This window comes from Heterocephalus glaber, unplaced genomic scaffold (genome assembly GCF_053883595.1).
Source record: "Heterocephalus glaber isolate CG9 unplaced genomic scaffold, H.glaber_assembly_v1.0 deba00000122, whole genome shotgun sequence".
In the NCBI taxonomy this organism is placed as follows: domain Eukaryota; kingdom Metazoa; phylum Chordata; class Mammalia; order Rodentia; family Bathyergidae; genus Heterocephalus; species Heterocephalus glaber.
This window is the reverse complement of record NW_028258138.1, coordinates 3,531,012-3,649,868: the sequence shown is the minus strand read 5'-3', so window position 1 is coordinate 3,649,868 and position 118,857 is coordinate 3,531,012. Positions and strand designations below refer to the sequence as shown.

Genomic DNA, 118,857 nt, shown 5'->3' with positions numbered 1-118,857 from the left:
CGTTTCGTGCCGAAGCCTCCCCGTGGCTCTGCCTAGAGGACAGAAGCCCATCCGCTCCTCTCCAGGCTGCTGGCTCGGAGGGAGCTGGTTCCTGCAGAGGACTCGATGTCCCTGCCGATCAGTGCCCCCTCGTCAGCCCCAGCACCCCACTTCCTGCCTGGGGAAGCAGCCCGGAAGGGTGCAGTCCTGTGATGGGAATTTCCTTGGCTTTTGGGTAAGGCAATCAGACAGGACAAGGGCAGACGGCTGCCAGAGGGGCTGACACCCAGCCCCCAGGGCCTCCTGGAGTCTCGTGTCACAGGCCGAGGGCAGCGCTCCGCTCCGGGTGGCCGGTGCCCGAGGTCCTCAGGCTGGCAGTCCCTGTAGCTGTTTTCTGCTCGGCGCTTATTCATCCATCTGTCTGCATGCAGCACAATCAGAAACGCGGCTCCGGGAGGGAGACACCATCCATGCTCCATGTGGCCCCGCGCCCGCCCTTCCGCTCGAGCCCTCTGCTGGCGGCTCGGGGACGGACAGCCACCCCATCCCGCCTGTGAGGCGTCAAGGCCTGCACAGCTAGGCCAGCTGGGAAATCGCCCTGTCACCTGGTCGCTTCACCGCCTTCCCACTAGTAATGCCGACCAGGAATAGTTATGCCTTGAGATTTGAAAAATTACCTCACTGGGGTATGATGCAGGCACAGTACAACCCACCCAGTGTGAGTGGCTCCGTTCAGCGAGTGTCGGTGGAGGGTGCAGCTGTGCAGACACCGCCACCACCCAGGTGCAGAACAACACCTTCACCCCAACCGCCCGAACCCCACAGTCAGCGCTGTGCCCCAACTCATGCCCCCCGGTCAGCTTGCTGGGACCCAGGACAGCATGCTGGAGCTGTCTTCTACATCACTGGGACACACAGCTTGATGCTGCAGTTCAAAGGAGGACGGCGTGCTTGGCCTGCGGCTGAGGTTTCCATCCAGCCGGCTCGGGCAGGAGCATCCTGGTGGAAGGGGGTGGTGTTGCAAAGCTGCTCACGTCATGGGGGTCGGAGGAGCCCCCGGAGAGACAGCCCCTGCCAGGCCACCCCCAGCGACCACCCCCTGCCGCACACGCAGCCATGAATGCCAGTGGATTCATCCACTGAGGAGTCCAGCGTGCCCGTGGCACCTTGTCAATCAAGGTGGCCATTAGGGTTCTCGACACATCTCCGTTCACCCACATACAGCTTTCCAGATTCATCGGGTTGCTGTGTGTGATGGTAATACATCCTTTTCTGTGCTGCATAGTATTCAAGGCAGGGCATTTTTCACAATGTGTCACCCATTCCCCAGTGGGCGGGTCTCTGGGTTGTTTTCAGGTCACTGTGGTGTAGGTCAAGCTGTTGGGAACACTGTGTACAAGTCTTTGAATGCACTTGGGACACAGCTGGGTGACATCCTTGCTCTGGGCTGACTGCCTATCAGGACGGCTGGGTGGTATGGTGAGAGGTGTGATGTGCTTTATAAGGACAGAAGAATTGTTCTCCAGCGTGGCTGTACTGTTTTTCCTATCAGTGCTTATTTTCAGTAGTCTTCTCCACGTCAGCCACTGTCGAGTGTCTGATGTGGTTTCTCACTTTTGCTCTCCTAGGAAGGAAAGTGTGGCATCTCTCTGAAGCATCGGATACTTCATTCTGCATCTGTAGGCAGTGCCTGACTGAAGGGGGGCACTGGGTGGGAGGCGCCCCGTACACCCTTATGCAGGTTGTGCTGTGCAATCCTCCTTCCAGCCTGTGACAGGCTTCGTGTTCGTCAGCAGTGTCCTTTAAAGAGAAGATGTGCTTCAGTTTTGATAAAATTTAATCTTCCTTTATGATTCGCATTCCGTGCTTCCTAGCTGATAAACCTCTGCCTCATCCAAGGCCATACAATTCTCCGTTCTATTTTCTTTTAGAAGTTCCATAATTTTAGCTCTTCTGTGTTGGGTCTACGACATACTCCAAGGTGAGTCGCTTAGCGTGGATCTGTCTGCGTCCTTGCTGGATCCTCTGGAAGGGTCACTGACCCTTGGGACCATGCTGTATTCGAAGCCTTGCTAGGGTTTCCCTATCAGACAGAGGATGGAGATTTTTAATTTGTTCTTAAGAAAATTTTCCATTTCTTCTGTGTTTTATTTCTGTTTTATATCCCTGCCGAACCAGTTTTCTTAAACTGCTATCTTCTTTTGTTTGTTTGTTTGCTTGTTTGTTTTTCCCGTACCAGGGATTGAACTCAGGACCTTGCCCTGGCCAGGCAGGTGTGGCACCACTGAGCTACATCCCTGGCCCTAAACCACTGTCTTCTGCAGGAGACTGAGTTGATTATGACAAAGCAGACTGTAGGCAGTGCCAGCTGTGAGGAGCTAACCCCACAGTCAGCTTGTTTATAGCAGTGGGTGTGGGTGAAGCCTGTGTGCCAAGGTCAGAGTAACTCGCACTCAAATTCTGTTCCCACAACTAAAACTTTCTTAACTAGAAGGACAGTGTTCTAATTACAACCATATATTTTGTCTATTCTGTTCCTAATTCGAGAATGCTTTGTCTTGCCCTTCACGAGCCTTGCTTACATTAATTTCCGTAGAAACCACACAACTGTGCATCCTTGGACATAGTTCTGCCCTTGCACATAGGTTGCCTTTACCTCAGTTGATGACCAATAAAAATCAGTGGCTTGGACTGTCCAGGCCTTTGTCTGTTGCACCAGCATTGGTTGTCCTGGGGCCCTGCTTTCTGTCTCTCTGAGTTTCGTCTTTTAGTTTTTTTCCCTCAGGCCTGCGTCATACACTGAGCAGGAGATTGGAGCCTACTACAGAGGCTTCCAGTAATGTTTCAGGGGTCCCCAGTAATCTTCCTAAAAGTTTACTCATTTTACCTAGGTTTTTAAAACTAGCTGTATAAAGTTATTCAGAGGAGTCTCTTACAATTTTTAAAGTTTCTGCTGTGTCAGTAGTTATTTCCTCCTTTTTCAATTCTTATTTCTTATGTTTGGATTTTTTCTCTTTGCCCATTTTAAGTTAGCTAATGGCATATTTTGTTACCTTTTTATTTAATTTTTGTTTTGTTATTTAATTCCATTTCCCCTATATCATTAATTTATTTCCCTTTGTTCTACTCCAGCTTGTGTTGTTGTTCCTTTCTTGGCTTTCTGAGTTGGGAATTTTATTTATTTATTTATTTCCAGGCAGGATCTTGCTACATGGTTCAGGCTGGCCTTGAACTCATAGTGATTCTCCTGCCTCAGCCTCCTGAGGGCTGGGATTACAGCTGTGTACTACCTCACCTGGCTCCCTGAATTGGGCATTTAATTCATGTACTATAGATATGTGTCTGGAGCTATACATTTTCCTCTAATTACTACTTGAATTATTCTTCATAGATTCAGAAATGTGGTATTCTTATTACTATGATTTTTAAGAAATTCTGTAATTTTGATTTATAGTATATCTTTTAACTACAAGTTTTTAAAATGGAAAATAGTTAAATGTCTTTTTATTTAGTACCAGGGATTGAACTCAGGAACTTGCGCTTGCGAGGCCAGCGATGGAACCACTGAGCTAAATCCCCGGTCCAAATAGTTAAATTTCTGTGTGCAAGAGCCTTTTTAAATTGTTATAAAAAAAAACGGGGATTTAGCTCAGTGGCACCGAGCCTGCCTTGCAAGCGCAAGGTCCTGAGTTCAATCCTCGGTACAAAAAAAAAAAAAAAAAATTGTTAACATTTTTCAGGCTTGTTACATTTGTTCAGAGAGTGATTATAACATTTAGACATATGGAACCTACTGCTTTCCTTGTGAACACATATACCACCCAATTTTGCAACATTTCATGTACACGTATGCAGAAGGTGTATTATCATCAGATTTAGAGGCAGGAGCTCGTGGGGAGTGCACACAGGTCCTGGGGGTCCCTCTCCAGCCCTGTGAAAATAAAAACTAAAGTGGACCCGGGCATGTGTGTTTGTTTCATAAGATCTACATTACTGATCATGTTGTTTAAATCTTCATTTTTCTACTTATTTTTTTGTTTACCTGACTTGTCTTTGCCTAGGATGATGTTTCCATCCTCAGTTGTGGTTTTTATGTTTCTGCCTATATCGCACGGTTTCTAGGGGATGGAGGAGATATACTCTGCCTCCCTCTCAGGGGTGTAAAGGTTCTTCCAACTTCCCCGGTGGGGCCACGGCTTATCAAGGGTCTGCCTTCAATTCTCTTTTCATCTCAAATCCAGATCACGGTCGGCTCCTAGCTCGGATGTCTGGTAGTAAAATCACTTTTCATCATTAGATGGTTTAAAACTCTATACTTTTAGGAATAGATTGATTAATTTTTACTCAGTATGACTATGGATTAAAAGCAAAGAGCAAAAGGAATGCTGCTCAGGAGATCTGAAGCTCCACTGAGGAGAAGGAGGAGTAACGCTCCAAACTCACCGTGCGACCGTCAGATGCACTCACTAAGATCTTACAAGGCATGGCCAGGTCTCCAGAACTGCACAACCATGTTTAAAAAGAAAGATACAACCCTTCTATAAATTGCAGTTTAAATGAGACACTGACCTAAAATAAATTTATATCCATTCACTGCGTGCTCCATGGGACAGTTACAAAGGCTGGAGGTCTTTGCTTAGCTGCCTGCTGGGAAGGGTGTGGATGTCCAGGGGAGTGGAAACGCTGGCCTTATCGTCCAGAAGGCTGTAATGGCCCCACGGGTTATTTATCAGCTGCAGATTGCTCAGCGCACAGCCCCGTGCTGGGCGGGGTGCACCTTGGCACAGGGACTGCACTGGATTAGGGTCCCGCTGGCCCTCATTACCGTGGGGCCTGCCTTCCGGCCAGCTCCAGTCACTCTTCCGGGGTCCAGTGCTGGGTGACAGGCCGTGCCCGGCCTCCCTCGCTGAGGCCTGTGCGATCCCTGCCCAGAACCAGCCAGCCACCTGGCTCCTCATGCCCGGCCTTGGAATGGCTCTGTGCCCTGAGGCCCTGGCTCTGTGCCTGGCCTCGCCACCCCTCGGCTGCCCCAGCTCCTGCTACCCATGTGGGGTGACGCCTGGGGCCTGGTCTGCTGGGTGGAGCCAGTCCCGCTGTCTCATGGGCACTTGGCCCACGAGAGGCCCCCCCCCAGGTGCCAGGTAGGAAGCCCAGCGGCCCACTGTCTCAGCATCGCCAGCTTGAGGAAAGCAATGCCCACCTCTCCTGGGCCTCCCACCTGCCTCGGAGGATGGACAGAGACAGTTCTGCGGACACGGGGGACAGGGCCAGCGCCCAAGAACACCCTCAGAAGCTTGAACCTGTCTGTCCTCCTGTACCTCAGCAAGGATAAAGTAGCAGGGGCAGAGCAAGCCTGCACTGGTGCCCCTTCCATTTGCTCCCTCGCTGCACCCCAAGAAGTCCAACCCCACTTCCTCGTGTCTCGGGCTTCTCCACCCGGCACTGCTTGTGTTAAAATGGTACGTGGCCCCCGAGACCCGACCACTGCCCTGCATCTCCACGTGTTCTCTAGGAAGGCTCTGTGCACGTAAAAATTCCAACGTTAACATCAGCTGAAGCTCATCCGCCTCTGTTTTGTTAATCTTCCTTCGCGTCAGGCAAGTTCGCAGACCTGTCACAGAATGCAGCAGGGTAGATGAAGCGGATTTTTGCCTTGCCTGTGAAGGGGAGCGACCGGGTCCTGAGCGGCTGCCATCAGGAGCCACGGTCTGGGCAGCGCTTAGCCCGGAGCTGCCAGGATCTCCCCACCCGCACCCGAGTCTCGAGGCTGCCCTGGCCTGTCCCACAGTCCTGCAGACTGGTAGATGCCTCCTCTTCCTCTTTCTCGGGTCTTGGGAAACTCATCTCTACACAAGCATCGCCTTGCTTGGCAGAGTCCAGTTCAGCCTCTATTTCCCTTAGGAGCCCCTCTGCCAGGCACCCAGGCATCTCCTCCATCCCCCACGCATGCATGCGGACCTGAGGCTCCCGAGTGCAAACGGCCGCTGTTGGCGTCAGCAGCACAGGTCTGCAGTAAGGACTGGTCCAGCCAGGGAGGGGGGCTGGGGCCCGCACCACTCCCCCCCAATATCTTGATCCCCTCCCCCTTTGAGAAAGATCTTTCTCCCTACTTCCTCCATCTTCTATTTCTCTCTTTATAATTTCGGTTTCTCCTCTAAGAGAAGCTGGTGTGTCCAGTTTACTTCACCTAGCATCATGGTCTCAAGATGCACCCATTTTCCTACAGATGGCTCCAGTCTGTCCTTTTTCACAGCACAGTGGTGATCCACTACACATAAATATCACGTCTTCCTTATCCATCCATCTGTTGACTTAACTAACCAAGGAAGTGACAGAACTCGACAACAGAAACTGTAGTTCTCTGAAAAAGGAGATCGAAGAGGGCATCAGAAAATGGAAAGGCATCCCTTGCTCCTGTCAGTAGGCCCAACACTCCCTAAACTGACCCTCAGATTTACTGCAATCCCAAAGCAGTGCTGGCATGGCCTGCCATCCCTGCTATGATGTCTCGCCACAAGGGGGTCGCAGCCATGAGGGGGTCACGTCCAGGTGGCCATGAAGGCAGCTGGGAGCTGGCGTTTACAATCCCTCCAGGATTAGAGCTTTATCAGCAGTGACCACATCCATCCCTATGTTGTCACCTCCCTCGGGCTGGGCTGAAGGTTGTGCACACAGTGATGTTTAATAAATATTGACTGTTTGCTTTTGGTTCAATTCTATTTCTCCCTGCGGGAGATCCACAAACATTAACTCTTTGGTAAATCTCCTTAAGACCTTTAAAAACAAGATATCCAGAGGACTATCCTGGGTGTGAATCATCTATTCGGGGGCCTGGGCATTTATCTCCTTGCTGGTAGATATGCAACACAGAGCTGTGGCGGCCATGGGAACACATGGGCACCTTCGTGGGGGGACCTGGGGAGGCCTCGGCAGGGGCTGCTGCCCGGGGCCCCTCTGCTGGCAGTGCCCGTGCCCTGAGTACCAAGTGAGGTGTGCATGCCGGGGAGGGAGTGCATCCTTGGAGATCCCGATGTCAAAGGGAAGAGTCACTGTGGGCTGGCTTCCAACCGGCCACCGTCTGTCCATACTGCACCGTTGCCACAGACCCTCAGGCTGCTCCCTGGACAGTCAGTGGCCATTCCCAAGAGTCCAGAATGATCACGTTCTGTTCTTTCCTCCGACCTGCTCCGAGAGGTGTGAGGCACAAGGGACACACGGACAGTGGCTGTGGCGCGGGTCCCTCCCGGTCCTCCTGCTGGGTCACACTCTGGCCCTCGCTCCCTGCCTAGTCAGGTCTCCCTTCTTGGGTGGCTTTGGCAGCTCACAGGCGGGACAGGTGTGTCAGCCGCCTGTCCCCGTGGGCACCTCACGGGGTGTCCTGCACACACCGAGGAGGTGGCTGGGTTCTGTCCCTGGCCGCTGCAGTGGACCTGGCCTAATGTTTACTTTTCTTTTTAACAAGCATGAGCACACTCTGAAATAATGATAAAAAGCACAGCGTAATAAATACATGACCAAGGAGCACGCTCACTTCCTACTGTCAGGGACGTGCCCTGTACCTAGCTGTGTGTGCCGCTTGTTCACACAGCTGGCAGGGCTGGTGTGTTTACACCAACGTCGCCACACACACATGGGTTGTGGGTTGCACTATCCCCTTACTCCAGCTACAGTGTCACTGGGCGATTGGAATTTTTCAGTTCTGTTACAATCTTTTAAATTTTTTTGTATTAGTACTGTGTGCAGTGCATAGCATTTGCATTCATCTTTGGAGCTAGGTACATGTACTTAACACACATGGATTCTTTCTATTCCCTTCCCCTCCTCCTCCTTCCCACTCCCTCTGTCTCCTTCCCATTTGCCAAAGATCTGTTTCCCTCTTTCTTATTTTCCACCTTCTATAATTTTTAAATTACTCATGCTTTGAGTTTCTCTTGGAAGAGAAACCATGCAGAATTTAAGCTTGTGTGTCTGCTTTATTTCCCTTAGCACGGTGGTCTCAAGGTGCATCCATGTTCCACGGTCACATTTATCCTGCTCTGACCTGCAGGTGTGTTACACGAATGGCACACAGCTGGGGAGAGGAAATAGGAGCTGCACAGTGGGAAGCTCGGGGCCTGGGGACTAAAACAGAAAACTGGATGTGACGCAGGACTTGCGTGCCGTTCAGCTGGATGCAGCTGGGCCTGAAGAGGGGCCCCGGTCCTCCTCCGACTGGACAGATCTCTGAGATGGCCGGGCGCACAGGCACGGCCCCAAATGGCCTCCCAGTGCCCAGGCTCAGGGGGCTCCTGCCAGCCCTGCCTGTCCTCGGCTGCATTGGTCCCTGGCTTCCACACTGTCTAATGTTATCCTGCTAAATTTTTATTTTAAAAACTTTATAAACGGTCGTGTTTCAGATGCTTTTCCTTAGACAGTATCCAGTGTCACAGGCATCTCTGCGTGTGTTATGTGGATTGATCAGACGTGGAGCTTCTGTTCTATTTGCCTTGATGCCTCTTATTTGATAAAGAAATAAAATTGTAAAAATACCTCCTTTACCCCTCCCTCTCCTCAGTCCTCAGAATGAACCACTGCTCTGCACTCGCTGCTAATTACTCCCATGCAGACCCATAAACAACACATAGTTTCTAAATATAATCAGAAAGACCATGTAGCATTTTAAACTCGTACTTTGCATTTAAATTTTGAAATTGATTCATATCAATAAAAACAAATCTGATTCATTTTAGCGTAAGTATAACATTCCACGGAATTCAGTTGCCTACTGATAGACAGTGAAGCGAGTTGTTCCCGATTTCTTCCAGTTGAAACTGATTGTCTTTACTGTGTGAGGGCCTGTCAGCTCACCTTGAGATGGGGCACCTGCTGATGTCCCAGCCAGAGCCCCACTGATACTTGTTACTTAGCTATAAAACCCAAAGCCCAATGGGCTAAGTTTGTCTCTTGAGGCCCTGCAAGGGGTAGATTGTATAACAGGGTCTGTGAGATAGAACAAAGCAAGTAAAGTAGTTTTTCCTCACGAGGGACTTTATACTAGAGCAGACAACTACGGTAGCTATAGAGCCAAGCTATGCACTTCATGGAGCTGAAGGAACCAAGTGGGTGGACACAGGCGCCCCCTCATGGGGGAGAAGATACACATTTTGTATATCAACTTTGTTTCCAGTAACTGCTGTTTCAGACATTTCTTAGGAGTTTCTTAAATAGCATCCTTCTCTAAGGCACAGCTGACGAATCTGACTCAGTTGAAGTTAAGGCTATCTATCCCTCCACGCCTAACAGGTGACCAAAAACATCAAGCCTCCAACGAGGAGAAAGTGTAGGAAACTCATGTAATTGCAAAGGATAGCTGAGGAGGATACACAGAGAACTACTATGATGAGAGAGAGGCAAACAACAGAACTTTTAGAAACACATGAATAGGAAATTCACCCTAAAGAAACCTAAGTAGCCAGTAAAGGTATGGAAAGAGGTTCAACTCCACTAAAATTTGGAGAATTACAAAATAAACTGACATTAAAACACCATGTCACCCACACCGTCTGTGCTGACTTCACCAATCATTGCCAGGGTTGCGGAGGAACAGGACTGGGACAAAGGTGTCACTGGGGAGAGGGTGTCACTGAGGTCCCTGAGGAGTGTTTGGGCGATATCTCGTGAACTGGAGATGCCCACAGCGCTCTGGTGTGTCCTGGACGCTCTGCCACTGTGCCAGCACCGAGGGTCCACCGGTCAGAGTCACTCACTAGTCTGTCACGGACCAAACGTGGCTCTGCTGCTCCTGGCTGTGTCCCATGCACACACGCTTCTGTAAGTTCCCAGCCATGTATCAGGCAGGCAGAGTGTGGCCTGCTCCCGCCTAGGGCTCTCAGCTTGTGTCTTTGCTTCCAGAGCTGGGAGGGCAGCCAGGTCCTTCCCCATCCACGTCACGAGTGGCTCAAAGGGGACTCAGAAATGGCTGTGATCCGGGACAGGCTGGGGGTCCAGGGCCCAGGCAGGCCTGCTCTGCGGGCCTAATCACCCACGGCTCCTCTAACCGAATCTGGAAGGTGCCTGGTCTTCGACGATCATGCCAGCCACCCTGCCCTGTGTACCCCATCAGGAGGTGAGAGCCCTACACTCCCTCAGCCTGCTGTGCCTTAACCTCCCTGGACAAGGGAATTGGAGGTTATGCTGGTGACCACAAGACCAAGGCCAGGGACACAGAAAGCCCATGATGGACTCTGACCATGGTTCATAGGCACCAAAGGTCAGGGACAGGAGGCAGCCAGAGAGAGGAGGAACGTGTGGTGGCTGGGGCAAGGTCCAGCAGTCCTGGAGGGGGACAGCGGCTATAGCATGGCAGAGTCTGCCCAGCTACCACGGCAGCAGGGCCAGGGCCAGGGCCAGACAGGAGAGGTCACCAGAGGTGGGCAGGTCAGGTTCAGGCCAAAGCACAGGGGTCAGGTCCCTGGTGCCCCAGCACGGAGAGGTGAAAGATGTGGTGGCTGAAACCACAGCACCCCACGTACCCAGTCTAGGGACGGACTGCAGGCCCTGCCCGTGTGGTCCACGGGTCCCTTCTGCCCCGCCGCCCCCCGCAACTTCGGGGGCTGCTGCAGGACTCAGCTTGCGCTCGCTGCACTCCAGGCCCTGCCAGGTATCTTGCAGTTGTCCCTTCCCTACGTACGGGGCACTGGTCCCCACTTTGTGTCAGTCTCCCCCTCTCTTCCTACAAGGACTCGCATCAGACTGGGCCTGAGTTGACCTTGTAGTTTAATCAACCACTTCCGAAAGGGCCCTGTTTCTAAACACAGTCACATCCTGAGGCCCCCGAAGGCCACGAGCACTTGGAACCCCTCAGTGACCCAGCTCAGTTCGAGGGGAGGAGTCTGACTCAGCCCTGGGGCACCTGCCGCCGCTGCCCGCCCAGCTCTCTGGTGTGTTCTTGACTGCACGTCCTCCTGCTGCCCTCTTGGGTCACGGCCAGCGGCAGGCAAGGGAGGAGCCCAGCCTGCAGGTGCCCGGGCTCGGGCGGGGCCGGACCCTCTGCTGCGCAGCTGTCCTTGGCAACGCCCCCACTTATCTCTGTCCTGGGCGTTTCTGGACTCTCAGCTGATGCGACCATCCCAAGCCAGGCCCAGGAGCTCAGGGGCATCTCGGTGGCCCCCAGAGCGGCCAAAGCCATCATCTCAGTGGCCCCTGGAGTGGGAAGGCCCCTCTCCACACAGGGGGACTCAGTGTCAGAGTCACTCCCGGAAGGACATTCAGGCTGGCCGGGCCCCTTCCTGCGGGCACTGCTGGGTTTGCAGGGCGCCCGCCCATCAGTCCCAGACCGAGGGCACTGGTAGCCACCGTGTTTGTGAGTGGCCACGTTAGGGTCTGACTCAAGATGGCCCCAAGCCCCTGACTGGGAGGTGAGGGGAGAGCGTGTAGGGGGAGGCCAAGCCCAGGCAGCTGGGGAGTGGGCACAGCTGGTCAGCAGGGGCCCTGGGAGTCACCATCTACCTCTGCACCTTCTTCCTGTGCAGGAGCCAAGAGCAGCAGCATGAGGAAGGGTGTGAGGAGCATCAGGTAGGCTCTTCCTTGTCTGGAACACCCTTCTGACCCTCACTCTTCTGGTGAACTCCTACCCATCCCTCAAGACCCAGTTGAATTTCACCCCATCCTGCCAGCTTGAATCCTATCACCCCACCATTCATGTTGTAAGGCTTGTCCGTTCCCACTTGGCTGTAGGCTCTGGGGTCAGGGTACTGCCTTGTGTCTGGAGGTCCCAAGATCCAGGCCAGATCGCCGGCTTCTTGAATCTGACCAGGGGCCCTGTCTGTCCTCAGACCCACGCACACAGGGTCAGGGCGGAGGGGCAGGGCTCCTGGGACTCTGCACTGCCCATAGCTGGGAGGCCAGGAGGGCGCAGGCTGGACCTCGAGGCGCTTGCTCACCCAGGCTCTGTGCCCTTGGCTGCCACCTGCCAGGGTGGGACCTGCAGCTCTGGCGCCAGGTGTCCACGCAGGGACCGTGACCTCCCTGAGGACAGGGAGCAGGTGGGACAGCTCCTGACCTCACCATCTAGCTATGACAAGGATATGTCCTGTGCCACTCCCGACCCCCGGTCAGCACTGGGGGGCGCCGCGGTGGAAACAGCTCCCCAGGGCAGAGGCTTTCGGTGGTGCACCCTCTGCGTGGCACAGTGCGTGGGCTCAGACTGTGGAGCTCAAGAGGCTCAGATGCCTGCCCCGTCCCGTCCCCAGGCCCCGGGCTCAGGGACCAGGCCTTCCCTGCAGCCGGGCTCTCCTGGAGCTGATCCTGCACCACGACCCACTGGGCCTTGGCTATGTGGGGAGCGGGCAGGTGGGGGACCCCCCAGAGTGACCTTCCAGTACCACAAAGGCCCCGCCCGTGCCCACTGTCCCTCTAGGGAAAGCAGGGCCCAGGACAGCGTGGGCGTGGCTCTGCCACCTCCCCGACCAGGGAAGGAAGAGCAGCCCGATGTGCTATGGCCTGTTCCGCCATGAAGGCCGACGGGGCCTGGCCTGGGTGTCGCAGCTGGACGTGTCCAGTCCCACTGGGCGAGGGACAGCTCCAAGGACCCCCTGTGGGCGGCCAGGTCTCCTGCATGCTCCCCACATGCCCACGCCTGGTTAACACCATTCGGCCAGGGCCTTTGAGTGCCCAGGAAGGACCCGGAAGGTCCTGGAACCCCATCGTCCCATGGGTGAGATCAGTTCTGGGCCCAGCGCTGCACTGTGGGAGTGAAGTGAGAGTCTCTAGTCAGGACACGCAGCCCTGCTTACAGCAGCACGACTCACAGCCGCTGAATCCTGGAAGCAGCCTCCGTGGCCCTCCACAGATGAATGGGCAGAGAAAGTGTGCTGTTTCTACACAGCAGAGCACTACTCTGTCACAAAGCATAGGCCGGAGGCATCTGTAGGAAAACGCGTGCTCCTCGGGACCACAAGGCTAAGTGAAGTAAATCACACCGCATGGTTTCTCTTAGATGAGAAACCCAAAGTATAAAAAAAGAGCAAAATAAAAGACAGGTAATAGAAACAGGGAGATAGATCTTTTCGCAAAAGAGAAAAGGACCAAGAGGTAGAGGGAAAGGGGAGGGATGTAAGAAGAAGTTGTCTTATGCACATGTGCCAACTCCAACAAGGAGAGTCAGCACCGTGTACGGCAAACGTGGACCCATAAAAATAAAAAGCAAAATTAATTAATATAAAAGCCAGCTCTTATTTTAAAAAGAGACATAGTATTTATTGAGAAGAGAAAAGGAAAGAAAAGAAAGAGAAAGAGAAACCTAACCTGGAAAAGTTGTTTAGCCGCTTCCCGATTGTGTTGGGGGGTGGGCCAAGGGAGGGTGCAGAGCCAGGCCGCTGGAGGGCCAGCGCTCTGCCAGAGAGCCAGCGTCTGCACGGAACGGTCTCCACAGGCGATTTCCAAGACCAAGGTGTGTATCCTGTCTTTATTAAAATGCATCGAATAACTGTAGCTAACAAAAAATGGTTTTGCTGGTAAGAAGCGAAAAAGAGAAACAATTCTCCCTCGGGCGGGAGCACGGCCAGACTGAGCTGGGGTCGGGTCATGGAGCTCCTCACCGAGCTCTGTCTGCTCTGCTCCTGCGAGGAGGGTCGAGGGTCGAGGGTCGAGGGTCGGAGGTGGCACTGCTCACACCCCAGCGCCCAGAGGAGTCTGCTCAGAGCTTTACAATCAGGCAGGGCAGAAGCGGGTGGAGCCGGAGACCAGGAAGGGTCCCCTCCCCAAACAAACACGACGAGACACGAGAGGCCGGGCGGATGCGGGTATAAACGGACCTCCCTGGCGAGAGGCACATCGGCGACAGATGTCTCAGAGCGCACACGTCGTCATGGAGACCAGAGCGTTCTGGCTGCTGCTGCTGGTCATGGCCCTGGGGTCCTCGGGCTGGGCTGATGAGTACGTGGGCCTGTGTGAGTACTGCTCTGACTGCCCTGGGCATGGGCTGGGGACAGACCCTGGGACAGGGACTCGGAGGCCCAGAGAGAGGGCACTCGGGCTCCAGAGCTGGGTCAGCTTGACAATTTGCTTCTATCAGGTGCATGGTTTTTCTTGCAATAGCCCTGTATCATGGCCTTCCTGTCCCCGGCCTCAGGCGAGGAAACTGAGGCGTAGAGGGAGTCACCGGAAGCAGGACCTACACTCTCAGGCCGGGGGTCGATCCGGGCTTGAGGCCACGCTGGCCACGCCCTTGCCTTCTTTGCCAGGGGATTTCTAACTGACGAGGCAGGTCCCGCCACCTCACTCCACAGACTCAGGGACACGGGAAAGGCAGAGGAGAAACGGGCTGTTCCAGCACTCACTCACACACACACTCACACCCTGAGGGACGTGCGGTCCTTCTGTGACAGCCTGACCCTGCAGGGACGCGAGGACAGGCAGACGGAGAGCAGCACTCAGCTGCAGTCAGCATGCATCTCCGTGTCTCTGGGGGTCTAGATCTCCCGCTGCACTTCCATTCTAAGAAAAGGGGCACGTTTCTGTCTTTTGAACAAGGAAGAGAGCTCTGTTTCTGGGTCCAGGGGACCCAGACTGGCGTGGGCCCCACAGCTGGGGGTGCCCAGGCCCGGGAAGGCCAGCATGTGAGAGATGCCTGTGCAGGTGGCTTCTCTGTGAAATCCCCTCAGGAAGCCCCTCACCCCGGGCAGAGGCACGGCTGGGGCGTGGGTGGGGAGGGGCAGACGTGCCAAATGAAGCACCAGCAGCTGACCCGGATGTGGTTTACACAGCGCCCAACCAGTGCGTGGTTCCACCCAAGGACAGGGTGGACTGTGGCTACCCTGGAGTCACCCAGAAGCAGTGCAACAACCGAGGCTGCTGCTTTGACTCCAGCATCAGAAACGTGCCCTGGTGCTTTAAGCCTCTGCAGGAGACAGGTGAGGCCGGGGCAGAGGTGTGCAGGGTTTGGGACAGCCAGAGGAACACACTGCAGGTCCCTGGGAAGCCACAGGCCCAGGCCTCAGCAGGACACCCAGCACCGACCCTGTCTCCCGTTCGAGGCCTCATGCCAGGGCTGCTAGTGGCCAGAGGCTGCCCCTTTCCATACAACAGAAAAGCAATACTCTCAAAGAGGTGTTCAAAGTGAAGGTGCTATGTAGAAGGAGCCAGTTTAAAAACTGTCCTAGAGAAAAACGGGAAGTGGGTAGCTTTGGAAGTTGGCCTGACCCTGAAGCCAATCAGCAATCTGGCCACCCAGAGTCCCTTGCATCTGTAAGGTGCTCACAGCAGACAGCAGCTGGGGGTTTGCAGGGTGTGGTGGAGGAGCCCAGTGCAGACAGCAGCTGGTGTGCCATCCTGGCTCACTGGCCCAGGCGCACCCTGTCATGGGTGTGGCTGTCTGCTATCCACCACCTGGCATGCATGCCCAAGTGCCAGCGCACAGTCTGGGAAGGACATACCTGGGCCTGGCACCTTCCTGGAAGGGGTACCCGAGGGAGGCAGCCATGCCCTTTGTCCTGGGGTAGCAGGAGGGAGGCCGGGTCCCAGCTGCTTGGTCCCCAACTGGAGATGGAGGCATGGCCCCCGCTCAGGGCTCCTCTTCCTCGGGCAGAGCAGGAAGAGGGTGGTGAGGGCCAGGACCACAGGGTGCATCGCCAGTGCTCCTCCGGGCTTCCCTGCACCCGTCTCCTGGGAGCACCTCCCCATCATCTTCAGGACTGCCCAGGTCCACCTGCCCCGAGCAGGGTCCCGGGCTGTTCTGAGCCCACCCTGACCCGAAGAAGCCTGGCTGCTCACGGAGCCTCTGCTTTGTCCCCAGAATGCACATTTTGAAGTCCACCTGTGACCACCCTGGATGGACACCCCAGCTCCAGGCGGCTGAGAGCGCCCATCTCTGCTCCTGGCAGGTGTGCTCCTGAGTGGGGTTAGAGTCAAGGCCTCGTGTCCTAAAGAATAAAGACCCCATGTCAGCATGGGACGCGTCTTCATGCCCAGACCCTCTGCCATGACTTTTATTCTCCTGTGTGTGTGTGGGGGGGTGTGTCAAATGACCCCAGGGAGCCCCAACAGGTGCAAGACCCAGCGGCCCACATGACAGGCAAGGACTGGCACCTTCCATGTGACCCCTCCTCTGTAAGCCGAGAAGAAACATCTTGCATCTAAGTTTTAAAAATCACTACTAGCTAGGCGTGGCAGTGCACACCTGTGGTCCAGCACTCTGGGAGGCTGAGACAGAAGGATCAAAAGTCTGAGTCCACCCTGAGCAATTAAGCCAGACCCTAACTCAAAATAAAAAAAGGACTGGGGACATAGCCCAGTGTGAAGGCCCCGGGTTCAATCCCAGTACCACGAAAACAGCAATGACAACAACAACAAAGCCATTGGTGTGTTTCTTGGTGAAGATATCAAACCAAGAACCCCCCTCATAGGCTGGCACTGTATTTATTTGCTCCTTAAATTGAACACTCTTGACACTTTGGGGGGCTTTTATTGTGTCTGCAACGAGTGTCCCCAGAACAGGTGACCTAGGGTCCTGCAGAGCCCTCCACAGGTCCCCCGCGTGTCCACCCCATCCCACTCCCCAGGGTGCTCTGCCCCCACCCACACCCAGGTCCCAGCGCTGCCCAGCTGTGCCACCTGCCAGGCTGCATGACACTGCTCCATGGGGCTCTGCAGGCACACCCCACAGCGGCCCCTTACACTCACAGTGGCCCCCAGAGGTAGGGTTCCCCAGTTTCCTCCCTGGGAAAGAGACCCTGGCTCCCTTAGTGGGAACCCCCCCCACCCCGGTCTTAGAGCTCGAGCTTTGCCACCTTCGTCTGGCAGCTAAGGGGCAATGTCCCTTGGGCAATTACGTCCAAAAGCCCCAATGCAGAGGACCCGGTCTGGAAATCTGAAGCCCCAGGGCCTTTCCAGTGCCCAGCAGGGCCACCTGCAGGCCTGGGGGACCCCCTGGAGCTGTGCCCAGCCCGGCCTCCTCCTGCAGAACCCTGTGGCCCTCCCAGCAGCCTGTCGCTCTGGGCTCCTGAGCTCTGCCTCCCTCTCAGGGTGACCATGCTCAGCCTGTGTGGCACTGAGCATCCCGGGGCGGACTAAGGGTCCCTGCCCTCAGGTGCGGTGGTGGTGTCCACCTTGGGCCGGGGTGGACAGCCGAGTGCAGCTCCCTCCCTCGTCCTCGTCATCGAGAGGCCACCGCTCATGAACTCGAGGCTTGCTTGCTGCCCCGCTGTCCCCACGCTCTGCTCTCTCCTCATGGGCTCTAAACGCCCGCGCTGTGCTCCCTCTCTGTCCCCTGGAGTGGGGACACCGGACACTGTCCACCCCAGACCCACTCGCTGGCCCTGGGGATCGGCTCGGTCCCTCCAGCCCCGAGGTCCCAGCACAGAGGGAACAGGGCTTCCTGCCTCTTCCGCAAGTTTCTCCCGCCCTCCAGCACAGTCGGAGCTGGCCCAGACAGGAAATGCCCAATGCGGAGGCTGCACTGCAGGCCCGGACTCCCCACGGCGCTGCTGTGTCGTCCCCATGGCTTCGAATTCCGGAGCTCGGGCACCTGTGCGTGAGTCTCAGGGGCCACACGCTCGGAGGGGTCGGTGCTGGGAGGAAGTCAGCTCCGGATGCAGGTTGTTTGAGGAGAGCTGGCCCTCGTCCCGCTTCCTTCCCAACACCTGATCCCTGCGCTGCCCCTGCCGCTGCAATGCCACCCGCCCTGCCCTAGGTCCCCAGCACTAGGAGGTAGAGAATCTGTTTGTTGTAAGCGCCCAGCCTTGGGGATTTGGCTAAACACCGGGAAACTGACAGCCAGGCTTCGAGGTTCCCGATGGCCAGGCCGGAAGCAAGCCCAGCCCTAGGGCCCAGACGCCCTCCAGCTGGCCCTGGCCACCCTCCCTCCCCCCTCCCCCACAGTCCCCAGCCCGCCCGCCCTTCTCGGGGCTCCACCCAAACACACAGACCCCCTGTGCTGACTCCTGCCTTGGCGGGGGACGGCAAGTCCCAGCTGATGCCAGGACATTGAGGTGCTGCTGATAGGCGCCCAAGAGCGTCTCCTTATGGTGCTAAGTTGCCCAGGTTGGGTTCGAACTGCTGATCCTCCTGCCACAGCCTCCCAGCGCTCTGGGATTGCGGGTGTGCACCATGACACCAGGCTCGCCTGTGTGCCTAAATAAAGTTTACTTTAACCCTAACCAGACCTCTTTCCCCTGGCGCTCTCGGAAGCAAACCACGTCCACTCACTTCCGGGGTTCAGCTGGGCAGGCCCCGCGCCTCTCGGGGATGAACAGTGCATTACTGGGCCCTTTCCCTCTGTGCTGTCATGGGACTGAGGGAACGGGGTGTTCTCGGCTCTTCCTGCGGCCTGGGGTGTCACTGGGTGCCCTGTCTGCCTCTACTTCCCTTGGGAATTCGGGTGCTTCCTGCCTCCCCCAGCCCCCAACAGCAGCCGAGGCGGCTGTCTCATGGTCCTAAGGGCTCCCAGGGCACCCAGGGCGGGAGGGGAGCAGACACCTGACCAAGCTGCAGCCCATGCGGAATGACACGCAGCGCCCTCTGCTGGCTGCTGAGAGCGGCGGGGGGGGGCGGGGGGTGCTCCCGGGACTGCAGCCTGCAGGGCGGGCCCTCTCGCCTTCCGGATGAAATGAAGACCCCCGAGCTGATCAACCCACCTCCACCTCAGAGAGCCTCCAGCGCCCACCAAACCATTTCCTGGAAGCTCCTCAAGTCACCAGGCAAGTCCAAGCCTGCCACAGGGTCTTCCTACCACCTCCGGGGCCCAGGAAGGGCTGGGCTCCTCTGCAGCCCCTCCCAGCTCTTGCCCGCTCCCTTCCTGGGGTCCCCAGTGGGGTCACTGGCCGCACACACAGGCCATCTCCAAGCTGTTCTGGCTGCCTGGTCCCAGACCCTCTTGGGGGTGGTCAGGCCCCTGGGCCCCAGTCCCTGAGGGCAGGTACACTGCCATGCGGGGTTTGGCAGGCTCCCCGTGTGCCCGCTGGCCTGAGGTGGCCGGGACTGTCCCGTGTCCCACCCGAGCTCACAGTGGCTTCAGATCTGTTGGAGCCCAGAGCCTGGTTGAGGTTTTAGGCCCCGACACAAAGCTGTGTTTGTTGTTCGGGGTGCAGACCACCCACACTGCCCAGGAAGGCACAATGGGCAGAGCAAAGGAAGCCGGCCCTTCTCTCAGAGCTGCAGCCGAGTGCTCACTCCAGAAGCCTTCACGGGTGGCCCGTTCACGTCCGGGCTCCTCCCAGCCCCAGGCCGCACGCTTGCCGACATGTGATGACATGGTATTGCTTTCCTTTCACGTCTCTTTGTTTGCTTTTTTGAGACAGGGTCTTGCTGTGTACCCCAGGCTGACCTTGAACTTCTGGAGCTCCTCCTGCCTCGGCCTTCTGACTACTGGGATTGTAGTTATGCACCACCGAGCCAGACTTTGCAACTCTTACTTTTGTAGGACATTGTGCATATCTTCCTTTAGAGTCTGTGTGTAGTCACACCTAGAAGTCAGTTTCATTTCAGAGTAGTGAAAGGGGTCTTGGGAAATATTTGGTATGAAGAGAGGAGGGGTTGCTGCTGGGGTGGGCCCCTCCCGGGAGGCCCTTCGTCCCCTGCCCAGGCCCTGCAGACGGTCCTGAGAGGAGCCGCCCACCCGCTTCAATCACTGTCTTTCCCCTTCTTTTCTATTCAAACCTGGATCATGTCTTTTGAACTAAAAAAGAAAGATCCCAGGGGCCGGGGATTTAGCTCAGTGGTTCCGCCGCCTGCCCCAAAAGCGCAAGGACCAGAGTTCAATCCCCAGTACCAAAAAAAGAAAAGAAAGATCCCAGACGTCGACCTCCGTGTTCTCTGCCTTTCTGTATAAAGCCCCTCCGTGTCCAGCCCAGAACAGGGAAGGCCAGACGGTGGGAGGCCCAGGCCCTGGCACTGCCTCCCCATCACTGGGCTGCTTCCTCCTTTCTCCGGGGGCCCCCAGAGCTGTTGGGGCCGCAGGTAGAATCCCTATGCTCCCCGCACCATGTGGCCCAGGCCGAGCCTCCCGAGCCGCCCAGGGGACCGGCACTCACCCACTCCTGGGCACAGGGGCAGTGGCAGCACTGACAGCTGGGCTGCTCCTCCCTGGCTGGCCTCCTTCAGGCAATCAGAGCCCAGGAAAGGCTGCCCTGGGCCAGCTCCTTTGTCCCCCCTCCTCCGGGGGAGGGCTTCATTCTGTCCCAGGAAATCCTGGCGCTCACCTGCCCCAAGCTGCAGGTCTTAGACCCCGGCCCAGTCACTGCTTCGCATCTCCCCACCCATGGGTTCTGCTGAGGAGGAGCAACGCTCATCTCCCCGAGAGCGGACTGTCCCTCAGCCCCACCAGGTCCAACCCGAGACACTGCCATCGGGGTTTGCCCGGGAGCCAGCTTTGCTACGCCCCAAGCCTGGCACGCACCCCCCTCCTACCGGGCTGCAAGGACGAGAGCCTCAGTAGGCCTTGGGCAGGAGGACCAGTCACAGGATTGCCCAGGCCCAGTGCCCCTTGGGCCACGCCCCACCTCCTGGCCTGGGCACCTCTAAAACTTACACCCACCAGGGCTCAGGGTGGCTCAGACACCGAGCTGTGACCCCCTGGGTCCCGGATCATTTTGCTATCAAATTCTCTCCTCGCCGACGTGGAAATGACACACACTTCCGGAACTGGCTTGGGCCCCTGCTGCTGTGGACACAGGACTCCCTTGCAGCTTCTCCCCAGTGGCCTGGACGCTGCAGGCTTCTCTCTGGCAGAACTGTTTGCCAGTGCCTAGACCCGTGCCTCTGGTGCTCCGTCCTGGACCCCAACCACCACCCAGGCCCGGGGCAACCCAGAGGAGTCCGCGTTCTCAAGCGCTGGTAGATGGCGTGGGTTTGCTCCCACTATGTCCCAGGAAGACTTCTGCAGTTTGAAGGCGGGCTGCAAGGCCAGAAGGATGTCTGGCAAACGTTCACATTTATTAAAGCATGGCACGATGAGCAAACAACCACAGAAGTGTCCACCGGAAGGGAAGGGTGGCTTGGATTCCAGGAATATTCCAGCAACGGGTGCCGAGCAGCTCTTAGAGCCAGAGTGGGGACCCCACCCTGCGGCTTCCACAGGCGCTTGGCTGTGGGTTGGTGGGCTCTCCCTCGTGGGCAGGGGTGTGACCACACATGGTCTGCAGCCGGCTCCACCGACCCCAGGCAGGTGCTTGGAGCTTGCCCTGCCCGGCTGGGGCCACCCCCTCCCGCACGCACTTCCTCCCCAATTCCCCCAAACCCACCTCAACATCACAAGGGAACCCCAAGCGTCAGGAGGAGCAGAGACCTCGATGCCTCTTCCTCCCAGCAGGGCTGAGAGCCGGTGGGGTGGCTGGAAGCTAAAAGCAGGGAGGAATAGACGTCTGAAAATAATGATGCTTTATTTATGTATATCACGTTTTTCATAAATGGCATCTAATCTCAGAAACCAGCTTCAAATCTGCAAAAACTGCAGGTACAAATCTAAGGAGACCGAGGCAGAAATGGGCAAGGGAGGTGTGGAGGGCGGAGTCTAAGCCCAGGTCCCGGGGTCTGCAAGGCTGGGCGCCCCTTTGGGGACTGAGGGGTCCCAAGCCGACACCGCTGTTGCTCTGCACGTGAGTGTGCATCTGCAGAAAAGTGCTCGGAGTTCTTCTCCACCAGGGAAGCCTCCCGAGGCCTGCTTCCCAAGGGACCACACAGCGTTCCAGACAGACGCCCGGCTGCACATCAGTTAGATATGTTCGCACGCTTGCACGCCAATTACAAAGTTCCTTGCATTGATTTTTGCTTACGAAGGAGTAATAGTTAAACAATTCCTTGCCAGATAAAAGGTAGCAATGCTCCAACTACCCAGTGACCAGGCATCGCCCCAATATGTCTCCAAGGAGTGGAATGAATGGAAAGGGAGGGCAAGAGGCTGCACGGTACCCCATTCTGACACTGGCCCCCACCTCCCCCGGGAGGGAGTGTGGGACTGGAACGGGGCCCTATTCCATTAGGAATGTGGGTGATAGGATGCTTTACTCATATTTTATTTTATTTTTATTGGGAGAGGGTCTTGTTATATAGCTCAGACTGGCTTTGAACTCATTATGTAGCCCAAGCTGGCCTCAAACTCATGGCAATCCTCCTGCCTCAGCCTCCTGGTTGCTGAGGTTACAGGTGTGTGTCACCATGCCTGGCAGATGTTTTACTCCTATTTTAGTCAGCCCAAGAAATTCACAATATTTATGATTAAGCTCAGAAAGTCCGTATCCAAAAGGTCATGGAACATAAAAAATTGTATACAAATCGAATAGCTGTTGGAGTTTCTAGAATATTTTCAGAAAAACCAAACTGAGGGACCATTTGGATTAAGTGGTATCCTGGCATCTCCAGAAGGAATACGGGGTTCTCCACATGCCCTGGGCCTTCCTGCCTTTCCCCTTCAGGGCCTGGTGTGGGTCACCCACAGGAGAGGCTGCATGAAGGGCCCCAGGATGGGTGGTGGCCGGGCGACTCCCTGGAAATGGATGGGCCGCTGTTCCAGGCCCAGCACCCTCTGGGGAGCAAAGTTCTGTCAGAGCTAGGAACATCGCCACCTCCCAGCAGCAGCTGCAAGTCAGGAACCCCGGTGAGTCACCCCCGCACCTCTGCGCTGTGTTCTTGACCAGGGGCCAACATTGCCACTCACAAGGGTGAGCCAAAACGGTGGTGAATGTTTAAATGAAAGAAAACTTCCAATAGTAAAAGACACGGTGCCAAGAACAATGGGAGGGGCCAGGGATGTAGCTCAGTGGCACCACGCCTGCCTGGCAAGCGCAAGGTCCTGGGTTCAATCCCTGGTACCAATAACAATAATAATAATTCCAAATCAATGAGAGAAGTGTGGTTCAAGTGAAGGGCAGCAGTCTGAGTATCTAGAGGGTCTAATGCAATGGGTCTTAGTGCAACAAATTTTTAAAATCTAAACATTCCAAAAATTTTTGATCACCAAGTGCTGATCAACTGGTTATGGCAATTTCTGTCAAAGGAAAACCTGACACTGCGTACTCATGCACTTTAGTCACCGATCTGGCACCATGTGACTCCCAGCTCTTCCCCAAAGTCAAAATGACCAGGAAGGGAAACATTCTGAATGCATTCAGGACATCGAGGCAGCCAGGACAGCGCAGCCAAAGACACTCAGGAGAGAGGGCTCCAGAGCCGCTGCAGGAAGGGGCAAGGAGGATGGGATGGGTGTGTTGGAAGCAAAGAGGAGAATTTTGAGAGGATTCATGGCATTATGTGTTTTACTGTAACAAATTTTTTTTAAATGTAGGCATTCACTGTGTTTGTTGATCACACCTTGTATGGGGCCCTGGAGGTGGGCATCCTGGAGAGGGAGGGGACAGAGGGAAAAGCAAGGTGCCCCATGGAACAGAGCGAGCCCACCCAGGTCCCGGCTCACTGTAAAACCTGGTTGTCCCGGAAAGAGACAGGCCACTGTCTCTGGCTGGCACCAGGGAAGGGCACCCCACGTGCAGCCTAAATGCCAGCTGACCTGGCAAAGCTGAGCCAGTCCCTGAAGCACTGGACACTGAGTTTGATACAGAATATTTTATTAGCAGTCTTCACTGCTGAAGTGTATCTCAGCCTCTACTCACACATTCTGCATCTCCCACGGGCCCTCTGGGCTTTGCTTTACTTTCTGTCCCTTTCCCACTGAGCTGGCTATGACGAGAGGCCCAGTGGGTTTTGCTCACCCCGGTTCCGTCGGCAGCACAGGCACGAAATGAGAAGAGACTCTCTCTCCTTGGGGATGAGGGCAGCAAGGCAGAGGGACCCCACCAAGCAACACCCTGGCGCAGGCCTGCACACATGAACAGACACCTGTGTGCACGTGTGCAAATGCACACACACACATGCACAGCAGAAGCTGGCCAGTGGCTGTGCTGGGAAGTTGAGCCCAGGCAGGGGTAGGATGCCCTCTCCGTGGCAGGGCGAGGTCAGCCCCAAGTGGTGACCTCTCCCTTGAGCTGGGTGTGGTGCGGACACCTCCCCGCTCCGCCTGCGCCTGCTGGTAACCCCCCCCCCTCCAGCTCCAGGCCTGGGCACACTGTTGCATGGCTCCTCGCCTCAGCATCCTGCACCTGCCAGGAGAGGACAGCCAAGCGGCCATGTGCTGGGGCCAAGCCCAGAGCCCCCACCTGCCCGGGTCGACAGCCAGGCAACCCAGCACCCGGTCCTCCGGGAGGAGCCTGCTTCCGCTCCGCACCTGGGCTGGGAGAACACCCTTTCACTGGGCTTCTAGATGAGCTTTGACCTGGAAGCTCTGTGTTCCATTTCCTGATCCTGAAGCTGGGCCCCCAAGGTGAAGGATTCGGATTTGGGGCCACAGAGCCCTGGTGGTACAAGGCTCAAGTATGGCTCCCCACCCCGGCGACCTCTGGGAGCTTAATTCTCTCTGTGGAATTGGGCAGAGGAGGAGAGACGAGGCAGCACATGCTGGGTGTGGGAGCAAAGAGGAGGCTCCCTGGGCAGGAGCCCGTGCACCCCCTTTCTCCTCCAGCAAGTTTCCTTGGAGCACACCCCCTGGACTGCAGTGCCCTCCACTGACACTGGGGGGCGCACGTCCACCCGGCTTTCACGCTTCCTTTCAGTGGAGGAGAAAGGTGTATGTGGCCCTTACAGTCAGAGGCCCCTGAGGCGTCAGATCTGGGGAGTCTGGGCTGCAATCCCAGCGGAGGGAACAGAGCTCACCACCCGCCTCTTCCCACGATGATTCAGAAATCATCCTGGATGGCTGCGTGGACGCTTAGGTCCCAGGAGTAAGGGTCCTACCAAACCAGAGCACAAGCAAGGAGCGGCCCAGAAAGCCAGATGACAGCCTGTGAGCCCTGGAAGCAGAGGGAGCCGGGGAGCTGCACCCAGGCCTTGTGGACAGGGGAAGAGGACCAGGGTCACACCCTGTCACGCCAGCCAGGCCTCCTGAGGACCCCGCACAGGGGCCACCTCCTCCCTGTCCCCTGCTCTCCGAGTCCTTTAAAAACCGATCCTGTGTCGCCCTGTCCAGGCCACCGGCCCTCCTGTCCCACGACGGGTCTTTTGGGGATTCTGGCCAGACCCTCACTTACACAGGGTGGGAATAACTGCTCCTGGTGGAGAGTGGGCTGCAGGGAGTGCGGAGTCCTAGGGAAAGGTTTCCTCAAGGGCTGGGGTGCTTGTGGAGCCCGGATGTGCACATGGGGGAACCGCACTGTTTCTGACATGGGTGCGAGGGGACGCTGTCTTTGGGATAGCCCCGTGGCCCCACCGGGCACAGTACCTGGGAGGTCAGACCCTCCTTGAGGTCACAGACCACAGCCCCACAACACCAAGCCACACAGGAAAGGCTAGGGGACAGGCTTCTCCCGGTACCGACCTCAATCAAGGACTTCTCTTTGCCCTTCCTGTGTATTTCTCTAGCAACTGCTAAGCAGACCTTCCATGCACATGGCAATTACACTCGAAATTAAATCAAGACTTTATTTATAAAGGCTAAGTTGGACCCTGGTTAAAAACTGAATCTAAGGCAACCCTCTATTTGTATAGAACAAGCAAGCTTAATAGTACAGCTTAATATAGATTTCAACTGTGTTTGCTAAAAAAAAGATCTAGAAGTGAAAAAAAATAAGAAATCTCTAAGTGTTTTTAAAGCCAAATCCACAGAGACAGGCAACTCTGGACCCTTTCCATTCTCTATATGAGTAGGAAATGAAGGCTTCGGGAATCTCTCAGCCTTTCAGACCTGAACAGGACCTTGAGCATGATCTAGCACAATTATTTACAGATGAGAAAACTGTGGCTCAAGGGAAGTTAGCTGACCTGTCACTAAGGGAAGCCTTTCAAGGGCCACCCTGATGCGAGGGTCCCGGCACCCTGGAAGGAGAAGGTGACTCTGTCTTCCTAATGGGGACCTTGTGGCCAAACCCACCCTGTCCAGCCGGCCCAGGTCCCTCCAGCTCCAGCTGCCCCAAGGCTCCAGGGTCCCACCCCAAACTTCCCCCAGCTCAGCTTCCCAGGTACAGTGGAGGTAGTCCATGTGATAGATGAGGAAAGAAAATATTCTTTAAAAATCAACTGGGCTGACCTGCATGATATTTTTTTAGGCAAAATGAAGGTGGTCAGAAATTTGGGAAGAAATCATCTTTTGCTTAAAATAAGAAGCAGATGGGAAAGGAAATGCCACAGAAGAGTTCGCCAGTTTCATCTGAGAACTGTTTGTGTGACACTCAGGGATCCTGCAGCACAGCCACTGTCCCCACCCAGAGCCTGCATCTGACTGTTCACAGGTCCTACCCAGAAAGGAGGCCGCGGTGGGTGGGTTGCAGGCAGGCGGGCAGGCGGGTCCAACTCCCCTGTCTCTCAACACAGTCAGTTATTTACCCTGAACACGTCCCTCACTAATGCTAAAGATACACTTCCTAAAATGAATAAAATTTATCAACTTTTGGCTCTGAAAGTGACTTCGTCAGAAAAGAGACAAATCTTAGAAAACCAGGAGAAAGAAGTCATAAAACGGACCCCTCCTTGCTGGGCCTTCTGCCCCCCACGGCCTGGACTCCCCAGGTGACCCACAGAGAAGCTGTCCTGGCTCCCCATCCAGACTATGTCACCTCCACAGCAGGACAAAATTGGCGGGGAAGGCCTCTTGTCACCAGCTTGTTGCAATGTTAAAATTCTGCCCCAGTTTTTCGGTGTTTTAAATCCTTCATGTAAAAACAAAACCCTTCTACATCTTCCTAGTTAAAGCTAGAAAAGGTAGTGCGAGAATATCCAACCCCGGCGGGCTGAGCTGAGAAGCCGAAGGCCGGGCACCACCCCCCGCGCCCAGGCGGCTCCCAGGGTGGGGTCGGAGGAGTCCACTTGGGGACACCCTCGGCCACCACATCTTAACGCTCCTCCTTCCAGGTGTCAGACGTTTTACCTCTCTGCCCGGACTTTGTACTTCAGGACAAAATAGGCAATGAGGCGCAGGGAAATGAAGAAAATCCCCAGCACGATGAAGTCCAGGTAGAGCTTGGCGTTCTCCACGTCCAGCTCCCGCAGGATGGCCTCCGACTTTTGGAAGTGGCACGTCTCGTCGATGTCACAGTGCAGGTCTTCTCGGTCCAGGCCATAGATGGAGAGGATGACACCCTCGAAGCCGTACCTAGGGGGATGGACAGCGCTGCGCGTGAGAGGACCGTCTGCAGAATGCCAGGCTGCCGCCACCACTGATGCTCGGCCGGCCTCTTCCTGCCTGCTGGGTCTGGATCTAGATGTCCCCCACCCTCCTGGGCTCTAGGGGCAGCCTTGGGAGGTGACTGGACAGCAAGGCTCACAGCTGACCGCTCTTAGGAGGTGAAGCCTGGGCAGAGGAGGCAGTCCTGGGGGTCTGGCCCAGAAGGGTCCCTCTCCCTCCTGGGCTCCTTTCTCTCTCTGCTTCCTGTCCTCCATGCAGTGAGCAGCTCTCCTTCACTAGGCCCCGCTGCCTTGGAGCCAGATGACCATGGACTGAAATGTCTGAAACCATGAGCCAAACAAACCTCTCCTTTAGGTAGTGAGTATCGGGCATGGTGTCCCAGCGACGAGGGAAGGGACTAAGACAGAGCCAAAGAGCTTCCTGTCCTGAACACTTCCTTACCTCTCGACATCTTCCTAGGACAGTGGTGGTGAGCCTATGGCAGGCAGACCACAGCAGGCACAAAGAGCCCTCTCTGTCGGCCCAAGAGCCAAGTCACCCAGCAGCTGGGCATCAGACGACTAAAATTTTTCTTAACTAAAACCTCAGTTCAGGATTCAGGTTTAATTGCAGTGTTGGCACTGTGTGACAAGTAAGTGCAGTCTGGGCTGCAGTTTGGGCACTCGACCTCTAAGAGGTTCGCCGTCACTGTCCTAAGATGAGCACACACAATGCTCCGATGTTTTTTTCCAATTTTGTTTCTTCTAGAGCCCCAAGCAAAAACACAAAATGGAGCCAACAGCAGGTGTCTATTCAGTGGAGAAGCGAATTGAAAAACACTTGGATGCCTTCCATGGCTCCATCCTCCCAACAGCTGGAAGGAGCAGTGGGCGGATGCCCTGGCAGCACATGGAGTGTTTAAATAAAGGACTGTCAGCATCTACCCTGCTGTTCCCACCTCGCCGCGGCTCAGCCAAAACACCGATTTTCAGCAGGAAGACATGGGTCTGGTTTCTCGGTGCTGGTGGGTGCATGGACTGTCGTAGCCAGGACCAGGGGCTCAGTTCCCCCTTTGCTCGCCTGCACAATCCACCTGGGCCTCAAGTGACATCCAGGGAAGCAGCACTTGTCCCAGCATGTGTGTCTCGGGGCGGGGAGGGTCAGTGTGCAGAGAGACTTTCAGCCTGGAGCTCGAGGGCCTGGGCACTAGAATATCCTGCATATTCAAGGACACTGAGACGTTTAAGAGCTGCTTGTTTCCCATCAGATTTCCTATTCAAGCTTCACAAAGAATCAGGGTCTTGTTACAGCATATTCCACGTGAAATATGGAAACTCTGCCGTGTCGGGCAGCCCGGGACACCACTCCCGGTGACGGTGGGTACACAAAATCGGGGAGAAAATGAAAGGCGGCAACACCTCTAGCCCGGGGTCCACCCTAGCTGGCCGCTGGGTGTTGGCTGGTGCACGCCTGGTCCCTCAGCAGTGCGCCCCGCCCCGCCTCCGCTGGCCCCCACCTGACGTAGGAGATGTAGGACATCCACTGCAGGTACGTGGGGATGGTGTCGAAGCTGACGAAGAACCCGGAGAAGAGCAGGACCGGGATGGCTGTCACGGGACCCACGAATGTCGCCACCTGGGGAGAGACCTTGTTGGGGGCGGTCCCAGGCACCCTCTGCTCAGGTGGCCCTGGGGACAGGCATCGTCCCGGAGAGACAAGTCCCAGAGGGTCAGAGCTCTCAAGGCTGACCAGGAGCAACCATAAGAGCCTCGGGGGACCAGCCGCGGAGGGGCAGCACCACCCAGCACCTGACAATGGGGTGGCGCCCCCAGTCTGATGGCTCCACCCAACCTGCTGTGACACCGGCAGTCCCGGAGCCCCTAAGAGCACATCCTCCCTGGGGCCTGTGCTGCCCGGACAGAGGGGCAGCACATGGCACACGACAGGCAGAGCCCACGGCTTCCCAAGCGGCACCACGGGGTAGGGAGTGAACTGGGGTTGGACGGCCACGGCCACGCACTGTTCCTGACTACAGGGCGCCACCCACGAGGCCCTGCGTGTGGGTCCGTGGGGTGTGTATGGTGTATGGTGCATCTGGCGTGTGACGCGTGTGGCTTGTGATGTGCAGTGTCCGGCATGGGTATGTGTGTACATGGGTGTGGTTCGGGGGATGTGCACGTGCTCATAGTGGGTGCTTGCAGCAGGAGCTGTCTGCACAGGTGGGGGCCGTCTCGGGACGCAGCTGCTGTGGGTTCGAGTGGGGCTGAGGCTCCGTCCTGGGGTGGCACTGGGTCCTGCAGTCAGGGGCATGGCGGGTGGGGCCGCTTGTGCCAGGCAGCAGGGGTCTCCAAGTGGCTGCGCCAGCACCAGGCCAGCAGGAGAGGACGGTGGGGGGATGAGGCCAGGGGACCTGGGAGGGGTCAGCAGCGGGCACGAAGGAAACACCTCACCTCCCAGCAGGGTCTGACCTTGCCACGGGGCTGCCAGACCCCTCCAGGAGGGGCCCATGGACCCCGCAGCAACAAGCAGTGCCCAAGTGGGAGTCCGGAGGAGGGACAGGGACAGAGACCCGGGCTCTTCCCACCCACAAGGACACACAGGCTGCACACCAGGCGGCCGGCTCCGGGTGGACGCCTGCCGAGAGCTGAAGGGCGTGGCCCCAGTGTGGGTTCTCGGGGGGCCTCGGGTGTGCACAACCTGCCCCCAAGTTCCAGTCTGGGTACTTTTTTTTTCCTAGTACTTCGGATTGAATCCAGGCCCTTCTCACTAAGCTACAACCCCAGTCCTTTTTTTAAGAGTTTTGTTTTTTTTTTTGAGACAGGGTTTAAATTGCTCAGTTGCCCCAGGCTGGGCTTGAACTTGTGATCCGCCTGCATCAGCCTCCCAGAGCACCAGAGTTACAGGTGCGCACAGCCTTGCCTGGGGACTGGTTTGGTTTCGAAGGACTGAACTGACCTAAGCCCCAGGCATGGAGCAACCGCAGAGACTCCTGGGCTGGGCAGGCTGGGGTGGGGGTGGGGCTGGGCTTCAGGACTCCAAGGGGACCCAAGAGGAGCAGGCACACGCAATGGGAGGCGTCAAGGGGTGGCTGGTGGACCCCACGCATGGGGACACGGAGAGGCGCCGGCACAGGAGAGCTGCTGCAAGACGCAGTCCCGGGCAGGACGCCGGGCAGCTGAGCGGTGAGCGATGCCGGGCTCCCCCTAGCACCGTGTAACAGCGCGATCCCGACCCCTGGCACCAGCCGGGGCCGAACCCCCTCTCCCCCGAAGTCCATGGGCCAAGGCAGGAGGGGGTGCCGAGCCCCGCCCAGGCGGCCAGTGCCCGTGGGCGCCACGCACCTGCAGGGATGTGGAGGCGGCGCCAATCAGCAGACCCAGAGACTGCGCCACCAGCGAGGTCATGGTGCCCAGCGCCGCGAAGAGGACGAAGCGGACGGCGTCACACGGCTGTGACGTCATCCAGTACACGATGCTGCAGTAGGCCACGGGGAACAGGATCTGGGGGTGCAGAGCCGTCACCCGCTGGCCCTAGCAGGCCCCTCTGCGGAGCCCCCACCGCCCTGGAAACGCGGGCCCACGCACCTGGAAGGGGACGTCGGCCATGGTCTTGGCCAGGTAGTAGGCCTTCAGGCTGTACCAGTAGTTCAGGTGCTCTCTGAGGAAGACGCTCATCTCCAGGGGGACTGGGGAGAGCGAGGGGCAGGAAGAGGGTCAGGGACGCCAGCCAGCGCACCACACACCTTGCCTTCTCGAGCTGTGAGTTGCCAGGTTCCAGCCTGCACTGTGGAGGGCTCTCAGAGTACTGAGAGTTTGAATGAAAAGAGGGCCTGTTTCCTCTTCTGATAAGAATCTGGGAAGCTGAGCCTGGTGCTGCACCTGTAACCCCAACCCTCTGGGAGGCTGAGGCAGGAGGATGTAAAGTTCCAGCCCAGGCCAGCCCAGACAATTTAGTGCCTTAGTGAGACCTTGTCTCAAAGTAAATTTAAAAAAATAAGGGGCTGGGGATGTAGCTTAGTTCAAAGACGCTGGGTTCAATTCCCAGTACTGAAAAAATAAAGACCAAACAAAACAAAAAAACCCAAAAAGACAAAGACCTGAGCACAGACAACCAGGATTGCTGGGAGATGGATGGTGGGGTTCATGTGTGCCCCAGGCTGGCCGGCCCGGCTTCCAGGTAGCGTGTGAGCAGCAGGATTGAGGGGCCGCTGCTGGGAAGCCCTTAGAAACCGCCCCTCCGCCAGCCCTGCCTCCCCACAGTTTTCCGTTCGAGGCTCACTCCTTCGGCGCAGGCATGGCATTTCCCCACCAAATACAGCGAAGCCTGCTCTGTCATGGAACACGTGTGACTGATGGAACTGGAAGCCCAGCCTGGCCCGGCACACGCGGCCACTCACAGGTCAGCACGGTGGGCATGAGCGCGGCGAACATGAGGAACAGCATGGAGAAGAAGAGGAAGCCCGAGTTGCTCAGGACCTTCTTGGCCTCGTTCCCGATGCCCAAGTAGAGCAGGCCGATGAGGAGGCCGATGCCGATGTGTGAGGTGACGCGCAGGTGCGTGAGGACCTGGACACAGCAAGGCCCTGAGTCCCATCCCTGCGACCTCAGGCTCGGGCTCCGAGGGCGCTTACACGGACGCACCGTGCACACACGCACTCGCACGCACGCACGCACACAAACACCTGTGTGTGCATAGCTCGCTCTTGCCGCTGTTAAATCCACAGCCGTTGCTGTCTTTCTTTGGATTGTCCCCAAAACTGGCCCCTGAGGAGGGGTCCCCAGAACGGGGGAAGGCGGGGACCGGTGCCTCGGAGGCTACACCCAGGGCTCTGGCACAGGTCGGGGGAGCCCTTAAGTGAGCCGTGGGTCCCAGAGCCCACACTGGACACGGGCGCCCCCGGCCAGGCGCCGGCTGTGCACTTCCGCGGCGGCATCATCAGGGGACCCCGGCACCGCTGTCTGAAGGGCTTGGGCTGCGTCCCAGCCAGGAGCTGTCCCTCTATCCCAGCCCGGCCAAGCCCAGCCCTGGCTCAACACTGCCACATCGGGGTGCTGCTCCCCTCCGCCAGCGGCCACGGCTTACCGAGTCCCGCATGATGCTGAGGAAGGTCCTCTTGAAGAGGATGCAGAACTGGGTGAGGCAGCTGGCGGAGAAGCTGTGGCAGCCTTCCGTGGAGGCGGAGTCCTGGCCACAAGAGAGGGTGGTGAGGCTCCTGCCGGCGTCCTCCTCCCGCCAGGGGCCCTGGGTCTGCATTACCTTTCTGAGCCCCTTTAATGCCTTTGCCTGCTTTACCTCTTCGGAGGGCCGGTGCCAAAGGAAAGGGTTCACTTCGGCCTCGCGCCCCAGCTCTCTCTTGTAGTCGGCGTCGCACCTGCCCTCCCGCACGGCTCGCACCAGGCGGCTGTTCTGATCGCCGTACTCGCCCGAGGCCACCTCCATGACTGCAGGACGGAGGCGCTGTCAGCCGGCATCGATGGGCAAAGCCGCATCACAGGCTCGGGACCTCTGCCTCTCCCGGCCGCCCGCCCGCAGCCTCGGAGCCCCTCCCACTCAGCAGCACCTGCCCCAGTCCGTCCCCTTCTCTCTGGGAACAAACACGCAGCTGCAGCTCAGGCCGGAGCTCCCAGGGCTTTTAACCTCGCCCCTCCCTCATCCTAGACGGCTTCCTGCGGGGTGAGAAGCAGTCCTGCTGGGTGGAGCTCTGAACACCCGGAAAACCCAGCACTCTGGGGGCCTGAGGCAGGAGATCCCAAGTTCCGGCCCAGCCTGGGCCATTTAGAGACTTAGTGAGACCCTGCTCAAAAGCGAAAATTAAACAGGAGCTGGAGATGTAGTTCAGTGCAAAGGCTGTGGATTCAATCTTCAGTAGAGGAAAAAAAAAAGCAATCTCCCGGAAACACACCTCACGAACACAATTTGGGAAATGAGACAGAAAATACAGACTTCTGGGAGTGTGCGCCCTGATGTTTTAAAGAATCACAATGGACTGTGGAATGCTGGTGGCAGGAAGACCGGCAGAGGACACCCCCGTGAGTCTCTGAGAGCCCTGGGCCCGGGGGAGGCATCGGGTTGCCAGGGAGGCCCCGAGCACCGCAGAGCCCAGGGCGGCGGGAGACTCCCTGGGACTCACCGAAGTCGGCAGGGTTGTGGTAGGTGGGGCAGTTCAGACCCAAGTCCCGAAGGTAGGGCACAAGGTTGGAGACCTTCCCCCGGTACACACACTGCCCTTGACTCAGCACATACAGCTGGGGAGGAGAGGAAGAAAAAGCACCCACTTTGGCCCTCTTGGGAAGACAGCGTCGGCTCCTGCTCCGTCAGCCAGTGGAGCAGTTATTCAGCCCACCAGCCAGCCAGAAACCGGGGAACAACAGAAGCAGGAGCACCAAGGGTCTGGTTTCCCCAGCCTGGCTGGCGTCTGGGCAGGGCAGGCGGAAGTCTGGGGGCGGGGTCTGCAGGGGCCTCGGGCCCAGTACCTGGTCGAAGAGCTCGAAGAGCTTGGCGCTGGGCTGGTGGATGGTACAGACGATGGAGCGGCCGCCCTGGGCCAGCCCTTTCATCAGCGACACCACCTGGAAGCAGGACGCGCTGTCCAGGCCGCTGCAAGGCAAGGGTCCATGAGATGGGAGTAGTGGGGACCCCAGGTGCCCAGCTGGCCACTCATGGGGACCGAGCCTGGCACGACCTGTGGAGGACCCAGGGGATGCAGGCCCTGCCCGCCTCGGTGGTCTGAGCCTTCTGGTGAGCAGACCCCTCCCCACCCAACCCAGGTGCTGCAGTGGAGGCCGGGTGCCACTCGGACAGAGCCCCAAGGCACGCGGAGGCTCTGTAGGTCCTGGGGTCCCTCCCCTCCCTTACACCCGCTGCTCCTGCATCTGTCCCTCCACTCCACAGCCACGGGGAAAGGGGAATGAGGGGCTAGGGCTCTACTGAGCTCGCCCCTCCTGGGGCATCAGCATTCAGCAGGAGGGAGGGAGGGAGGGAGGCAGGGCCCTGTCTATTTGCAGTTCTGGGGATTGAACCCACGGCCTCCGTGCTGAGCTACAGCCTCTTTTAGTTTTATTTTGAGATAACGTCTTACTAAGTTACTAAATTGCCCAGTGTGGACTCAAACTTGCAATCTTCCTGCCTCAGCTTCCCAGAGCACTGAGATTACAGGCGTGCACCACCACACCCAGCGACCCAGAGGCACTTGTAAGGGTTCGTTACAGTCACCCCCTCTAAAATATCTTTACAGAGCCTGCCCTGCACTGAGTGCTGGGCGGGGCGAGGGCCACAGAACAGGCTCCCCCGTGACCCTGAGGGCCGAAACTGCCGTGAGCCTGGCTGGAGCCTGGCTGGGAGGCTGAGGCAGGAGAGTTGCACAGGTGAGCGGCTGGCAGGAGAGGACAGCAGAGTCTGAAGAGGATGAGGAGCAGCCAATGCCGGGCCCACCGCTTCTGAACGTGCCACCGTCAGGAGCAAGTGGGCCGGGCTCTCTGCCCGGGGACCCCAGTACGGGTGGCGGGCTTGGGGTAGACAGCGGAGAGAGTGCATTTAATCCGACAGACTGGCTCCAGGAGGCGGAGGCCAAGCTGGGCTCTCGGAAGTGGAAGCAGCCCTCCCAAAACCAGAGCGCTATAAACACGTGGTGCCCTTCCTGTCCGAAGACCACAGCTGTCCTAGCGCCATGCAAAAACAAGTAAAGGCATTGTGCGGAGTGCTCTGGGGTGCAGTTAGGACTGTCACCCTCGAATGGGCTCAGGAAACCCTGCAGCCCCAGGTGCTGCTGGCGGACGGAAATGGGGTCACGGGCCTCTTCCTCAGTGTGTCCTGAGGTACTGGCCTCTAGGGCAGCTGTGCCACAGGGACCCTGCTGTCCTGGGAGACGTTTCCCCAGTCTGTGTCCCCATGTTCAGGTGGTGCACACCTGTCATCCCAGGACTCTGGGAGGCTGAGCAGGGGATCACAAGTTCAAGCCCAGCCTGGGCAATGACTTAGCAAGCCCCTGGCTCAAAACATTAAATAAAAATTTTTAAAGACTGGGGACGTAGCCTGGAATGAAGGCCCTGGGTTCAATCCCCAGTACCGCCTCCCCTCTTAAAGTAGAGCCAGCACACTTGCGTGCTTCCTGTGACCCCACAGTGGGCGGAGCAGCACCCACCGCCCCTCTGGGCCACATCAGAAGGGTGGGGCCACCCCTAGGAGCAGGAGGTGGATGGGGCTCTTCCTGCAAGGCAGCCCGCGGCCTGCTTACCTGGTGGGTTCATCAAAGAACATGACCGGGGGATTATTGACCAGCTCCAGTGCGATGGCCAGGCGCTTCCGCTGGCCACCCGACAAGCTCCCGGTCCGCGTGTTGGCGCAGGGCAGCAGGCCCAGGGCCGTCAGGATCTCCTTGACCTGGGACAGTGGAACCAGAGCCCCGTTAGGGGCTGTCCTCCCAAGCGTGCAGGGCCGCGCCGCCGTCCTGACTCAGCAGCGCCACCCAGCAGCCAAGGAGCAGTGGGGCCTTGACCTTGCCGCTGCCCAGAGCTGGCCCTGGGCGTGGACCGCACTTCCGGGCCTGGCCCGGCGCTCCAGGCAGCGGGGGTCCGCCAAGTATCTGAACAGAGGGTGGACCGGCGGACACCAGGGGATGGACAGTCCTGCTTCTTTTTTCTCTTCTTTTCTTTCATTCTCTCTTCTTTGCAGTTCCGGAGATTGAACCCAGGGCCTTTGCAATGGGCAAAAGCCCCAGCCCTTTTTATCTGGACATGTCCAGACTAGCCTTGAACTTGCAATCCTCCTGCCTCAGCCTCTCGGAGTGGTGAGAGGACAGGCGTGCACCTCCACGCCCGGCTCCCATCAGGGTTCTGACGGTGCAGAGGGTCTCCGTGACCATTAAGGGAAACAGCATGTGCTCTCACCGGCACTGTCATCCTCACCCACGGGACGCCTGGGGATGGGCTCCCTGAAGGCTCTCCACCAGGTGAGCCAGGCCTCCTGGAGGTCGCCGTGGTGCTTGCTGGACGCAGGAAAAAGGCCTTGGAAGCAGCACGAGCTCCAAGTGCCAGCCAGGCAAAGATCTGTGGGCCGACTGCAGCAGACAGTCACTGCACGGAGCCTCCTGCTGGCTGGGACGGTGCATTCTGGAGATGGAGCCCGCGGTCCCCCGACTTCTCTGAAGCGGGCCCGGGGCAGTTGGAGGCTGGGTCGGCTGTCACCTCCCCGCCAGGGCCCTCCCTGGGGACAGGGCCTCAAGGCTCCCTCAGAATCCACCGGCCTTGTCCCTGCCCCTGGCAGCCAACACGGGCCCCTGGGGGCTGTGGCCAGTGGACCCCCTGCCAGCAGCTTCTCCAGGGAGATGAGCTCATCGAAAGGAGGAGGGACTCACAGTGGGAAAATTTCCACTCTGAACTTGTGCATTATTTAAGCAGGGTCAGTACAAAGCCCAGCCCGGGAGATAGAAAGAACCAGGGCACTGGAGCTGACAAGCCAAAGGCAGGTGCAGTGTGGGGTCAGAGACCTGGGTTCGAATCCTGCTGCAGCCTCCTCAAGCCAGCACCACTGGCTCCTCCTCAAACACCGTGCCTCTGGGGGCTGGCACCCCACAAGGCCCCCAGGGTAGCTTCTGCAGAGGCCAGAGGGGGTGGTGGTGGTGGACAGGGCTGCCTTTGTGGCACTTTTGCTCTGAACATGTTTTCCCAGGGCGAGGCTCCGGGGGTCTCCCAGACCACCGGTCGATGGCTCCACTGTCCCAGCTCACTTCAGTGCGTCCACACACACAGTGTGCCCCGACGCCCCGGCTCCCTGCAGCAGGAGAGGAGGCCACTGTGGGTCCCTGAACTTCTGCCGTCCATCGTTTCTCCACGCCCCCAAGACGTGGCCCGTGCTGTGCTCGGCGCTGTGGCGGAAGTGACGCTTCCCAGGTTGGACTCGGAAAGGATGAACAAGGAGCTTGCTTGTTTACATAAATCTCCCTGAACAAAGCTCCATGGCCACCTAACTCGGGCCATCCTGGGGCCTTGCTGTTCAGGCCCAGCCCCGGGGACCTCCATCCTGAGGACCTCCATCCTGGGGACACAGCCGTGCTGAGGGCTCCCCAGGCTCAGGTGCCTTTTCTGGGGAACAACACCACCTCCTACTGCCGGCTGCAGCGTCCCCTCCTTCATGCTTCTAGGAGGAATAAACGACTTCCCCTGGGTACTCCCAGGGGCAGGCAGGAGTCAGTAGGGCGGGGACCGGATGCTGCTGCATCCTGGGGAGGATCTCGTATCCCGAGTGACAGGCAGCAGCTCGGGGTGCTGGGGAGTCCAGGGGCCCCAGGAGCCAGGTCAGGAGGGCTCCCCAGGCGCTCGGCTCTGCCTGCCGAGATCCTCTCCATGCAGCTACACTCTCACACTGCAAGGCCGCGGTTTGGATCAGGTGGGCCAGGCCTCCCAACCCAGGGACCAGTGGCCGTTTCTGCCCCCTCCATGGAGTCTGTGCCCACTTCGGCCCAAGGCGGTTGGAGGGGCTGCAGTGGACTGTTCTGATCCCACAGAGACTGGAGATGGGCAACCAGGTGTGAGAGGTGACCCTGTGGCCACCACAACCCACAGACGTGTGGTAGCAGCCACTTCCAGCCCTCCAGAAGGAAACAGCTTTGCCTTGAGGGGCCTGGGCCTTCGGCTGAGGGTTTCCTTGCCCCGAGGGAGAAGAGCCCAGGCTGGCAGCGGTGGAGGTGACTCCAGGCAGGGTCAGGAAGGGCACACTCGCCCCAGCAAGGCCCGTCCTGATGGTCAGGTCATCCCAGCCTCCTGAGCAGACTGTATCCTGGGCACTTCGGTTCTGTTTGTCCTCATGCCCAGCACCAAAGCCGTCATTTGACTCCACTGCACGAGTCAGTGCAGGCTGCTATGACAAAGACCCGTGCAGGCCTGGCACCATGGAAAGGACTGGCTCAGATCCTGGAGGTGGGCCTGAGATCAAAGCACTCAGGATCGGTCCTTCCAGCTGCCTCTCCCGGCCTGGTGGACGGGGTCTTCTCTCCGGCGTGCGTGCCCTGACCTCCTGTCCTTATGACAACACGGTCACTTCCCCTGAATCAGCCCGGCAGGGCCCCTGCTCCACAGACGGTGATGCCGAGGTCCTGGGGAGTCAGAGCTGCTGTGTATCTTTTGGGGGGACTCAGTCCATAACCTCACTGTCCTCATTCTCGGCGTGGTGATGGGCTATGTGGGGCGGCGTGTGACATCTGCATGTCGAGGTCACGCTGTTCAGGAGATACCAGAGTCCACTCAGGGCTCTGCACCCTCAGCTGCACGGTCGTCACCAGCCCGGTCCCTTTGCCCTGGGTGAGGGACAGACACACACATGACGCCCGCACTTCCATCTCCGCTGCTCTGGGTGAGAGCAATCCCGCCATCTCAGGATAAGAGTTTCACGTGACACGTCTTCTGCAGCAGCAAGGAGCTTGGGAATGAGTTTCTGGCAGCTGCACTGTGCATCTCCCCCTTGCTAAGTCCCCCAGAGGCTGCAGGCGTGGAGCGGAAGGAGGAGGAAGGCGACCCCAAGTTGCCAATGTTTTCTTCCATACAAACATGGTTTAAATTTGCTTACTATTAATTCTTCTTTGCAACAGGAAGGGGAAAATGGCACAAATAGCAGAGCGCTGAATGTGTTCTCAGCAGGTGTCACTGTGCCCTGCTGGCTACTGCACCTGACACCAGGCCTTGTCCACCCCGGGAGAGGCCCCCTTGGCTGCTGGGCCAGGCCCTGAGAGGACATCCGAAGGCAAAGCAGGATTTCAACAAACTCACCTTACAGCGAAAGCCCCAGCAGTCTAGCAGGAGAGTGGAGGAGGCCTGCCTGTTGGGCTTCCCTGGGACCAGGTGTAAGGGACTGGTCACCCCAACTGTGACCTTCTGGGGCTCCCGCCGGGCCTGCTGCCTACACCCTCCCTGCGCCCTGGGAACTTGAGGAACCAGGAAAAGTGATACATGGAGTGAGAACATCTCAGTCATGCTGGAAAGCTGTTTATTTTCTTTTTTAAAGGCTGGTTAATAACATGCAAGAACCAAAGTTTTTCTTGCCAGCATGTGTGGGTGAGGAGTGGTTATTTTTAAACCAATGACTAATCATCTTCATTGTTAGTGTTGTAGAAAAAATAATTGGATCTAAAGTGTGCATGGTGTGATCTAAAACTATGACAAAGGTTTAAATTTTTTAAAAATTTCTTACAGTGAAAGATACATTGCCAAGAATCCCCTCAAAATGCTCCCCCTCACTTCCAACACACTCCTCCCACTATCCCTGCCACTTCCTGTGGCAGCTCTGGAGTCGTCTTTCCTGGGTGTCTTTACTGCACTGTCCTGGTTGCCTTGATGTTGATGTCCTGAATGGATTCAAAACATTTCCCTTCCATGGTCATTCTGACTCTGGGGAAGAGCCAGAAGCCACACGGTGCCAGATCCGGTGAATACGTTGGATAAGGACACAGCATCGTGTTTTCATGAGCTGCCTTTCCACTGGATGGCGCTCAGCAGCAGCAGATACTGCATTTTTTATCACCCTCATAAAGACACTCAGGAAAAAGGACTGCAGAGCTGCTTCAGAAAGTGGCAGGGAGGACGGGCTAAGTGTGCTCGAAGTGAGGGAGAGGATTCTGAGGGGCAATGTGTCTTTTACTGTAGTGCATTTTAAAATTTAAACATTCACCATGTATTTCAATTGCACCTTGTGTTAAGCACTGAAGGGCAGCATACGTGTCCCCAGCCTAGGCGGGTGTCCACAGGTCACCTGAGCACTAAGGCTGTGGTCTGAGAGTCACAGCCACATCCCTGGGACTCTGCAACCCATGCCACCCACTGAGATGACCCTGCCCCACACACATGAGAGGCAAGGACAAGGGGGCAACAAAGGCCAGTTCTGAAAGCCCCCATGCTCCCTCCAGACGGAGGCCACAGCCCCTGGACACGTGTGGCCCCAAGCAACACACTCACCATCTCCCTCCTGCCTTCATCCTTCTCCTGCAGCTTCAGGTGCGCGGACACCTGCAGGAACAAGGACAACGATGGGACAGCTGTCAGGCGCGAGCCTCTCAAGGCCCAGGGTGGGCCGGTGACCCGACAGCTCCCAGGCACCGCAGGCCTGCCCTCCTGTGGCGAGGGAGGCAGGGGTGGTCACAGACAGCAGTGCAGCTCCTGCCCTGTGTATTTAGGAACCACGCCCCACACACCCCTGTATCTGGCAACTGTCCACAGTGGGCGTCTGCCACCGCAGGAGCTGGGAGGTGGAGCCCACCAGGAAGCCAGATCTGCTCCGTTTTCTGAGATGCTCTTTACTGGGACAGCCCTGGATGAGGCTGACCAGGACTCTCTGAGCAGGACTCTCCACCCAGCACCCATGGTCTGGGGCCCACTGGGTGCCTCAGTTTCTTCCTCGCCTGCCTCATGAACCAGGACACTGCTGAAAGGGTCCAATCTGAGGCAGGGAGCCAGGGCGGGGGAGAAGAGGTCCCAGGCCCCAGAGTGGGCCGGGCAGCTGTCTGTTGGGTGACACTGGGCGTCACTTCAGTCTGCCTGGTGGCTGCGAGGGGCAGAAGCAGCACATTGAAATGCACAGCTGTGTCTGACGTGTGGCCAGCATGGACGGCCAGGGCCATTGCAACCCGGGAGACGGGACCTTCTGTGGGAGAATGTGTGACAGGCTCAAGTTAGATGGGTTTCTCAAGGGCACAGTGGGGTTCCCCAGCTCGGAATCTAGCTGGATTTGATTCTGGAAGCAGATGTATTTCACAGTACTGTGTGGTGACAGAACTGGACAAGGACAGAGGCATCACCAACTGTGTCTGCAAAGGAAAGCAGCGATCGAGCTGGAAAGTCAAAGCGATCGCTGTGAGCAGGGACCGCCCAGTCCATCCCAGCCCCACTGAGGGCTGAACTTGGGTCGCCCAGGACACAGATGCGATTCAGGGACCAGCAGGTGGTGTGTGAAGACTGTTTACTAAACACGCAGAGCAGCAAGCATTGGGGAGGAGGAGATCCACAGGCCGCTTGTCCTGGTCTATCTGCACACACCTCTCAGTTCCCTGCGCCCACCAGAATGCCCTCCCAGGGCTCCATGCTGCACCATCTGGGTGGAGTGGTGTCCTCTGACCCATAGAACACACAGTACTGGGACGATGGATGCGAACAGCCCCGCCAAGCCCTCTCCTTCTGCTCCCCACAGCGCAGGTGAGAGCAGATCACATATCTGAAATCACACCCTGGCTCTCTCTGCTGAGCCAGGACTCCCTGGGAATCACGTGAAACACTCCCGGCTGCTGCTCTCTGACATCTCGGGGAGGAGGCTTCGCCCAGCCCAAGTCAGGAACACAGGGCAGTCCCTCTCCAGGCCAGGGACACCACTGCACACACCCATCTGCTAATCTGAGAGCAGCCCAGTCTCCTCATCCCCTGTGCTGCCTGGAGAGACACCACCTTGATGGGGGTTTCACGCTGTGGACAAGGAGAAAGCGGAAGAGCAAAGAGCCACACTCTAAGTGAGCCTGGATAAGCAGCCAGAGCTAGGGGCCGATTTGAGCAGGAGGGATGCTGGCGGCTTCTACCGCTCGAAGTACTGCATGGATGTGGGCTCTGCAGCCATGGGCTAGGCTTTGGTAGCCAAGGTCCGTGCAGTTGCTCTAGAAGTGCACTGTCAGCTCCGCCTGGACCCTTCTGTGGCCCCAAAGGTAAGGGTGCAACCTCCTTCAACACGAGATTTACCCACGGAGGACCCAAGTGAAGACTATAGGAAGACTTCTGAGCCGCGGAAAGAAACAGTGGCAGAGCTGTCACAAGGACACGTGCTGATGAGCACATGTGTCTGTGGGATCCACTCCACTTCCTGCACCATTCCATGCCCTATTCTGGCCCACCCTGTACCACCTGGCTCCCAGCCCCACGTGGCCTTTGGCAGCCTGAGACCCTGGGCTCATGGAGTGGCTCCTGCAGGCTCCGCCTCACACCTGCTTTGCTAATATCACACAGCTGGTGACCCTGTGGAGCTTTGCGCACATGACACAGGGACCCAGCAGGGGCTCAGCCATCCCTGGCCACACAGCTGCACCTGGCAGGCAGGTGAGGCAGAGAATGAGACGCTCAGGCCAGGGCACTGGGGAGGGTGGAACTTGAGCCAAAGACACAGAAGGGCTCCCTGACAGCCAATGGATGGAAAGTCCCTCCACTGTGGGAGGAGGACTGGTTGCTAAGGAAACCATCGCCTTGGTCAGGGATCAATGATCTCAGAAGCGGGACCATGACTGACAAACAAGGTGCATCCAACTCATAGCACGGGGGTTATTTTCTGTGTAGCTATCCAAACAACGGGCCTAGGGCTGGCAGCATGCTGCAGGGAGGGCATCCAGGCCAGAGGAGCAGGGGGCAGGCGGGACTCACCATCATGGCCTCCTGCACGGTGAGGTGCGGCAGCAGCATGTCGTCCTGCATGATGTAGCAGGACACCTTCCGGAAGCAGCGCAGGTCCCGGGGTAGCCCGTTGATGAGGACTGTACCTTTCATGCCGCTCTCCCTGCAGGGTCGGGACAGAGGAGGCCATCAGCCCTGCCCCTCCTGCTCCTCGCTGCCCAGCTGGCTGGGAGAGCAGGGCCCGAGAAGTGGCCCTTCCAGCCTCCTGCACAGGGACTGTGGGCACAGGGGGACGGGAGACCCAGTCAGGCTCTGTGGTCACCTGCAGGGAGACGCCCAGGCCGGGAAAGGACCGCACCGCACGTCAAGGAGAAGCGGCTGCACTTTCTTCACCTACTCAACACAGACACGGGGATGCTGTCAAATGCTCCCCGGCGTGGTGGGGTTTGTGAGGTTGGCAGCTGCTTCCTCATCCTCCTCCGTGTGCGCACATGCGTGTGTGTGTGTGTGTGTGTGTGTGCACGTGCTACTGGGGACTGAACCCAAGCCCGTCACACTGAGCCACATCCCAGCCCTCTCCATTTTTTTGAAACCCTTTGAATCAGGGTCTCTAAGTTGCTAAGCTGCCCACGCTGGGCTCGAACTTGCAATCCCCCTGGCTGAGCCTCCCTGAATGCTGGGATTACAGGTGTGCAGCATCCTGCCCGGCTAATAGATATTTATGATAAAGTTTCATTTATAAATGAAGCAGGGGAAAAGGTGAGTAACCGTAACTGATGATAGAACAGAACAGCAGTAACAACACACTGCTCTGCTCTAAGCTGCCTGCATCTGCAGTCTCGCACTTCGGGGCCGCTGTCGATAAAATGAGTGCCACCCAATGTCACAGCAGTGGCCCTGGTCTCCCAGGAGGCTACACATGCCCAACCGGCGGGCGGTGTAGACAGCGCGGACAGGCTGCACAAGGGGAAGGGGTGGGACGGCGTGGAGCTCATGGCACTGCTCAGGGCAGCGTGCACGACAAGCTTACGAGCTGTGTATTTCTGGAATTTTCCATGTAATATTTTGGGGCTATGGCTGACTGTGGTTATCTGGAACTCCCGGAAGCAAAACGGTGGGTGAGGAGTATTCTTAAGGCTACCGTTGACTACCGTTAGCAAGAAGCAGCGAGAACTGAGAACTGGCTTTGGCTGGGAGCACTGGCGTAGGCCTGTAATCCCAGCACTCTGGGAAGCTGAAGCAGGAGGATCTAAGATTGAGCCCATCCTGGAAAACTGAGCAAGACTGGTCTCAAAAAAAAATTTTTTTTGTACCAGGGATCAAGCTCGGGACCTTGCGTTTTGGAGGCAGGCGGCAGAACCACTGAGCTAAATCCCCGGCCCTAATTTCGCCTCGCAAGCTCAAGGTCCTGAGTTCGATCCCCGGTACCAAAAAAAGAAAAAGAAAAAAGAAATTTTTTTAAAGGGCTGAGGATGGAGCTCATTGTGAAGACCGTGGGTTCTATCCCCAGTACTGAGCGGGGAAAATGCATTCTTTTAAACACTTCAAAAGGTTGAGATTGTAACTATTCACAAGCAGATCACATGGGCGCCTATGACCACTTGTTTGGGTTTTTTGTTGTTGTTGTTGTTTGTTTTTTTGAGGCAGGATCTCACTGTTAGCCCAGGCTGGCCTTGAACTTGCGGTGATCCTCCTGCCTCAGCCTCCCTGAGTGCATGCACCACCGTGCCTGCTACAAAGTTCTCCACCACTAAGGAAACCACAGCCCAGCCCGGCTGAGTGCTCCCTCTGTCCCATCTGAAAAAGCCTGGTCTTATTTTCCAGCACTTCCTGCCTTCCCTGTCCTGACCCTGACCTTCCTACTTCTGGTACTGGCAGGGCCAGCCCAGGTCTGAGCTCCCAGGGCGGGTGGGCGGGAGAGCTTTGTCCATCTGAAAGGTGAGGCCCTGCAGCACCACTGGCTCGTGCTTCCCCCAGGCTCCCGCTGGGCAGCAGCAGGCTCTGCCACCACGCAGGGCAGTGTCCTCACCTGTATCCGGCCAGGATGTTCATGAGCGTGGACTTCCCGGCCCCCGAGGGGCCCATGATGGCCACCAGCTCCCCACTGCTGAACTTCCCTGAGATCCCTTTCAGGAGCGTCTTGTATCCTGCAAAAGGCGGACACGTTCACTCGGGGACTGTTACAGGCTCTGTCTTCTCAGGCAGTGCGTCGGCTGACACGCTGCACCTGGCGTCCCTGTCCATGCCCCCACGGGCTGTGATCAGCAGCAGCAGCAGCACGTGCACGTGGGGTCGAGGTCCCACTTTAGGCCCCAGCGTCCCTAGGGTGGCACACATTCGCCTGTGTTAATCAGAACACCACCCGGCATTTCACTGACCAATTACTTATTTATACTTTATACATTGACATAAATTATTTATACAGAATTTACTTACAAATAACTGCTCATAATTAAATAATCAATACATTATTAATTCCTTCATTAATAATGAAAGGAGCCCACAATCACATCAGATGGCTTTGGATTTCTGCCACGTCTCTCGTGTGACACTTCGGAGCAAAGCCACATTCATTTATTCTCCAGGTGGACGGCGGGAGCGTGCTAGGAGAGATCAAACGGAAGCAACCGGATCATAAGCTCCGGCCCGGAGTACCAGCCGGGTGGGGGTGGTGCATCATGGGAAGGCATCTGGACCTAAGGAAATGTGAGGTACTTGCCCATCACTGGCTGCCGATCCTCCCAGGCCCCCGGCACCCAAGCCAGTGAATCTGGCTGCCCGGGTCCAGGGTTTCTCCCTGCTGGCTCCTGGTCCCTCACCAACAGGACACTAGCATCCCAGTCTGTCTCTAGCTCCACTGACCTCAGACAGGGAGCCCCTGCAGCTCTGTTTAAGTCAGGCAGAAGAGGAAGTCAGGGAGCTGGGCCCTGCGCCTGGTTCTCTGAGCAGAGCAGAGTGATGGTCGCCCCAGGAGTCAGGGATCGTCACCTCCATGGGAAAAGGGCCCAGGGCCTGAGGGACGGGCAGAAGGGCAGCTCAGAGCTGCACACAGGTCCGGCTCCCGCTGTGTGGACAGCAGAGGACTCAAGAGGGCAGGGCAGCCAGCTGGGCCTGCCTGGTAGATGGACAGACAGACAGAAGGGCTGGGACCACAGGACCCTGTCCTCCCCAAGGCCAGGCTTCCAGCACACCGGGTCCTCAGAGAGAGCTCTGCGTCTGGGGCCAGGGCTAGAGAAGTGGCCCCCGGGGGACGTGTGTGACGTCCTGAGTGAGCACTCAGCCCCCAGTGCCCACTCATTACTCCGCCCGTCCCCGGGTTCCCAAGGCACCCAGGACCTGGCCCCACCGGCTGGCGCCCAGTGCCGCAGGCAGAACCCTCAGTGTCCCTGGGACCCGGGGGCCCCGCCCCGCCCTGCTCCCTCCCCGCCTCCCCTCGGTCTCTCCTCCTCCCCTCTTTCTCTTCCTCCTCTTTTACTCGCTTCTCTCCCCCTCGGTCCTCCACTCTTTCTGCTCCCTCTCTTTCCCCTTCTTCTCTTCCTAGCCACCTTAGCTCCTGTCTTTGTCTGCCAGTCTCTCTCTGAGAAGCAGGAAGCTCACCCTTCTCCCAGTCACCCGCGGGGGGTGTGCACGGTGCACACTGCTGACCGGATGTTTCCCAATCGCGTGGACAGAGGCGTTTAGTGTAACGCACTCAGCGCCTGCCGACCATGGAGGCCTCTGAGCTATGTCCTCAACAGACTTCACTTTTGGACCAGTAGCAATCCTGAGAGCTGTCCAGATCACGAGGAAGGAGACCGCATCCAGACAAGACTGCTTCTCCTAGGGCCCCCAGAAGGCCCGGACGTGACCTGGGCTGACCGCCGTCGGCAGGTCCTGGGCCCTGGCATGTGCAGGACGAAGCAACTGTCCAGGGGGCTAATGGGCAGTGGGTGGCCTCTCTCGCTAAGGGAATCTGGTGACAGCCACTGTCTCAGGCATCGCTCTCCTTCCTCGAGCAGGGCAGACGCCCACGAGTGCCAGCCAGCATGCACCGGGCAACAGGAAGGCCCAGGAGCCCCTGAAATTGCAGCTGCCAGCACTGCCTGAGGTCCAGCCACACACAGGACAGCACCGTGCCTTTGGAGCCCACTGGTGTCCCCGTGTCTCAAGCTGTGTGCACCTAAACCTGTCCCCAGGTAGATGGTACCTGTCGCCAGTCAACCCCAAACAGTGGCGATCAAAACGAGCCAATTTGATTTCAGAGCAGTGACTTCGTCAAGCAAATTTCACCCAAGCACAGCACCAGTGCAGCCTGATGAGTCCCCGTCCCTGCCCCAGCCCTGGCGCCCCTCCCCAGCCCTCCAGGGTGGCCGGGGTGGAAGCTGGGCAGAACCCCAGGGCTGCCACCTGCACGCGGAGGAGTGGAGGAGGACAGGAAGGACACTTTCCTCCCTGGACATCGGGACCACATCCCACCGCCAGGGAAAGACCAAGACCCTTCCTCTGTGGACCGGAAACTGCTCCCCACAAGCCTGCAAGTCTGTCTGCTGGCCTCTGACTCCTGCCCTGCCACCCGCCGCCATCACCAGGCAGCAGCTCTGGAATGAGCTGGTTTCCAGGCCACATTTCAGGATGCCATGGACAGGTGGAGCCCCCAACTGTCCACTTCCCACAACGGACAGGGCCATGGGAGGGAAATGATATTAGTCGACACCTGTAAGGGTTCAGGGGATGCTGAGCGAGTACTGTGATAACACGCAAGGGCTCAGAGAGAGTGAACAGTGGCCTGAGGCCACACAGCCAGATTCCCTCTACCTCCGCCAACCCATGGCAGCTCAACAGCTCGATCCAGGACTGTGCACCTGGTCTGCTACTGCTGGACTACTGAAGAGGATGGGAAGAAATCCCACTCCCTGCCCCAGAAAGTAGAAAGCCCCCAGGTCTCCAGGGCCAGGTGGACCCTGGGTGTGGGCAGGCCTTCCCAGCACCAGTGTCTTGAAAGCCAAGGCTGGAAAAACCCTTTGTCCATCAGAAAGCGCTTCTCTCTCCAGGTGGATTCTTCTTCTCTTTGTGGCCTTTTCACCCCACAAAACCTCCTAGAGTAAAGAAAAAGAACTCTTAGCCTGGAGTGGTGGTGCAGGGCTTATCAGCCCAGAACTCTGGAGGCTAAGGCAGAATTGCAAGCAGCTCAGTGTGAAGGCCCTGGGTTCAATCCCCAGGACTCTTGCCAGAGTGTTCTTCCGCCTCTCAGGAAGAGCTCAAGCCTGCTGGCGTGGAGCCACTTGAGACAGAGACCTCTCCTGCCACCGGCCACCACGGGCCCCAGCAACAAGGGGACCAGCCGGCACTGGGGGGATCGGGCGCTTTGGGCCCCCACTCCCGGCTCCCAGCCAGGGCCTGACCCCAGCCACCGAGCTGCACTGTCTCCCACGCCTAGCTGGGCGGGCGCCACCGGGGAAGTGGGTGTCAGGGAGAAGCAGGTCCTTGTTTTGTGATTGTGCAAACAGCAGATGCCACACGGATCTCATCTCTCTGAGACCGACTGACCGTTGGACTCCCCAGCAGTTCCTGTGCCTAAACATGATCTCCGACAAACAGAAATGGGTCCTCCGGGTCCAGAGCTCCGGGCAGGGGCCCCACCGAGCCTGGCCCTTCCTTTCTTCACCTCCTGCCACTCGCCACCCAGGTGGCCCAACAGGCTGCTGGGGTGGGCTGGGCGGCCTCAGGGTCCCTTGAGGGAGTCCCCAGGAGCCTGGAGAGAAGAACCCCTCAGGGCTGCGGGCCGGGACAGGGTGGCGGTGAGCTTCTGGGTGTCTGCCCTTCTTTCTTCCTGTGGAGAGGTGTTTCCTGCTCCTTGGCACCTGCCAGCACAGGGCGGGAGGGGTACCCCGGAATGAGAGGGGCAGTGAGGAATCCCCCTGCTCCTGTGGGGTCTCCATGCCACCGGCAGGGGTGGAGTGGAGGCTGGACTGCCAGGCTACACAGCACGGTTCAAGTGTTTTCCTGAGCTCTAGAGCACAGCTTCCACTGCCAAAGACCAGGGCACGGTAATCCAGCAGGGCCCTCAGCGTGGGGTCTGTCCAGCACCAGGGCCATCCGGAACACGGTCCCTCCCAGGTCTCCTCTCCTGGGAAGGGACACTGCCAAGGCTGAAGGCCGACGGAACGGGGTGGACAGATGCGCCCTTCCTGGCGGGGTGGTGGGCACGGGTATGGGCCCAGGGGGTAGAGGAGGGCCCCGGGGAAGGCGGGCTTCAACCGCAGCAGCAGGGCTGGGGCACGCGGCTCTCTTGGATAACCTCCGCCCCTGGCACAGGCAATGTACCCGCTGACAAGGGCGCTGCCCTCCGGCCCTCGCCCAGACTTCCCCCAGTGCTTTCAGTAAGGGAAGGAAGCGACCTGCAGCGGGCACCTGTCCCCGGAAGTCCTGGGACTGGCTGCTAGCAGGTGCCCTGCTCCGGGTGGCCAGGGATGCAGACTCCAGTCCCCTCTCTAGCAGGGTGTTCTCACCCACCTTTGCCACACACATGTGGGAACTCGGGTGGGGGAAGTCTGAGTGGAGGGGAGATGGATACGGGGCGGGGAGGGACGAAGGGAGGACAGATGCATGGTGAGGCGGGTGGAGGGGCAGATGGAGGCCTAGGTGGAAGCAGGGATGGACGGAAGGCGCAGGCAGGGAGGAAGGACAGGGATTTCTCAGGTAGACAACCGAACAGGAGCCAAGGGTCCTGCCCGGCTTTCTACTGAAATACGCAAGGGGTCCTGACAGGAGGGCTAGAGACGGGATCTCCGGGTGCAATTCAATGCTTGTGAAATTGTATTTTATCGAGACCAGACCCCCAAGCTCACTGTCTCACTGAGCTTGGACCCAATTTCGCCCCCTGTCGGAAGGAAGCGGGTCTCTCCTTTCACAAAGATGTTTTCCAGTTGGCTGTAAACAAAGACACTAAAAAGAAATGCAGGAGGGCCGGGGATTTAGCTCAGTGGTTCCAGCACCTGCCTGGCAAGTGCAAGGTCTGACTTCGATCCCCAGTACCAAATAAATAAAATAAAAAGAAATGTAGGAATCCTAAGAAAATTACAAAGAGCCGGTGATAAATGCAGATCACTGACCACTTTTAATTGCCTGTGCCTTACAGTTTTTCTATGGCACAACTGTGCACGGCACGTTCCCAGAACCCTGAGATAGGCATTTGCTGTCTTCGCCAGGTGATGACATCGCCGTCCTGCTCTGCTGTCTCCAGTGCGTGGTGCCACTGACTGGGCCACACCTCCTCCCACAGGCACACAGGGCCCCCACGCACGGCACTGTTTCCTACTGACCCCTCATTTTTCTCTGCTGCCTGGAAACACAGCCAGGCACTCCTCTCCTTCTGATGAAAATCAACGCCAATGTCACGGAGGTGAAAACCACAGCAATCACAGGTCTGAGTTCTGGGATGCTCCCATCACCCCCAAGTCTGCAGCGGGAGCAGCCTGGCTGTGATGTGGAGCGATGTGCCGGCTGGCACCTGTGTGTGTCAGGAGCCTTTGCGATGTGGCTGCTGGAGCCCCGTGGAGCCCATGTGCACGTGAGGTCTGGATGGAGCCCTACTCTGTCCCTGCAAGGGGCTGGGGCCACACCTTGCCGTTCAGGGTCAGCCTCTGCAGTGTGCTGCACTTCGCTAGCCCCAAGTATAACCCACACTGAGGTGGGTGGCGTTCTCTTCTGCCTCTCCTTGAAACTCATGCTGGTGTTCCAGAACCCTGCATCCCCCGAGGGAGGAGGTGACAGAGAACTTGGCCCGGCCACCTCCCCGCACTGCCTGTCCAGGGGCTCGCGCCTGTGTCCCACACAGCAGTGTGGGCAGCTTTAGGAAGAGCTTCTCAGGCGGAGGGCAGACGGCAGCCAGCATGGCCAGGCCCACACGGAGCCCATGCGACTCACAAGTCCCACCAGTGCCACGTCCATGGCCCTGTCCTCGCCTCTCACTCCTCAGAGTGCCAGTCGGGGACGAGGAGAACTCAGACCAGATGCCCTGGTGAGATGGTTCATCGACAGTCATGCACATGGTCACTGGAGCCACCATCGGACACCAAGTCACATCAACAGGCACGCTGGAAACCGCACGCAACACGGCACGGAGGGCAAGAGGTCCCTCGCCACTTCGGGGGTGACAGCTGGGCGGACACGTCCACCTGGTTTAAGAGTCCTGGCTGCACCCGGTGCACACAGGGCACGAACTCCCATCCAGGGGCACTGGCCTCTGGATCGCACTCTCAGGCTTGTGCCCATCCTCAGAGCCAGAGCAGCATCGGGGACAGTCTCGGCTCCCTTCGAGAGGCTGGGCACAGAGCAGCATCGGGCTTGGGGGAGGCCCCGTCTGACCCCAGCAGTGCGGTACAGCTTGCTCCCGTGGGCCACGGCAGGCACTACCTGTGACATTATTTCTGTCCCCCAAGGCTCGGAGGCCACCTGGAACCACAGCCACCCACAGCCCACGCTCACTGCCACCCTGATGCTGACTCCAGACCAGACTGTGGGACACCCCGGGAGGGCAGTGACACCATACCAGGCCCGGTGCAGACCTGCCTCTCAGGTGCAGACCTCCAGCCCAGGGAGGGAGGCCGACCAGGGTCCTGGGGTCCCTCTCAGCACTTTGCTGGGTAGCGGGTGGGACCCCATCCTGGCCCTTTGGGGCTGAGCCCTCCACACTAGAGTTTAATCTCCCTAGATGATCCAAGCAGCCTGGAGGGCAGGGCGGGGCTGTCCCAGTCTCAGTGAGGCCTAGGGCTCACCTGAGGCCCTGCCAGGAGGGGTCCACACCCAATCCTGGTCAGAGCAATCAGACTCCTTGCCACCCCTCACCCTGACCTGGCTCCGCCTGCAGCCCTGGGGCAGGGAGGGAGAGGCACCCAGACAGAGTAGGCTTTGTCAGATAACAAGGGTCAGGAGGCCAAAGGATGAGCCCTGCCCCAAACTTTCAGCAGAGTCCAGCAGGGTGTGAGGTCATCATTTAAGAAGGAAACCCAGTGCAACTGGGGAGCCCGCCCTAGGGGAGGAGGGGAGGTGGGGCCCTGGACCAGAAAGAAACACAAACGGGAGCAATCGGCACCCTCTCTGGAGCTGCTCGCTCTGGCGCCCTCTCTGGACTCGCTCCAATGTCTATAAAAACACTCTAGCCTTGAGTGGGGAAGAGGAGCCCACAAATTAAACCCCCACAGCATTTTGGCCTGCTGGTACCTGTGCCTGGCATTTACACCCACGAGGGTGCTCAGTGAGTACACGCATGTACACACAGCAGCCACACACTCCCAGTGTGTGCACATATGCACACTGCATGGGCACACACTCATGCACACCACACACACACACACACACACACACACACACCCATGCTCCGCAGGCCAGCCCAATCGCCTGCATGGCGCCTCCTCCCCAGGCACAGGGGCTGAAGTGCAGCAAGAAGTCACCTGCAGCTGCGTGCCGGGATGAAGCTGTTCTCCATTGCCAAAGTACTTTTACACTTCCAAAAGCGAAGGTGGTCCCTTTCCAGGCTTCTAACCCTGGCCAGAACAATTAGGGAAAGTTCCTCCTAGTTGTTTAAACCATGCCCACAGCGCCAATAAGCACCAATGATCACCAAGCCCTTCGTCCCCCTGATCTGAAATGACACGGCAGCGCCCAGTTCCCACACTCAAAGCTGGGCCTGGGATTTGTCTGTGGATGCGGCATCTGTGGGAGCAGCCCACTGTGCAGGGTCTGCGTCTGGGCCCGTATGTGTGCCTTCTGGGGTTCCTGTGGCAGGAAACGGGGGTCACAGGCACAGGCCTCCTCCCTTCAGTGACAGTGGCAAGAAGCCTCCACAGGTCTGGTGCACTCCTGGACCTGTGCCCATGCCCACGTTCCAAGGATAATTTTTAAATTCACGAGCTATGATCCTTATAACTCAGAATCTCCCACCATCCAGCTGGAAGAAAAAGCTCCAGTTCTCAAGTTACTGACCAAAAGGAGCGAGGCTTGCAAGCCTGATGGGGAGTCAGACCCGGGACACGGGGTGCGGGACACACTCTCCAGGGCCCTGAGTTGCAGCATTTCCTGGCAAAGCTGTGGTCAGGGAACTGTCTGTGGGTTTTGTTGTCGCTGTTGTTTTGTGGTGCTGGGGATGGAACCCAGGGCCTCGCCTGTGCTGTCGACTACACTGCCCAGGTTCCTTACCTGACCCCAAGAGCTGGTGCAGGAGGCTGAGGACACCCGGCCTTGCTGTGTTCTGATGAGGGAGCAGAAAGCTGGCCCAGTGTGGGTGTGGCTGCACCCGGCACTGGGAGGGAGAGGAGTTCCGGGCGGGCCGGCTGCAGCATTCTGAACCAGCGACCCACCTGTGTCTACTCCAGGGACCCCTTCCCACTCCAGGGCCTCAGCTGGGCTTCTGCACAGGCTTTGTCACCTACAGTGACCTTTTAGCCAAAAAGAGAAATGTTTCCTGTGGCCAAAGATAAGGCTGGTTTCCAGACAGGAAAGAAGCCCACTGGGTTGGAATCATACATCTCTGGCTTCTGTCCACCCTCCACCGCCTCTGCCTGGACAGTGCCAGCAATCCTGCGACGGCCGCATCTCTACTCACACAAGTGTCCTCTACCACAGGCCTCAGCACCGGCTCTTTCCATATTTCACAGAGGACCTGGCGGGCGGACAAGCCTGCCAGCGACAAGCCAGTGCAAGTGGACGGGTTTTACAGGTGGACAGAGAGGACCTCACAGTGGGCACCTGTGCTCAGCCCCGGGGCCAGGCTAGGCCAGGCTGTGGACACAGGCACATAGAAAGGCAGTCACCGCTCCGGGTACAGGCAGCTCTGGGGACAGTGGAGGTGGGAGACGGGACAATCAGGAGCAGGTGCAGAGCCACCGGCCCTGGGGGCTGGCAGGTCTGGCCGAGCAGGGGAGTCACCAGATCCATCTATGCCATCGCATCCTCTTCCTCTCCCTCTGCACAACTGTCCCAAAGCCAGAGTTCCCTGATGGGGAGGCGGGAGGGCCAGGCGGTATTAGAGTGGCTTGCGCTGTACTGACCCCACCTGGACAAAGCACACTGGCGTCCACTTCACGGCCAGCAGCAGGAGTGACACAGGCACAGTTGGGCCGGGCTGGGCCTTCCACAGCAGGGGTCTGCACTCCAAGCCTGTTCCTTCCACCTTCACAGCCCAGGATGAGCACACACAGGGTTCTGCAGCACCCTGCAGGGGGTGCCGTGGGCCACCAGGGCCCCCCACAGGGCATGGACTGACGTCGTCTCCTTCTGTGGCTCAGCTGAGGGAGGCGACACTGGGAGCCTGGCCAGCATCAGGCACCCAAAATGACCAAAGAGAAACCTTCCAGAACTCATGCCCCATGCCTGACACTGACTCTGAAGATGCCACGCGACAGGCTTGTCACAGCTGTCTGTGGCTGGCTGCATTGGCGGGGCAGAGCCAGAGGTTACCAGGGGACAGCTTGCAAGGGCTTCGGCTCCCACACAGGCATCTGGAAACAGGAGACAGAAAGGCCAGACTCCGCCGGCAGGGGGCACTGGGCTGGGTGTCTCCGAGTGTCTCCCCTGGGACCTCTGGCAGGTCCTGAACATCTCCCCTCCCCGAGAAGGGTGTTCGAGTGAGCCCCTGACAGCGCTGCAGGTCCCAGGAAATGCCAGCGTGCCTGAAACTGAGCTGGCTCTTTCCCTTCCACCGCTGAGGCCTAGACTGTGGCAGGCCCCTTTCCAGGACGGCAACCCCAGGCTCTGACCCACCTCATTGAGCTGAGCTATGATCGCTGCCTTCGCAGACCATACAGAACACCTGTAAGGACTGCAGGTACTGCTTACTAGCACAGGGCTTCCAAGGTGTCCAATAATCCAGTGGGGTTATGGCTGTAAACGCCTCCTCTTCCCGAGGAGGGTGACTCACCTAGCTGCCAGGTAGTTAGAGGTAGGGCTGGTTTTGCACCTGCTTCCTCCTAACTCTGCAACCCTTCCTCCCACCTGCTGTGCTACCTGCCTCCTCCTTGACCAGGCATTTTGCTAAAAGGTATAAAACCTGGAATAATTTTGTTAAAGACAGTAAGAAAGAAAACATCTTAACTAAGCTCAGACATAGTTTAATTCATCCTAACCTCTTTTTATGATGTGTTAGATTTATTGCAAGGGCATTTTCTATAAAACCCAAGACACAGGTTCTACAGTCAGTGTGTGCAAATCCGAGAACAACATTCACGCGTGGCCAGGCTCCACACTAACACCTGTTCTGCGGCCGTCCCTGCCACAAGCAACCGTCACAGCAGTGGGTACATCACCCTTAATGCTCTGTCATAAAAAGCCAGCCACAAGGCTGAAATACACAGCCCCAATACAATCTCACATCCTCCTAAGATGACCTACATTAACCTCTCTCCTGAGGCAGGTTCTGGAATGTAATGTTGCTTACGGAGCTCTGCTTCGATGCTGGAAATTTCCACCCAGCTGCTCACAAATGTTGAAGCTTGAACACAAATAGTCTCGAAGATGTAAAACTCATCAGGCAGTGACCTAGAAGTTCTTAAAGGTCCTCCCAGGAGGAAGAAGGCTCCTACATGTCTGTGTAGCCTTCAGTCAGAGGTGTGTGTCAGCAGCACTGAAGTAACTAACTGTTGGTTTAGTCCTGATATTAGTCGGGAGTGTGAGCCCGGGAGAACAATTCCAGGAAGCCCGTGATGATCCTACTTTCGGGGAGCAGAGCACTCAAGCCCGGAGACTAGCACCCAAGTTGCCTCCCTGTTCCCAGCCCCACCATCTCCTTCCTGCACAGGAAAGGTGCGAAGACTTCCTGCAGGGTTTTTGCTGGGAAGGTCATCCACACTGAGCATTGTCATCAGCAATAGCCTGAGAACCCCTAATGAAGCCAAGGACACAAAAACCAATCCTTTAGCAAACCTGGAGCTCCAGCACTAAAGTGCATCAAGCACTACAGTGTGTGGCTGCTCCTAGGTGATGCCCACAGCACTCCCCGTGGGCTGCTGGAGCTGGCGCTCTTGTGAGCCCCATCTGCTCTGCAGAAACTGAGGCCCTGGGTCACTCAGTCAATGAGGAAGCCCAGACTCAGAAGCAGTGGCCTAACCCAGAACCCCACCCACCATCCTCGATGTCATGAGTGAGGCCTGTGGTTTAGGTGACTCAAGGAAGTAATCTCCAGAAACCACCTCCCTGACAGACAGGGCTCATGAGACCGAGCCAGCAAGGAAGGAGAGGTCACCACCTTCCACCTTCCCAAGACTCCTGCTCTCCTCTCTACTCTCCGAAGCTCTCTACTGGGACGAGGGGAGATCCCGTTACTCTGGGACTTCCTGCATCCCTCTCCACGCCAACTCTGGGCCAGGCCCCAGCTGGGCAGGAACCACAACACAGTCTGTAGAAGCTCAGAGAAGAAAGGCACAGTTCATACCCTGCATGCCATGATCCCAGGGCCACAGGAGTGTAGAGGGACCCAGGAAGGAGGCTCCTGGCCATGGAGGTCAGTGTGCATGAGGCAAGGCTTCCCCCCAGCCCAGGGAGGCGAGGGGGTCCCCACCAGAGGGCATCACACAGGCAAAGAACGCACAAATGCTGAGGAGAAGGTTCTCCTTCCCAACAGGCAGATGAGCCTGGCCAGGCCACAGGAGATGGATGAGGGGAAACAGGGATGGGAGAGGGGCAGGAAGGGCTCCGGAGCCAGCCAGCTGGCCTGGACACTTGGAAATTGAGCGTACAGTCTTATCCTGCTCAGAAATCCTCATAGGTGCTCAAGCACAGCACACTTTAGGAAGAGAGAAAGTGGCAAGATGATAGGAGGCATCCACACCTCTCTCCAAACCAGATATAAGTGGGAGAGGAGGAGAGAAGGGAGAAGGGTGCAGGGTTTGGCCCGGGGCCTGGGGCATGTTTATGCCAACTTGGGGCAGGAGAGGACAAGAAGCACCCAGGTAGAGGGCTCCCTGCTGACTCCATCCAGCACATGGTCGTTTTCTGGACAGATATGTATGTCTTTAGAAATTCCTAATGAGAACTCTGAGAACCTCTGAGAGCAAATGTAAGAGCCCCCGCCCCGGGCCCACCAGACGTCTGCACGTTCTCATGTTAACAATGTGCACCGCCTTCCCTTCCTGTTGCAAAGGGTTCACCCACTGCCCTCAAACCCCTAGGAAAGCACAAGCCAAGTTCCTGCATCACTCATTCAGCTTCAGCTGCAGCGCCAGGGGGTCACGCTTGGGAACTAGAACCCCATCAACTCTAATCACAAAACCAGACAGGCAAGCAAAGGGCGGAGACTCAGGACCGTGATCATCGGCCCCAAGGGGCTCCGTGCAGTGCTCAGGAAGACAAAGGGCTGAGTGAGGCCTATGAAGGAAGGTGTTCAACGTGCCACAAGGCACCTCAATTAAGCCCAAAGGAACTAGCCAGACGGGTGTCTAGAGAAGTCCTTGCTGTCCCCAGGGAGGGGACAAGGTGGCACCTCCTACTCCACACAGGTGGTCCCAGCAGTTTCGGATACTCAAAAGGAAACCATGCTGCTATTGCACTCGTGGGTGCACAAGGTGCACACAGACACACACTCACCGATGCCTCAGAAAACACACCCTGGCTCACCTGGTATTTGTCCCGTGCCCTCTGCCATGCCCAGCATGAAGTGACTCACGAGGAGCAGGGCAGCTGTCACCCTGCACATAACACTCCAGATTCCAGCCCGCCGGCTCAGAAGACCCACCCTTTGATTTCAAAGGGAAATTCCAGGGTACTGAGCCCACAGAGGGCCAGGGCTGGCTTCCTCCCCCACGCCCTGCCCATCCAAATCTCAGGGGCCCTGGGCTTATAGCTTTCCCCAACTGAAGGAAACACAAACAAGAGCCAGTAATGGGTCTCACACGGGGAAAGTGCAACCTGAGGGGACACGGTCTTTGACTTTAATATTTCTCTCTTTCTTCTTTCTTTGGTACCGGGGATCGAACTCAGAGCCTTGCACTTGCGAGGCAGGCAGCAGAACCACTGTGCTAAATCCCCGGTCCCTTGTCTGTGACTTTAAATAGAAGTCTGGGAGCTCAGGAAGTCTCCCACTCTGATCAAGGGACAAAGACACCGATGCCACGGAACACCAGCCATCTCCCTAGGCTGATCATCCTCACATCCGTGCCCACTTCCATGCCCGGGAAGTCTCCCAATTAAACTAAACTAGAAAACAAGCCCCGGCATCTAAACAATCATCAGCTAATCACTGCTCCATCCAGCAGATCCGTTTTAGCGTCTTCCTGCTGCAAGAGTTTTCGTACTTCCTGAGAGGCTTTTGGACGTGGGGTGGAGAGCTTGGGCACACACAGAGCAGGGACCTGTATCCCGCCCCAGTGAACCCCAATGCTGGCTGGGGCAGCCCCAATCAGGGAGGCTCAAACCCAGACCTGCGTCTGGAAAGGCTGAACATCCGGACCAGGGTCTCAGCGCAGCATCCTCTCCTCCCTTAGCAACAGAGCTGGGCGCGCTCGCAGCCAATCGTAGGGTTCCCAGCCGCGCGCCTCCGCTGAGGTTACTAGGGAGCATTGACCGAGAGTAACCTGAGCGCCGGCTGCGGCTGCGGCGGCAGATAGACGGCACTGCGCACGCGCAGCAATGCTCACCTGCCCCGCCCACTTGTTGAGGCGTCTCCTCCAGTGATTCACAATTCAGTTTCCTGGGATCCAGAAAAGCCCTAAGACAGCCTCCACCAAGCCTGCAGCCAGATCTATATCTGAGCAAGATGAAGCTGAGTCAGCAGGTGCCTCTGGTACGGCCCAGCCGGCCGGAGAAGCGAGGGCTTCTACTGGATACCCAAAGCTGCATCCAAGCGGCCAGTGCCTCCCTCTCCTCCTGGGAGTGTGCCCGGCGGCGACAAGTGAAGTGTCCCCTGGAATGGCGGCCTGCCCTCCCTTTGTGGGGGGCGAGCAGAGGACCCACGAAGCTGGCCGGGGGGGGGGGTTGCTGGGGACACAGCTCAGGGGCCGAAGCTGCCCCCTCCCCAAGCCCACCGGAGATTTTACAGGAAGTCCCTCCCCGGGAGGGTAGACGGGCCTTTGTCGCCTTCCCTGCCACCAGGGCCTGGCCTCTCTTTACCTCCTGGTCAGGGCAAACTTAGCTCCTTTTATGTGGGCCTGAGATGGGCAGGGATGAGTTCTCCACGGGGCTCACTGAGGGGAGAGGAGATAAACAGAAGTGTGAGCCTGAACCCCTGCTTGCCCCTTGTCCGCTGCAGGGGTCCCTCTGCCTGGCCTGGCCGGGGCTAAGAAGGCCACAGCCCTTCCCAGGGGCTCCTGAGGACTTCATGAGACAATGCCTAAAGCAAACAGCTTTCGCACGGTAAACACCAGCTATCTTTAGTTAAAAAACAAAAACTTCCCCCCAAAAAAGTGGGAGGGGAGAAATAACAACCGAGAAATCCCTTAAAACTCTGGCCAAAAGGTTCACTTTCAAGATCGCCAGGGTATCGGGTGAGGGACTTTTGGTGGGGGCACCCCCTGCCTTACAATGGTACAGAAAATGTGGCTCACATTCTGCCCTCCGTGAGCGCCAGCCTCACCAGCTCACAGACTTGGAGCAGGAGGCTTCTGCAGGGGACCCTGTCACTGCTCCACCCCCCATGCTGCCTCTCGACAGATTCTACCCCACTTATGCAACTGCCGCATGCTCCTACTTCCTCCTTCCGGCCGGCCTTGGGTTCTGGTGCACTGGGCTGTTGCTTTGCACTTGGTTGGGCTCCCCATGCCCCCAATTTGTGCACACATTTCAAGACCAGCATTACTTATGCTACAGAATTCCAGAAAGCAGAACTTGGACCAACTAAGGGACAGGCAAGCAATTTCTAAGCCTTGTGCGAATGAGCTGGCCTGCAGGAGGAAGTCTCAGTTCGGTGGCTGGAGGTGCTCAGACAGGCGGGCCTCTGTGGCCAGGGTGATGCAAGGAGCTCACTCCGTGGTGCAGAGGTCAGAGCAGGGAGACTCCAAGGCCCCTGACAGCTCCAAGATTCGGACTGTAAATATAGGCCTCAGCGGGACATAACCACAGCCTTGTGCTCACTGTGGCAGGCCTTACTCTTACTCGAATGTGCCTTGCAGAGCACAAAGGTGGCTATGACACACAGCTGACCTCCTGGGAAGTGAAACTGGGCTTCCGGTCAGGTGGGACGGTCGGGGCAGGTGCATCCGCTGGCTTACTGGACTCAAGATGGTGCCTGATTCCTTTCTCATGGCAAAACCGCTAACACCAGACATGATCGACTGAGCTTCCCTCTCCGAGGATGGACCACATCAGCACAAGTCCAGTGGCGGCTGTGCCTCATGACAAACCCCCAGGGTGTACACTGTGGTCTTCCTAAATATGTTTAATCTGACCCGTGTGGTCACTTTGCTCCTTGAATAAGCCAATCTGTTGATTCTGGAACTGAACTCCAAAGGAACAGGTGTGTGGTTACTAAACATTTTTCCCCTGCCAGTTTATAAACAAAGGAAATGGTCTCGTGTTCCACAAAACGTCGCCTGGGGTTATTTCTTGCAGCGGCAGATTAGGTTCTGGTTTAAAGGGAGGACTTTGGTTGGAAAATGTGAGGTTTTCAAGTTACAAGCCTGTGTGAGGTGCCAAAGGCGGGCAGGCAGGTACCTGCCACACGGAATGAGCCAGGCAAGAACGTCCTTGGAAGGGGAACAGTGCCACCAACGCCCACTGAGCCAAGCTGAGTCCCAAAAGGTCGCCCTGCAGCGGCCAGATGGCTGGAGAACAGGGCGCTGTCCGGAAGCGCCAAGGTGTTAGCATGCCCGAATAAAGACTGCCAGCCAGAGGGGACGGAGGAGAAGAGGCCAGGTCAGCAGCCCTGGGCGCTATCCAGCCCGAGGACACAATGCTTGGGAACTGTGCGCGTCCAGGTCACAGCTGCCCAGGGTCTGGTTCAGTGCGAGGCTTTCCAGGGAGAGGATGGGCTGCCAGAGGAGGGCCCCCAGGCCCCGGATGCTAAGACTCTCCTGGACCCGCAGACTCCCCTCCCATTCTCAGCTCTGCTCCAGGCCCTATTTGGGAGCCTCAAAGGCAGAGACCTCATCAGCGGAGAGAGGAGCCTGTCCATGTGTCCCCTGAGCCACCAAATCCTGAGAACCTCCAGACTGGCCCCAGTGGGTAAAAAGGGAGTTCTCTGGTCCCCCGAGTTCAAGGCACACAGGCCGCAGGGCTCCTTTGTAAATCCCTGGCCTCAAGCACGGAATCTCTGTAAGCAGACTCCGCAACTGCACTGCACTGAAAGTCAGCTCCAGCCTTAAATGAAGACAGAGGTGAGATGGACAACATTTCCTTCCAGACCCCAAAGAAAGCTGCCCGGGCATGACAGGTGCCATGAAGACAAGAACAGTGCCTTGATGTGAGGGGACCATACCCCCTGCCACCCAGGCAGCCCACCTTCTGCTCTGGAGCCCCACCGCCAGCCTCCCTGGACCCTCAGGCTGGATCAGGACGCCCAGCACTTGGTTGGAATCCAGGCCTGCTACTGAAATTCCTGAAAGGGATTCCCTAATGGCACACTGCACTCCTTTCAGCCCACCCGTGAGCAGACCCCTTCTGAAGTAGCTGTGGAAATTAAGAGAGAGCCAACCCTACTCTGAGAACGGTGTCCAAAAGCATTCTTTATAGCTTAGAAGCACACCAGTCCAGATCACCGGACCTGAGCTTCCTGGGGTGTTCAGCTCCTTCCTGGCCTCTGGGTTGCCAAGCAGGAGGTGGTGCTCCATCCCCACCCGGTGTGGCCACCTGAAGAAGAGGAAGGAAGGGGCCAGAAGCCCGGTGTGAGTGCTTTTCTTGTGCACCTGAACTCTCACTATGATAGGGAAACGTTTTAGATAACTTAATAGATTGAATATTAAAGTAGTTGTAGAAGCAAAATAAGTAATGTGTTCTTTTAAGATTTGCTTTTCCCATAACTCTCCTTGTTTAAGGTGAAGGTAATCTGATTCTTTAACCAGTAACTTCATTAACCTAACAAAGTTGCCATGCCAGGGTGAATTTATAATGTATATGGCCTATCTTGTGTCTGTGACTTGTAAATAGGAACTGGAATTGTATTTACACATCAAAGACCACTAGGGATGAGATAATGGCTAAAAAGGATATAAAAAGGGAAACGCTGCATGGATATTAACCAGACCGGTTTCAGGCATTCCTGCCCGCTCGTGAGTGTGTTCCATTGGAACCACCTACCCTGCTGCAGAGGACGCACGCCGTACCCAGGGCTCGCAGCTCAGAAGCAGGAAACTCACGAGTTTCCCTGCAGGTTCCTGACCCTGACCCGAAGTCCTGCAGGTCTGGGTTCGGTCTTGTCTTCCCCACTGCCACGACCTCAGGGACCTGGGGATCCATCTGCTGATCGCACCCACCACACCCAACACAACTCACCCCGTGTGAGTGAGGAGTCACTGCTGCCCACTCCACCACAGTGTGGGCCGTGCGGATTCCCCACTGGTCTTATGGACACAGTGCATACCTTACAGGGCTTACTGGGCTGCTTCCAGGAGCCACACTGGGGACGATCGAGGAGGGAGGAGGACTGAACCCGCTGTTCCCCTGCGTCCCTGACGCCACGATTCATGTGAAGGCACCCAAGTCAATATTGTTCCCAATCATCCGTCCAATCACCTCGAGCTACGTGAGTGGATTCCCGGAGGGAGGGTCATTACCGTACCAGCAGCCGGTGAGGCGGCCCTGGGGACTGCCATCTCCTCCCGAGAGCAGCTCCTCTCACAGTTCTGTTCTCTACTAGGAATCTATTATATGATCTAGTTTTTCCTCCAAAGACATCATTAATCATGCGGTAAAAATGTAACTACAATTGAAAGTACAAGATGTTTTGTTAAAGACCATGTTCAATGCTGGACGATCATCGAGCTGTGAGATGTTAAAAATCCTGGGCCTCAGCCTGGCGTGGTGCACGCCTGTCATTCCAGCACTCTGGGAGGCTGAGGCAGGAAGATGGTAAGTTCAAACCTGACCTGGGTGAGTCAGCAAGGCTCTGTCTCAAAATAAAAAAATATAAAAAGGCTGGGGACATGGCTCAGTGCAAAGGCCCTGGGTTCAATCCCAGTACTAAAAAAAAAAATAATAATAATAATAATAGGGCCTGGTACCTCCTTCTTAAAAACATTGCTATTGATGTCTCATCACTTCTCCAAGTGTGGTGGAGTCTCTTTTCTCTGTCTGCTTTCTTTAAAATGTTCGTGAAGATTTTAGAATGTTCTCATCACAAGCCCCCACCTGGCCTGGTGCTCCTTGCTCCAGGAGGAATTTTGTGAGAAGTCAGCCCCGGGTGCCACTGCCTGGTCCAGGGTCTTGGGAATGGGAAGGGACAGCAGGGCCCCGGGTTGGCTCTGACCTCGGGCAAAACCTTTCCTCTGGGCTCCCGTTTCTCTCACAGACTGCAGGGAGTCAGAGTAGGTGTGCCGGATGCTCCATTCCTCTTACACTTGGTGAGGCTCCCCTTGAATGACCATGACATTGACCCTCACTGATGGACAGCTCAGCCCATCAGATTGAGATTTAAAAGCTGAAAACAATCAGCCAGGTCCAGAGGGCAAAGCTAATCAGGTGCCACCGTGCAAGAAGCTGCCTGCACTGGAGGTCACCAGTGCGCTGAATTGCTGCCAATCTGAAATTGCCACTGTGGGGAGAGGGTGCACAGGGCGGAGGGGTGGGGCCTCCCAGCATAGCTCCCAGACCCTGCCTGCGAGGAACCGGGATGGTCACCAGCAAGAGAGGGACAGAGACGGGAAAGGAAGAACCCACGTGGGGATGGAGAAGAAGACAGACTCTGAGGGTAAGCAGGGACAGGATGGGGCCCCGAGGGACAGGCAGGGGGCATCAGTGTGTCCCGGGCCCAGAGAAGTCCTCCAGGGCAGCCTGACACCTGAGTCCATTTGTTTCTCCATACCTTCACACTGAGCTACAGCCTCACCCCTTTTCATTATTTATTGTGAAATGGTTTTGCTAAGTTGCCCAAGTTGGGCAACTTGAGATCCTCCTGGCTCGGCCTTCCAGAGTCAGGAAGGCATGCACCACCATGCCCCCCGTGGGTGCAGAATGAACACACACTTTATTGCTGGGGACCTCTGAGTGAGGAAATACAGCGCCCAGGTCAGTGCCCGCCCGACACCACACTGATGAGGGTGCTGGTGAGGACCACAGCGAGGAAGAAACTCTAGGGAAACACCAGGCCTCCCTGGCTGCGGCCTCAGCCACCGCCGAGCACTGGCGCATCCAGGAAGGGCCCTGCTGGGTTAAGCCAGGCACGGCTGCCGTCCCAGGCTGAGCAGTCACCTCTCGCTGGCTGACAAACCAACACTAAGCTCAGCGAGCAGCCAGTCTCGCCACCTGTGACTCACAGGAAATTCCCGTAGGGGCCGTTTCCGGTTCTTCCCAGCCGAGCACACCAAGGTTACTGCCAGGCAAGTGTCTGCCCATGGCCACCTGGCTGAGCCTCCAGGAGGCTGGAGCTGGGCAGCAGTGGTCCTTCCTCACCACAGAGCCATCGCTGTCATGGAGCACGGGGTAGACAAGGCACAACACTGGCCAACAAGCAGCCTGTGTGCTGGGCCTCGTGTGTGGCCCAGTCTCCCGCATGGAGACCACCTTCCTCTTGCAGGACATCCATCTGCATCCTGAGCCCTGTGGTAACATCCCTGAGGCCACACGTGGCAGGCACACAAGAGTGCTCCACACGTCACACAGGTTTGCCAGTTGATGTGAACACTGAGGCCCAAACATGATGAGGCCCCTGGTTTCCTGCTGCATTTTTCTTTAAAATCTTCCTTCAAGTTGAGAGGGAAAAGGCTAAGCGCCTATGTGGAATTCCAACAGGCTCAACAGAATGGGCCCAAACTCGAGGCCGGCATGGAATTTCTGTCCTAACAAAACAAGCTGGCACCCTCTGAAAATGCCCATATCGGATGACAGCTATATGATCCGGCTGGAGAGGGTACAGAACCTGCTCTGGTTGTGAAAACTCAAGACCGAATCCAAGCACTGGAGCTCACAGGTCCCAGGAGCTGTCTACAATTGTGCCTTCAGGCACGGCCCCAGCACTCATGCCAACAAGCCGGCTGGCTTGGCACCCAGAGGATGGGGAAACAAAACAGAGGTAAGAGGGGGAAGTGGAAAGAAAAGCAGAATCTTGGTTGGTCTTCAAAAAGACAGAAGGGTTGAGTCTAGACTGAAAAGCTGAGTCCTAAAAAAAAAAAAAAAAAATGACACTATTCCACCCCATGTATATCTCCAAGCTGATTTTGGTGACTCCATGGAAACCAGAGGCCACTTTGGCCATGTCTGCCCCCCCAGCAGCTCCCCTTGGAGATGGGCGACCTATGCATGCATGCAGGGTGGGGTGGTAGAGTAAAGGTCCAAGGAGGCAGCAGATCTAGCCAGAAAAAGAACCAGCGACCCAGGGAGGCAAGTATTCTCCTCACTTTCTAAGTTGAGTCTCGAAAGGTGGCTGAGAAACTAAAGTGCCAGTCTTCCGACCCCACCAGCCCATGTACAGGCTTTCCAGAGTCTTCCTCCCGATCCTTTCTCTTTATTCACATCAATCACTTTATAACAGTTTGGTTTTCTCTACAGCCCACCAGTACCACCCACCCAAGACTCCTTCCAAGACCCGAAAGAAATGCCGTTCTCAGAGAGGTCACTCCAGGGCCCCGCTGCCTTTCACACTTCAGACTCGGGAGGCAGCACCTGCATCTGTTTTGGTGTGAACAGCTGGAAATGCTCCATCTGAAAGGCTGACAGGAAGTAAAGCCCACAGCACCTGCCAAGGAGGACCCTCCCGGCAAGCACCAGATGCAGGTTTGCACTGCCACCACCCAGCGGCTGTGGGTTCTTTCTATAGGCGGGGCATCTAACCTCAAAGTGCTCCAAAATCTCACCTTTTTGACACTCACATGACTTCACAGGTAGAAATTTCCATACCTGACCTCGGGTACCAGGTCTCAGTTAAAACGGGTACTTTGTGTAAAATCACCTTTAGCCTACCCGTAAGGTGTGTGTGCTACACAGACTAACATGTTTACACTTGGGTCTCCCGCCCCCCAGATATCTTACTATGTATGTGCACTTATTCCCAAAGCTGCAAACATCCAAAATCCTGACACACTTCCGGTTCCCAGTGCTTACAAACAGAGATATTCAACCTGTTATCCTATCACAGGATTTTAGAGTCACTGTGCACTTTCGGATCACCTAAGCCAACCTAGTCATTTCACAGGTGAGAAAAGCCAGGAATAAAGCAACTGAATAAACTGGCAACAGCACTGGAAGAGAATCTCAGACCTCCAACTTCCGGCCCCAGATTTTTCCCAGCAGCCCGTGGCTTCTTTCTGGCCATCCACGCAGCCGCCTCCCCTACCTTTCTTCCTCCACCAGGGTCCTTCGGGAACTGAGTAGGACAGGTCCTTGAACTCGATGTTCACGGCCGCCCTCCGGGGCAAGGAGGAGAAGCGCTGGGCCTCGGTGAGACTGTTGTCCACTTTCTTCAGGTGTCCATTCAGCAGGTCCGTCTCTGCGTCGTCCACACTGCTGGAGACGACCTCGTCCACCGAGACGCACACGGACTTGGGCTCGGTCATCGTGGCCGAGTAACTGCTGGCATTCTAGAAAGACGAGGAGGAAGCAGCAAGGCGTATTACAGCGTGCACGGAAAAGGGCAACCAGACACTGATCATAGACTCAGGGTCACTGGTTAGGGAAAGCAACACTTCTTACACAGCCAGAGTGGCCCTGCAGCAGCACAGAGGTGGCTGCCTGCAGGAACTGTCATCGCTGTCACTTCTTCTTCTACAAAAAGATGCTTAGATAAAATGTTAAGCTGATCCACGGGTCTTACTCTGGAATCGTAAAATCTAATCACAAAACCATAACGAGTGAATCACCTATCTCAGTGGAAAATACTGACCACCATCAAAAGTTATTTACAGTTCACTCATAAAAAACCTCAGTAAAGACACACAAAGTGCCTAAGCAATCCAAGGCTGTAAAAGTTTTATTAAACTGAGCTACTGCAGTGCCTTCCTTGGGTAATCTTGTAACAACTTCGCAGGAGCAGCAGCAGCAGCATCTTCATATTGGTCTTCATATTTGGCTTTGAAATTTTCCAAATCACTCACAAGTCTGTGTCTTCATAATGGTGCCAAAGAGGTGGAAAGGCTCATATTTTTTTCACTATTATACAGAAAGGGAAACTGAGGGCCAGATAATTTAAAGAACCTGCTCCAAGGCAAGTGAGGAGCAGAAGCAATCCCCAAACTTGAGTGATCAAAACACATGTAGGGTTTAGTTCGCTGCATCACAAGGGTACTCAGCCCTTGTGGCCTGGCCAGAGCTTTCCGTTTTTCTCTTTTTACACAGTATCGGGGACGGGACCCAGTGCCTCTGCCACAGAGCTGCAGCCTGGCCTCTCGAACCGGCTTCCACGGCTTCCCCTGGGAGTGGGATAAACTGCAGCAGATGGGCCAAGAACCCAAGTACTCATGCAAATGCAGCGCTACGCCTTTCTAATGGCTTGGCAACCCCGGCCCGAGCCATACGCTCCAGGGATCTCGGAGCACGCAACACTGGGAGTGGAATATTATGCTGAACTCTTCCATCTCCTGAACTGAGTGAGCACATCCCAGGTGCCCGGGGACAGAAGGCCCGCCCCGCGGCACCATTATCTGTAAGTCTAACCATTTCTTTGGAGTTGCTTGCTATTTATCATTACTCTCTCTTTTTCTTATTTTATTTTTTTTGAGACAAGGGTTTCACTATGTAGTCCAGGCTGGCCTTGAACTCTCTATGTAGTCCCGGCTGACCTCCAATTCACAGTGATCCTCCTGCCTCAGCCTCCTGAGTGTTGAGATTACAGGCGTGTGCCACCACACCCAGCTCCTTACTATTTATCAAAAACCCAAGCAAAACCAGACTATGGACTGTCCATAAAATCCCCATAAACCCCAGCAACTTATGTGGCCATCCCTGAACATCAGCATGTACCCTTGAGCGCACAGAAGTGACTTTTGGAAGAGCTGGCAGTGGTTCCACCATGCTCTTTGAGGGTTCCAAATTCCATGTCTAAGCGTGGGGGCTCTGGAAATTTAAAACACAACTGAGCCGGCTGGGATATGTTGGCATGGGAATTCTGGGTCTCCTGGAGATGGAAAATGTCTCTGCATTTAAGAGAAAGACACACACACACACACACACACACACACACACACACACACACACACGCCTCAAAGGCATCTCCTACATCTAAAAGACTTCACCAAAGCAAAACTTAGTCAGTGGCCACAGCCCCATGTGGATGCACTGCTGCTGCTGCAGAAGGAAACTCCCCTTCAGCCTGGTGAGCCACAGCCCCACCCAGGCGCAGACGGCTTCAAACTCAACCTAAGCAGGTACACACCTCCCCAGACCAGTCCGGGGAAGGTCTGCGTCTGTCCTGGAGGGCTTGTGAGACTGGGGGACCCCAGCAGGGACCCTCTGTGTCTGCTCCAGGCCCCTCCATGCTGGGGCTCTGTCCTAGGTCACCCTGCTCCTTGGTGACAGGGCAGGAACACAGCGTCTTTGCAGGCCTTGGGACGTGCCCTCTACCCACCCTGCTTCGGCTTTGGGGCCACGGATTTATAGCCCACTGGACCCTAAAGCCTGAGAAGCACCAGGTCCTGGCTTTGGAGGTAGGGTGTCAAGAGCAGTATGGCAAGATGCTCAGTCCCAAGGCCATCCCGGCCGCCTGCTCGACTCAGAGGCGGAAAGGCAAAGTGCTGGCCCCAAACAGCAACGCCTGGCCAACCCGGGACCTCAGGGTGGGAGGTTCAGGAGGGCGAGGATCGGGGAGCGATCCAGCAACTCTTGCACCTCTCGGGTTCCAGCTGTGGTGGATCATCTATCCCTCCCCACTGGCACCCCGACAGGTACCTGGCCTCTGGGGGAGCCGGGGGGGCACCGGAAGCCAGGATGAACAGCAGCGCCCCAGCCAGCCAGCCGTGGTGGCAGATGCGACCCTCTCCCCCAGCCTCCTCTCTCCCAAGTCCATCTGGTCACTCTGGCACGCCCAGGGACAAAGAGCACCAGACAAAGCCAGGCAGCCAGGCAGGCATCCTCCAGCCTCTGCAAACTCAAGTTCAAGATTAGCCCACGGGTGAGAAAGGGTCACACACAACAGGTGAGGCAAGAGCCAGTGGGGGAAGGAGCACTCGGTGCAGAGCAGAGCCGGGGCTGCAGAAAGAAGGCTGGAGCACGGTGGCCTTGACCTGCACGCACTAACGGGGATGGAGGCACCATAAGCACACAGCTGGGTGACTAACCTGCTTCAGGGCTGAGACAGAGCAGCCAGAACCCGGAGCTCACAGTGTAAAGCATTACTGAAGGATGCCTGGGTGCCAGGTGACTGTAAACAATAGCGCCTATTGACTCAGCCTCACAACATGCCTGTTAAATCCAGCTTGTGTAGATTACGCCTCTGCCATCTCCACAGCTCTAACGGGTGGGTGTGGGTGCGGGAGGGAGGTGCCTGGGAGGGAGATGCCTGGCTCCAGGTTGGAGCTAGGGAAGGGCCCGGCCGGGGTCCAGCTCTGCGAGCCTTGGGCCAGTGTCACTTGGGCATTGCTCAGCTCTCTGCAGCAACGTGTGGGTGGCTCTGGGTCATGCGCCCCAGAAAAGGCCTCAGCACACTGCAGAGACCCTGCAGCCCCACTCCCCCGCAACCCCAGCCCACCCTCCTCCATGGCGTCCAGTGGCCTCACCCAATTAACAAAAATCACAAAAAAATGTGTGATGGGAGGCAGTGACCTGTCACTCCGAAATAGACCAGCTCTCTGGAAACAGCCTCGAACCGAGCTGCCGGCAATGTAGGTTACAGAGAGCTTTCCCTTAGCCTCCTGAGCTCATTACAAGTACAGCAACACCTAGTCCCTCCTGCTTTTCTCTCACCCGTGTTTCCTGATCTTTCCGAGGTGCTGCCTTTGATCCCTCCCAATGCACAGCCATTGCGAGCGCGAGGTGGGTGGTATATTAACAGCAGCTCACTCTGGAGGCTGCGCATGGAGGGGACCCCACCCTGAGCAAGCTCTCTTGGGTGCAGGGCAGAGTGTTGGGGAGTTCGGCTGGAACACGCGTAAGGAAAGCTGGTGGAGCCGAGAGGCTGTGAGACCCCTTCGCTGGGACAGAGTCCAGAAACTTTCTTCATGCATCATGGGGAAAGGGGGAAAGGGGAGGAGCTTATGCCAGCGCGAGGGTCTCTCTTCTGTCTGCTTCATGCTACCTGCTAAGGTGCCCACCTACACCGTGCCTCTGTGGCATCCTGGGCACACCAGAGGAAAACGTGCTGGGCCCATAATCTTCATGCCAACTGCTCACAGGAAAGTGACGAAGCTGTCACCCTGAGCTAAGTCCTCCGCGTTTGAGTGGCCTCTGGAAACTGCTTGCCCGAGCACCCGCCTGAGCCCAGGGACCCCAGCTGCTGTCCAGAATCCCCTGTCACTCTCTCATCACCACCACAGGACTCAGGGCAGGGAAGGATGGAGAAGCAGGGCCAGGGCTCCTGGGTGCTTGTCAGGGGCTCTCTGCATAGAATTTTTTTTATTTTTAAAACTTGTTTTTCTTTCTTTCTTTTTTTTTTTTTTTTGGTACCAGGGATCAAACTCAGGTCCTTGCACTTGCGCAGCAGACGGTGAAACCACTGAGCTAAATCCTCGGCCTGAAAACTTGTTTTTCTTTTATGCCTACAGCACTACTATTTCCAACTGGTCTCCTATGGTAGTTCCAGCCAGGCCTGACCCTGTTTAGCTTGAGGGGCAGAGTTTTGGGTGGCATGTCCATAGAAAGACACACTCCCAATTCAAAACAAAAGAAAACAAACAAGCAAACAAACACTACATTTTCCAGAAGGGAAATGATTCTCAAGCAAAACAAGTTTCCGTGAAAAAACAGCCCAGCAAATTAGCATCTCCAAGTGAGAAGAAAACACACATGCTCTGGGTCTGTATGAACCCGTAAGATAACATTCTAAAACGAGTACAAAGAATCTGTATCTTGAAAACATTCCACTTCGTTCATCCACATCTACCCGCCAGGTCTGCAGCCCCCAAAAGGTCCTGAGTTACCCTGGGCTTTAAAGACCCACAACCGCCTCTGCCTGTAAAAGACACCAATAATCTTTTGGTGGTGGTGGTGGTGGTGGTGGTGGTGCCGGGGATCGAACTCGGGACCTTGAGTTTGCTAGGCAGGCGGTGGAACCACTGAGCTAAACCCCCAGCCCTGACACTAACAATCTTAATTTCCCACCGCCAGCATAATGCAGAAATCCAAAGTAAACGAACAAGTGCAACTGTTACCCAAACATTCAACTAGATAAAAGCAAATGTCATCAGGTGGGGATTGGCTTTTCCAATTATTTTTTTCATTGCCTCTTGTGTGTAGGAAGCTAGGGAGCAAGCCCAGAAATGGGAGGTGGTGATGGTGGTGGGGTCCTCGGCCAGCTCGCCCCAACCCCTACCAACTGCCTCTGCCCCATTCTCTCGGTTTACACCGAGTCATTACATAATGAGCTGGCGCGGCCGGTATGTTCTACAGTAACCTGTTTGGAATCACAGGATGCAGTCGTCAGGGAGCGCATGCGCACAAAGCCGGCTACTTTTTTCCCTTCCCCGAGCTCAAGGCAAGAGGTAACTGTCGGTCAAATCCTGCTGAGCCCTGCTGACTTCAAATACAGGATGCTAAAAATGAAATAAAGGGAGGCGCGTGGTGCTCTGCGCCTTGGGCTGACAGCGTATGGGAAGGAGCCGCAGGATAGTAACACACGGAGAGATGGAGCACAGGGTGCTCGGGGTGGGACACCAAGGACCTGCTGCTTACACTCGGCGCAGACACGCAGGGCGCCGGGAAAGGCGCGGTGGGCGCGGGTGGCTGGTGGTTCCTGTGTTTTAAATCTTCTGGCTGAGAGTCAACGCGAGCCGCAACGCCTGGCCGGCCCTGAACAGCACTTGCGCCGCCGATCACAGCGGTGAAGGTGCCCGCGCCGGGTCCTCTTCTCTTGGAGCTGGGACCCTCGCCGCTGTCCGGCGCGAGGTGCGCGCCCCTGTGCCCGCCCGGTCTCGCCAGCGCGCAGAGGCCGAGGGGTTCCGGGCTGCCCGCCGCGCCTCCGGGACTCCGCCGCCCCCTCCACGAGCCGCTGTCCCCGGGGAGCGGCTCCTCTTTTTGTCCTCCCCCCGCCCCCGTGCGCAGCGCTTCCTGGAGTGCAGAAGCCCCTCTCCCCGAGCGCCCCGCCGCGGGGGAGTGGGGGATCCGCGCCCTTCCCTGGGGCCCAGGCCGCGGCTGCTCGCTAGCGCGCTCCGGTCCGGGACCCCACGCCCCCTCGGAGACTGAGCCCTCTGTCCACTTGTGGGGCGGCTCGCTGCCCGGCACCCGCTCCTGGCCCCTCGGCGTCCCGGCGTCCCCGGCCTGGGCAGGGAGCACCCCGAGGCGCAGGGGGTCGGGGCGAGGGGCGCTCAGAGCCGGGCACTCACAGGTCAGCACCCCGAGGCAGGACGCGGGCGTGCGCACAGGGCGGGCGGTCTCCGCGCCTCCTGCTCTCCCTAGAAAGAACCCAGGCCGGGCCGGAAGGAGGCGTCACTCACCGCGGCTGTGCCGACCGAGAAGGCGGCCATCAGACAGGCCATGCCCCGGCGGCGGTGGCGGGGACAGGCTGGGGACGAGCTGGGGACGAGGCTGCGCTCTCCGGCTCCGCCGCGATCCCGCCGGCTGCCTCCGGACCCCGCCCGCGGCCCGCCCCGCGCACCGCCCCGCCCCGCGCCCCGATTGGCCCGCGACTCCTGCGGGAGGTGCAGGTGCGCGTGCTCTTGTTTTGTTCGAGAGGGAGCGCCGGTGCGTGCCCTCTGCCCACGCCACCTGGGACGGGCTCGGCCGGCCGAGCTCAGCTTCCCAGCCTGGGGCGCTGCTGGATGGGGCAGGAGGAGCCCTCAGGGAGAGAGGCAGGGGGCAAAGGGCTTCTTTTCTTTTTGGTCCTTCTTGGGCGCCTCTGTGCCGGGAATAAACTCCAGGACTGAGAAGAGGTGAGCGCCCTAACGCCGCCCCCTACTGCTCGGGGCAAGGCGACCCACACCAAGCCAGGCCCTCACACCAGGTGTGACGGGAACTCCCCTCTCTTTGAACACACTCATCCCATGGTCCTCGCCACTTCCTGCAGCGGCTCTGGAGTCCTTTTTCCCGAGCGTCCTTAGCTGCACTGTCCTGGCTGCCTTGATGTCCTGAATCGATTCAAAACGTTTTCCTACCATGGCCATTTTGACTTTGGGGAAGAACCGGAAGTCACACGGTGCCAGATCAGATGAATAAGGTGGATGAGGACACAGCATCGTGTTTTTAGAAGCTGCCTTTCTGCTGGGTGGCGCTCAGCAGCGGCTGTACCAGTATTTTTGATCACATCTCATAAAGATGATCAGGAAAGAGGACTCCAGAGCTGCTTCAGAAAGTGGCAAGGACTCTGGGATAGTATGTTCTAAGGGAGGGGGAGAATTTTGGAGTTTTGGTGTGTGTGTGTGTTTTGTTTTGGTTTTTTTGGTATCGGGGATTGAACTCAGGACCTTGTGCTTTCAAGGCAGGTGGCAGAACCACTGAGCTAAATCCCCGGCTCTTGGAGGGGAGAATTTTGAGAGAGATCCATGGCAATGTGTCTTTTATTGTAAGAAATATTTTAAATTTAAACGTCCGCGTGTTTTTCCACCACCTCTTGCACATTCTAAGCTGCTGTGCACCCAGTGCTCACTAAGGTGGCAAGGGGCAAGCTGGTTGCCATCCCCTCCTCCCCAGTAAAGGAAAAGCTGTTAGTTGCAGGTGGAGATGTTTTCTGTGCCAGCCCCACAGCTGCATAAGGAATGACACTGAGCACCTCTCCTCTGGGCCCAGACCGCAATATCAGATGGCCTGGCATCTGCTACAGCCCTCATTATATACAAGTGTGCCATTTCCAATAACCATGGCGACAGGCCCTTCTTAAGCGCTGACCTCAGTGCCAATCCTTTTGTTTGGTTGTTTACATGTTGGGAGCAAACCCAGGAATGTTTCCTGCGGCCTGCAGGGTACCTGGGCCACCCTCCTTGCCACGCCTCCGTGGCCTCTGTCTTTCTCCTGCCCTAGGAAGGAGGCTGGCACCCGCAGGATGGTGACCAACTGAGTTCCCACTCCCACTCCAACGAGGGAAAGCAGGTGATTGCGAGTCTTAGGAAGAGAAAGGCTGGCTATTGTCTCAAAGGCTTCGCTGCAGGAGGAGTCCACCCATCTCCTTTGCCCATTGTCTGTGACATGGACGCAGAAGAAAGAATCTGTATGTGACCAGGGCGCGCAGGGTGACATGGGGGTCTTTGGCTGTAGGCGTCCATCTCCTGTCCAGTATCTGCTCTCCGTCTCCCAGAAATGTGTCTAGAATTTCCTTCTGTTGTCCTCCTCCTCACTCCTGCTAGTTCTCTGCCATGACTCGTGCACGATGGATCAATGCCCCACACAAGCCTGGTCGACTGGCTTCAGCCACCAAGTCCCCCAGCCATCCTGGCCACAGTGGTCAGTCAGGAACCAGAGGGGCAAGCGGGTGCCCGCTGGGTGGCTGAGGATCCCCAGAGGACAGTGAGGCCACTGAGCAACCAGAAGGGGAGACAGCCATGCCCAGAGTCCTCGCTGGTGTGGCTCAGGTTGCTGGGTTTCCTGTTTCCGGCCACTGACAGCCTCTCTTGTCCATTGTACATTGGGCATCTCCCAGGATGGCCATTCCACCACCTGTGGCCCGTGGGCATCACCAAACTCAGGGCCTTGCTGATGCCATCCCTCTAGTCCCCAGTGAGGGAAGGAGTGACACTTGTACCGGGACTCCTGGTGTGAGCGACAGAACAGCCCCTCTTGGCGGAGTTAAGGGGAACAGCTTGCCATCAGTAACAGAAAGGCTCGAGCCATGTGGTTTTGGGGCTGCCAGGGACTTGTGCTGGGAGCTCAGCCCCTTCCCTCTTGCCTCTCCCCAGCTCCGGGCTTCCCATCCTGGACTATACCCCATGTGGCTTTCCCAGCACCTCCCAGCTCAATCCTAAGGCTACCACCCAGACACCCTGCCCAGGGGTCCTGAGCCATGCAGACCTGGCCCGGGCCCCATGGAGAAGCTGGAGGGTTAGCCCTGGTGGAACCCCTGGAAGGCCAGGGCATGGGGCTTCCCAAGGCCATTTCAGCACGGGACTGGCCAGTCCAGCCCCACCCCCAAAGGAGTTTCATGACCAAGAGTGGCCAGGCTGGGCTTGAGGACTTCCAGTGGGAAACCATGTCCTGCCTCAACAGGAAAACCATTCTGTCAGGAAGTGCAATCTTCCCTTGGTATCCCTGGGGCAGTGGTTCCTAAAAAGTCCAAACTTCGCTTGAGCAGGTCCCCTACGCAAAGTGAACTTACTCAATCCCCTCCTACAGGTTAAATACCTACCACAGTGCAAACGCCATGGAAAACTGAGCGTATGCTGTTGTGTAGGGAGTAGTGGCAAGGAAAGAGTCTGTACATGTTCAACATGGGCACATTTTAAAGATATTTCTGACCCAACTTTGCTTGAATCCACAGATCCAGAGGGCTGATGACTGCTGTCACCATTAGCAAGATCTCCCTGGGTCTGATCGGCCTCCTTGTCACCCTGCCTGCTCTGTGTCCCTCAGTGACACAGTCAGTCAGCTCCTCTAAGGCACAGGAGGCCCTAGCTAGATGATGAAGGCACAGAAGTTCTCTCCCAGCCTCCCTGCTGTGCCCAGACATCCTCAGTCCTGCAGCAAGGCTTCCAGGGACATGCCTTTCCATCCCACTCCCCTTCTCTGGATGATGAGTGCCAGTTTCTCTGGGTCCCAAGTGACATTTGGTGTCTACCACAGAACCCCTGTTCAGTGTTCAGATCAGATGGAGCAGGCCGGGACAGCCCACTGCCTGGTTCTGGACTCTATGCTGTCAGTGAGGCCCTGTTAGCTTTGATGTGGGATTGTGGGCACTGCAGCTGGCTTGCACTGGGAGGTGAGGCCTGGTTGGAAGACACAGGTCACTGGGGGCATGGCCTGGAAGGACCCTTTGCTTTCTGCTTCCTGTCCACCATGCTGTGAGCAGCTCTCCTTGCACTGCACCTGGAGTTGGGCCTGTCCAGAAGGTGAGCTGAGCTGCTGGAGTGATGAGAGCAGCTGCAGGACAGGCGTCTTCCCTTCGCACAAAGACTCCCGGCATGGACCTCCCCTGGAGCTCAGCCACTGTGGTGCTGGTGCCAGGATATGCTGGGTACGGTAGTGTGGGGCCCCGCCTCCTGTGCTCAGCTGGCCACAGGGACGGGAGCCAAAGCACAGCCTTGCCGGGCTGAGCAGGGCTGCCCACGTACTGGAGACCATCCTGCCTCAGCCTGGGGCTCTGTGTGGACAGGGAGCAGGCCAGAGGTGGGGGGCCGTGAGCCTCTTGCCCTCAGACTCCCGCCCTGTGGGGGTCCACCCTGGGGACCTCTCTTGCACTGAGTCCCCAAGCCGCCTCATCCAATGCCCGGTCTCTTGTGGCTTGGGAGCGGGCAGCATCCTGCCGATGGACACCAGCTCCTGCGGGTAGGCGTGGTCATCTGCAGCTGGAGCCCAGGCCCAGACGGCGCCAGGGGGAGGATCCTGTCTTGGTGCCCCAGCTACTGAGTACCTGAGCCAAGGATCCACTCCAGGCCGTCTGGCCCCTCCCTGGCAGATGCTGGAGCATGTGCGCTGGCCAGCGTGGACATTGCCCACAAGGTGGACGTGGGTCTTCCTGTCCTGTCCACTCTGTGTCCCCAAATTCTCTATGCATCATGGGATGGCCGGCGCCACCTTCCTTCCTGGACACATCTCCACCTCACAGAGGAAACCAAAATCTGAAGGACTCTGGTCCCTCTGGCCCCCGACTGCATGGGCTGCTGCCATGGCAACGGGGGTGAGGCACTTTAGGGGCTCTCCTGTCCCAGACCCTCAACCCCAGACTGGGGGGTGTGGATAGGTGCTGTGTCCCCCTCGCTGGCCACACCCCTGGGCGCTGGGGTCCGTGATGAGCAGAATCTGATGTGCCTGCGTCACGCCCAGAGAGGGGCCCAGCTCGGGAACAGGCTTCCAGAGGCTGTGACGGGCGAACCAAAGTGAGTCGCAAGGAGTGGGGTGCGGAGGAGAAGCGCTCAGAAGGCTGAGCTGGAAGGTGAGGGGTTGCGGGATGTTTTCAGGAAAAGAAAACTGCAAGTAAATATTTCACAGACTAAATTAGGAAGAGGCGAGCTCAGTATGCAAACAGACTGTTTCTGTTTCCCTCCACTGACAGAGAACCCAGAATGGCTGGGGGACACTGAGGCGGTGGTTTTCCCGAGGACGGCAGTGGGAGGCCAGCTGGCCGCGGGGCCACCTTCGCAGTCGGGGACTGGGACCAGTGTCTCGTAGATAGACACGGAACGCTATCCGGGGCCTGCTTGCCACACGTGGTCAGGGCCTCTTGTCACCCAGGAAAGGACCCATATGAAATGATTGGTACCCCCAGGCCCTTGTGCCCACTTTCTTCAGATGAGAGTCCCTCCCTGACCCTGAGCACCCTCACCCCCGAAGCCAGGGGTTTTCCCGCATTGCTGGTGTCCTGCAGGAGATCACAAGCCCAGGGGCCCCTGAGCTCCAGGGGACTCACCTGAACCCTCAGAGTGAGAAGCCTTCTTTCCCTTTTGGGGTGGAGCAGCCAAATACAAGGTGTGATCGAAAAGTACAGTGAGCATTTAAAATTTTAAAAATATAACAGTAAAAGATGTATTCCCGTGAATCCCCCTCAAAATCCTCCCTCTCCCTTTGAACACACTATCCCATCATTCTGGCCACTTTCTGTAGCAGCTCTGGAGTCCTCTTCCAGAGTCTCTTCACAAGGTGTGATCAAATATACTGTGACTGCTGCTGCCGAGCACCATCCAAGGGAAAGGCAGCTCATAAAAACAGGACGCTGTGTCCTCATCCACCTTATTCACCAAATCTGGCACGGTGTGACTTCTGGCTCTTCCTCAAAGTCAAAATGACCATGACAGGGAAACATTTTGAATCCGTGGGACATCAAGGCAGCCAGGACAGTGCAGCCAAAGACACGCAGGAAAGAGGACTCCAGAGCTGCTGCAGAAAGTGGTAAGGACCATGGGATGAGTGTGTTTGAAGTGTAGGGAAGATTGATGGCAGTGTGTCTTTTATTATAATAAATTTTATTTGGGTTTTTTGTTTGTTGTTTGTTTGGTTTTGGTTTTGGTACCAGGGATTGAACTCGGGACCTTGCACTTGCGAGGCAGGCGGCAGAACCACTGAGCTAAATCCCCGGCCCTATAATAATTAAAATTTAAACATTCACTGTGTATTTCAGTCACACCCTTTTTCCTTTATTTACATACCTATGAGAATGTTTAATTTACAAATCAGGCACAGTAAGAAATAACAATAATAAAACAGAACAATTACAACACATGCAGTAATGAAAGTTGTACACATATTATCTCTCTTTTGAAAAAGTCATCACAATGTCAATATTTTCAGACCGCAGTTGGCCATGGGTGATGGGAGCTCCAGAGGTGAACCTACAGATGAGGGGGGCCTCTGGACCCCCAGGGACGCAGAGCTTAGAGACAGAGCGGGGATACCCTCCTGTCACCTGCGCTCTGAGACCTGACTCTCACCTTCCTGAGTTCAGATTTGCTGTCGGCCCTTCCCCAGGGGCTCCTGAAATAAGCTCACCCTCATCTGTGCCCTGAGTCCCTACTACAAAGGGGACCGACTGTTTTGTCCTCCTCATAGGATGGCTTGAAAATTAAATGAGTTAGTATTTAAAAACTGGCGTGTAGAGTGCGTGTTAAAAATGTTAGCCATGGCTGGGCGGGTGGCACACACCTGCCCTCCCAGCATTCTAGGAGGCTGAGGCAGGAGAATCCCAAGTTCCAGCTCAGCCTGGGTTACTTAGTGACTTAGGGAGACCCCATCTCAAAATCAAAAAGTACAAAAGGGCTAGGGGTGGGAGTCACTGTGAAGGCCCTGGGTTCAGCCTCGGTACTGCAAAAGTAAAAAAGAAAAAAGTAACCATCATTATTATCGTCTTTCTCTGTTAGGAGATCAAGTGCTCTCGCTTCTGACCTTGCATTAGCATGAAGTAGGCCTCAGCCACCTTGCGGCCTGAAAGGTCCTGAGCAGGACAGACAGACGTTCTGACGAGGGAGTCAGGACTCGGGAGCCCAAGCCAATTCATGTGAAAATCCAGAGGAATCTCTCTAGATCACCCCTTTATTGCCTTATTCTCTGCTTCTCCCAGCTTCTCTTCCTGCGAAGCTCTTACACTTCTTTGCTACCTACGTCGTCGACACTGCACCTAGCCACAGTAGGCACTCAATACAGACTGTGAGTTATATCTGGACAACCTCTAATGCTTTGGCAGGTGCTGTCGTGTGCACGGTTGACATTGACCACAGCACTCCACCCGAGCACACATAGATTTTACTCCCTCGTGCAAGGAGCAGGGTTATTTTGACCAGTCAGCTCCTCTGCCCGTCTCTGGAAGGCAGGTGTGGACCAGGTCTCCATGCTGCTAAGCCAGTGCTCCCGTCTTGAGTGTACCCAGCACGCTGGTCACCTGAGTGGACCCGGTGCCTTCCTGAGACAGGAGCTCACCTGGGGTCTGCAGACCCCACACCTCCTCCCCGAGCACCAGGGGAATTTTTCCTGGCCTCCTCCTCCAGAACCCCAGCCCTCTGTCTTCTTGCCCTGGGGAGACTTTGTGGAACATTAGCTTCTGAAAGCAGAAGTCCTGCGAGGGAGCTGCTGCCTGGAAACTTCTGCCCAGGACCCTGCAGCTCAGAAATCCCAGAGGCAAGAGGAAAACAACTTTAAAAAAAGACCTTGACTGGAACTGGGAAAATCGGTGTCACAATTATCTCAGTACCTTATTCTGACACATGGGAAAAAAGAAGTGGAGGGGCTCAAGGTGCCACTTGGTGGTGAGGTCCCTGGGTTTCTTTGTGCAGCATGGATCCCAGACTTGGAGCTGAAGAGGTGCAAAGCCTGGAAATGCCAATGGGTATTGACTGCAGGAAAAATCCCAATAGAAGCCTGTTCTCTCTAGCCTCACAGTGAACTGTGACCCAAGCACACTCTACTCACACCAGCAGGGAGCAAGCGGGAAATCTAGATTTTACCTTCTTAGGCTCCAACCTGCTCCTATAACCAAAGCCACAGTCATGTCAGAAAAGGCCACATGGGGAATCTGGACTTCCATATGACTGGGCAGTGGTGAGGAGTCCCTCCCCTTCCTTGCTCCTGTGGTCTCACCTACCTCCTGGTGCAGGACATTCCCCACCCTGTGGTGTCAAGGAGATCATCTGGAGGGCAGTGGTGAGGTACCCTCCCTCTCCCAGATGGGTCGGTGTCCTTGAAGGCTGAGCAGGAGAGAACTCCAACCCCACCCGGCAGTGAGGAGCCCCTCCCTTGGGTGTCACAAAGGCTGAGTGAGGACTCTGGACTTCTGCCCTTAGCTGACAGTGTTCTTCCCCTCCCCTACCAAGGCAATGTCAGGTGACGGCAGTAAAGTGAAGATTTAAATGTGTTCTATAGTCTCATAACATACATCCCAAAATGTCCAGGTTTCAACTGAAAACTGCTCAGCAAATTCATAAAGAGCATCTACAGGGAATCTATAGATAGCATTATATAAAATGGAGAACAACCAAATGCATTCTCTTTATGATCCAGAATAATCCAAGATGTTTGGTTTCACTATTCTTGTGCAACACAGCGCTGGAAGTTCTAACCAGTGTGATACAGTGAGAAAAAGAAATAAATGAGACACATACATTGGAAAAGAAAGAATACAGAAGTCCCTATTTTTGTACATGATTTTCTACATAAGAACTCTACAGAAACACTTCTGGAACAATAAGTGAGTTCGGTAAAGTTGCAGGATACAAGATAAACATCTACAAATACAGTAGTGCCTCTGTTCATGAAGTTGATTCTTTCCAAAATCCTGGTCACAAACTGAACTGGATGAGAACTGAATGAAATTTTCCTGTAAGGTCAACATTGAACCTAACCATTGAATTTGATTTGGTTCTCATCCAACTCAGTTTATTACCAGAATCATGGGAAGAATCAACTTCACAAACTGAGGTACCATTGTAGGTAGTTTCATTGCTATGAACACATGAATACTGAAATTAAAGACACTATGTCACTTACAATTGCTCAAGCAGAATTAAACACTTAGTGTAAACCCTAAAAAAAAAAAGATTTAAAAATTTTAAAATACTGATAAAAACCAAAGAACAGGGGGCCAGGAATTTAGCTCAGTGGTTCTGCTGCCTGCCTTGCAACCACAAGGTCCTGAGTTTGATCGCCGGTACAAAAAAAAAAAAAAAAAATCAAAGAACAAGAAGCAAGCAAAAAAGAAGACATACCATGTTCATGGATTGGTAAAGATGTCAATTATCCCTACATTGATATGCAATTTTAGTAGGGGGGGAGTGGGGCGCTGGGGGCCAGGAGGAGTGCGGGCTTTTGTTTGGGACAATGGGGGGGCCCCTGGCTCGGCCCGGGGCTCCCTGTCAGGGCAATTGGCAGCCACTCGGATCCTGCCCCGAACCCAGGCTGGGCCCGCTGCTCGGGGAGCCCTGGGCCACAGTCTCAGGCAGGGGTGCCTGCACTTCGGGACACTCTGATGGACTTCCCGGCGGGCCTCGGGGCGGGAGGGGCTGTCCGGGGCTGCTGTGCTATGAGCAGTCAGAGCCTTGTCTCCACAAGAGTTTACAAATGAAAATGGAGGAAATGTCTTTGTCTGGCCTGGATAACAGCAAACTAGAGGCCATCGCTCAGGAGATTTACGCAGACCTGGTCGAGGATTCGTGTCTGGGGTTCTGCTTTGAGGTGCACCGGGCCGTCAAGTGTGGCTACTTCTTCCTGGACGACACAGACCCAGACAGCATGAAGGATTTTGAGATCGTGGACCAGCCGGGGGTGGACATCTTTGGGCAGGTTTTCAACCAGTGGAAGAGCAAGGAGTGCATCTGCCCAAACTGCAGCCGCAGCATCGCCATGTCCTGCTTTGCTCCACACCTGGAGAAATGCCTGGGCGTGGGGCGCAACAGCAGCCACATTGCCAACCGCCAGATCACCAAGAGCAGCAACATGAACAAGTCAGAGAGCGACCAGGAGGACAACGATGACATCAATGACAATGACTGATCTTACAGCTCGGAGAAGAAAGCCAAAAAGAGGAAATCAGACAAGCTATGGTATCTCCCATTCCAGAACCCCAATTCCCCTCAAAGATCCAAGTCTTTAAAACACAAAAGTGGGGAACTTAGCAATTCCGATCCTTTTAGGTACAGCAACTCAACAGGGATCAGCTATGAGACGCTGGGGCCCAAGGATCTGTGGAGCCTGCTCACCACGCAATGTGGGGTGATTTCGGAACACACCAAGAAGATGTGCACAAGGTCCCTGCACTGTCCCCAGCACACAGACCAGCAGAGGCGGACCATACGGATTTACTTTCTTGGGCCCTCGGCTGTCGTCCCAGAGGTGGAGAGTGCGCTGAACAACGACAGCTCAACACATCCGACAGCCAGGCGCTCCTCAGCCGTCTACAGTGGGATGGCTCCTCCGACCTCTCGCCCTCGGACTCAGGCTCCTCCAAGACCAGTGAAAACCGGGGGCCTAGGCACTGACAGCTCCGAGTCCCAGAAAACCAAGAAGAAGAAGTCGCACCTGAGCCGGGTGGGGGCCGCGTCCGCCTTGGGGTCCAGCAAGAAGAAGCCAAAGCCCCCGGTGCCCCCGACGCCCAGCATCTACGATGACATCAACTGATGGCGGCCGCAGGGATGGCCTTTGGCTGAGCAGAGCCTCTGACCCTCGCTGGCGGCACTGCCTGGCACCCGGATGCTGCTGGGGTCCAGGCTCAGCGAGCACGGGGGACCAGGCAGGTGGAGGGTCCGCGTGCGTGCCCCTGGGGGCGCCGGGGTCCTCTGCAGTGGAGCCAGCCTCGGCGTGCAGGCCTCAGACCTGGACACGATCACCTTGGACACAGTTTGGTGGGAGGTGGTTTTCCTATTTATTCTGTGAGTTACTGGATGTCCGGCTGGGCGGGGGCCTGGCCTGGCCACTGCCCCGAGCTGCCTGCCCCGCCCCAGGAACCGGACCTCACCCCTCGGAGGCCCAAGGCAATGTGAAGGGGTCTGGGCTGGCCAAGGCGGGCCGGGCATAGAGTCGCTCTGCCTGTCTGGTGGGCACCAGTGGCCGGCTGCCGGGTGGTGCCCAGAACTGCACTGCCTCCCTGCCCCAAGGCAGCCCCTCCATCCCCGAGGGTTCCCGGGCAGCCGCAGCTGTCCCTTGTCGGGTGCCAGGAGAGGGCCACAGCCTCGAAGCTTCAAGGAGCAGAAAGGGGAGGGCGGGGAGGGGTGGGCTGTCACCCGGACCCTGCCCTCCCTCCAGACCCGACCCTGCAGTGGCAAGGAGGGGCCACGGTGAGGGAACGGTGCTGCTTTATTTGAAATGTTTTCTAACCTCATTCCCTGCCCGGGGAAGGGCGCAGCCTCGCCCTCCTGGGGTGGCCCCATGTCCCCTGTGCCCACCCTGCCCCAGCCCAGCCCCAAGCTGCTGCCTGCCACCTTCCCCTAGACCACTCATCCTGCTCTGTCCCAGCCTCCAAGCTGCCCTGTCCCCTCCTGCGCCACTTTTAAGTTATTTATTCTGTACTTGTGCTTTGGGGCTTCGAGGAAAATCCTTACCTTGTGCCTCTCCCCATGCTAGGAGTGGATGGGAAGGGGGTGGCTCTGCGCCCCGGGCCGATGGAGGGCAGGGTGTTGTCACCCCATGGGATGTCGTGCCAGTGTGCCCACCGGGCTGCTCTACATCCAGAGAGATGTACAGCTCCTCACGGGCACCGTGCGCCAGGACAGGTGCCCATCTGGGCCGGAGCTGCCCTGTCCCGTCCCCTGGTATGCGCTGGGTGTGTCCCACGATGGAGTGGCTGGTCCCCAGGCCTGCTCGGACTGACTTGGGTTAGGGACCCTAGAGGGTCGTGGGAACAACTGGGCAGGGCTGTGGGACCCCGTCTGGAGGCCCAGTTTCCCCCTGGGGTGCTTCTGATTGTGGCTGATGCCTGGTTACAAACTGGTTTTTAACCCAAGCGCTGTCATTATTTTTTAAAAAGCCAAAACCGTTTTGGCAGGAGGTAGAATAAATCCGGGGTCCTGGGCGCCTCTCTTCTCGGCCCTCGCAGCCGCCTCCCTCTAGGGGCCACCCGGTCAGGAGTGGGCTGGAGGCCAGGGGCACAGAGCTGCCCCCTGCCATGGCCTGGCCTCCCTGTGGGTGAGGAGGGAGCAGGACGCAGTCTGGGAAGGGTCTGTACACGCGTTTCCCCGGGTCCCGGCCAGCTGGTTCTGCACCCTTCCTGGCTGGGTGAGGAGGCAGCAGACCCCTGCCCCAGCTTGGAGCCCCCTCCTCCCAAGGGCAGGCTGGGTCCTGGCCAGTGCTGCTGCCCTGCATCCTGCCCTGTGTCTGAGAGGGGTCTGTACTAATCCCACGGCCGGTGGCTTCCCTTCCACGCACCGCTCCCCGCTCCACAGGCCCAGGGCCACCCGCCTGGCATCACCACATGCTGGGGTCATTGGTGGGGAGGGCTCACACTGTCCTGTGGTCTTGAGATTTTTATTTTTGCATATAATCCATCCTGTACAGGTAGCTAACTTGGTAAACGCTGTGTACCCTCTGCCCTGGCTGCTAGTGTAAATAAACTGCATCTCCCGTTGGTAAAAACAACAACAACAACAAAAAGATATGCAATTTTAATATAATTCCTATTAAAATCCCAGCAATACTTTTTGTAGACATAAACAAAATTAGTCTAAATTTTAAGGAAAGGTAAAGGAGTTGGAATAGTTAATTTTTAAAAAGAAAAATTATTCAACCCAATTTCAAGATTTATAATAGAGCTATAGTAACTAAGATTAGTATTGGCAAAAAAATATGTAGACACAAAAAAATCAATGGAATAGAGTAGAAAATCCAGAATTGCACTCATACAAATTAGTCCAATTGATTTTTTGATTGAGCTACAAAAGCAAATCATTGGAGGAAGAATAACTTCTTCTTTTTCTTTCTTTTTTTTCTTTGGTACTGGGGATTGAACTTGGGTCCTTCCACTTTTGAGGCAGGCAGTGGAACCACTGAGCTAAATCCCAGAATAACTTCATTTTAATAAATGGTGCTGAAGAAATTATACATCCATGGTGGGAGTGGGGGAAGGGAGAGAGAGAGAGAGAGAGAGAGAGAGAACACCTAATTTAAATCTCATGCCTTATATAAAAATGAATTCAAAATCGATCATGGGCTTAAGAGTAAAATAATAAATCTTTTAGAAAAACAATTTAAGAGAAAACCTTTAGGATCTAGGGCCAAAGAGTTCTTAAATTAGATACCAAAAGCATGATCTATAAAATGAAATATTGACACTTTGGACCACATCAAAATGACCAATGTTGACTCTGAGAAAGATCCTATTAAGATGAAAAGACAAGTTACAGACCAGGAGATAGTATTTGCACACCTTATATCCAACAAAAGGCTGGATCTAGAGTGCATGAAGAACTCTTAAAATTTCACAGTGAAGACAAGTCAACCCTAATTTAAGAGAGGCAAAAAAACATGAACAGGCATTTCACTGAAAATAGATTAAAAATGTGCTCAGGAAAAGATCAGCATCACTTGCCATCAGAACAATGCAAATTAAGACCACAATGAGATAACATCACACACCAACTGCAGTACACCCAATGTGAAGATGTGGAGAGGTCAAAGGCCCGTGCCCTGCTGGGAATGGTGTTAGGACCTGTGACAAGGGACAGCGTAGGGAGAATGGACACATCCGTCAGGGTTCCTCTCAGCTAGAAAGGGGCCAAGAGGCCAGGGTGCTCCCAGAGCGTCCTCTGCAGGGATCCTGGGACCCTTTGCTGGGACGGTGGAGGGAGGGGGTCATTCACGCACGTCCTGGGGGCCGCTGGCTGCAAAACATCATCCAGGCCAGTTCTCAGGCCCACAGCCAGGCCCAGATGCCTGGCTGTCCTGTGCTCACCTCCTGGGGACCAAGTGCACGCTCCTCACACCACATCCTCAACGTCCCTCACTTTCTGCCTCTGCATTGTTCTCGCTGGACCCCAAGGCCCCCAGATGTCTTCCTCCTGAGCAGCTCCCCAATATTTGTTGAGTGACTAAGTCCCAGACCCTTCACACCACAGTATTATCCCAAATGATTGTTTACTGCCTAAACTAGGAGACACGACTATGTTTTCTTTAAAACCAATATCTACATAGCTGTGCTCATATTTATTTTTAATTTTTTTTTACTGAAAAGCATACTGCCAGCAATGCACTTGCAGAATTAGGCAAGAACATCTGCCAAGAAATCTCTTCACTGACAACAAAGTCCTCATGCTGAATTCCAGCCACTCCACAATTAATAATGGGAAGGAAATCCCCCCCACACACCCGGGGTCATCTCTGAAAATTTTTAGAAAAGGCACGTTACAGGGATGTGTAACGTCCACATCTGTTTTTTAGGAGTATTTCTATTGATGAATTATTAATTTTAATTTTATGAGTTTTATTATACTAAACAATGTGTACTTAACAGGAAAATAAAATATCAAATATGTAACGAGTGTTTAGAATGCACATCAACATTTGCAACATCAACTGTTTACCTGCTTACAAGATCTAAAAAATAACAGCAGAAATAAATTCCTATGTGAACTACAATGAGAATACAAACAAAACTCAACCGCAGAAATAGTCTCCTTCACTTGTCACACCCAAGGCAGCTGTCCCACATGACAACGCATGTCCGTACCCAAGCCTCGCTCACACTGGCAGCACGTGTGTGTAGTCTTCCTGTCTTTGGTGGACGCACTTGGCATCTCGCTGCTCTTCCTGTTCTCAGGAGTTCCTGTGATGTTTCACCTGTCTGTGCACCAGTCTGCTCCAGAATTCTGTTGCAGACGTATATTCTTTGGGCAGATACATACTGTTTTCCCTCTGTTGAACCAATCATTCATCAATTCCAGTCCCAATGCTCTAAGAAATTTCTCTGTGACATTTCGTGCTTGTTGTTTTCTATGTAAACCATGAAACTATTTATGCCCGACATATTTAGGATCGAGCAAAACACAACCATTGGACAACGCTTCACATTTCAAGTAACATCATAGTTGCTGCATAAGTCATCAACAATATCTACTCCATCTTTCATTTTGTTGTAAAATGTGACCATTTCTGGCTTCATTTGTGTTGAGGATTCACTATCAATTTTTTTTTGTTTATTTGTTTGTCTGTTTTGAAGTAAGGTCTTGTTATGTAGGCCAAGCTGGCCTTGAACTCACTGTGTAGCACAGGCTCTCCCCTTGAACTCAGAGGATCCTCCTGCCTCAGTCTCCAGAGTGCTGGGATCACAGGTGTGCACCACCACATCTGGCCCCACTATCAATCTTATCATCATAGTATAATGTTGACAGTGTCAATACTAGTTTGTTTTTCTTCACCATATAGGAGGGCAATGTTGTGTCTTTCTGAAATCCAAAGACTGTACTATACATTTCTATATTGTGAACTTACAACATTTTTTCAGGAATCTTGGCTTTGTTCTGTGTAGTTCCAAGCTTGTCACTTGGTGCCGTTTGCCAAATGTAACATTAGTAAGTAGTGAACCAACTGTCAAATGTGACACTTGGATCACTTTTTGAAATAAGTGCACCAAGTCTGTACACAATGTCATACGGTTTATTACTGCACGAACTGAGACCTAGTGGCTGAGTTCCAGGATAAATTTCTAAATTCAAAGTGTAACATGTCTTCACAGCTACCACGGCACATATTTTTATACCATATTTGGAAGGTTTGCTTGGCATATGTTGCCAAAAGCTTCAATAACCACAAAATGATGCAAGTTGTCAATTGTCATGTATTCAGATGGTGTATAAATTGCTTGACAGATCAAAACAAAGCTTTCAAAAACTGAGCAAATAGTAGGCAAAGTGTCAGATTTTTTTCTTTCTTGGTGGGTCTTTCTGTAGTCAAAATGTAGGCAATGTTGAAGGAAACCAAATCTCTTGAGTGTCATTATTGTTCTAAAAATCTCAGTGCCACATTCTCCATAAATTCTGCCACTTCCCATTAATCCTTTAGATTCTGATGATTAGAATGATAAAGTCCTGCTATGAACTTTTAGTTCAGATAGTGAAGTATCGTGATAAGTATATTTTTAAGTATTACTACTGATGTATATAGAATGTTTTCTTGTATCTCAGTATTAATGTATTTCAAAACATCTTGTAGCATATTATCCATTACAAACAATTTCCAACATTGAGTCACAGTGTCGGCATTCCATCCGATAGCTTTCACCCCTGGCAAGAACCTCTAACATTGGATCATTAAGGTATATGTGACCATTTGTAGCATTTTGACTACTCAAATATTTATTTACATTACTACTTTCTTCCCCATCTGAATCAAGGTCTTTGTTTTGTACTTCTCTGCCGTATCTGTCTGTCATATCTGTCATTCTTGGTAACTTCTTTGGCTCACACGATCCAAGTCATCATTGGTAGCTGAATCACCTGATGATTCACTTTCAACCTCCTCCCAAAGTTGTAAAAGCAGATTTTCAGGCGACATTGTACTAAATTGGGCCGATTCTACAAGAAAAATCAAAAGAGAGCATTTAATAAAAAATTATAAATACACAAAAATATAACAAGGTGCATAATGTGGGTAAAACTCACCCGTTTACACTTTGACAAGCGTGCATACACCTTGCCGTCCATCCTACCAAGTGGGTGAACACAAAGATCGCTTCCTGCATTCCCCTGGCGCAGCTACTGAGGCGCAACGCTGGCTACCGTTATGCTAAAGTACATATTTTCACTAGAAAAGTGTAGTGTGGGTGCCTGCGACTCAGTATGAGGAACTGGGGAAGAACAGCAGAACTTCAAATTCTGCAGACATGCAAAAGACCCCAAATCATAAAGGACGATTCATCCAGTTTCGTTCTTATGTCACGAGGATTGTTTTAAAATAAACACAATGTGCTCTTGAGGGTGACGATCTTGCCTACCAGGCCAGGGGCTGCGGAAGCCGGAAGCCAGGGAGGTTACGAGAGGGCAGTACTTTCCTCTTCCAGGTTCCTGGGCATAAAAATAGCACCTATGACCTGGCTGTCTGCAGCGACCCCAGTATGAAAATCCACGTTTCCTGTTTTTGCTCAGATTACAGAGTTTACATTTTTGAACACGGTGGAATTTCTTTTCTTTCTTTCTTTTTTTTTTTTTTTAGGGTACTGGGGATCGAACTCGGGACCTTCTGCTTATGAGGCAGGGTGGGGAACCACTGAGCTAAATCCTCAGCTAGAATTTCATTTTTTATGACACAGGCTGAAAAAAATTACAGCAAAAGTGAATTCATCCAAGTTTATGAGGAATCGGGGAAGGGCGGAGCAGGATTTCTGAGGGAACATCTAGAGTAAAGCCACATGGCATCTGATGGTGACAGCTGGGGCGAGCAATTACCGGGGAAAAGTGGGGCCATGACACCACGCAGTTTCTTCTTTGAGCTCTTGGTTATTTCAGAGAGTGAATGCCTGCACAGGGCAAGAGGCTTAAAATCATCTATTAATGATGAGTGTTCATTTTACACACTCATGTATAGATAGTTGCCCAGAATTGTGCCTTCGTATGATTTCTGTAAATTATTCATTCTGTTTGGATTAGGTTTCTCAATCTGTCCGTGGGTTAATGTCTCTCATAAGATTTAGAAAACGATCATCTGGCCAAATGCTGCCTCTCTCCCTCCTCCCTTCTTTTTCTCTCCTCCTCCTCCTCCTCCTCCTCCTCCTCCGCCTCCCTCTCCCCCTTTTCTGGGAGTCCCACACCCATTCTGACGGTTTCACATCCAGTGCACTTTCCGCTTTGTTCTGCCCCCCATTTTCTCTCTGTCCTCTTCCGGATGTTCCTGCTGACCTGCCCGGAAGCTATGGCCCTGTGTCCTCCATCTGCTGCCGTAGCTTCGAGGATGGCATTCAATGATTTTTTTGTAACTTCCAATTTTCCATTGAAAGACTCTCTTCTTGCACCCATTTTCTCTAGGATTTACTCTGCTCTGAGCAGATTTATAAGAGGCTTGTATTTTGTGGGTATTGTGTGTGTGTGGCTAAAACTCCCTTCTCTGGACCTTCTCTGAGCACACATACTCTTCCCGCAGAGGTGAGGACATGAGTCTGTCCCCCCAACAGTGTCGCCTCTCGCCTAGCTTTGCCCCCCACTTTCATCTTCCTGCATGCGTGCACTGTTTCCTAGACTTCTGTTATCAGGACCCGAGGAACCAGCCCGGGTTTGGGTGCTGCGGGCCAGCTCTGACCCTGCCCGTGCAGTCACCGGCTTTGGTGAGGGCTCAGTCTGGGCGTGTGGGCAGCACTGTCTCTGTCGTAAAAATCATTTGCACCATTTCTCCTGATGTGGCACATCCATACGGAAGATCACCACCCCCCACTCAGCCCACAATTGTGTAAAATCTTCCATTTTAAAAAACGACCCAAAATAGACCGAATGGCAACTTAATTGACATCACAATGTTGTTACAAACCATTCCATTAAAAACACAGGTAGTGTCACGTGCTGTCAGGGCTCCCGAAGAAGCAAGGTTGACGCTGATGTCGGAAGAGATGGAGAGGCGGGGCCAGCTCTGGCCCCCGGTGGGGGTTTCCAGCTGCTGCTGCTCAGGGTGGGTCCCCAAGGGTCCCTCCGAGGTCTGTGACCAGTGCCGGTGACCCCGCTGTCCCTAGAGCCTGCTGGACCCACGTCACCTGGAGAACTGGTCCCCGAGCCCACAGTTGTGCTGCCTCCTGCCTCTCCACCCGCCTCGTGCCCCTGGCCAGCCCGCTCCATGCTGGTCCCCCTGGGGCTCCAGGCCTGTGCCCACCCTGCCCAGTGCCTCACATGGCCAAGGGCCCAGAGTGGCACTGCCCGGAGTGGGCACCAGCACTGGCTTCTGCTGCTCGAGGGCCATTCTGCATTCCCACTGCTGTCCCCTCCAGGGAACTGCCAGTCTAGCCCCAGGTCACAGACACTCGGGAAGGCGAGACTGTGTCTTCCTTCCTTCCCCTTCTCCTCATTAGCTCAGGAATCTGTGACAAGGGTCACTTGCCCTGCGCTTCCCAGGCCTGGCTTCCCGTTCCTCCTGCAGTGACACTGTCCCCAAGTCCCCAGCCCCAGGAACCCACCTCCACCCTCCCCCTTTGGCCCCTCCCACCTGGGCTCCCTCTGAGATTCTGAGGGGAAGTTCCGGGCACCCTGGTTTGATCGGCTCGTGGGGTGACACAAATACATAGCCAAGCAGGAAGGACGCCTGTGTCCACTGCGGAGGAGCCTGGCCTTACCCCCCTCCCTGAGTTGGGGTCACCCAAAGGCCCACAGCACTGCCAGGCTCCTTCAGACACCATGTGGTACCAGGCTGCCCAGGAGGGGCTGCTTCAGGAGCTCGTGAGGCCCACACAGCACCCAGACCTACACCAGGATGGCTGGGCCTGGGATCCAGGACCAGGGAACTGGCATTGAGGTGGGATAGAGGAATAAAGACAGGTAGAAAGGAGACAAGGAAACTGAACAAGGGGGGATCAAATAATACAGTGAATAGCTACATTTAAACATTTATTACAGTGAAGGCATATTGGCAAGGATCTCCCTCAAATCCTCCCCTTGCATCAAACACACTCATCCCATCCTCCTTACCACTTCCGGCAGCAGCTCTGCAGTCCTCTTTCCTGAGTGTCTTTACGGGTTGTGATAAAAAATACGGTGACCGCTGCTGTTGAGTCCCACCCAATGGAAAGGCAGCTTGTGAAAACACGACGCTGGGTCCTCATCCACCTTATCCACTAGATCTGTCACCATGTGGCTTCCAGGTCTTCCTCAGTCAAAATGACCATGAAAGGGGACTCTTTGGGACTGATTCAGGACATCGAGGAAGAGCCAGGACAGCGCAACAAAAGACACTCAGGAAAGAGGACTCCAGAGCTGCTGCAGGAAGTGGTAGGGACCATGGGATGAGTGTGCTCAGAGTGAGGGGGAGGATTCTGAGGGGGACTTATGGCAATGCGTCTTTTATTATAGTGCGTTTTTATTTAGACACACTGTATTTTTATCACACTTTGTAATTTTAAAATTATAATTTTGAGAAAACTGCAGGTTCAAAATATAATCAGTTACCCAAGGTTACAATGACTTTTTCACCCCAGGCCTGTTTTTTTCTCCCTCCATTACTCCTCAGTCCTAAATTCCTAAGTCTTAAAGATATCAAAGGTCCACACATTTGGCCCGTGTTTTCCTTCTGATATTATAAGCCCATAAATTAAAAAAAAAATAGTACTATTCATTAGGTATCATTTTCCAAATTTCCAACACATCCACACTTTCTACACTCTAACCTGGTTGATAGGGTCAGTTTCTGCTTTAGCCCACTGACCAGTAACCCTGATCTGTCAACTTGACTGGATAAAGAAATGCTCAGAGGATTAGTAAAACAAAATTCCTGGTGTATCTGGGTAGTCATGGATTATGACCCTGGGTAGTGTGTCTGGTTCCTGCCCCTCTCTGTCTAGCACTGTTCCCCTGCTCTGCTTCCCAGCCACCATGAACTCAGCATCTTTGCTCCACCACACCCTTCTGCCGTGATACCCCTAGGAGCCAGCTTGCAATGGACTGAACCCCTGAAACTGTGAAACAAATAGACCTCTCCTCCTTGGAGTTATAGGGCTTTATGTTCCAGCAACAGGAAAACCAAGGAAACAGACACTAGATAAATGACAAATAACTCAAAAACACCCAGGACCCTCCATCTTGAGGGGTCCCCAAGACCACATAAAGACCCTCAACCCCTGACTACAGTGGGTCTACCTCTCCAGCACCTGCGTCCTTTCTCTGTGGGTGTGTACTTCTGTGATTCTGCCTAATAAATCTGCCTGTGCCCCTCACTGACACGCTTTTCTGTGACAAGAATTAAGAACCTACCTGGGGTGAGTGGGGTCCCCATCTCCTCTTTAGGAGAAATCTCCAGCCTCATCTAGTGGCAGTGCTAAGCCACTGGAGGTGGGAGGCTGAGGGCCGGTATATCCAGCCCTGTCTGGTCCACAACCCATTGCCAACTCCACACCCTGCTGGGCTGATCTATGGTTGACATCTGGGGCTGCCCAGCCTGGGGTGGGCTTGCTCGGGTCCACGAGGGTCTCATGTGGGGGTTCTGCTATTTATCCTGGTAAACCATGGGACAAGAAACCAGAACAAAAGCCTGAGCCCATGTCACCTGCCTCATCCACTCCTCCAAGAACATTCCAGCGCATTCTTTTGCTGCCCAAAGGACACAGGGCTGGAGGAGAACTTCAAGGCTCCCGACAAGCAAGGGAGGTGAGCCTGGCAGGCAGCTCTGGGTGACGATGGCAGCTGAGCCAATGCTCTGACACCCTTCACACTCTGGCAGCCTCGGCCATGCTGGGAAGGGAAGGACCCTGCCCTCCAGCTCCCTTCACCCTCCTTCTGGGGATCCTCTGGCCATCTGCCCTCTCACTGCCCTCTCTGGTGTCCTTGAGCTCTGCCACCTTCTCCCTACCTGATTCTGGCACCTGAGATAGCTGCATGGCCCTCTTGGGGGATACAGTGTCCTGCATGTGTGGGCCTGGGGTCTGCCCTTCACAGGCATCCAGCCTCAGGAGCAGCAGGAAGAGCTGGGTTATGGAAGTATGAGTGAACGTGGTCCTCCTGATGTAAAGAGCATGGTGAACAAAGTAAAATGGAGCTCATGACGATTGGTGTTTTAGGTGCAAAAGGACGGGTTGGTTCTCCAAAGCAGCCTGTTTTGGAGCACCAGGTTGAATTTTTGGTTTTCCTGGAGTTTGTCCTCTGGGACATTCTGGGCAGAGGCAGGAAGGAAGGAAGCCAGGCAGAGAGCAGGAAAGTGTAAATGCCTTTGGAGGACAGAGCTCACAGAGAGATAGTCCTAGATTCAGGGGTTTCCCTTTTCAGTACTAAAAATAAGGGGAGATAGGAAGAAGGTCCCCGCTGGGAGTTAAGGAAGCCACCCCTGGCTTGAGCCACCTGTGCTTTCTCGAAGAGAGAGCTCCAGGGGCCTGTGACGCTGGCCCACCTGCAGGAGGAGGCTGCGGTGTTAGAAAGAAAAGGGAAGGGGTGAGAGAGGGAAACACACAGCAGGGATGTGGGGAACTGGGTGTGGTGGGAGGAGGCCTCAAGGATGGGGTGGGCCCTGGAAAGCAGGCTTCAGTGGGGCCCTGAAGGCAGGGAGGGAGGAGGGAGCCACCAGGCCAGCTCCTGCCTTCATCTTCCCACAGACCTGCTCACCCAGCACCCTTGGCAGCCAGGGGCAGACTCCGGACCGGGGCCCGCGTGGACATTTTGCCATTCTCCTGGGCCCTGGCTGCATTGGCACAGACCTGCTTCAGGGCTGTTCAGCAGGAGCCCCGGGCTGAGAAGCCCCCAGGATTGGGCCTCTGCCAGGAGACCACCTAATGTTTTCAAGGCATCCAGAGAAGGCCAGGGAACAGCAAGATCTGGTCATGCAAAGATTGTAACTGCCTGGCACTACTCTCTCCCCGGCATGGGGTAAAGTTAGCCAATTTCCTAGGCTCGAGACCCGTGTAGCTCCCGGCCATGGGGTGCCGTTGCCCTTATAGGTCTCCCAGGAAACAGCAGCTTCCTGTCCCCAGCTGGTCAGGCAAGATGGGCTGAGTGGGAAGTCACAGGGCTCCTGTCAAACCAAAATGCGGGAAGAGAGGTTTGAAGATGTGCCCGACAGACAGCCACAGGTCCCTGTAGCCATTGTATGGGTTGCATGATCTCAGGACGTGGGGAAAGGAAAACACACACGAGCACCTCACACCGTTGGAACGGAAGCAGATACGAAGCAGGTACCCTCTGATCTCAGGCACAGGAAGCTGGCTAAGACTCAAGCGAGCCACCAGGGCCTGTTCATGTGGCCAGGACAGCAGGGCCACCTGGGCAGCACAGGAGCCCAGAAAAGACAGAGCCAAAGCTCCAAGGCCACCCTGGGGTCCAGCGGGTCCCAGAGGCGGGGAGGCAGGTAGCTGGGGTCTAGATGGACAGTCCTCACCTGAGGTGTTCTGATCTTGCCCAGGGTCACTGCCATATTGAGGTAGGATAGAAAACAGGAAGATAGGTCGGGAAGAGGAAGAAAAAAATCACAATTTTAAGATTGTACTTTTAAGAAAAACTGAAAAACTGCAGCTTTGGGACACAAAAGTTACCCAAGCCTTTTTCTCTTCCACAAAACTCACTCAAAAAAAAAAACAACCTTCTGTCTCGTAAGCTGAAGGACCCAAGTCCGATTCCCGGTACCACAAAAAAAAAAAAAAAAAAACAAACTCCTAAGGGTCTTAAAGATGCAATAAGCTTGGGCCAATGCTTTTCTCCTATAAATGGTATTTCCTCTCACAAAGCAGGCAGCGTGTCTCAGCCTCAAACACAGGGAAATGAGTTCTTTCTAATACAGCCCACTCATGTCACATGGGTGACCTGCCAGGCAGGAGGAGGAATCACACGTCCTGGATCACCCATCTGAAGGACTCCCTGCACCACAGAAAACCCAACCCAGAACCACGCCCAGAGCCACACTCGTTCTGCGTGTGCACCATTTGATTCCACCTAATAAACCTCTTCATGCCGCTCACTGAGGCATCGTGAAGCTTTTTCTTCTGAACAGTAATCAGCCAGCCTACAACTTTTCTGGGGTGGGACTAACTGTCCCCGCCTCCGCCTGGGAAACCTCCTTGAACCCCATCTGTGGACAGCACATGGAGGGCGGGCTGTGTGTTACCCTCAGGTCCCCAGGGCTGGAAAGCTGGATGTGTAGCCACTTGTTATCGAGCCCCGAGGGCCCACGTGACTTGCTGTCCCTGCAAGGACCTGGTGGCCAGGTATGATCCGTGAGCGTCGTGTCCCATCCACACCCATGGCTTCTGCATCTGTAGACTCAACCAACCCCAGGTGGAAAACATTTTGGGGAAATAAACTGCCCCTGAGCTAAGACTCACAGACTTTCCCCTTGTCATCACTCCCTAACCAACACGGCGCACCCACCGAGCACAGCACTCCCTGTGGGAGACGTCGAAAGGGACCCAGGTGCGATGATTTGGAGCTCGTGGGGAACCGTGCAGGAGACACAGACACGTGCCACTCACAGGAGGGTCTTGTGCATGTTGGTATCCGGGGAGTGTGGAGCCCCTTCCCGTGGACACTGAGGGACTACGGCCTACAAGCAAACGCACTCGGGTAAGAGATGGGCAGAGCCGAAGGGCAGCGGGAAGTGGGGACCGAGTAGTGGCCTTCACTTTGGCCCCAGGCGCCTGGCCACGCCCCGCTAAGGTCACAGGGGCTAGGTTGTCCCCAGGGGAGCTCGCCCCAGCCCCTCAGCAGCGCAGAGTCCAGAACTGCGCCCTCAGCTCTCTGCAGGCACACGGCACATCTGCACCGGAGTGCTGGTTGTCCCCTGCCAGCGTGCCAGCATTTCCGTTGGTTTCTGGGCCAGTGTGTGGATGCCCTGTGTTTCCCTTCCAGAGAGTCTGAATCACAGGCTGCACTGCACAGCAGGTGCCAGACCATGGCCCACGTGCAGGACAGCCCCCTGCAAAGCTGCCTCGCCACAGCCTCAGCTCAGCAAGGAGACAGTGACTCCTGACCCCAAGGCACCCCCAGGCCTGCAGCCACTGCCCCCACCCCAGAGCAGTGGGTGCCAGGTCCCAAGTTCAGGGGCGGGCTGACTCCTGGCTGTGACTGCCAGCTCTCCACTGAAATCCACTGCGAAATCTTTCCTGCTTTAAAAATATTTTTTATTTGTCCGTGTGTTCAGTACATAATGATCACATTTGTCGTGGAGAGTTGGCACATGTACGTAATGCATCTTCGTTCCTTGTACGTCCCGTTCCCTGCCCTCCTTCTTCCTTCCTCTGTCTCTTGGTCCTCCTGCCATTTCCCCTGCTTCTGTTAAGCAGTGAGTGAGCTCGACTCATTCAAGGCAACCACACTCAAGACATCGTGTTGAAGGAAGGAAGGAAGGAAGGAAGGAAGGAAGGAAGGAAGGAAGGAAGGAAGGGACTGGCAGGTGGACAGATGCACAGAGAGGTGGGCTGACTCTGAGGCGAGGAGACGCCTCTCCTGGGGCTGCTCCTGCTGAGCTCTGTCTGACTTGCCCTCCCGGGTTTCTGTTCTTGCTGCAGCCAAAGCTCCCAGTAATTGCAGGTTTGCTGGGTGTTTGACAGTCACTTTCTTCACCGCTGGCTGCCTGGTGCCTTCTCTGTGTGACTTGCTGGTCACTCTCCTCCACGCCCTCCACAATCACCCAGGCCCTGCCTCCCCAGAAGCTGAGGATGCAGCAGGGCCCCTTCTGACTGCCCTCCTTGCTGCTAGGAGCCCAGCTGCTCTTGTCACAGGCAGCTTCCGGGGTACAACAGGCCCAGAAAGAGCTTGGGAGGACAGAAGCGTCCCCAGCACAGCCAGCCACCCATGTGGCTCCTTGGTGGCCTTAGAGGTAAGGAAAATAGAAATATGGACTTCAGGATGGCCATGTGGACTGGCCGGGACGTTTTGTAAACTAAACTTTAACATTTCACACTTCCTCCCAAGCGCAGAACCTGTGTAACTGTCCCATCATTCTGAAAAGTCTTCAAACTGCCGTCACCTTTCACCAAATGCCCACCCGTGGTCAGCACTTCCATCCCAGGACAGGATGGGGCTGGGGGGGATAGCAGTTCTTGCATTGCGGAACTTCCACAGCTAAACTCACAAGGCTGCCACCCCAGAAGTGCCCCCACTTGACAGATGTGGAGACTGAGGCACAAGGGGGTCTGCAGCCAGTCCAGGGGCCCGTGGCAAGGGGAGAGCAGCAGATTTCACCCTGTCCGACTGCGTCCTGGGCCAGGGCACCTGACCACTGTCCACAGCTTGCTCCTGCGGGCTCCTGCACCCAGAACTGTCCAGCCTCAGGCTTTCCACAATGCCACCCTGGAGGTGCAAGGCCCACATGGAACTCGTACTTAACCACCCTTTTATTAGCTGCCTAGTCCTCATCAGATTGGAGGCACATAATTTACCCAGCTCTTCCCCAGTGTGTGACCATGAAATTTGCTGCCAGTTTTCTTTCTGCTAGAGGCCATCATTCTAGCTCGTTCTTTTTCCTTTGGTTCAGGTTACGGTCAACCCTACCCTATTATTTCTGTATTGCTGAAGGGTTTTCCTCTACTTTTAGTTGGTTTCTAAGAAATTGACAACTTTTCTTTGACGTCAGTTGTCCCTCTTATATTTGAAATAGTTTGGGTTTGGGGGCATGATCACTTTGGCCATCTTTGGTTTAAGGAAGATACCGAAATACATTTGAAGAAGAGAGTCATCTCGCCTCTTTTGTGAGTGAGATAACACAAAGGCCTGGAAAGCTAACCGTCTGCAGCTTCAAGCACAGGGATGCTGGCTAGAGTTCAGCAGCAGGTTGCTGGGGTCACGAAAATCCCCAGTGTTCGTGGTGTAAACGCTCGCACTGTGACGAGCCGGAAGCGGCCCGGGCAGTCCCACGGAGCACAGCACTAGGACACCCCGTGGAACACATCGAACGGTGCTTCCGCCAGCTGCACACAGCGGGCAGCAAGGCCTGAGAGCCCACACTCCATCGGAGGCGTCAGACAGCGAGCTGCGCTGAGGCTGAGTTTGAGCCCTTGGTTTGCAAGCCATATAATTTGGAGAAAAGGCTGAATCTAACCCCACATTCTGACTGGCTGGTGGGGCCAGCTCCTTCCCGCAGGCAAATGTGGGACCCAGCAGCTTTATTGTGGCCTTGATTTCCCCCTCCCTCCACCCCAACAGGCACACTGCACCCCACTGCAGCTGGGCTCCGCGAGCAGACCAGGGTCCATCTGAGGGGCCTTTCACTCCTGTGCACAAACACTGTTCGTAGCACTAAAAGCCGCTTCCCCCACTTCTCATCTGTAAGGTTCTTTAAAAACGTGAGGCCTAGTGTTTTCTAGTGGACCCCTAACATCGTGTTAATTCCGGGAACCCCACTTGAGTCCTCTAGACACACACACACACCAGGCATATACACATCACATACCACACGCGCATACTTTCACCTTTTCTAATAAACCACTGACTTTGGCCACCCTGTTTGCCTGGCTTTTGCATGCCTGCCTGATGCGTGACTGTCTCAAAGCCTGCTTGACTGCAAGCTGCGGCTGGCCTGGGCGCTGTTCTGGTCCCCCCACATGACCAGGGCCAGCGTGCGTGTCCCCAGATCTCTTCATTTAAACGGAGCCTGGGGTTCCTGGGCAAGTCAGCGCTGGATCATCGTGCTGCTCTGAACTTAAGATCTAAAGCAGGAAATCCACAGCCAAAGCCAGGCGTGACCTGGGCACAGCACGGAGTGCAGAGCCGCAGGCCAGCAGGCTCCAACCCAAGCAGGTGCTGGAGATCAGCATGTGGCAGGGACATGGCTAGCTGCTGCCTGGAGAGTGGAGGGTCTGGCAGCCCCCGGTGAAGCAGATGAGTAAACAGCTGAGAGTGACAGGTTCACAGGGGCAGCACTGGCAGCTGCTGGTTGTGTCCCGGGCCCCAGGGAGGAGGAGGGCGCCTGGGAAAAAGGGGGGCACGGGGCTGCCGGTCAGTGAGGCCAGGGAGAGGGAGAGGGACAGGGCCACAAGTGCTCACCTAAGGGAGCCTGGGAGCACAGTCCCAAAACTCGGGGGGGACTCCCACGCCAGCTGGCAGCCTCACATCTGGAGCACGCGTGTGCGTCAAATAAAATTAATTTTATAGCACATTTTGGCAGAAATAACTGAGAAAGTCATTCTAACGTTTCAAAAGAAAAAGGTTATTAAATAAGCAACCAAAAAAAATATTTTTAAAAGAACTGCTTAGAAATCAAGAATAGAGCTATTAAATTTTTTAAAAAACCACTTATGCTTAGCAAAAAAATTAAAAAGAAAGAATACACTAACGGCAGAGATGTTTGACTCAGAAACAATTAGTAGATGAATAGATGGGTGGGTGGGTGGGTGAGTGAATGAATGGTTTGGTCCTCTGAAAAACATCTCAATGGGAAGAACAAGAACCAAACTATTTAAAAAGAACAAAAGACAAAAATAGGCTTGCTGATAATTCTTGAAGCTTCTCTGAAGATACATTATGATTTTTATGCTAGTTTCTCTACTTCTATGTTTAGAATTTTTTTATTAAAATAGAGAGACAGACAGATACTAACCAAGGAATATACACTGATGTCAGAGAAAATAAACTGACAGCAGAATCACTAATAATATTTAAGAGTGTCGCCACCCAGCACAGAGGTTCACCCAGCAGGAAGAACACTAAGGGCCACCAGGACACCGGCCCCAGCCCTGCCGCACTGCTGGCTGGTTTTCCCGTGGCTTCCGTCCCCAGGAAACCGAGTTGGACAAAGCATCCGAAATACAGGGACCCAGGTGAGCACCTACAGCACCCATCACTTGAGAGAACACAGGTTTGTTTGGTTCTTTTTGGACCGGGGATCCAACTTGGGACCTTGCGCTTTCGAAGCAGGTGGTGGAACCACTGTGCTAAATCCCCGGCCCCTCACACAGGTGTTTTGTAGGAAGACCACTTACCAAAGTTTACCTAAATCTGGGCACACAGCAAGCCCCCCACACTTCAAAAGTTTGATTTGATTAACATCAACTTCTTTGTCCATCATGAAGTTAATCATCAACCACTAAAGACAGCTTGGGAGAGAGGACATATAATTGGGCGTTAAGAAATACACTCCAACTTGTCCGTGGGCAATAGAAGGAATGATACTGAAGTTAGAAAATATTTCAGCATTTTAGCCCTATTAAAGCTATCTTAAATCTGGAAAGACGTAGATAAAATGTTTCTTAAAGACATATTGCAAACACCAAACACCTCCACTGAAAAAGAGGAAAGGCTAGAAAAATAATGAATTAAGCTGCTGTAGTTACTTTCTTGTTGCTAGGACAAAATACCCACCACCCACAAGCTAAGGGAAGAAAGGTTTATTATGGTGCACAGTTTGTAGAAGTTTCAATCTGCAGTCAGCTGCCCCAAGGCAGGGTGGCATGGCAGAAGGGCCTGGTGGAGGAGAGCTGCTCAGGGCCTGGCAGGAAGGAAGCAGAGAGCTAGCAAGAGAGGCGGAGGGATATGTATATATAAAACTCCAAAAAAGTGTATACGCGCTTCAGGAAAAGAAAAATATGGGACCCTAGCAGATGTCACTCATTGCAGAAAACCCTTTATTGGCCATTTATTGCTGGTCCTTAGAGAAGAAATTGGTAATACGTGTGCAGCAATCTCAGTGACCAAGGTTACTCAAGCAGCAGGTCACCGTACTAATAAATGTCTAGAAGTGAATGGCCACTGCTTTGGGCAGCTCTTGGAATTGTAGAGGCCAAAGGTAGCATGTATTAATATGATGTCTCAATAAATTTAGTATTAAAATACTTATTCAAGTTTTTCTTTTCCTAAAGTATGTATATATATTTTTTGGCAAAATATATATATTCTTTCAGGTCATGCCCACCTCTTCCCATCAGGCTTCACCTCCCAACATCAGCTATAAACACCCAGTTATAAACCTATAGTGGATTAATCCAGTATCAGACACCCATGATCCAGTCACCTCCCCCAAACCCTACCTACGAGCATGTAAGGCTTTGGAGGGTGTTGTAATTACTTTTCTTGTTGCTGAGACAAAATAGTCAACACTCAAAGTTCAAGGAGGGAAGGTTTATTTGGCTCACAGTTTGTAGAGGTGTCAGTCCATAGTTGGCTGCTCCAAGGTAGGGTGGCATGGCAGAGGAGAAACAGTCCATGGCAGAGCAGACAGGAGACAGCTAGGCAGCAAGCAGCAGCAGGCAACCACAGCAGCCCTCTTTCTGTCCCTTATATTCTTTCCAGGCTAGACGCCCTTAGGGTGGGTAGCACTCACACCCAGGGAGGGCCTTCCCATTATCCACTACCCAGAACTATGCCAAACCAATCAGCGGAATTCAGTAATCACACACCTTTGATCTCAGCATCACACATCTAACCCCAGCATCACAACCCCTAGACCCAGCCACCTCTGAGAAGCCCCACGTATGGTCACATGAGGGTTTGGGGGGGCATCCTGAGGGGACATCCAGAAATACACTACAATAGCTGTCGATGGAAGAAGTTAGAAAAATAACCACTAAATAACACAAAGAAAACAGGAGGAAGGAAATAATAAACACAGGACAGGAACAGAGGACTCGAGAACACGATGTCCCAAATGGTCATGCTCTGCTCAGCCCCACCTGGATTCTGTCCCCTCTCACTGCTGGCCTCTCCCTGTGCCAGCCCTCCCAGTGGGTCCTGGCAGGGTCAAGCAAAAGGCCCAGAGCAGCGGGCAGCACTCTGGCACCAAGAAGGAGAACCTGCACTTCATCTCCACGCATGTGGATCCAGGTTAGATCACTGTAGATGAAGGTTTTAAAACAACAAAAAATGTTTCAGCAAATCTTAAAAATTGCCATTATCCAGAGTTTGTCCTCAAACCTTAATTCAATTAAGTTAGAAGTCAACAATGCAAACAGGTCAAAGGGAAGTTTAGAAAACTACAGTGCTCTCCTAGGTGACCTGGGGTTAGGAAATGAAAATGCAAACAACAAGCAATCCCAGGCCTACTTGAATGTGTGACCACCAACGACAGCTGTGTCACAGTTCCGTTCATCCCTAGCAGCAATTAAAAACTCAAAAGTGGGTTTTTTAGCTAGATGAAGTGGTGCACACCTGTGATCCCAGCCCTCTAGGAAGCTGAGGCAGGAGAGTCTCAAGCATGAGTCCCACCTGGGCAGCTCAGCAAGACCCTGTGTCAAAACAAAAAATACAGAGGGCTGAAGATGTATCTCAATATAAACACCCTGAGTTCCATCTCCAGGACTGAAAAAACACAGGGAGTTCCTGGTAAAAACTAATAAAGTTGGTAAATCTCTAGCCAGGATGATTAGGAGAGGGAAAGAAAATGAGAAGGAGGAAGGAAACAAATTGTGACTAAGAAGAATGAAAGGGCATCACACCTGATACTGTAACCACCTGTAGTAACAATGTCTCACCTGGAAACAGAGAAGACGCTGGGTCCGCAGCCAGCTGTAGATATTTTTACTTAAAAGTTGAGGAGAAAAACAAGAAAGCCCCATGCCCCCAGTAACCTGTGTGAACCCCCAACACCCAACACGCTTTCCCTTCCTCGATTGTCTGAGGGACCCTGAGATCCCTCCAGAACCGGCTCTACCGGCCACACTTCCCGGGTGTGTCTGCAGCACGGTGTGTTACATCCCCTCCGCCTGTTCTGTCCCCTGCCGGCTGCCTCTCTGCAGGGCAACCAGGTAACAAGTTGGTGCCAGACCTCGCCTGCCTCTCCGCAATGTGGTGCAGGTCTCTGTCAAAAGCTCTTGCTCTCTCAGTGGCCAATCAACTTACATTGTCTTTTTTCTGGGTTTTGTTTTGTTTTGCTTTCTTTCTAATTAAGGTGTGAAAAAGTTCTCAGTTCAGTTTAAGTTTAAGAAACACTTAGGAGTTTTTTCAGTGATAAAATCTGCATTCGTATTTCATCACAGCAGCTATAAGTTGATGTAAATTTCTCTTTACTTTCCTTTTCTGACTTAATGAATATCAGTCATTTGGTGTACTTTATACCATATGCTCCACGTATTAGGAATAAATGTAACGGACCGGGGATTTAGCTCAGTGGTTCTGCAGCCTGCCTCGAAAGCACAAGGACCCAAGTTCAATCCCCAGTACCAAAAAAAAAAAAAAAAAAAAAGAATAAATGTAGAATGTAAGTTAAAACCCATTTAAAAGACAGTCTGAGTATCTTTAACCAATGAGACAGAAAATAGCAATGGAATTGATAACCATTAGAAAAGTAAAAATCTTCAAAACTGAATCAAGAAAAAATAAAAAGCCCAAATAAACCCATTATCTCTCATGTAAATTGCACGAGTAGTCAAAATTCCCCCACTCCAACTTCTGAGATAGATTTCCAGGTGAGTTTTAGCAAATCTTCAGCAGATGCAAATTGTTTTAAAGTATATAACATTTGAAGGTGATGGTCTAAGGCTAATATAGTACATCAATCTGGTAAAATCAGACTACAGTACTATATATGTGTGATTCAACCACACAGCCTTGATGACTAAACCCTATAAAGACATCTGACAGGTCGGGGCTGGGGATTTAGCTCAGTGGTTTCGCCGCCTGCTGCGCAAGCACAAGGACCCGAGTTCGATCCCTGGTACCAAAAAAAAAAAAAAAAAAGAAATCTGACAGGTCGATAACAAAAAACAATCCGCCATTTAAGATTGTACACAGCGGACGAACAGGAATCGCAAGCCTCCAGCAGATGGATGTGGGCCTGGGGACACTGCAGGTGCAGACCGTGGCATACACGGCTGTGCACGTGAAGTCTACCAATGACGCGTGTCCCACGGATGCAGATAAGCCCCACCCGGGCTCCCATCCTCATGCGGGCATGGAAGGCAGCACCCCGTGGAGGACACCTGCAGCATCTGGTGAGGTGAGGATGGGATTCCTTCGTGACCTGACCCTTCTGAACGTCACCAGAGGAGGAGCTCAGCCTGCCTTAGGAGGCAGGATTGAGACATCAGGATCCCCTGGCAGCGCCCACCTCCTCCCAGGACACTGCTCTGACCACAAGGCGACCCCACTGTCACAATGAGGGCATTCACCATGCGAGATCATCAACCTCTAATGGCGCTGGACACTTTAACAAGGCCAAATTTCTCTCCCTCTAACGATCTTCTCATAGCTTAAAAAAAAAGCCTTCTGAAGTGTTTAATCGAAGTAGGAGATTTAATCATCAGATATTAGCTCCCTCAGCATTTTAATAGAAGAGATGTCAAAATTGCAAGGAGAGAAAAACCAGAGCTGTATTTTTAGCTTTCATGTTCCCATGAAGTGCTCAGGGCAGTCATGTGAGAATGCTTCCAAGAACGTCTTAACCACTTTAAAGTGGCCTATTTTCCAAAAAGACTCCAGAAGAATTTTGCTGGAGGAAGCCCATGTTTCTAAGAAGTCAAATTGGATTTTTCCATCACTCGAGGGATCGATTTGGGGATTCCTGACCCACCCTCCCCATGTGTGCTGTGCTCCTGAGGGTCAGGATTTGGGGTGGAAGGAGGAAGGGGGCCTCAGAGCAGCCTCTTGCTCTGCAGATGACTGGGAGTTCTCTGTTAGACCGGCACAGTCTGTCCCTGCTCTGGGAAGAGCCCGTCATCCCTGGGAGGGGGCTCCCGACTCCCAGGTTCCTCAGCGCTGGGTTTTGTGTGTGCAGACCTTGAACCTTCAAGCCCACCCCACTCTGAGGTCCCAGAAAGAAATGGAATCAACCTCGAGGTCTCCCGCTGTGGCTGTGCAGCGGTCAGCAAACCCCAAAGGGCTCTGGGGCCCTAAGAACCAGCTTCAGGGGAGGGTGCTGGGACTGTGAGCCTGTGCTCTGTGCAGCAATGCACGGGGCTGGGAAGCAGAAAGCAGAAGGAAACTCATTCGGAAACGCTGAGAGAGGTCTTGAGCCCACTTTAAGGTATGCACTGAGGGCTGGCTCTGATGTAAATCCGTGTGAGAGGCTGGCACTGGGAAGCAACCAAAGCTGTGGAAACTCAGGCCCAGCCCCACTTTACAGGCCGTTGACAGAGATGTCTGCAGCCCTGCTCATGAGCACACAAACACACGTGCCTGGTCACGCACCCAAAACATAACAAACACTGAAGAAACATTTGACCCAGTGTTGGTGTTTTGCAGAACTCAGGAAAGGAGCTTTCTGGAGGTGGACAAGCAGGGCAGACTGCAGAGGAGCAAAGTGCAGTTTCGGGTGTGTGTTGGAGATAAATCCACCAGCACCACACAAGGATAGCATGTTCAGGGGAGCAGCTGCGGTGGCATGGCCACCTGTCCCAGGAGAGGCCCCCTCTGTCTGTGGGTCCACAGCAACGTGTCGCTGCTTCTCGAAGCCAAACTGTGGCCTGAAGTCATTTCTCATAAGATTATCTGATTAGATTGTCCAAGTGGCAGCTGAGGGAAGCCACAGAAAGCCAAGAAGGAAGAAGCTGTGCCCTGGACGAGGGAGAGGCTTCGGCAAAGGGGTGGACAGGGGGCCCAAAAGCTGCACATTTTAAAGACAATGGCCAGGAAAAGCCAGACAGCATGGCATTTCCCCTGCAGAGCCTTCCTGGCAGGCAGGTCAGTCTGTAAGGAATTAAAATAGCCACGGACAATAGGTGGAAAAGTACAAGTCGCCATGACATTCCAGTGTCACAAGCTCACTACTGTGGCAGAAGGAATGACTCGGCTAAATATTTCAGAATTCCTGAAATCCAACTTGAAGTGTATCACTAGGACAAATAGGCCACTGATGAAGAAGTGAAGCCAAACATGAAAGCAGATGCCGCACACCTGTAATCCCAGCACCTGGGAGGCTGAGGCAGGAATATCCCTCTGAGTTCAAGGACAGCCTGAGCTACATAGTGAATTCAAGGTCACCTTGAACTACATAATGAGACCCTGTCTCAAAAAACAAAACAAAATGAATCAACAACAAAAACCCTAAATAAATAAACTCAAGGCCTAGCCGTATGTTTGTGTTCTGGGACCCGGCCGTGATCCAGAAAGGATCCTGGTGGGAGAATACATCCACTTGTGGACCTATCAACCTTAAGGTAACTCGAGACAGGACTCAGCACCTGGCTCTGGGCATCTGTGCAGCCAGCACCCTTTCCCGCCTGTCCCAGTTACTTTTCTCTCATTGTGAGACAAATACCCGGCACCAAAAGTTAAAGGTTTCGGGGCCTGGGATTTAGCTCAGTGGTTTCGCCACCTGCTGCGCAAGCGCAAGGACCCGAGTTCGATCCCCAGTACCAAAAAAAAGAAAAAGTTAAAGGTTTATTAAGCTCACAGTTGTAGAGGTTTCAGTCCATAATCAGCTGGCTCCGAGGCAGGGTGGCGTGGCAGACAGGCAGAAGGTAGCAAAGGCAACAAGGAGGAAGGCAAGCCTCCTTTTGTCCCTTATATTGTGTCCAGGCTACCAGGATTGGGCCCTTGCCAAACCAATCAGTAGACTGGCTTAGTAATCACCCACCCTCAATCCCAGTGTCATACTCTAGGTTCAGCCACCTCTGAAAAAGCCCCTCCTGTGACTGCATGAGGCTTTGGGGGACATGTAGACACAGCCACGACACTGCCCTTCTGAAATGAGCCATCCTCAACCTGAAAGCATCCTTCCCATGAGCCTCAGTATGGCCTACTTCTTACCAACCACATGGGCCAGCCCTGACCAATCAGAAAACCCCACCTCCTGGTCATGGTATTGGTTGGGCATGCTCATGTGGCCAGGCTGGACCAATCAGAGTCCTTCCTGGGCTTCCTGCCCTGGAGCCCGTGGGAACTGCTGTCCGCCTCCTTTGATGTGGTTAACATGGAGGTGGGCGCCAGGGCCTCCTAGCAAGCCTGCCTTGAGAGCACTTTTGACGGACACAAGGACAAGAAAGGGGAGAGGCAAGAGACATTAGAGGCAGAGTGGGGGTGCCATGGGTGCCCCAGGTGGGTGAGCAATGGCCTGGCCCATGCTAGGAAGCCGGCTGGGGAGGCGGCAGCTCAGAGAGAGCCTGGCTAAGACATCCTTCTGTTGCAGCAGGTAGCGTTTTAAAGAAAGTGCAGCTAATCGTCCCCCAAACAGAAGTAGAACCACCTGTTCATTCAGGCCACGAGAGACAGCTGATCCGCATTTTAGAGGTGCAGATAGACCCTGCATGTAAACGTGCTTCCCACAGCTCCCACCTCGTTCTCGCTTCTCCTCTCTCTCACAGACACACACTTCAGAGGATATTATGAGGTGAGATCCATTTCCCCAGGTGCTAGGATGCCATTAAATGCTCCAAAGTAGCAGTTCACTCAACAGTGCCTGATCATTTTGGAAGAGTTAATAGAGCTTCTAAAGCAATACCGGGCTCGCTTTGTCGGAGTCACTTTTGAATTGGCTAAGTCAAGTTGCTCACTTCGAGAGAACCCTGCACCCCAGGGTGATGGGCTTTTTCAAAGCACAGGGGCATCACACTGCTCCTTGTGCTGGAGTCTGTGGGGGTCGCAGCAGGTGGTCTGGAATGTTCTGGAACAGCTAGCTGTACGGCTCCCCTCCCCAAGGAGTCACAGAGGCGTCTCCTGAGGAAAGTCCTGCGCCATTCCTCCTAGCAGCCTCCAAGGTCGAGGTTTTGTCCCTCAGTCAACCTGACAGCTATCCACACTGGCAAGGCCCAGATGGACCCAGGATGGGCTTTTCTGTTGGGTCTTGGCCTTAGTCTTCCGGGTCTGGCCCTGTGGATGCTGGGAGTCCTGGCCACCGGCTCAGCCAGGCACCATGGCTGCAGCCTGCCAGGCCCTCCCAACTCCCAGAGGGGCAGTCGCTGCCCAAGGCATCGGGTCTCCCCCCACCCCATCTCTGGTCACCACAGTGGTGTCCCGGGGGCACAGAGGGACACAGCTCCAAGAACACACACGAGGAGACATGACAGACGCAGGACGTAGATGGCCCCGTGTGGCAGGCACAGACCTTGGTGAGGTGCTGATCCTCTACGGGCCACCATGCCCCACGTCTAAGTAAGGGTGCTGGCTGAGGTGGGTGGTCTTCAAATGTCTGGCACCCAGGCCCAGAAGGGGCAACGGGGCTGGGGGTGGGTGGCCAAGTGGGGCCCCTCTGCAGCTGCAGGTCCCCTCCCACTGCCCCAGGGGCTCCTTGCCACAAAGTGAAGCAGGAAAAGCAGCTCAGCAGCACACCAGCCTCAGAGGCCCATCCAGCCCCATGATGCAGCCAAGGGGCTGATGGGTAATCATGCACACATGAATGGGAAAGAGGGGAGGAAACCCTGAAGGAGCAGAGTCACTGGGCACACTCTGCAGGGAGCCCCGTCAGGAGGCTCCTCACCCATCACAAGGTGATACACGTGTGCTCCCCAAAGAAAACGCACAACAGGAAGATAGTTTAATATATGAAAGAAAACTCTTTCACTTTAAAAGAAACCCTTCATTCATTCCTTAAAATCCCCCTTTGAAGTAAGCTGTCTTCTATTACAGGTTAAAACTGACTGGAAGGGGAAATTTTTTTTTTTTTTTTGGTACTGGTGATCGAACTCAAGGCCGGCAGTGGAACCACTGAACTAAATCCCCAGCCCTGGAAGGGGTAATACTACTTTTAGATTTTTTTATGTATTTATGTAGAAACACTCACTGAAACACACTGTGAACATTTTTCTAACTGCTCCGACATTTCAAGGCTCAGAAAGTGACCCAAAGGTCAGCAGCCCTGGTCCCAGTCGTCATGGGGGATTCAGTGAGCCCCAAATGCTGGAGGACAGTGGCCTGCACACCTTCACTGCTGGAGGAGCCCAGCCCGAAGCGGCCCTGTGAGTCGCTCTCCAGGGTCCTGCCCCACGAGCCACTGTGGGAGACAATCCAGCCTGCCAGTGGGTTCTTCTCTCGGCCCACAAAGAATTACAGGGCCGTCAGGAGAGGGCTGAGCCAAAGTATTTATTGTCGAGGGAAAGCGGGAAGCAGCATTTACTGTAAAGCTGAAGCAAAAAGCTCCAGGCAAATGAACCTGGGAGGGGCCTGAAAAGGGTTGCCAAAGGGACTCTTGTCTAGAGATTTTTATACACAAAAGCGATTGCATCTCAGCCAAGTTGAGCTCAACCTATGGGGTTACAACCAGGAAGGGCTGGCGTAGGGGCCTCCAGGAGTGGTGTAGGCAGCAGGCGGACTGTAGTGAACACCATAGACTATAACTTCCAACAGCCACCGACTGAGGCCTTTGTCTGCAGCTCCCAGGCATCCTGGCCTCTGTCATCAAGGCTGAATCTGCCCGACTCCTCTTTGGTTCGGCCTCTCCCAGGCACCCTGGCTGCCCGTCCCATCTGGGGACACTTCCCACACTCCCCCCCTCTCGGCCAGTGTCACTGAGGAATCCTCTCCTCTCCCCACAGGGCCCTGCTCATCCCCAGCATCTTCCAATACACATCACATCATGCTTTCCAGACACCGAGTGCTCAGACTACTGTTGGGAGCCTTGTGTTAGGTTCGGAAAATGACCCCACACCGTAGAGGTCGGGACAGGGGGCTTGTGGCTCCCTTTCCTTCCCGCCACATTTCAAATGGGAGGTCGATTGAGCGTGAGGGCAGAGGCGAGGTGGTGTCCCTGGCGTCACTCCCCAGCTCTGACCCCGGCCGGGGTGCACAGCCAGTCTGGGGCCTGCCTTTCCCAGGCTGCCTCCCCTCACCCAGTGAGTCAGCAGGGGCGGGGAGATCAGTGGTGTCCAGTGTTGGGCAGCCACCCTCCCAGCCCCAGGAATCCTGTGAAGGCCCGAGATGAATGGATATTGTTTGTGCTCTCAAGGGCCTTATTGTCTAACGCAGCAGAAAGACAAATAAATAAGAGCAGCATTAAACATTGCCACAATCAAAGTACAAATAGTCCCCTCAGGAGCCCAGAGAAAGAGGCGGGCACTGGCTCGGTCATCTTGGCATTAGATGCTAATAATATGTGTAATTAAAGATAATTGTGCTGTTCAATTGTGATTTCCACAGACCTGCCGAAGAAAGGAAGACTGTTTACTGTGGGCTCCTAGCGTGTAAGGAGAAATGTACGCCAACCGTGGTGCCTGAGGAAGTGTGGACACGATGACTGTGGTGAGGTTCTGGCACCAGGTGAAGAGGGCCGTGGAATGTGGAGGTAAACCGTGGCCAGCTGAAGATGCCACAGAGCAAAACACTGAAGAGAGCACTGCGAAATCACAAAGAAGCACAACTGACAAGCCAAGGGTGCAGATAAAACTAAAAACTACTCAAGGTAAATGTTTTCAACGGGCGTGGTGGCGTACACCTGTGAGCCCAGCACTCAGAGGCTGAGCCAAGAGGATCAACGCAAGTTTGAGGCCAGCCTGGGCTAGTCTCAAAACAACAATAAAAAAAAATAGTCAATACTCAACTCATCCAAATAAGGGAGCAAAAAGGACAAAGGGACAAATGAATGGTGGGTAGACATGAACTGTTGGACAAATGAAACAAACTGCATGTGATAGATCTTTTTTTTGCTACAGGGGATCGAACTCAGGATCTTGCGCTTGCGAGGCAGGCATGGCACCACTGAGCTAAATCCCTGGCCCTGCATGTGGTAGATTTAAATCCAGGTTGGGGCCAGGGATTTAGCTCAGTGGTTCTGACGCCTGCCTCACAAGCGCAAGGTCCTGAGTTCGATGCCTGGTACCAAAAAAAAAAAATCCAGGCATCCCCCCACATCATCTGCCCTGTACTTGGCTGCACAAGGAGGGGTGCATCACATGGACAGTAAGGACGATCCAAATATATACCGCCTGAAAGAAATCCATTTTAAATATCACGACACAGACAGTATTTCAGAATGATAAAGGGATAAATTTATCCCAAGGATGGAAGAATCCCAAATGAGTATGCGCCCAATTGCAGAACTTCAAATATAGATCAAAGAAAAGCGGGCAGATTTAAAAGGAGCAAAGAAAAATAAATCAACAACCAGAGCGGAGAGAAAACGGGGAGAGGGATGTGCTGAGCCTGCGTTGAACCCCGACAGCGGCCGTGGGTGTTCAGGCGGCAGAGGCGCCCCATTCAAAAAGAAAAGGTGAAAAGCCCTTTGGGTGGAGCTTTCAATGTCCTTGCTCCGTAACTGACCGAGCAAGAGGACAGGGGTCAGGAAGACTTTGTCTCTTCCTCAGGAGCAACCGCGCTGCCGACCAAGCCGCCTCTTTTGCAGTTCTGGACGCCCCACGCCACCGGTGTCACGGGCCTGACACACTCACCCTGCAGTCTTCTGCCGTGGGAGACGACAGAGCAGGTGTCTACGTGAACAGCGCAGCCTGTCTTCTGAGACGCTGAGTATGAACTCCACACCATTTTCCTGTCACAAAATATTTTCCTTCTTTGGGTTATTTTGCAGCCATTTAGGAACATAAAAACCCTTCTTAGCTTGCGGGCCAGACAAAAACGGGGACCGCATGAGTGTGAGCCCACGGGATACGGTCTGCCCAGCCCTGATCTACAAGTGGGCAGGCAGGTGTTCACTGTGCGAGTCTTTCCCTTTTTCTGTGCCTCTAAGCCTTTTTTATAGTAAAAGGCTGGAGACGATACAGAAAGACGGTAATAAGCCGGGGGTGGTGGCGCACGCCTGGGATCCCAGCACTCTGGGAGGCTGAGGCAGGAGGGTCATGAGTTCCATCCCAGCCTGGACAACTTAGGAATTTAGTGGGGCACAGTCTCAAAAATGAACTGGGGAAGCAGCTCAGTGTGAAGTTTATAAAAAATTAAATTAAATGAAGGCGTTAACAAATAGCTCCCTGTAATTGTTTCCCCAGCAGTCTCTCAGTAGCGGCGCCGTGAAGCGCGTATGTGGTAGACAGCTCTGAGCTTCACCTGCTGCATACTAAGAATCTTTGCGGTCCTGTTCCTCACCATCCGCCATCCGCCGTCCGCCGCTGCCCCAGGAGCCCAGTGTCTTCCTCCACCCACCCACGCTCCGCCCTTCTCCCTCACCCCAGGGTCTGAGCATCACCCCAGGAGCAGGGCTGGGCTTTCAGCCGCTCCACTCTGGTCTTATGCTCATCACGTGAGCTGCCCCGTGGCTCTTGGTCCTGTGCGTTTGTGTTTGCACCCTGTCTTGTTATGACCAACAGGGCCGCGGCCACGCCTGCTGGGAGGAAGCTCTGCTGGGTAGTTTCTCATGCGGCCCCACATCCTCCATCTCTGAGGCACAGGCTTGAGGGCTGCTGTAATTTGCATCTGAAACGTTCCCAAGGCCCCTGTCCCCAGCAGGTCCCCCTGCTTGGCGCTGCTGCGAGAAGGTGGAGGTCTGTCAGTCAATGAGGGTGTCACTTGAGGGGGACTGTGGAACCCCAACCCTCTCCTCATCCTCTCCTTCGCTTCCTGGCCAGGACGGGGCCAGTCTGCTCGGCCACACCTCTCCCTGCAGAGGCCTGGGAGCAGTGGGCCCGCCTGACCATGGACCGGAGCCTCTGAAGCCGTGAGCCGCATCAACCTTTGCTCTTTGTCAGCTGCCGCTCAGGTGTGTGTGCCAGTGGCACAAGCCGAGGGGCCAGGGACGCGCCTCCCCCGGCCTCCTCTGCTCCCCAGGTGAGACTCCACTTTGCCCTGTGTTCCGTGGTGGCCACGGCAGGACCCCTGGGCCTGAGGTCCCCTCCCCATCCTGGGGCTGCCGGCCTCAGGGACAGCCTCGCTTTTGTAGCCGGAGTGATTCTGGTTCCTCCTCTCACTCCCTGGCTCCCTAGACTCTCATTTTTGAAATCAAAAGTCTTTCACTGCGTTTCAGATCAGCTCTTGTCATCATTTATATTTTCACTGCATATTTTTCTATTTAAAAAGAAAAAAATACCCATTTCGCTTCCTGAGGAATATCTGAAGCCATTCTGCTATATTGTTGCTTGGGTTTTTAAAACGAGAGAGCCCATAGGTTTAAAGCTACTAAGGTGGAAAAGTAAATCCAGTTTCTTACAATGAACCAGGAAAATGAGTGAGTGTCTTTTCTCGGCACAAATAAGGAGCACAACCATCATAACCACCAGGTGAGGAGTCATCTGAAATAAGCCATCTTGGTTTAAGTAGACTGGCAGGAAATTTCTCAAAGACCAGTGACTGGGGGGGGTCGCTAGGGGCCACTCGGGCAGTGTCTGTGCAAACAGGGGAGGCGGGCAGCCGGCGGGGGTGCTGTGTGTCGCTCTGTCCCTGTGTCTGTCCGTGCACGTTGCATGTCTCTTCGAGTTCTGAATGTGTGGCCAGCTAAGGTCAGCTCACACCCTCAGGTGCACCTGACACCGAGTCACGGCCACCTCTGGCCACCGCAGCCACCTGGACGCACTTTCAATCCAGTGGCGAAGTCCCCGGGGCCAGGGATGCTCCTCTGAGGCTGCCGAAGGAAGTTCCTGCTCCGGTTCCTGGTGCTGTTTCTCCCACTGGTAAGGAAAGGAGGGTCCACGTGGCCACTCTGAGGAAGGGGTGGTGGCGGATGCAGCAGCCCCCAGAGGGTGGCTCGGGCCTCCCCGGGCCCTGCAGGCCCATCCTCTGTCCCGCTCTGTCCTCCTTCCCCGCCCCAGGGCCGCTGAGTTCCGTGGCTCCCCACCCAGAGGAGTTTAGAGCGCACCCCGCAGGCACCTGCTGCCGCCCAGCATGGCACCTTGTGACCTCCCCACAGACGCGGGCACAGTGAGCCCGGGTGCCACATCCCGTTCCCTGCTCCGAAACTCCACGTCAAAGGAGAGGAGGGAGAGCAGGTGACCACAGGCACTGCCACTTGGGACAGCAGGAGGCAGAGAGGACAGCCCGCAGTGCGGGCTCTGGAGGGGGACGCACCGAGGGTGGCAGAGGGGCCCTGTGCTCTGCAGGAGCTGCAGCCCTGGCCTGACGAGGCGCTGGCCAATGTGCCAAGTCTGATGGAAACAAACACTCTGAAGATGTAAGAGGGGCCCAGGAGCCCAGAGAGATGGAGGAAGATGAGGTGAGTGTTCAGACCTTCAGAACTGATTAGGGCGAAAGACACATTGCCATGAGTCCCCTTCAAAATCCCCCTCCTCGCTTTGAACACACTCATCCCATCCTCCTGGCCACTTTCTGTGGCAGCTCTGGGTTCCTCTTTCCTGAGGTCTTTACGAGGTGTGATTAGAAATATAGTGCCTGCTGCCGCCGAGCGCCCCCCAGCAGAAAGGCAGCTCGTGAAAACACGACGCTGTGTCCTCATCCACCTTAGTCACCGACCTGGCACCATGCGACTTCCGGCTCCTCCCTAGAGTCAAAATGACCATGACAGGGAAACGTTTTGAACAGAGTCAGGACATTGAGGCAGCTACAACACTGAAACTAAGTACACTCAGGAAAGAGGACTTCAGAGCTGCTGCAGAAAGCGTTGAGGATGGTGGGAGGAGGATGTTCAGAGGGAGGAAGATCGAGGGCGTGGTGTCTTTTACTGGAGCAAGTTTTAAAAATTTAGACATTCCTTGTAGATTTCCGTTGCACCTCATATATAGTACCTACCTGCCTTGATTCATTCTAACTTTTGGCCAGGGGGTACCGGGGATTGAGCTCGGAACCTTGTGCTTGCGAGGCAGGTGGTGGAACCACTGAGCTAAATCCCTGGCCCTCATTCTAACTTTTATTGAGCTAAATCAGGCATCCAATTACCAATAATACTGAAATGCACAGTGCTTTTACGCTAAGTTCGTAGAAACCAGTGAGTCACACAGAACACTTTGGTTGATGTTTGCCAAGCCCTTGCCTTTGTAGGCCTTGCTAACTGTCCCTGCAGTTCTGCTGTGACCGGGCAGATTTCGGTGCTCCTGATGGGGCAGCTGCCCGCTTAGTGCACTTTAGGTTCATCTGCATCAGCCTGACATTTCCCCATCTCTGTCTTAAGCCAGGATGATCAATAAGACAATTAATCCCTGATTTGCTGCACATGCCGGTTTCCAGAGTATAAATCCCGCTGCGGTGGCTGTTTTCAGATATTACCCGCTCAGCTGTGACCCTCAGCCAGGACTTCAGATGCCACAGAAATCAACCACCCAACAGGATGCACAACAATAAAAGACTTAGAGAACAACATGCTTTGAGTGCTGTTCCCTCACTTCAGTATGGTTTGTGAATCCTTCCTCTCATACCAGCCGAGTAGCTGGCTCTCCCAGCCCAGCACAGTCGGTCTCAGCAGGGCAGAAGGCTGCAGAGGGCCAGACCTGAACTCGGCACCGCAGCCAAAACCCGCCACAGCCTGGGCCCCGAGCTGTGCACGGTTCTCTCCAGGCCAGGGGTGTGGATGCGACATGAACTGTGAATCAGCTGACCTTAAAGCAGGGAGGTCATTCTGGGTCATCCTGGCAGGCCCAACGGGATACCCGGGGTCCTGCGATGTGGGCCAAGGGGCAGTGGAGGGCAGCCTGGAGAAGCCAGGAGAGGCCTGGAGGTGCTGCCCAGGCCCATAGCCCCACGACACCTTCACTTTAGCCCAGGGTGGCACGTGGGGCGCCCTGTCTCAGAAGCCCAGGCAAGCAGGGTGTTGGTTCGAATCCTCCGGGCTGGGAGTTTAGGTCTCAGCTCTCCAGTCTGGGCACCGAGCTCCTGCTCTGAGGTGACACCAGGGCCACCGGGGCGCCTTGGGAACAGCGACAGCAGGGTTGCCCCCCCCAGACCCTAAGAGCAGCAGGGCAGGGCCAGGGTCTGTGAAGAACCAGCACCCTGGAGGACAAAGGCCTCCTCCCCCAGGCAGCACTGGCTGCGACCCCCGCCTCTGCAGGACATGGCGCACTGTGCATTGTCCCTGGCAGATGTGGCCACCAAGCCTGCTGGGTCCCGCCCCGCCATGGCCCCAGGCCAGCAGGGCTGCTCCGTGTGTGTGCACCTTTGTTTGTCTACGGGGACTCCAAAGCCTTCTGGGGGTGTGGCTCCCTTCACCCTGAGCGGCAGGGCAGAAAGGGCCCCTTTCCTGGGCTGTGGGGAAACCAAGGGTCCTGGGAGTCGCCCAGGGCAAGGTGCCAGGTGGGGCCCAGGTGGTAGGAGGAGCCTCCAGGTACCTGGTGGGGGGAAGGAGGGGACTGGGCAGGTGCAGCTGCCACTGGGGCCCAGAGGCCAGGCCAGGGGTGGGGGCACGGGCATCTGTCCCTGCCAGAAACTCCTGGATAGTAAGCAAGACGGGCGTTTTATGCCCCCTCCCCCGGGGGCCACCTCACCTGGGTGCACTTCCTCCTCCTCCCTCTGGGCCCTGCAGAGGAGGTACAGATGGTGGACAGAGTTCACCCAGGGAGGCGCCCACGGGGCACCTCAGCTTCTACTCCTCCCCTCCCCACTCTGAGCTCACCTCTCGGACCCACTCCCTGTCCAGCATAAGGGACATTCAGGCAGATCCAGGGAGACAGGAGGAGGAGCCCCGATGTCCCCGAGGGAGGAGTCAGGGAGAGAAGCCTCAGTCACCAGTCCTCCAAGTGGACTTGGATCCAAGTGGGTGGGATCAGAACTCAGCAGGGGACACCTAGCCACGTGGAGGGGCCATTGCCAGGGTCTGCCACCACAGCCGACACTGGACACACTCTGGGGCCTGGAGCACCCGCTGTCCCCTCGACTGTGCCAGCCCCGGGTTCCTGACCATCCTGTGACCTTCGAGCTGGCTTCCTGCCTCCCAAGCTCCCTGCCCTGGGCCCAGGCTGTGCATCTCCTCATCTTTGCTGTGGACATCGTAGGTGTTCAACTGTACCACTGTCAGTCTGGGAAGAGAGGCAGCCTCCAAAGGACAATGACATCTGTCTGGGCACTCCAAGGGAGCACAGCAACTACGAGAGTATCCAAGAAGGTCGAGGCAAGGGGGGATTTTTAAAGGCAACCGAGAAGACCACATCTGATCTCTTGAAACAATAATCCTTGGCCACGAGGATCAATAATACAAGAGTGGTGTCCAGCCAAGATTGGACCGGCAGTTGCTGGGCAGACGATCTCACAGGAGGCTGCGCTGGCCTCTGTCGGGCTTTGGCTCCGGCAGTCTTCTGTGATGGTTACCGTCAGGCCGTCACGCACGGGGACCCTTGTGACCTCCTGGCTTTACTCACTTTAAATAAAGACAGTAACAACCGTCTTGAGGATTCCGAGTACCGGTGTGGCTTGCACACAGCGCCCTCTAGAGGCGGCTCCGAGGAGCCGGGCACCCGCACCTACAGGATGGACCTCCTTGTCCCCTACAGGGAGTAAAATCCACGCACACCTGTCCCCGAACCACCAAGGATCCACCTGGAATTGCGATCCACTCTGCGGAGAAGATTCCAGTCTCGCTCAGGGCGATGGGGCAGGGGTGCTTCCTAAGGTCGGGCGCACGAAGGCTGGTCCTGGAACCCGCAGGACCACAGCCCCTCCCCACTCCCCCTCCGGGTGCTGCTGCCTGGGAAGGTCTGGGACCCGGCAGACGACGTGCTGGAGTCCTGCCAAGAGTGTCGCTGCAACGCGACATGGATTGTGCCTCTGTGCAGACCAGCAAGGCCCGGAAGCCACGCCCAGTGGCCCAAGTCCGGTTCAGCGCTTGGCCCCAGCCCCACAGAACCAGGGGGCCCTCCTACTCCCTAGCCCTGAGGCAGAGCTCCCCGTGCACGGTTTCCCTGGCCACAGTTAGGCTGCCTTCCAGCCGGGCCTGGTGACCCTGGGAGGCTGAGACGGGAGCATTGCAATTCCAGCCCTGGTCCCCAGTCCCCACGGCCCGGCTGTCCGCCCCTGGGAGCACGGAGGGGTCCTGGCCCCTGACACCCTCCTGCCTCTTCCTCCACCCATTTGCTGGGGGCTGTGGGATTTCTGGTCTCCGTTTGAGGATTGAGAACAGCAGGAAGGAAACCGAGAGAGTGTGGCTTTCCCAAGAGCTCTACAATAATTTCTGAAGCATCGCTCCTAAAGCCACAGGTGGAGCAGCCCTTAGCCCCAACGCTTGGGACCGGAGGAGCTTTAGGATTGGGGCTTCTCAGGTTGGAATGCTTGCATCTACATAATGAGATACACGGGGATGAGACCAAGTCTAAACAGGAGACCCACGGATTTCCCAAATACCTTCCGCACGGAGCCTGAGGTCATTCTGTACACTATCCGCCGTGGCCCGGCACAGAGGTCTGGTGGGTTTCCACAGGCGGTGTCACGTTGGCACTCAAAAGTTGTGGATCTCGAGCCAAGTGCGGCGGGGCACAGCTATAGTCCCAGCACTCTGGGAGGCTGAGGCAGGAGGATCACAAGCTCAAGACTAGCCCGGCCAATATAACTACTTCGTGAGACTCAGCTCAAAGTGAAAACGGCTGGGCTTGTGGCTCAGAGTCAGTTCCCAGTGCTAATCAAGGAAAGGTTACACGGGTGCTGGACCTGGAAGCAGCCTGGACTTTGGGGTTGGGGCTGCCCAAGCACACTCGCCCTGACTCGGCCTCCCAGGACGCCAGCCCGGGGCCCCGCGCCCCTCCTGAGCCCCCACCGCAGACGCAGCCCCAGGACTGCGGCTGATCCAGATCCACCCTCACCTGTGGGCCAGAGGCGCAGATCCGGAGAAAAAGAGCAGAGAGGAGCGCGCCGGGCTGTGGCTGCAGCAGCCTCACAAGAGGCCCAGCGCCGCCCTGGACGCAGACGTGGATTTGGGCGCCGTCTAGCGGCCGTTTGGAGGGATGCAGCCTGGACCAGA

The 118,857-nt window shown here is 55.3% G+C and overlaps 2 protein-coding genes and 1 pseudogene across 10 annotated transcripts; 2 read left to right on the top strand and 1 right to left on the bottom strand.

Annotated features, from left to right (window-relative positions):
* The first annotated feature begins 13,728 nt into the window (after positions 1-13,728).
* Positions 13,729-15,921, top strand: Tff3 (trefoil factor 3). The gene is made up of 3 exons (XM_004842443.3): positions 13,729-13,907; positions 14,724-14,870; positions 15,752-15,921. The coding sequence occupies exons 1-3, from the start codon at positions 13,802-13,804 to the stop codon at positions 15,763-15,765; spliced, it is 267 nt and encodes an 88-aa protein (XP_004842500.1). The 5' UTR covers positions 13,729-13,801; the 3' UTR covers positions 15,766-15,921.
* A 4,684-nt stretch (positions 15,922-20,605) lies between these two features.
* On the bottom strand, positions 20,606-72,230 carry Abcg1 (ATP binding cassette subfamily G member 1). 9 transcript variants are annotated; one of them, XM_087211420.1, is made up of 16 exons: positions 71,314-71,585; positions 65,831-66,074; positions 44,474-44,591; positions 42,475-42,607; positions 40,039-40,089; positions 35,331-35,476; positions 33,571-33,694; positions 33,228-33,342; positions 32,354-32,538; positions 32,180-32,281; positions 31,494-31,662; positions 30,682-30,782; positions 30,439-30,597; positions 28,614-28,732; positions 26,861-27,085; positions 20,614-21,290 (listed from the first exon to the last, which is right to left on the bottom strand). In XM_087211420.1, exons 2-16 carry the CDS (start codon positions 66,048-66,050, stop codon positions 20,699-20,701), a joined length of 2,559 nt encoding a protein of 852 aa, XP_087067546.1. In that variant the 5' UTR covers positions 66,051-66,074; positions 71,314-71,585; the 3' UTR covers positions 20,614-20,698. The 9 variants fall into 9 exon arrangements, with proteins under 9 accessions (XP_021111995.2, XP_087067546.1, XP_021111993.2 ...); XM_021256334.2 differs by lacking the exon at positions 71,314-71,585 and adding an exon at positions 72,075-72,230 and having other exon boundaries at positions 20,618-21,290; XM_087211421.1 differs by having other exon boundaries at positions 20,618-21,290; positions 32,390-32,538; positions 71,314-71,583.
* Positions 72,231-81,229: 8,999 nt separating this feature from the next.
* Positions 81,230-82,317, top strand: LOC101711986 (ataxin-7-like protein 3 pseudogene; annotated as a pseudogene).
* The last annotated feature ends 36,540 nt before the right edge of the window (positions 82,318-118,857 follow it).

Bases quoted from the DNA above. Each gene is read 5' to 3' on its own strand.
- Tff3 (XM_004842443.3), top strand. From the start codon at position 13,802: ATGTCTCAGAGCGCACACGTCGTCATGGAGACCAGAGCGTTCTGGCTG. The intron at 13,908-14,723 runs GTGAGTACTGCT...TGGTTTACACAG, and splicing joins TGATGAGTACGTGGGCCTGT to CGCCCAACCAGTGCGTGGTT.
- Abcg1 (XM_021256334.2), bottom strand. From the start codon at position 72,116: ATGGCCTGTCTGATGGCCGCCTTCTCGGTCGGCACAGCCGCG. The intron at 40,090-42,474 runs GTGAGTCCCGCC...TTGTTCCTGCAG, and splicing joins CCGTGCAGGAGGCCATGATG to GTGTCCGCGCACCTGAAGCT. The intron at 31,663-32,179 runs GTAAGCCGTGGC...TGCTGTGTCCAG, and splicing joins TCAGCATCATGCGGGACTCG to GTCCTCACGCACCTGCGCGT.